Source organism: Pholis gunnellus, assembly GCF_910591455.1.
Source record: "Pholis gunnellus genome assembly, chromosome: 6".
In the NCBI taxonomy this organism is placed as follows: domain Eukaryota; kingdom Metazoa; phylum Chordata; class Actinopteri; order Perciformes; family Pholidae; genus Pholis; species Pholis gunnellus.
In genome coordinates, this window is record NC_136532.1 from 16,949,437 (window position 1) to 17,087,737 (window position 138,301).

Here is a 138,301-nt window from a genome sequence, read left to right on the forward strand (position 1 = left end):
ACACAGGGTGGAAAAAAGATATCTTCCAACCTTTTTTTATCACTAATCTGTGTCGAAATCTCAGTTCCATAAGCTGTTTTTCATATCTGCTAATACTTTGCCGCGCTGTCTGCATTCTTGGCACATGGAGAGCAAAGGACAAATGCAAGACAACTGGAATTGTATCACTCAGGAGCCCATTAAAGGGTAAATAATCTAATACACAGACATCAGTTATGTGTCAGATATCCTGAGGGAGGGGTTAGCTGTCCACGTGCTCAGTGAGAGTGAAGGGAAAAGAGCAGGATGGAGTTTTATATGTGTTTCCATTTGTACCTAGTGAGCCTGCTGGAGCGTTTCTTACTCTCTCTCTCTCGTCTTCCCTCCCCCAACTCTCTTCCTCTCTTTCTCTCCCACTCTGATGTCATTGTTTCCTGCCCAGTAGATGCTGACGCTCAGCTCAAGGCTGTGTGCACAGACCCTAAACTTATGCTCTGCATAGGTTGCCTAATAGGGATTTATAGACGCAAATAAAAGTGATATAATATCCATTAAAACCAAAGTCAGCAGAGTGTGCTTGTTTCTTTTGTCTGCATTGCAATTATGTGTAAGTGCTAAGTGTAAACAGTTGTCTTATCTAAGATAATGTAAGGCCTCGAATGCTCATCTGCTCTTTGTGATCATGCATGCTGTCTTTCCTGACACAATGCACTCAAGCTTCTTTTTAAAAAAGTCACTCTGACTCCTGCCTTAAGAGTAATCACTATGTGAGTGACATGAAAGGTCAGGAGTTCTTGTCATGTCCTGTATTTGTATTTTTCGTGTTTAAGTGTAGCCAACACACGACCATTCTTGTGTCGAATGGTGGGAAGGTATTCATATCCTTTAAGTATGAGCTGTAAAAACACAACATTACACGTGAACAGTGCAAGCAGAAAGCCTCCTGGTCGTTTTATGTCAGTGGTGGAAAGTCAATAAGTACATTTTCTCAAGTACTGTACTCAATTACATATTTTTGACACTATATATGTATCTATAGTTATCAGTTACTTTCATAGGCTGTATTTAAGAAATACTTAGCAAATTCAGATTTAACATACATACAATACATCATAAACTATGCATTGTTACAGTTAAACTACCTGCCAGTACATAAAGTATATAAAATGTGTTTGATCTCGAACAACTACAACAATACATTTTTTTATTAATAATTACTTCAAAATTTTAATTTGTAAAAAGACAAATGTGTTGTTGATTATTTGAAGAGTTACATAGTTCCGCTAATATTTGGAGGTAATATTTGCAAGCTAGTATTTTTTTAACAATCTCTACTTTAGCTGTCAAGTAAATAGCAAATTAGTATAATATTTGCCTATTAATTATGAAGCAGAATTATCATAATTAAACAAAGTAAACCCCTCAAAATGTTACAATCTTCCCTCGATCACTAGATAAAACAGGAAGTAGCTGCTGTGGCTTTCTTCTAATCCATGTTTTATTAGTAAATAATTGAAGCGATTCACGTGTTTTTTTTCCATGCTTTCATTTGGTTTTCATTACTGAAGGCATCTGTATTGTGAAATAGCTTAGGTGAAAAAAAGAGAAAGCCTTTTCCCCACTGCCCAGTATGTGTCTGTATCCTTGCCAGTTGAAAAGGCCTCTGCTTGACCTTACTGTAGTCGGAATTATCTGCTGCATTTTTCGCCGCCTCAGTCATATCCCCCATAGATGTGTTTTTCTTCAAATCAAATTCTGCACAGCTTAATGTTTGCATGCTTGGGTGTTCGTGCCTCTGTGTCTGTCTTGCCTGTAAATTTGCTCACTTTAAACCCCCACCACTTTACCAGAATTAAAAGGACTTCAGTGGGCTGTGCAGTGTGTTGATTGCACTGTTTAGATCAGGCATTTCTGGATAAGGAACCTCCTTTCATAGGTGACGAGTTTCTATAGAATTTGGGGTTAAAAACTTCAGCTGAGCTCATTGCATTTTGTAGGAATGTCTGCATACACAGGGTTAAGGGGTAACGTGATGCCTTTGAACATATGTTGCACGTCTTCCTTGCTTGAATTGTAGTAATGCTTGTTGAGAATTTTATTACAATTTTTTGTTATTTTTGTCTAATGCCTTAACCTATTAACATATTCCTCACTGAGGATAAACCGCTCTGGATTACCAGGAAGGACTAGAAGATGTACCTTGACTAGACTGGTGGTAAAATATACGCATCCAGCATTTCAAGGCCCTGGCATTCTCTCCAAACAGTGGAGAGAGGAGTGGGATTGGGGGTTGGGGGAATAAGCGGCAAATCTTTAGGTTATTATTCCGTCATATGCTCAAACAAGCGTCCTGTGTGTGTGTGTGTGCTCCTCCATGGCCCCCTTACCGATCACTACTTTTTCTTCCGAATAGAGAAAGCGAGCTATGCAACACCATGAAAATAGTTTATGGTCTACTACTGCCTGTTTATATTTTCTTTGAATTCCTCCCTCTGATGATTAGTGGTGTTTGGTTTTGTTAACACACACAAAATCCCTGTCCTCCCCCTTTTGCCCCTTCCTCCTCCTCCTCCTCCTCCTCCTCCTGTTGTGGAATTCAATGTCCTCGGAGTCGCTCCTCTCTCCTGCTTTCCTGCTCTGTGGTAAGTCTGCAGAGCAAAGGCTTTCTGCTGAGGAATTCAACGGGAGTTGCGGACAAAAAAGGAGCTGGCTTCTTTCCCAAACTCAGGAGGTGCAAGCCCTGTAGTCTGAGGTCTCATCTGCCCTCCCTCATCCTCCCCCCCGTCTCCTGTCTGAGCCCTGCACCTGTTCTGACTCGTCAGCCAGGTGAAGGGGATCCTCTGGCCTTGTACTGTTTTTTCAGCTGACCGTAGCTGCGGGGCAATTAGGAACCCAGTCTAGTCATTTGACTGGATTGCTGCTTTGCTCTGTAGCCCTCTATCTGTGTCTCTCTCTATAACCCACCTCCCTGCATATCCCTACCCCCCTCCCACTCCATCTCCGTCTAGCCCAGTCTGTGCCTGGTTGACAGTGTGGCTGTGAGTACGTGTGGAGCTGCAGACATTTCCGTGCTGGAGTAAAGGTGTGGAGCACATAGCAAAGACACGGGGGAGGAAAGGGTGGAACATTACTTCTTCTGGTGGACAAAGCTGGATTGAGCATTTGGACGGCTGCGATTGAAAAGTCAAAACAACAAACCAAAGAATTCTGCAGTTGGAAGAGCAGCAGGGATGAAAAGCCAGACCGTGGTTGTGTCTGCGGCTCTGCTGGCCCTGTGCTGCCTAATGATCCCAAGAGGAGGGGAGAGCGCTGGGGGGATAGTTTCTCTCCGACAGACTGAAGGGGAGAAGCAGGCAGAGGATCAGCTGCGAGACGAGTCCCTGGATGACCCAGAAAGTGAGCAAGGGCTCACAGTGGACCCACTGGGAAGCAGCGACAAGGACAAGAGGGACACAGAGGAGGCTGCACGGGCTGGTGAGTGGAGAAAATTCTAATTTGAACACACAAAACAATTTAGATATGTTACACAGACAAAACAATGAAGCCATTCAGGTATGGTCTGAGCTCCAGCAGGACATGGGAGAGCAAACACAGACACAAACACACACCAATTCAGTGTCTGACAGCTACAACAGGCATGAGAAAGTCCAGGTGCTCACCTGTCCACCACTACTACCACAGCAGAGAATAAAAAGGATAGACTGATTTTTTTTTTTTGGCTTACACCAAACAAGAGAGGAAGACACACAGTCAGCCTCTTGCAAACATATTTCATGACGTGACCTTTTCCACTGTCTCTGCATAGAGCCTATAACCCTGTATGATTAATGCACTCTGGTGCACATTCACGATGGGAGAATGGACATGGAAGACTGTTGCACATTTGTAATAAACCTCTTTTCTAGAGCTTTCTACCGAAGCTTTAGATGTAATACACTTAAATGAGTCTCACTGATGGGTTTATGGTACATCGGTAAGATGTTGCTGAGGTGATCGTGAAATGTTTATTGAGTATCTGGACAGATTTGAGTCATTAAAAATGAAGTGTAGTAAATGGAGCACGACTAATGGAAAGAGAGAGAGAGAGAGAGAGAGAAGTTTTTTCCATGAAAATGCCTCAAGACTTCAGACAACCTCAGAAGGAAATACTGATGGACCTGAAGCAACCACTGAAATGCATCTGGTTGTCTGGATTTTCCCTGGTAGCATTGTGTTTTGACTTTGCAGGAAAGAAATCGTTGCATAATTCAATTCTCACATCGCTCGTAAATGATACTAAGCGTTATATAATCTTTTACTTCAGTGCTCAACATGAATGTGCTTTTATTGATGTATAATTTGATAGGTATTTACAGATTATGAACCGTTACGAAATATATTAGTAACAGCTGAAGAGGGATCATTTTAAAGTCGAGATGAATTAGAAATGCTTCTTTCACCCTTTTAGATCACATCCCCTGTCATACTATGCCCCTATTTAACAATATATGCAAAAAAAATGAAGGAAAAAAGATTATTTGTATTTTTAGAACAAAATGTAATTATCTTTTCTTCCTGTGAAACAAAATATAAAGTGTGCTTAAGTAAGCTAGTACCGCCCAATTTTAACTAATAACATCTTGACATCCATCCGCCAATTCATTTGCAAATAAATGTTACCGCCAGGTGTGTGTGGTGTGTGTGGAGAGCTACTTTCTCAGCTGGTCCACTTATTATTGGTCAAATATTCAGTTTCACTGGGGAATACGTAACGATGCAGAAGCTAAAGTGATCTAACTTCTTTTTTACTTTGAATTCAGTTCAGGAGAATATTAGGGGGAAAAGACTGATTTTTCATGAATATCTATTCAGATCATGAGTCATTTTGATTCTGACCAAAAGTCAATTAAGTGAGTTTTCAAAAACCTCTTCCTTCTCTTGTCTTCTTTGTTTTTCAGGCAGGGTGAGGAGAGCACCAGATGAAGGCAAAAAGAAGAAGAAGGACAAGAAGAAGAACAAAGAGCCAAAGGACCCCAACGCCACCAAGAAGCCTAAAACTGACAAGAAGGGAAAGAAGAAGGACAAGAAGACAACCACAACTCTACCACCAACCACAACAGGTGAGGACAGAACAGAGCAGGGACCCAAGATTCTACTCGAACGACTTTGACGTGAATGAATGTTGTTGACTTTGTGTCCGTCTGCTGCCTCCAGTGATCCCGACTGAACCACCCACTGAACCTCCCACTGAACCTGAGCCATACACAGACTACCCCTATCCTGACCCTGGTGAGTGACACACAAACCTCCACAGCATTATTCTGATTTTATTTGGACCTGTACCTGTGACTTAGAAAATAAACTGAAACACACTCCTCCTATTAACTCAAAATATAGTAGTGGGTTGGTACAACTCATTCCAACATTAATCAGGCAAACCGTTAACAAGTGGAACTCCACCCATTTATAACATAAAAATCTGTTTACAGGTCTTTAAGTCTTCTGTGGCTCCAGAGGAAGCTGTGTGTTGCATGATAAATTGCCTCAAGTGAAATAAAAAAATCTGGGGATGCGTCATTAGAAAGAAGAGAGTTTACCAGACCTCTGTTGTCCACTCCTCATCTCTGCTCATCTGCTTAAGGCTATAGACGCGAGTTAAAAAGCCAAAACATATAAGTCACATTACTTCAGCAACAATAAAAAAACACTCCTTCCCTTCCCCCTTTCTGACCTCCCCTCCCTCCTCTATTGAAATAACAATTAGATTAAAAAAAAGTCTTAACGGGCAATTTTGTTCCAGGATGCACAAACAAAACTAATTGTTTTACTGCTTGCTTCAGTCTGCATCCAATAACAGTTGCTGTATCATATTTCTAACAAAGTCTTATCATTTGTTTGTAGTTTTTCATATTTCAGTCACATCCGGTTTAAAAACAAAAGCTGTGTAAAATAAAATAAAATAGATTAAAACTTGAGAGCCATACAAAATATTCTAGTCGAGACATCTTTCCATCTGTTTCTCTGGCAGACAATGATTACTGGAAACCGGACGATGACTACTGGGATGCAGAGCCCACACCACCCAGGCCTCAGCCCGAGACTCTGACCACAGATCTTCCATACGACGACTGGAAGCCGGAGGAGGAAGACCCGGCTGCCCCAGTGACAGACGCCTACGAGGACTACTGGAAACCAGAGGAGAAAGATCCGTTCACTCTGGCGCCTGACGCCTACGACGACTACTGGACACCAGAGGTTCCCGTGACTGATAACTATGACAGCTACTGGAAAGAGATGGACCCGACGCCCCCTGGCGCTGAGGTTGATGGGAAGGCCGGGACAGATGACACCGATTACTGGGACGCCACATGTAAGTCTGACTCGCTGTTTCCTCCTGCTATGTTTTGAGGATGTTTGTGGGATGACAGTTTATTACACATGAATCAGAGGAGAGATGAAACGATAATGATCCCTTGGGACTGTTATTGATGCATTGATTGTTGAGATTTGTTGCTTTTTAGATAACTTAAACGTTTTAAAGTAGACAAATTGAAGAAATTCTGTTGAGCTAACAACTATTTGCATATATTGCCAAGAGTTGTCTGATTCAATTTCTATGTGCTTTTATTTTTCACTAGCTGTTTCAGGTTTGATTCTAGCACCACACCGCCTCATCACTGCTGCTTTTAGTGTGTTGTAACAGCCACAGCCAAAACGGGGATCAGTGGTTGGAAATCTGTGTACGAAATGTGCTTCAAAGAAAGAGTGCAGGAAGAGGTTTTAAAGGATCTCCATCTTGGATAAATATTGTTTTAATTTTGATCAAAGAGAAGACACATGTGACTCATCTGAGACACTAGAAGAAACATATTACACATGTTTGACAAAAGGCGGTTTCTGGGGAATTTTAACTCTATACAATGCATGCTGGGTAGTACGCAGTAAGCTCACAATGTTTCGAAACAACTTGATTTGATGTATTTGATAAATGATCAGTGAGTAATGAATAAATCTGCTAAAGATTTGTAGTTATCGTGACTCACCCACTGTTGTTGAGACCGGCTTACTTAGTTGCCACAACTGAAAATGTTTAGTTCAAGTGGTCTTTATTTTTTACTATGAAAATAAGTCAATGTTTAAGTCTTGACATGATCAGAAAACAATATATCTGAAACTATATTTAGACCAAGGGACACTTAAACTATGTGAGGATAATACCATTTGTATGATTCATGTCTGTGACAACATAAACTGGCTGAAATCTACATTTTTCCAGCCCCTGACAATCAAAACACATTGTTTTGCCCAAACTAAACTTTCAAGCTAAAAACTTCAACTAATGGTACAATTATCCTTTAGGATCTAATCTACAGACTTCATGATGAAAACTTTTATGATCGTCGCTATCTCTTCCAGCCTTTGTCCACCATTAGTCCTCAGTGACTGCACTCGTTTTTTCCACAGGCTCAGATGTAGGAAACAGTGTGTTGTGTGGCTCTGTGACACTCATCTGGACCGGACTGACATGTTGTCATTACTCTGTGTTTCCAGCATCCTGTACTGTACTTCTGCTCTCCCAACAATTCCACTGATTCATTCACACTCCCCAGTTTCTGTCACTTTCTCATGTCTCTCAGTCGGCTTCTGACACTTAAATAATTTCTCTGTTTGACCTTTTATGGTTTTTTATTTTGTTTTATTTTTTCCAATGTTGCAGTTGAGGTGCCGGAGAATCTTCCATTCCCTGATGGTGAAGAGGTCAGCCCCGAAATCAAAGTCGAAACTCTACCAGGTAACTGCTGTCACTTCAAGTCCATTAACATCCATTAATTGAGATGTAAAATTGTCGGTTAGTCAGTTAACTAATAAGAAATGTCTGTAGACTTGTGACGCAGATGAAATGTCTGTTCCATCTGTGCCTTTTGGCTGGAAGCAGATGAGAAATCATGAGCGATTCAACACATGGGAATAACATAATAGTGAGTCTGTGAGCTAACCTGCCCTACTTTTCAAACAAGAGTGGCTGGGTTTACTCGGTTCCACAGAGTCAACAAAACTTTCCTCCGTTTTGATGTGGAGTTAAAAAAGAGCCCTGTCATCAGTTCACAACTCTGTTATGATTCTTGTAAAAGTAAATTTAAAGATTTAACAACTTAATTACACAGTAGGCGTCGCAGTGGCGTCCAAATAGAAAACGGTTGTTGTGGTTAAATAACTCAGGGCTGTACTAACCTGTAAAACTTTATTAAATCATGTCATCTTATACATTGTCACTTGTAATGTAGCGGTGCCTTTGACTGACTGAACGCGTCATCTGACTTGATGTTTATTTTTATTCTTTTTACACAGAGGAACCCACTGCCACTCCTCCCCATGAGGAAACGTGGTATGATGATTACGACGAATATGGAAGTATGTTCACACACACACACACACACACACACACACACACACACACACCTAAAACATATCCATACTGAATGTTTTATATTAGATTCAATAGTTAAGCTGCAGTGAGACTTCCTGCCAACAACACAGAGAGCAAGGAAAGGGAATAAGCAGCAGCCGGGTTAATAACTTTCCAGATTTTGAAATACTTTGTGAACTTTTTACTGTTTACGGTTCTTAATGACTTTCAAAAACTTGGTGACTTATACACTGCTGGCAACAGGAATACTGTTTTTTTTAGGTATTTCTATAAAAGCCATCCTTGATTTTCCACAGGGAGGAAAGAAGACGAGACCGACGATAAATGGATGGAAAAGGAGAGAGAGAGAGCAGAAAAAGAAAGAGCAAGGGAAGCGAAAGGTAAGAGAACTCAGATGTGAATCTATTTATTTTTTTCTTACACAACCCCACTCTGCACAGTCATGTCAGAATACACACAATAATGTAGTTGCCAAAGCAAAGAACACGGCCTGTGACCCGAGTGCAAAAGTACTCACAGATAACAGCTCTACGGTGTTCCCTCCCTTGGATCACATTTCTGTAATAAGAGAATGCAGATGTTAATGTCACTGGGCCTTTGGTACTTGCTTTAACTTGCATCGAAGGGACAAAAGTTCATCCCTCTGCAACTGAATGGAGATTGTTCCAAAGAAGTTCAGAAAGCTCTTGTGAGCTAACGGAGAATGATCCACATGTATAGCGGATTAGTGCGAGGGATAAAGGAAAGAGGCAACAGGGGAGAATTAGCAGGCAGAGGATGTTGCAATGTAGGGTTCTAAAGCATTCACGTCGGTTCTTTTTCGCCACGTGTCTGCTGTGTGTAGCGAGGTTGGCTTGTGGTTAAGGCTGGAGACAATGATATACAACACTGTCAGGACTGGTGTCAATAGGGCACTTCCTGTGTGGACGGTTCACTGCTATCTGGGTTTAAGCTGAAAAGCATTCTTAGCTGATATAAGTAAAAAATGTCTGCAGCTTGAAGCACTCATCTCTGAGACAGAGGCAGATGTGCATCTGCACCTAAACACATCAGTGTGTGTCAGTGGGTTCATGCGTTTGTCCACTTGTACATGTGTGTACGGTCGGCCAGTGAGCTTACAATCTGTTTCACATGCCCACTGTCAGAAAAACTTCTGGCTGCCATACTACCAACAATAAACTACATTATGTGCCACGGAGTTCAGTGTGTGAGAATATGAATAATGATAATGATATATGTGATTCAGCAGTCGGTATATTAAACTCTGTGGGTCAGGAGGATGTGAGTTTGATCCGAGCACATTTGGACTGGGAGGCAAATCACAACATCTGGGATTTCTCTAACCCTGGGGATACATTTTGACATAAAACAAAAATGTACAAAATAATGATGAGTTCTTCGATGTGAGAGAGAAAATATTCATCAATTTATTTGGCATTAAGACTGTTTTACTGACCTCTGCCCAGAGAGAGAGCAGAAGCTGAAGGAGGCCGAGGAGCGGGCCAGGAACAGACCACGTGTCTTCAAAGAGCCAAAGAGTAAGTCAACGTCTGTTCAGATCGGGAAAGCATCGCATAAGCTTTTGCGATAATTAACATCTCATTTGGTTTTCTCTGGCAGAGTGTCCTCCCCTGGGGATGGAGTCCCATAAGATCGAGCCAGACCAGCTTTCAGCCTCCTCTGTGTCTCAGTATAGTTTTGCACCTCAGAGGGCGCGCCTCAACATGCAGGTACACAACAATCAGAGCAGGACCGCTGTGGTCTGAACGCTTACATATAGTACAGCTATCACTTACATTCCGCCTTGAAATAAACACCAGCTACCAGCCACATGTTGGAAAATACTGTTATGGCTGAGTCTGTTGCTTCCATTAGCTGCTTTGGGTGTTTATGTTCACAATCTTTATAGTCTAAGAATACATTTTAGCAGCTTAGTAATTAAATCAGCCAATGAATCTTCATGTGTTTCTGCTCACCACTGCTGATTTCTTTAGTCATCGTGGCATCTGTGATGTATGAGCTCAACGACTTGCATGTCAGTGGATAATAAGCTCATATTTGAAGGATATGTGTGAGCTTAAAATGCAACTGAGTCAAAGGACCCATCAGCATGTGTTCTGGTCTCTGTGGCTCCCAGGGCTCAGATGATGAAGAAAACATGAGAGGTGGAGCGTGGTGTGCAAACTCAGAGGACAGAAACCACTGGTTTGAGATTGATGCTCGCAGGGAGACGGAGTTCACAGGAATCATAACACAAGGACGGGAGTCTTTGAACGAGTAAGACGCAAACACACAGATGAGTACACTGTATTTTCCTAAATCCAACATGTTGCCCACATATTGTCTTGTTTCAGGAGTGACTTTGTGAAGTCCTACTTCCTGGCCTTCAGCAATGACAGCAGAGAATGGATCAACATCCATGATGGATACACTGACTGGGTGAGCTCAGCTAAAATGACTTCACTTATTAGGCACCATGCGAAATGTTTTCCTCCTTTTTCCCTGAGTCACCTTCCTCCCACTTATCTCTCCCCCAGTTGTTTTTTGGAAACAGTGATAAGGAAACTCCAGTGATGAACCAGCTGGCAGAGCCTGTGTTGGCCCGTTACATGCGGATCATCCCTCAGAGCTGGAACGGCTCTCTGTGTATGAGGCTGGAGGTCCTCGGCTGCCCCCTACCCGGTGAGCCTCAAACACATTAACACGCTTAAACATGCACAAACACACACACTGAAAACCACAAAAGGAAAGATACATTTTGTTCTTTTCTTGCTTCACAGATCCAGCGGATGTTCAGTACAGGCAAAACGAAGTCACTCCAGTAGATTACTTGGAGTTCAAACATCACAGCTACTCAGAGATGGTTTCAGTGAGTACCCTCACACACTGTACAAGTCTCCTGCATGTCTGCCGGCTGATTAAATTCCACAGGAAATCCTCGGTTATTTTCCCAAAGAAAAAAACTAAATCATTTCCCAGGCACAATTAAACTTTTAACCAGGAGGTCTGCATTTTAATATGAACTGATATTAAAACCCTGCAGAGGGCTCATTCTTTCGCAACGTGTTATTGCAGCCATCAGACGCAATGTTCATCACAATCAGCACCCACAATTTTCACAACTTTCAAGAGCACTATTGGTGATTTTTAGTGCTTTCTCACACAGTTAAATCAGATTGACCTTTTGGTCATTCAATAAGCTGCAGGGATTTGTAGCTGCTGTGACAGATCTGTGAAAAAGGTCTGCTAATGGTTTAAAAGTAGCCATTAGCTGTTACATAAATAATGTCTAGCTATAATGATATATTTTTGCACACTGACCGTTTTCATAATCTCTCGTGTTCAGTTCATGAAGTCAGTAAGTGAGGAGTGTCCCAACATCACCAGCATCTACAGCCTGGGCCGCAGCTCCAAGGGACTGGATATCATGGCCATGGTCATCTCTGGCAACCCCACAGAGCACGAAATAGGTGGGAACGTGTTCATACAATCATGAAACAGGCAGATCGAAATATTCTTGAACAGTTAAATGCTGATATGTTGAAATAAAACGCATGAGGTCCTCGATGGCACCAACGATAATTGCTGTAAATCCATACAAACACCAGGTGGAAGTCAGCAGATTAGAGTTAGTGGACAAACAGCTACAGTCTTGTCCGTTTGTCTCTGCAGGGGAGCCAGAGTTTCGCTTCACGGCAGGTCTCCACGGAAATGAGGCCGAGGGTCGGGAGATGGTCCTGCTTCTTATGCAGTACCTGTGCAAAGAGTACAAAGACAGAAACCCCAGAGCCATGCGGCTGGTGGAGGGAATACGCATCCACCTGGTGCCATCGCTCAACCCTGACGGACATGTGGAAGCTTTTGAAGTGGTCAGTGATTATGATCATTCAAATCATATGTTTCTACTCAACTGGCAAACAAACAAGAGAAAAGAAACAAGGAGATTCCAGTGAATTATGCTGTAGTGGTGGTCTGGGCTGACTTGGCTCCATGTCTCGCTTGTCAAAATTCTCGCCCGCAGGGATCGGAGCTGAGTGGATGGACCACTGGACACTTCACTGACGACGGCTTTGACATCTTCCAGAACTTCCCCGACCTGAATAGTATCCTGTGGGATGCTGAAGATAAGGGCATGGTGCCCAAACTCACCCCAAATCACCACATGCCCATACCAGAGAACTTGGAGACCAACAGCTCGGTAAGGAGGAGGGCACTGTTGTGTCTTACGACCAGCTATTCATAACGTCTGGGGACAGAAGACCTCCGGTTAAGGGTTGTTGTAAGGCAACTGAAAGCTCCTCTTCTCATATACAAGTGCTTTTTTTTTACTATACAATGGATTTGAAAGTCCTTTGTAATTTTACAAAGGTGGTCTAGTCCGTAAACAAAAATTAGGGTATACTGAGCTTGCATCGTTCTTCCTGTTTTTGTTCCAGATTGCTGTGGAGACTAAGGCCATAATCTCCTGGATGAAAAGCCATCCATTTGTGTTAGGTGCAAACTTGCAGGGCGGAGAGGCAATTGTAGCCTACCCTTATGACAGCTTACGTCTCAACAAGCCTGCCGAGAGCCAGAAACCCCACAGCCGCAAGAAGAGACAGTATGACTTTTCCTCTCCTTTTGCAACTGCGTTCTGTTGTTGTTGTTTCCCAGCTTTACACACTTTATTATTTTCCATAACTCTAATTTTTACCTCGTCCTGTCTCCTGCATAGCTCTCCATGCACCGCTTACAATCATTCATTCACAATCATCCTAAATAAGTCAACTAGAATCATTTCTTACAGGTATGAAGAAGAAGGACTTGATGTGACAGAGTGGGGAAGGGAATACCAAGAGGAGCCAGAGGAAGACTGGAGAGGAAGGGAATATGCACAGCCAGAAGAGGAGAGGAGGGAACAGGGCTACGACCAAGGTTACGAACGTGGCTATGACCAGAACCAAGGCTACGACCGTGGCTACGACCAGAACCAAGGCTACGACCGTGGCTACGACCAGAACCAAGGCTACGAACGTGGCTACGACCAGAACCAAGGCTACGAACGTGGCTACGACCAGAACCAAGGCTACGAACGTGGCTACGACCAGAACCAAGGTTACGAACATGGCTACGACCAAAGCCAAGGTTATGGCCATAGAGAGGAAGAAGAGGACGACAGAGGAAGAAGCGCCGGCTACCAGTACTCTGAGCCCGAGGATGAGCCTCGGGTGATCGCAGACGAGTCCCTCTTCAGGTGGCTGGCTGTCTCTTACGCTTCCACACACCTGACCATGACACGCAACTTGCACGGCTCCTGCCACGGAGACACCGATGGAGGGATACACGGCATCGTCAACCGAGCCAAATGGAAGCCAATCGCAGGGAGTAAGTAGAGGCCATTAGGTTTAACATATCTTTTAAAGGTGTTTTAGCTTTCTGTATGGATTTATAACACACCCTGGTGGACAACATGTGCAGTGCGGCCTTTGGGGTTTATGTGTATGTGTGTTTGTCACCACCTCTCCAGGTATGAATGACTTCAGCTACCTACACACCAACTGTTTTGAGTTGTCCATCTTCCTGGGCTGTGATAAGTTCCCCCATCAGAGTGAGTTGGCGAACGAGTGGGAGAAGAACAGAGAAGCAATGCTCATCTTCATGGAGCAGGTCAGTCAGTCACACAGCATGTTACATACAGTACACTGTACTGTAATACAGGCTTTTAGGATTTTAGATTGTTCTAAAAGGTATATTAAAATGGTACTCAATCCTGGCAACATGAGAACGAGTTACGTTCCTCTCTTTTTAACTGTTCCCCCCTTCTCTATCTAGGTGCATCGTGGCATCAGAGGCATTGTGAAGGATCAGCAGGGGAACGCCATTGCAAATGCCACCGTGTCTGTAGAGGGGATAAACCATGATGTCACTACAGGTCTGGTGAAAGACTTCCTCTTTTCTCCTCCTTACGTCTAATGCGTGTTAACTCAGGTGCTCTAGCGTACAACATAGCCCCCCTCTGTGCTTAAAACAAAATGCCCGTCCTCTGTCTGTCATTGCAGCACCAACAGGGGACTACTGGAGGCTGCTTAACCCGGGAGAGTACCGCGTGACTGCTCGAGCTGAGGGCTTCTCCCCTGTGACCAAACTCTGTGTGGTGGGTTACCAGCCAGGAGCCACCACCTGCAGCTTCAACCTGGCCAAGTCCAACTGGGACCGCATCAAACAGGTACGGCACTTCCATCCTGGAATGACCACACCCTAAATACTTGTCAATCTTAAATAAAGTGTCTGACTTCATTTCTCTGCAGATCATGGCCCTCAATGGCAACAAGCCAATTCGACTCAGCTATGGCAACCACAGAGTACAGAACCCTGCAGTTGCTACTGGAAACAGGCGCGTGGTCGATGGCAACGACAGGTATTCACCGAATTCACGAGTCAGCACTGAGCGGCAGAGGAGGATAGCTCGTCTCCGTCGCTTTCGGCAGCAGAGATTACTGAAGTTAAGATCGACGACGTTACCCCCGACCACAACAACCACAGTTCCCACAACACCAGAGACCACCACATCCTGGTATGACTCGTGGGTCATAGGGGAGGGACAGACTTCGACGCCTGTCGGTTTCACAGACTCCATCCTGGATTATAATTATGAGTACAAGATTGATGACTATTAATCTTAAAACACACACACAGCTCAGTTCAGTAAACGGTCCTTTCCTAGAGGTAGTTCTCATCGCCATGTTGTCCTCTGAGCAGGCTGATAACGAATCAAATGAGGTATCCTGTCTTTGTATGACACGTGAGCAGTGGGAACGTACAGAATATTAACTATAGTTGTATAAGGATAGTGTATCTATTGCTTAACAAAATGACCCTGTTTATTATAATAGTATTTCTGTTCATGCTGCATTTTTCAGTCTTTTTGCTTCATGAAATTTATTGTGAATGCACATTAAAAAAAAAAAAAGTTTTTTTTACTTGGCAGAAATATTTTTTACAGTATGAACAGTCACTGGAGGTTTAAAAAGCATTTGTTCAAACTTGGTAACAGAGTTAGAGGAGGGAAGGAGTCTTGTTGCCTCAGCTGGAGTTTCAAATAAAGGCTTGTTAATACACATCGCTTGTCTCCTTTCTCTCTCTCTCTCACACAAAAGAAAACAACACACCATAAAGGAAACACAAGAAGTAACGTTGTAAGGTAGTTCTAACAGCTTTTCATTGACCATTATGATACTGGACAGCATCAGTGTAGCAGTCTTGGCCCAATGTTGTTGTGACTCCTCTGTGGCTCAGGTGAAATCAGTCTTAATATTCGTCAACAGTGTCCAAGAAGTGACAGCACGTTTTCCTGCATGTGGATATGGATCCTCAGTGGCTGACATTCATCTCACTTTCCTCATCGTCGTCAGCGGAGAAGGCCGAGAAGCTGACTGGCTCACACGCAAGAGTGCGTAAATTGACCAGGCATGCCGTTTGGGTGCTGCTGAAGTGTGGAATAGTAACCAAAAGGACTTCCTGGCCATCAGGACCTGGCAGGAAGAGAAGAAGAAATATAGTAGCACATTAGTAAGAAGGAAAACCGTTAATATGCAATAATAGAGCTGAAAATAATATCTGTTTAGAGTCTAAAGAAAGACCATTGTCCATCAGGTTTCTTATGTGTACATCAACATAACACACACTGACCTTTGATGAGCTTGGACTCAAAGGTTGGGGCGTTGCCACTGAAGTAAACGTCGGGACACTCCTCCAAGATGAAAGGGTCTTTTTGGTAAAACGGGTAACAACCTGACACAAAATGTAAAGTAAACAGTGTGAATACTTAAAACCGATCAGCCAGAAGGTTTGTGTTTTATTCTGCATCAACTGGTCCGACTAACCCAGAGTATCCGGTGCAGTAGGGGCCAGGTGTCTGAGTCGTAGCGTATCCTCCAGGATTTCCAGGTGATTGTCCATGCTGCTGTACCTCTGAATGTCACAGACGTTCTGGCCTGATGTGCCCAGGAACCTTTTTGGAAGACACACACACACAAAGTCTCAAATATCCAAACGCTAACTTTGGGATTCAAAGCTAAATGCAAGATGGAGGATAGTGACTGTGTTTGATAGTGCTTACCTCACTCCATCAATCTTAGCTTGGTGTGGATTAGAGACCAACTGTAGTGTGGGGTACACGGAGGACAAGGGGAACATGCAGCGGTGGAGAGGCTGCTGAGGGAGGGTGAAGTTGGTGGGGTCGTGGTGGCCGGGCATTACATCCACTGGAACTGAGGCCTGGAACGACAGGAGGCAGAGACACACATATCTGTATTATTTTTTTTAGTTCATGAAGATTTTCTTTACACTTGTGTCGAGCCATCTTTAGTCACAGGCATCAGTTATCGCTAATGTTTATGACCTAGAAACTTCATTTATTTAAACACATATGCATTTTGGGGCTGCTGCAGCTAACTATTATTCAGTCAATCCTATAATCTATGAAATATCAGAAAATAATAAATAACAATTTTCCAGAGTCAAGTGATGTCTCTAAATTGTTTCTTTTGTCCAGCAGTCCTAAATCTAAAAAGGTATTTCACTGATAAAAGACAGAAAACAGGGAATACTCACACTTGAGAACCAGCACTTTGGCACTTAAATAATCTATGAATTATCATAATTGTTCTCAATTAAAGTTCCTTTTATCGATTTATCATTTAATCAACTCTTTCAGATGTAACTTGTCTTATTCCAGCAGATAAATCGTGAAACATCACTCGTTGGAAAATCAATTAAGACACTGTTTAAGGATTGACTAATTGAGAACAGGAATAATACAACCACAGATATTGAAGAGATAGCAAACAGTGTAAACAATATGGCAAAATCTCTGAGGGTATGCAAATACGCATCAACTTATACAGTATACAGTGCATTATCATATTGCACAAAATTTAAATATATATGTATGTGTGTGTGCATAAAGGGGAAAGCAGACTCACCACCAGCTGACACAGCAGCTCATCCAGCAGACGGATGGCCTCCACGCTGCCAGCCTGAGTCTTCTTGGTGAGGTACTTGGGCTTGGCACACAGAGAGGATAAAACAGCTGTTTTTAAGTGAGCCAGTTTATGTTTGCTTCTTTTCTAAAAGAGAAAAACTAATACAAAAAATGTGTAACAAGGTTATTAAACCAGTTCCAGTTACCTTCGTTGATGCGTCCTTGTCCTGGGTGCTTTGGCTCAGGAGGTTTCCAGCCAGTAGGACCCGGGAAATTGTTGCTGCCCCACTCTGCTCCCGCTGGTCACCAAGCTGACCAGTAATCATGTCAACCAGCAACTGTAGCCCCAGCATGCTGTCAGCTTGACTACTGCCGAGACCAAGTCCTGAGACCAGGAGCACAAACCTGGATGGGGACAGACAACGGCATCAGAATAAATGATCACCGAAGGCTGTGTGTGTGTGTGTGTGTGTGTGTGTGTGTGTGTTTACCTGTCAGAGCTGAGCGCAGGTCTTGGTGTCTGCGGCGGAAGATCAGCCATGCAAAAGTCCTCGACTGTGAACTTGCCATCATTCTTCTCGGCTCCATATATTGCAATAACACTCCCTGAAAGAGAAACAGAAGAGGCAGCATGACATACAAGAGACCGTGGCTGTATTTGAGTGATGTAATCCTTTAGTGATGCGATAGTGACATCCTTCTTCACCTGCCTTGACCCTCAAGAAACATCCTCACCTGTGACACACTTGTCTCTGTCAATTTGGCCCTCCAGTTTGATCCTCTGTAGCTCATCCTCCAGAATCAGCTCATCTGTTTCACTGATGTATTTGGCTCGTGCAGGCTGAGGCAGCAGGTTGTGCTAAAGGAGAGGGGAAAAACAAAGAGACGTTATCCATGACACCTGCCAGGTTGTCTGGGGTGTAGAAGGTCAGCTTTAGAATTAACCTGACCTCCTCGCTGATCTCTTTCAGAATAGATGGCTGCAATTCCATACGCTTGAACAACGTTCCCACAATGCAACACTGCTCCCCTGTCTCAAGATCACACAGCTTCCTGATGAGCACATCTGGTCCTGTCAGAAACAGAAAGAGACAAACAGATTAGAAAGTACATTTCAGATGCTTTAGGAGTTCCCAGATGTAGACTGGCCTGAGCTTACCCCACTTCTGCTGGGCTCTCTCTGAGAGCAAGGGCCTCATCTGCATGAGTCGTGCTGCGTAAATGTGAGCATACTGGCGACTGAAGCTCCGCTCCCCGACTGTGTAGCGCTCGGAGCATGGACTGTAGGCCAGCGACGTCCTCTCAAACACCGGCCCCTGGTCCTCGGAGGCAGGGCGGCAGAGCAGAGAGGAAGCCTCCTTCTGCGCGCTTATGTCGGAAAACATGACTGTCCTGAAGAGGAAGCACAGGAGAAATTAGCACACTTAATGTGTGCTGTGCATGTTTATACAGTGGGGTTGACAGGCTTGCAGGTCAATGGTTTTATTTTAGCTGAACCTAAAGAGTTAACGTTAACGTTATGCCGTCTAAGCTCGTCCAAAACATGGCGACTGTTTTGAAAATATCGCTGCTGCAACAGATTTAACAATCTTACCGTAATAGATGGAAAGTCACGCTTTAGCTGTTTGCCGTTTTACATCAGCTATTAAGTTATATTTTTAGATATCACTGGTTGTTGTTTTCCCTGTCAGCGAGCGAACAAAACAATTCCCGCGAAATCACCCGCTCAACGTGAACGTGTGTTCTCGCGAGAAACTGTGCACAGCAACAAAAAACAGTCAAAAACTAACTAATGTACCAGAAAACTTAACGAACATTGAATACATGAACCTTAGAATAAGCAGGGTTACACACACTGAACGTTGTATAATGTAAGATTTGACAAAAGCCGACACCGGTCAGATTTTAGTTTCTCTGACCGTCGCACAGAGATACGTCACACATTTATGTGCATGAGTCGCATCACAATGAGGTCACAATAACGTCGCGGCAGCACGCAGCGTCGCCATTTTCGCAGCCCTTTGTGCGCCAGTATCTGCTAAGAGTTTACGTGTTTTTGTCGAGCGATTCGTCGACTCGGGTTATAAATCTTTTCTACAAAATGCAAGGAAACAGAGGCCCACAGCAGAACCACGGGTCCTACCGCCAGGGAGACCAGAAAAGGCCCGGAGGAATAAATGCCAACGGCCAGCAGCCGGAGCATCGCGGTCCGACCAACCCCAACGAGGCCTTAACCCTGGATCTGCATAGCTTCAGAAAGCCCGGTGAGAAAACCTTCACCCAGCGCAGCAGGCTGTTTGTTGGAAACTTACCAACCGGAGTTACCGAGGAGGATCTCGAGAAGCTGTTCAACAAGTATGGCAAGGCAAGTGAAATCTTTATCAACAAGGAAAGAGGTTTCGGCTTCATCCGCCTGGAGACCAGGATCATAGCAGAGATAGCCAGAGCCGAGCTGGATGATGCTCCGTTCAGAGGGAGGCCCATACGGGTGAGGTTTGCAACACACGGTGCTGCTTTAACTGTGAAAAATCTGCCTGATTTTGTGTCCAACGAGCTGCTGGAGGAGGCCTTCGGTTCCTTTGGTCAGATAGAAAGAGCCGTGGTCATAGTGGATGACAGAGGGAGGCCCACGGGGAAGGGAATAGTGGAGTACACCTCGAAGCCAGCTGCAAGAAAGGCTCTGGATAAGTGCAGTGATGGTGCCTATGTTCTCACAGCGTTTCCTCGACCTATCACAGTAGAACCGATGGAGCAGCTCGACGAAGAGGAGGGACTGTCAGAAAAAATCATAAACAAAAACCAGCAGTATCACAAAGAGCGTGAGCAGCCGCCACGATTTGCCCAGGCGGGCTCCTTCGAGTTTGAGTACGCCATGCGTTGGAAGGCCCTGATGGAGATGGAGAAGCAGCAGTATGACATGGTGGACCGCAACATGAAGGAGGCTCAGGAGAAGCTGGAGGCTGAGATGGAGGCCGCCAGACACGAGCACCAAGTGATGCTGATGAGACAGGACCTGCTGAGGCGGCAGGAGGAGCTGCGGCGGATGGAGGAGCAACACAACCAGGAGATGCAGAAGAGGAAACAGGCTGAGATCCGGCAGGAGGAGGAACGCCGGAGGAGAGATGAGGAGATGAGGATGCGCAGTGAGGAGATGCTGAAGAGGCAGCAGGAGGGCTTCAGGGGCAACTTCTCTGAGAATAGGGAGCAAGACATGAGGATGCACATGGGCAATCACGGGATGAACAGAAACTCGCTGGGCGGCAATGCTGGTCCTGCAGGTACTCCCGGCATGGCCGCTGAGAATGCTCCACTGATGCCGGGGCCGGGAAACAACAACATGCCCGGAGGAGGCCAGGCTGGCTTCCCCAGAGGCCTCCCTGGGCCCGGAGACTATGGACCTAACAAGCAGCGCAGATTTTGAGTCACATGTCTCTATTTTTCTCCCTTTTCACTCACTGCATTTTAAAATTCAGGTAGTGAGTGTTACTTTTTTCAAAAACTGTTGCATGTATTTTCTTTTTTATGTACCTTTTTATTTGTACCTTGAGTTGTGTTTTTAGTACTAAAATGTCATAACTCTCTAAATGAGCCATGTATTTTACTTTATCTTTTCACCTTTAGTGTATTTTTCATAGGGATAGAAAATGTTGACTAATGTGGAATAAATTCATGATTCCCTAAGACCTTTGTTTCGACATTAAAGATTTCTCTATGTCTTTCAAAAGCAGCGTGAAGCCTAATGTGTCACCATCAAACACCGTTCGTCTACATGTCTGTAATGTACACGTAGGGCTCATTCATACTGCATATAGTCACAGCTGTCGGCTGGGTTTCTGGCATTGATTAGAGTATTGATTTAAGGAGCATTGATGAATCAATGGCCTGAAACACAATTCCAAGGCAGCATATAATCAATACCATCCAACTCCATTGAGTCAGGCGTAATATGATGCGTAAAGTAAAGGTTGAGCAGTACAAACTGTTTTTTTCAACACAGCTGTAGCTAATGTAGTTGGTCAGTTTAAGTGAATTATATTTGGCCCACATTAAGGTGTGCCACCCATTATGGCTTCCTGGGACCTGAAGTTGAAACAGGGCTTTTCCTGCTACGGCATCATAAAGTGTGTGCTGTTATAAAGGCATGTGATGCTCACAGAGTTATATTGATTGTTGACTCTCCGGGAAATCCTCCACCTACCAAACTAGACGTTTTGTGACTCATCGACCCTCTAGCCAAGGAGGAAGCTTAGAGAGTTGCTAATCACTGACTGAAGAATAAAGCACAGTCCAAACACTCGTGCCCACACAATGTGTGACACTCAGGGCAATAACACCTGCGTACCTGCACAGTGACAACAGTATATGTGAGTGCCCTAAAATGTCCCAACCCACTGACTTCAGACAGAAGGAAGGTGAGTCTATTTTAAATTGGCAGTAGGAGGAGGGTGTGATTCAGATGCACATTTTTCCGGCTTAATAAATGGGATGGATGTGGCTCACCACACCAGGAAATGTACAGGTGATGTCAATTAAGCATTCAAACGATAAGCTTTTCATTTACAGCCCTGTGATCGACTCAGTTTTAAGGTCAAAGTTCATCGATCTCCGTAGTGAAAAACACAAGTATTTAAAGTTTTCAAATACTGTTTCAGCTTGCTCCTAGTGCTGATCTCAGTACCGATTCGTGCCAGGTCAGCAGCGTGTTGTGCACATCCTGCTCTAGTGTTTGAGTTTCATGAAGAAACTCATCGAGTGACGTGTCAAGATGAAACCCAAACAGCATGCAGAGGAAGTCTGGTTTGTAAACAAATGCTGTGTTAATGGTAGTTGACTGAACTTGCATAATAGACAAACAGTTGCAGCGTGCATGTGCCAGACCAGTGCAGTGAAAGGAGCCCGGTTATATCATTAAACTGTGTCGCTCTGGTTGAGCAACTGCTCGGTACAAACCAAACATCAATGCTAAAAGTTAAAGTCAGGGAAGTGACAGTGGTTAGTTAGAGAATCAAATCAAGTAGCTTAGAGTCTCCTGCTAAACGTCTTTAAGTGTCAAAACATCCAGCTGTTAGATGATGGAAATTGCAGATAATTGAAGATAATTAAAACTGAACTTTATTTTTTTATATAGCACCTTCAAACAAACATGCAGCCCAAAAATGAAAAAAGACTAAAATCTACAACAATGAAACAATAAAATGCTAAACATCAATCACTTAAAGTAAAAATAATTACCTGCGATAAAACAATATTCTGTAAAAAACAATAATTAAGGACTAAAAACTAATGCCCTAAATGAAAAGCCATATTAAAAAGATGGGCCTTTATTTTCCTTTAAAAATTCAGAGGGAGATTGTCTCTTTATAACACATATATATAACATTTAAACAAACAGTGGTGGAGGAGCATAGTCATTCAGATTGAACATAAAATGAAGTAAAATCTCGGAGGATTAGGTTGTTTAAAGCTTTATAATCTAGTACAAGAAGTTTGAATTTAATTCTAAAAGATAGAGGTAGCTGGTGCATTGTCTTAATCTCCATCACGCAAAGGTTTTATATCTTCTCAGACAGTTGTCAGCTGATAGCAAAGACCTTTCTGAAGAAACTGCCCTTCACCTGTATCGGAGTCCAACAAGTCAAGACCGTCCTGCCCGCACAATAAGAGATCAATAAATGGTTATTGATAAGGACTCGATCATAAAGAGGGGAACGTGTGCATTATCTGGATGTGAGATCAGCAAGCTCTCCGGGAAAACATAGTCAAGAGAAGTCCTTTTTTGACCCCCTGTACCTCGGAGGATAGCTGGCAAGAGATGTTCTACAGCTCCCTCTGTACGATTGTTCTTTTTCACTTCGATCATGAAAAGAAAGAGAAACATCAGAAAAAGAAAAGCACCGTGATTCCGTGGATCTTTGTCACCAATTATTCCTTATATTTAACATTCTGTATATGCAGTACATAATTATACATGTACATTTGCATAATAATTGAAACCCTTCATGATTATATAAATGCAATAGATTTCAGACTATAATAAGTATCACACCATGCAGTACAATAGTAAGTGTTTAAGCTTCAAACAGCATTTACATAATACATACTAATACATAATATCAGTTGTTATGTCTGAATCCTTTTCATTTGCACCACAGAAGGACATGTTACACCCATATGCACCGAGGGAAAAGGTTAAACAGTGTCAGTGCACAGAACATTTAATGCACTTGTTTCTGTCACTTGTACAATTAATGCATACAAATCTGCATTTTGATGAAAGTAGAATATATGTATTATCAGCACTAACATATATTAAATATAAAAGTTGTTATTGAGTAAAGTAGTAATTTTCCATTTCAGTGTTAAAACACACACACACACACACACACACACAGAAACAACCAAAACAACAAACTAAATAAAAATGTAATATGTACTGTAATGTGGCTGGTGTTGGTTTAAATGAACAACTGTATCATGTTTTATGAACGTGATCATGTGCTTTCCATGTAAAAACTTATTCTATGCAATTTTAGTGATAAGATGAATATAGTGCAACAAAAGTATAATGTTTTCCCAAAAAATGAATTAATAAGTACTTGTGTAGGAACTTCCATGTTTGTAATCCTTTATTAATGTATTTGGGACAATGGGAACAACAATAGAAAAATGGTATAATACAATGCAATCAGATACACCATCACAACAACAGAACAATACAAGTGACGGTAGCTTCAATATTTCTTTGACAGCCTCAACAGAAATGTAACATTATCAAGGTAAACATCAAGGTATAGAATAAATTCTACCTTCAAAAGGTATCTAAAACATGTTGCGTTTTTGTTGAGATTGTTGATGATAATCTTTGTGTTGTATTTTATTTTTTATTTTATTCCCTTAAATGTTTTTGTTTTGTTTCCTCTCTTCAAAGGAACAACTGGTTAGTGACTCTTAATTGCTTGGTATTATGGTGCTCAATTAAAAAAGGTTTATTACCAACAAAACATGTATGTTGTATGCAAACCTTTCTTATATAATACATCTGTTGACGCTGTTCTTGAATATTTAATTATTCTTCATAAAACTTATTTTTGTACATTTAAAACCTATACAGTATATGTAGGCTTTGTAATCAAGACCTTACTGTTTACGCTGAGGCCCAAAATGCAGCAGCACACATTCAAATCTAGCCTCCGCACTGGATTTCGGGATTTATCAGGAAGTTGATTATTGAATTTTGTAAAACAATTTTATGAATGGGCAGAGTCCCTTGCAAATGTGGAGATAGGCACTCATAAAGAATGGGTGCCAGTACCTCTCAGGGTTATTCAAGCATGATAATAAGACAGTGGGAATAAAATGATAAATAGATCAACAAATAACAATACAAATTGATTTATTCACAGAGGTAAAACACTGTATAGTATAATATAAAGTACTTTTTCAAAGTAATAAATTCACAATAATTTCAGCGCTGCACAGCCACTCATTTGATTAATAATGCTGATAAATCACATGATTTTACATTTGTGATTTGATTAGTGGGCAGTTTTTGGTTCGATGTGTTGTCGTGACTTATCAGCATAAGACAGAACAAAACACATCACCATATCTGCCCCATTTCTTCTTGTCTTTTTTACCATCTCTGTTTATCACAAATTGAAACGCTTATGCACCTTCACCCTGATAGCTCTGATGCACCTGCGACATGATCGTGGAGTCTTGGTTGAAAGTCTTATCTCAGCCATGTCCTTGACATGTGTTAACAACACAATTCAAAAGTTGATCAGATATTGTGGGATGTGATCAAGGACGCGATTAATCAGGTTCACTTAGAATTAAAGCCTGCTCATGTCACTTAGTTTATTGTAAGATGTTTTATACAAAAAGTGATTAAAAAACGTCTTATTGGGACATCAGCAGATATGGTCCTCTCTCCGTACATTACAGATCAGACAGCCTGCACGCACCAGTGTCACTTAGATGATGGTCTAAAGGTCACATTCAGTGAACAGATCTTTTTTAGGTCAACCAAAAGTGTGTATGTGTCTTCAATGGACCAAAAGTGGCGTTAGTAAACGTATGTGAAGTGAAGAACTGGGTGCGGTTGTTATGTCAGATTCTCCTGTAGCTTCTCACTGCTGCTTCGGATCTCCTAAGCAACCCTATCGAAATGTCCCCCTTGTTAATTATCAGACAGGAATTTAGACATCCATAGCTGTGATTGGCCAGCCGCCGCATCACACCAGATAAGAAAGGTGTGACATCACAGGACTGATGACCCTGTACATGTCATGATGTTTCTCCTTCCCCGATCCTAACACTGTTGGACGGGCGGACAGACGATAGGAGAGACTGTCTCTCACTGTCTTACTTTGTCTGATGTATCGTCCAACAGGGCAGAAGTGATTTATATACACTCAATTACATACTGGACTTGTGGAGCCTGACTCTTCCAGTGCTGAAGAAAATCTGGAATCATGTTCTGTGTCGCAGCCCTGATCACCTTTCTGTCTTGTGTGGTAAGTTGGTCCGGTCATTTTTCTTATGGAACCTGTAACTGTATTCTCAACACTGTACACTTGTTTCAGTCAACAGCATAATAACTTCACATTACTTTGTTTTCATACTCCAGCGTTAACATTTAATAGGTCTTAACTAGGGAATGATCTGGGTTCGGGATTGAAAAGTAGAGGAATACATGTCGGTATTCATTAAAATGACAAATGAAACGAAAATAAATTATCAATTTGTGATAGATTTTTGGATGATGTTATCTTCTCCTGTGGCCACAGATGTGCATTGTGGGTGTAATAACGTTTAACATACTTAACATATTTGAACTTGAACATACTTGAATATTTTCCGTTTTATTTGTCTTGCAAAATGGCATTAAGAAGCTGCCATGGCAGCACACAGTAAGCCCCTAAAGTCATGAGTCGCTTAACTTTTTATTTATGGTTATTGTATTTATGTTGACGACAGTGTTTCTTTTTAAAAACATGGAGATTCTTGCAAAGTAGTGCCCAAAGATTGTACGTGATATAACTTCAGAATGATGATACAACATGTAAAGAGTTGAGGTGTCTTGAATTGTCACGAGTGTGCCTTCTTCTTCGATTACATACAGCACAATGTGATTTCCCCTTCTTTGATAAATCCTTCTTCTGTGCAGGCGCTGTCAGAGGCCCAACATGAGCCGGGCTACTGCGCCTTCTATGAGGAGTGTGGTCGTAACCCGTCAGTAGGAGGATCTCTACTCCCTCCTATTGTCCCCTGTTTAGACTACAGCCGTGCCCGAGCCCTCACAGGGCAACACTACAGGAAGCTCAAACAGGTCTGTAGATCCTGCTTAGCGTTTTAGTGAAGAACAGGATTGAATAAAGCCTGGTAGAGTAGGTTTATTCTTAAGTCTTTTTTGTCTATTCTTATAAAATCATTTTCAAAGTGTGTTTGAGTCTGTCAGTTTATTAAACCGCTCCTGTTCTCGCTGCAGGTGTGCCCCATCTTGGACCATGGAGAGAGCAACACTTACGCCTGCTGCTCCATTAAACAGCTGTCGTCCCTGGAAATGAGTCTGACCCTGTCCAAGGCAGTGCTGGTCCGCTGCCCATCCTGTGCTGAGAACTTTGCCCACCTGCATTGCATCAACACCTGCAGCCCCGACCAGAGCCAGATAGTAAAAGTCTTAAAGGTGATGAACGTCACTAACACTGGCAATAACAAGACGAAGGAGGTCGTGACGGGTTACCAGGCGTTCCTAAGCACCGCCTTCGCAGACGGCTCCTTCCAGTCGTGCAAAAATGTCAGGATCCCCGCCACAGGAGGCTTCGCCATCGCCACCATGTGTGGTCGGTATGGTGCCAAGCTGTGCAACCCCCAACGCTGGTATGACTTCCAGGGAGATTCCAGTAACGGCCTGGCTCCACTGGACATCGACTTCCAACTGATACAAGAGGGAGACACTGAGGGACTACCCAAGGGTGTGATTCCCTACAATGGACGTGCTCTGAAGTGTAACGAGATCACATCATCCGGAGGTCAGAGCTGCTCCTGCCAGGACTGCCAAGAGTCGTGCCCGAGGATGCCACCTCCTCCAGTGCCGCCCGGCCCCTTCAGACTGTTGGGGACAGACGGATTCCTCGTGATTTCTATCATCTTGCTCTGTCTCCTGTTGTTTGCCTTCCTTTTCTACCTCTCTGTGTCTTACTTGGTGAGGTCTCAGAAAAAAAAGGACGAAGAGAAAGGAAAGGGAAAAGGCAAAGACCAGAACAGTAATGATGTGACTCAGCAAGTCATTGATCCGTCAGAGGTGTCTTGTGCCGACAGGAACAGCATGGCTGCTCAAGCTTTCCTAAGCTTAGAGTTTCGTCATTGGGGAACCCTCATGGCCACTTATCCTCTCACGGTTAGTTTCACCAAAGTACTTTTAACCAGCAAACGTAGAACACATAATATCAGGCATTGAAACAGACATCTGCTTTGTTGATTTACTTGAAAGGTTAAATACTGTGTAACTTTTGCTGTCTAAAAAAGGTTGTCGGCCAGATGGTATTAATATGTTCATATTTTATCTTTATTCAAGGTGCTCCTGCTGTCGGCTGTAGTCGTGGCCGTTTTCTCTGCTGGCCTCAAGTCCATTGAGCTCACCACTGACCCAGTCGAGCTGTGGTCTGCTCCAAACAGCCGCGCCCGCCAGGAGAAAGACTTCCACGACGCACACTTTGACCCTTTCTTCAGGACTAACCAGCTGATCTTGACAGCGCCGGGCAGTAAAGGCCACATTTACGACTCCTTGCTGTTTGGACAGCAGAACTTCAGCGGGATTTTATCCAAAGATCTCATCATTGAGCTCCTGGAGCTCCAGACACAAATCCGGGTAAAGACACCAGAATCCAACAGTCACCATGTGTACACAAAGACTTAATAGTTACCTTATATTGTTTCTAATCTAGGTTTACCCTGCCCTCATCTCCTCTCTCTTTCCTTCACTTCCTTCACATTCCCCTTCCCTACTTTTCTCTCTCGTCTCCTCCTTTTTTCTCCTCTTTATTGATGATGTATCACTTATTTTTCTTGAACAATAGACTTCTACATTGATAGAGAACCACCCTCCCACTCTACTGATTAGTGTAACAGTGTGCAAGCTACTGCTGCCAATAACCCTGATGAAGACCAATGTCGGTCACAGCGTCGTTTTATCTTCATATTGCCATGTAAAATAAAGGTATTTTAATTTTCCAGAAACCTTAGTGTGCCTTAGGTTGTATTTGAAGGAGACCTGCATTTTATACTTTTTTGAGACCATCTTCAACCCATGCAATGAATCCTTTACACGATTAAATAAGCACAGGACACCTGAAGGCTCCAAAGAGCACCTGTACATAATCACCACAAAGACACAGTTCACTGTATGATTCTGACACATTGATGCCTCTTCTATGCCCTCTTTAGAACATTGAGTTCTGGTCAGAGGATCTGAACCGCACAGCGAGTCTGAAGGATGTGTGTTTTGCACCACTGAACCCATCCAACCCCAACCTGACGGACTGTGCAGTCAACAGCTTGCCACAGTACTTCCAGAACAGCCTGGACAACATTAACGCTAAGGTGAACATGACAGAGCTGGGAGTGACCAAAGAGGTGGACTGGAGAGACCACTTAATCTACTGCCTCAAGTAAGGATTCATCAAACAGACTTTCAAATGAAAAAGGAAAAACACTGATCGGTCTGTGATTGCTCAGAAACTTTAACACAACTTTCCCCTTTCTTCTTCCATCGCTTCTCAAGCTCTCCCCTGTCCTTCCAAGACATCACTGACTTACGTATGAGCTGCATGGCTGATTACGGAGCCCCCGTCTTCTCCTTTCTGGCTGTGGGAGGCTATGAGGGTGAGTAACTTTCCGCACTATCGTCTACACACGAAACGTACAATAAACACAAAAAGGGCGGCTTACTTGAACATTCTTCTTCTTGCTTTTGCTAGATGACGACTACACCAATGCCGAGGCTTTCGTCATGACCTTCTCCCTCAACAACTACGCTCGTGACAACCCCAAGTTCAAAGTGGCAATGCAGTGGGAGACGGAGTTTCTTAAAATTGTCCAGGCCTACCAGAAGAACCCAGCGGCCAACTTCACCTTTGCATACATGGCAGAGGTGCAGTAGAATATGGACTCTGGCACATAACAAAAACATTCACAAACTGTGCATTTTTCTGCTGTCACAGCTTTTTTAAGGGGCATGTTGAGTTCTTTCCTCCTCTCTACCATCTCTATTTTAAGCCCATAATTCTGTTCCTGACTCTGGTTTCCCCCTCGGTCCACAGAGGTCTCTGGAGGATGAGATTAATCGGACAACATCAGAGGACATCCCCATCTTCATGATCAGCTATGCTGTAATCTTTGTTTACATTTCTGTGGCACTAGGAGAGTACTCTTCATGGAAACGCATACTGGTGAGATTTCAGAACGTAGAGTCTATCTTTTGTAATAATGCAATATTTCACTTTTACTAAAGCTGATAAAGCAGTACTTATCACATACATAATAGGGAGAGACTGCAGTATTATGGCTGGGTGAGCTGTATAGCGCTTATCTTTATGGCGACAATGAAGTTATACAATACAGATGACATGATACAGCAACATATATGGTACAGAGAAAGGGTTCACCGAGTTGAATGTACATCTGGATTATTATCTCTGCCTACTATAGGTGGACTCCAAGTTCCTGGTGGGTCTGGGTGGGATACTGGTGGTCGGCTGTTCTGTCCTGGCCTCTATGGGCTTCTACTCCTGGATCGGCATCCCCTCCTCGCTGGTCATTCTGCAGGTCGTGCCTTTCCTGGTGCTCGCTGTTGGAGCTGACAACATCTTCATCTTTGTTCTGGAGTACCAGGTGTGTATACTTGTGTGCGCAATGGATGTCCAGTGCTGCTGACTCTGTAAGAGAAGTATATCATTTTCAGTGACGTTACCCTTCGATCCCTTTCCGCAGAGAGATGCGCGGAGGCCCGGAGAGAAGAGAGAGGAGCAGATTGGTCGCGTCCTTGGAAACGTAGCTCCCAGCATGCTCCTGTGCAGTCTCTCCGAGTCTATCTGCTTCTTTCTAGGTAGGAACTTTTGCACAAACTACATGAGCAAAGCAATACAATTCTGTGCACATACAGTGTGTAAGAAGGGACCATTGAATTTGATGCGTTAATCTCTAACTGTGTCTGTTCTGCTACCCAAGGGGCCTTGTCCACCATGCCAGCAGTGAAGTCCTTTGCTCTGTACGCTGCTCTGGCCGTGGTCATGGACTTCGTACTCCAGATGACAGCTTTTGTGGCGCTGCTGTCCCTGGACGCCCGGCGTCAAGATAACAACCGCTGTGAACTGCTCTGCTGTGTAACAGTGTCAACCAAGCGTTCCAACAAGTCAAACGAGGGCTTCCTGCTGCCCTTCATGAGGAAATACTACGCCCCTGTCCTACTGCACAGTTACACCAGGATCATAGTGGTAAAGCTACTAACCCTTAAACTATAACATGAGATTAGAATATCCTTTGAAAAACGGTCTCAACCTGTTACCTCTGGTGTACCTTTAGAGTTCCAGTGTGTAACATTTAGGGGCATCTATTGACAGATATGGAATATAATCAAATAAATATGTTTTCTTTAGTATATAATCAATGTTATAGAGTAAAGAAAACGTCCTTAGGACGAGCTGTTTATATCTACAAACAGAGCGGGTCGTCTTCGCAGGGCCGGCCGCCATGTTTCTTCAGAAGCCCAGAGCGAATAAACCAAACACTGGTACTAGATAGGGCCATTCGCATTTCGTGATATCGTAGTTCCCCGATACGCTTGGGACGCGAGAGAAGTTTCAGTTGGTTGCGATTTCCTACCTCACCGATAGATGCCGCCAAATCCTACACACTGCACTTTTAATTAGTTAGCATTGACATAAAACCTAGCAAACTGAACATAAACTCATGCTCTCCTAAAAAATGTATTTGCCTATCATGCACCAAGGCCTTTTAACTGGATATTTGTTGAAGACATTCTACCCTGTGCTCTCTTCAGATGATGGTTTTCATCTTCATGCTCTGTGGGTCCATATTTCTCATGTTTAATGTGACCGTGGGTTTGGATCAGGAGCTGGCTATGCCTCAGGTCAGTAAGCACTGCTACATAAATATATATAAATGAATGCCTACACACTCCTGTTTCAGTGTAACCTTACAAAGATTATTCTGTTTTTGGTGCAGGGCTCTTATATGCTGGACTATTTCCAGTATCTGTACAAATACTTTGAAGTTGGAGTCCCTGTTTATTTTGTAACAAAAAAGGGCTTCAACTTCAACACTGTGGCGGGCATGAATGCAACCTGCTCCAGCGTGGGCTGCGATCAGTTCTCACTCACCCAGAAGATCCAGTACGCCACCAACCACCCTGAATTGTGAGTTTCTTAATTTTCTTAATATGGACAAGAGAAACGATAAGCTTTTAGACAAGCACCCTTTTTTTTAATTACGGTCTTAACATGTGGCAGCTCAGCTAAACTCTATAGTACGTCAGCCAGTTCCTCTGCTCAGCTCAGTGTAGAGTGTTTCTCTCTCTTTGTCCTTCACGTTAGTATTTTTCGCAGATCCTTGAACCTGCTGATAACATAGTAGCAACCTCTTACCTACCAGCCAATCAGATCAGTTAATGATGAACTTGGCTACATGAACGCCACTGAGCAGATAAAGGGTGCTTCTAACTAATCGTGCCAGAGAACAAACACCCAAAGAAATCCCCTAAAATTACTGGTTGTGTTTTATTCAAACCATTGTGTTGTGGTTATGACCAGGCTGATTCGTAGGAGTACTACATTTATGCCTGTATTCTGCAGTATAATGTGTATGTTTCCACTAAACATAACTTATGATGCATGAATGCATCCCAACACTTACAGTAGATCATTATATTACCTGGGGATCACTGTGACACTGTTAGTATGTTATCTTATCAGCTACAGATGACTTGAAGGGGATTTTTATAGTTATATTATATTATAATTTATCCGTTTGATTCCTCGAGATAACGATTATGGAGCTAAGTTATCATTAGCAACATTATCAGTTACTTACTGTTACTGGCAAACAGTAAAGCTCTTCTCATCAAGTGGGAATTCGCCAGAATTCTAATATCATATGAAATTGAAAGATAAAAGGATAAAAAAGCTGGATAAGGAATGTATAGGCTATTCAATTTAACGTTCAGTTTCCAAATGCTGGCTTAAATGAGCTAAAATGGTGTTAACTTCAATAATGTCAGTGTCAAAGGGTAAAAGAATAGTTCAGATTTTGGGAAATACACTTATTGGCTTTCTTGCGGAGAGCAAAATGAAAAGACAACAACATTCCTGTGTAGCTAGTCGTCTCCCCGTTTCCAGTCTTGATGATGAACTAAGCTAACTAGCTGCCAACTGTTGCTTGATTTTTATTATACAGACATCATTTACATCTCAGTCTCAGTAAGTATAAATGGACGGACAAACACACTGTTGTTTTTGTTCTATTTGTGGGATTTGGTTACAAGAAAGATTTAGAATAAAACTTGTCTTATTCTGAAATACGGACATTTACATCCCTGCCTTCCTTAACCCACTGACGATGTGATCTGTAGATCCTACTTGGCTATTCCTGCTAACTCCTGGGTGGATGATTTCATTGATTGGCTGAACCCTGGATCCAGATGTTGTCGTCTGTATGGCTTCGGTCCAAATGCTGGAAAGTTCTGTCCAGCAAGCGAATGTGAGAATCAACACATTAATACACATTCTTTACTGTGAATTACCTGATATGATGAAAGATGTTGCCCTTCTTTTATTAACACCTGCTCTGTTTCCATGTTTCAACAGCTCCTTTCCGCTGTCCCCTAAAGTGTATGAGTACTCCTTCAGATGGCGTCCTCAGGCCCAACATGGAAGAATTCAACCGCTTCCTCCCTGACTTTCTGGGTAACAGGCCTGACCTGAAGTGCCCCAAAGGGTGTGTATGCGAGTGGAACATGTGCACATTATACAGAAAAACAATAGAACATGAAAACAACCTTCTCACTGCTTATCTACCCTTTTAACAGTGGTCTTGGAGCCTATGACAAAGCTGTGGTGAAAGATCAGAGTGGAGAAATTATAGGTAAGTCATCTTAAAGCAGTCTAAAGCTCTTTTAATCTTTTAATGGAAGCGGAGCAGTAAGTGAACCTGTTCTTCCCCGTGTTCCTAGCCTCTCGGTTCATGGCTTACCACACACCTTTAACCAACTCTCAGGAGTTCACTGCTGCACTGCTGAAGGCCAGAGAGCTGGCCCACAACATCACAATGGGCATGAGAGCAATACCAGGCACCTCACCTGACTTTGAAGTATTTCCTTACACGTATGTACTTTTACTTCCAGCACTCCATCTAATCTTCCCTCCTCTACAAGAACCAGTATTGCTTCTACAACTCTGTGGGCTCTTTTCATTATTTACGTGGTGTTTTTTTTGTCATTAAACGTATGCAATCTGTCATTTCTGACTCATATTTTTCTTCCCTCCTTCTCCCAGGGTGACTAATGTATTTTATGAGCAGTACCTGACTATTGTGCCAGAGGGACTCTTCAACATCTCCTTGTGTCTGCTGCCGACCTTCGTAGTGTGCTGTCTGCTGCTGGGTCTGGATCTGCGCTCTGGTCTGCTCAACCTGATCACCATCATCATGATCACAGTGGATACCGTTGGTGTCATGACACTGTGGGACATTCATTACAACGCAGTGGCCCTCATCAATCTGGTCACGGTAAGAACATGTCTGTGACACTCCACCGATTGTCCAAATTAAGCTTGTTGTATTTGTCATGAGGGGCACTACTCCTCCAGTGAGGATAGTTGTACAATGTCTCCAGTCTCTCTAGAGGGAGCTTTTTAAAGTTTAAAAAAAATATGATGTCGTGGTGACGGGGTGATCTTGACTTGTGCTAGGAGACTTCAGATTTATGACAGAAAGCCTGTGTTACAAATTGGAGGTTTGGAGTTTGAAAAGCATGAGGGTTCACCAGGGTTCTACCTAGTGAAAGATGCTATTGTTCACCAGGTCCTTACATTCTCTTTCTTTGCAGGCGGTGGGAATCTCTGTGGAGTTCGTGTCTCATATGACAAGATCTTTTGCACTCAGCACTAAACCCACACATGTCGAGCGAGCTAAGGAGGCTACAGCCAACATGGGCAGTGCGGTAAGTGAGCTTTAAAGTGGACACTGTTAATCCCTCACTGTGAAGACCCCTCTGACCCACTGTGGTCTTTGTCCTGGCAGCTCTTTGTCCTGCAGGATCTGGGTCGTCAGTTGATGAGCCACACCTGGGCCCGGTTTGGTTCTGGCTATAAAAACTCACCACATTAACATGGAGTCCATTTTCTCTCTTTGCTCACTTTTTTTAAAGGTTTTGTTTGCTTAAGACACTTTCACACATCCAAACATGCTTACATTACTGATTACAGACCTCCACACTGCAACAAAAATATGAGGAATCAGATGAGTTCAAATTAGTCAACTAACAATAACTAAAACAACCATGGAAGTCTGTAATCAGTAATATAAGCACGTTTGGATGTGTGAATCTGACACTAAACCAAACAGCAGCAAAGGAAGAGAGAGAACTCCATGTTAAGGTGGTGAGTCTTTATAGCCAGAACCAGACCAGGCCCAGGTGTGGCTCATTAGCTGACGACCCAGATCCTGCAAGATAAACAGCAACCGGGACAAAGAACACAGACCCCTGGTGGATTGAAGGGGTCACGGCATGATACAAATTCACTTTTAATGACACACACAGTTGATTGTATAAATATATACACCTACAAAAACAGGTGTTATATTTGTTTAATATATATGTATATATTTGTTTTGTACTCGTTAGGTGTTTGCTGGTGTTGCTATGACCAACCTGCCAGGCATCCTTGTGCTGGCATTTGCCAAAGCACAACTCATTCAGATCTTCTTCTTCCGATTAAACCTTGTCATTACACTTTTGGGGATGGCTCACGGACTCGTATTCCTCCCTGTGCTGCTCAGCTACTTTGGTATGTACTCTATAGCTGCTTGGTGCAACAAAGAGGTTTGAAGAACTACTTTATATTCAAACAGGATACATTTTTTTCACATCTTGATGTTTCGTTTTCTCAGGTCCTGGTGTGAATAAAGCAGTGTTGCTGCAGCTCCAGCAGGAGAAAGCAAAGGCCAACCAGGAGCTGGAGCTGAAAAACAGCATGAGACAAATCTACGATAACATGAGCTATGAAGACAATGAGACAAAACAGGTCCCAGACTCAAACTCCACAAAGGCCCCCACAGACGCCCGCAGACCTTCACAAATTATGGAGAACCAACAGGAGGAGAGAGAGGAGAGAATTGACCATTTCTGAGCACCAACAACAGAACAGTTTTTTAAAGCTCTGATGAGTGAATAGCTCTGTAACTGAACAAGGATGGACACAGAAAAGGACAAACAAAGAGTCATGTGTTTGTCTCTGTATGGAAATCATTAACTTAACTATGTACCTCAATCAGAAATGGGACGGTGGGAAGTCAACAACAAACAGTTGTGCAATATTTCTGAGAAATGCAAGAGTGGGCTATTGCAATGAGAGTCAACCTTCCTGTCACAATGTGGATAAACTACACGCCTGTCTTCACAAGCGCTACAGCTACAGTTATTGTTCAATTGTGGAAGTATGTGGGACAGGAAGTCGACGAATGTTTTTGAATTAGTCATTTTGTGTTTTTTTTGTATTTAATGTAATTTTTTTGTGTGTGAATACTTCACATTAAGCACTGTTAAGAGTGAATTCAGAGGAACACTCCAGCTTCTCACATTATAGTTTCTTTAATAGCACTAAGGTGGCATTACTGTAAAATGTGCAATCAGTGACACAATATTAAATACGTTTAAACATTTGTCATTGTAAGTTATTTATGGTACTAAAAACAAGCCTCCATACAATAGACTCTTCTTAAAAATATATGACTGAAAGTCAATTGGCTGTGTAATCAAATAAATTACACAGATTTTAGTGTGCATGTGTTTTTATATGTACCACCTGTTATTGCCCTTCCAGCATTTAGCAAATGCTTTAAGCTAATTGAGCGGTGGACACTTAAATGCAATGATCTCCATTTATAGTTATTAATAGCAGTTATATTTCCATTATATCTGCACTTTCTGAGAGGCAGGAGGATTTGTCTGGTCGCGAGAGCATCCTGCTCTAAATGTCACCATCATTCACCGTCTCCTGATCCAACATACCTGTCACAGCTGATCTTTAATGTCTTGGCTGAAACTATGTTTTTTTTTACATTTGAGAGTCGCTGTGCATGAGTTAATTCAGATATGACGTACAAATGAAAAATAAAAATAAATGAGGAAAGTGTCAAACGTTTTGGGTATTTCAAATTTTGTTTTTATTAACAATGCATCCCTTTGATAGGATTGTATGTTTCTTTAGGTCATCAATGCCCCCCAGAAACATACTGTACACACTATACAAGGGAAACCACAATTCAGGCAAAAGAAAAAAAAAGAAAAAAAAAAAAGAATAAAAACAAAGTTTAAATTATAATACAGTCTTGAGGAAAAAATATAAATAACTTTTTTTCTTCTCTGGTTGAGCTCACTCTATGGTACAGACATATAATAAATAGATCGGATCTGACATTACTCAGCTGATCTATGAATCATCTCTCTATGAGTCCATTTGTGTAGCAGCATTATAGCAAAAACAAGCCAATGGAAACAGAGATCCGCCGCTTCCCTGGAAACTTTTTACAAATCCTTTAGTCATCATCACAACGCGCGCCCCCCCCCCCCCCCACCTCTCTCCATCTCAGCCAATGACAGACAGTGATATTGCATTGTGGAAACAGATTCAGGGGGAATTATATTCCTACAATGTAATGGCATCATTTAATGGCAACCTACTTATTTATTTTTTTAAATTTTACAAGCAAGAAACACGTTAAGGTGACATTACAACTTTGCCATGCTTGTTGCACATGCAGTGGAAGTGAAGCACAGAGGTAAGAAGGGACAGAGTTGGGTAGCTGCTGGGCTTATGCAGGTTTTGCAGACGTCTGTGAGCAGAGTTTGGTTCTAAATCTGTAATGAATCATTCTACAGACAACTTGTACAACTGAGCATCTTTCCAAAAGATCAACCCACCTTCTGAGAAGCTTACCAGTAATGCAATGGCTGAAGAAAAACATTAAAGGTCCTAGGCAAGTAAAGGATGGCATAAACTAGCATTGAATTACATGCTATTCTCCTCATGTACTGTGTTGGGGTGGCATATATAGTGCTTTAGAAAATACAATACTAGTGATGTTTGATTGTCTGAGATATAAGAAATAGAAAAGTAATTGGCTGTCTGTGCGGACGAGAGGCTACAGGTTGTAGGAAGTGTTTAGGCAAGAGAAGCAAAAGCACATATCTGGCTAGAACACATCACAAGTCGGGGTGGGATATGAACCAGGGAGGCTCCGGATAAGTTTTAAAAACAGCAGGACCCCTTCTGTAGTGTGTTGTTTCATAAGGAAAAAAGAACGCGGGGGTCCGAGGAATCACTGGGTAGACACAACAACATGCCTTATTCATTTCATAACAGAAAAAACACACACCACCTCTGGTAAGAGATAAAATGTTGATAGAATTTTTTCTTTTTTTTTTTTTCTTCTTTTAAACACGCGAGTCTTTGTGTTAATGATCCCGCTTGTCCTTTAGCATTACGTTGATGTATTATTGAGTGTTGCTCAAGATTGCCAACCAATCTGAAAACAGCATTTGGTTAAACTGCTCCCCCCCCTTTTTCCTGTTAAAAAAAGTCTTAAACAGCATTAGGCGTGAACGGGTTAAATTTTGTTTACAGATCGACATCCTCCGTTTCCAACAAAGGCGAGCAATGACCACCTCCTCCTCCTCCTCCTCCTCTTCCTCGGCTATGGTTCTCTGTTTTGGGCAACAGAAAAATGCCAGACGCCTCCCCAACCTTATAACTTATATACTAATCAGTCGTTTTCTTTCTCCATGTATGTAGGGTGGCAGGTCCGAGGCTGTGCAGGGAACACAAGGGAGAGGATGATCAGGATTCTGCAGGAGGGTCACCATCTTCTTCAACAGGTTTTGGTAGCTTCGTCAGGATTGCCTCTGCTTCCTCATACATCTGGGAAAAAAAGGAAATAGGAATTTAATACATGGGATGGCAAACACAAAGATGTAGAGCCTCAGAAAACACAGACTTACAGGCATGAATTGCACATCCTGGAAGAGTTCCTGTATGAAGCGTCTTGACGTCAGGCGAAACATACAGTGGGCTAAGAGGTGGGAAACCTCCGAGTACAAGCAGATGTCGTCAAACGCATTGGGAAACTTCTCCTTTATGCTGCAGGAAAGAAGAAGTTAAGAGGCCTTAAAAACAACAACTTCTATTGTTCTGCAGTTGAACATGAATCTCAAAAAATGTACAGAGAATAAAGAGGAGGGGGAGCTTTACGTCAGTAGTCCTGTTTCGTGGCCTTTGGTTCCTACAGAGGAGCTGAGGTTGATGATGAGGCGGAGCACCTCCTTCCTCAGCAAGACCCGGGAGGCGGGGCCGTCTTCTGATATTGCCTTGCTGCCTACAAATATTCAATATTCACCACAATGAATACAATATAAAACAGTGCCACGCAGCAAATCTTTATTTGTTTATTTTGTTATGGAAAGAATCAAACATACTACAACAGCTTCACTGACCCGATAAAGGAACAAAAAGTCATTTTACTAATGAGACATGTTTTTTGTTGTTGTGTAAAACATGGACCTCACATCCCTGCAGGTTGTAGTTACTCGTGGTCTTACCTATAACAATATCATTAGGTGTGGGCGTGCTACAGATTGAGCCTTGCGACACAGCAGCGTCGCTGCAGCCCGACACCCCGGAGAACTTGGACTGAGGCATCACCTCCAGACGATGGCCGCTCTGCCCTCCCCATGATGGGAAGTCGACAAAGTCTGAGACAAAAAAACAAAACAAACACAAAACATAATTTGTTATATTCTGCACAGAGTTTAAAGTATGACCATGTGAATGAATGAATGTGTGTCGCTCACCCGTCCGAGGGTGTGTGCTGTTGGTCTGTGGCTGTGTGGGGTATCCGAGTACGCTGGCTCCTACACAGTAGAGGCAGTTTTCTTCAGTGTGTTCCTGCAGCCCCGTCTCCTCTGAACCCACCGTGTGGTTCTGGGTATCACCTCGGCACACAATCAGCTCAGTGATACTAAACTGCTGCTTCAGTGATGGTAGAGCAGGGCGATCACCTACAGAGGGGGAAACCCAGGGTGAGCACAAACACAACCCATCTGTTTCATTAAAATGTTTAAATCAGGCATAAAGTTGAACTCACCGTCTCCATCGCCGAACAGGAAGCGTTTTCGCTCTTCCGACGGCGGGCTGACCCTCTGCTGAAAGTAAGCCGATTCTCTGATGTGGAACATGTCGTTGATGTCCATGGGCAGCGCTAGGCCAACATAGTCGTCGCTACACCCGTAGGTGGCGCTAGAAACCATGGAGCGCACTGAGGAGCAGCGGTGCAGAGTGCTTTGGTTGATGGGACTTAGTAGGTCCTCTTTATCCAGAGAGGCAAAGCTAAGAGCCTTCAGAAACCTAGGGAGGGCAAGAGGAGAGGTACGTGAGAGGATCCGGGGGGAGAGACTGGGACAGAAAAAAGGGTCATGAGGAATAAGTGAAAAAAAATGTTGGACAAAAGCAGAGAGACACAGACTTAGTGAACAGAAAGTTAGAAGGAAGTTGGGATCACGACGTGCTCTACAGCCTGAACCACTGCAGCAAGCTACCAGGCCAGCAGCTTCAGGTAAACCCACAGTGTGATATCAGTCTTAATGCAATGTCAAGTACCTAGAGGCACAGCTTTGAATACACTAAAGCAAGGATTAGAAAGTTAAAGCTACACATGAAAAATACCTGTTAGAAAAAAAAGGGGTTAGAGCTGGTCAGTAGGACTTAAAATTGTATGCATATGTCTAATATTGGACACGGCTCTAAGAGGAGGGAACAACCTGCAACTGATAGTCTACACGTGGCCTATTCACACTACAGGACTGCAGGAGTCAAAGCAATGGAAACACAACTGCAGGCATAGAGCTAGAGCGAGGACATCTTTGTCTGGATCTGTGCTAGAAGCTACATCTCTACTGAGGAGGACACTGGGTCGGTCCACCCACCGCGGTGCAAGTGTTCTGGACAGCCTGCGGTACGGACTTAAGACGCTGGGCTCTGGACAGGTACCCCTCCTGTCTGATATCCTGACAGACACAGAAGGTGCACAAGAAACACACTCACACCTGTCATTGCCAAGGAAGACAGAAGTCAAGGCCGTGGATGTATAAAGAGAAAGGCAGTGGGAGCGAGAGGGAGGGTAAATATTTTATATTTATTTGGGTGTTGAGATCAAATAAACAATCTCTCTCCAGAATCGCTGACTCCACCTTAATTGATACATTTTTCCTCTCATAATTTCTATAGAATGAGATTCAAATGCTGTGCAAGACTGTTAATCTATCACCGGAAATTTAAAGTTATTATCAAATAACTATAATGGATCAAATGCTTCACGGTGAATGTGACGAGAGAGTTTAATATGCAGTGAGAGTTAAGAGCCGATGTTCTTCCACTTTGACACTTTAGTGTCAGAGGTAGAGCTCTCCTCACACTATGTTTCCACATATGTTGGTCCTGCCTTCAGCCACCTTTGTTTTAACATGGATGAGTGACAATTAAACACTTAAAACCAGAACAAACACAACAGCATGTCACCTATTTCTACCATGATCTCTACCTCTAGGAAGGGTTGCAGCTCTAAGAGGAGGGAACAACCAGCTACTGACCGTCTACACGTGGCCTATTCACACTACAGGACTGCAGGAGTCAAAGCAATGGAAACACAACTGCAGGCATAGAGCTAGAGCGAGGACATCTTTGTCTGGATCTGTGCTAGAAGCTACATCTCTACTGAGGAGGACACCGGGTCGGTCCACCCACCGCGGTGCAAGTGTTCTGGACAGCCTGCGGTACGGACTTAAGACGCTGGGCTCTGGACAGGTACCCCTCCTGTCTGATATCCTGACAGACACAGAAGGTGCACAAGAAACACACTCACACCTGTCATTGCCAAGGAAGACAGAAGTCAAACGCTACCCGATAGGCACAGAGCTGCTTAAGCTACAGCAGCAAAAATAGAGTCATGTTTAGAGTTTTTCTCTAAAACGACTTCATTCACATCTTCAGCGATGGCTGACTTACCTGCGAGGCGAAACAGACAATTTAAATTTGGACTTGGGAAATTGTGATACACAATTTTCTTCTCTTTCATAGAACAAGAAGTCTAGAGATTAATTAAGAAATGAATGAACTGATTAAAGGTGCAGTCAGGGGTTCTAATCCAACACACTTTTTGATAAATTATGTTAAAAAAGATTTGGTGTTCGTACACAGCGTTGGCCCTGGAAAAGGGAAACAGACAAAGTTGCTTGGACAAAGCAGCACAAAACTATTCCAGCCAATCAGCAACAGGGAGCTTTGTGCTTGTGCACAGGACAGGACTGGGGAAAGGCCGTGGATGTATAAAGAGAAAGGCAGTGGGAGCGAGAGGGAGGGTAAATATTTTATATTTATTTGGGTGTTGAGATCAAATAAACAATCTCTCTCCAGAATCGCTGACTCCACCTTAATTGATACATTTTTCCTCTCATAATTTCTATAGAATGAGATTCAAATGCTGTGCAAGACTGTTAGTCTATCACCGGCAATTTAAAGTTATTATCAAATAACTATAATGGGTCAAATGCTTCACGGTGAATGTGACGAGAGTTTAATAAGCAGGTAGAGCTCTCCTCACACTATGTTTCCACATATGTTGGTCCTGCCTTCAGCCGCCTTTGTTTTAACATGGATGAGTGACAATTAAACACTTAAAATCAGAACAAACACAACATCATGTCACCTATTTCTACCATGATCTCTACCTCTAGGAAGGGTTGCAGCTCTAAGAGGAGGGAACAACCAGCTACTGACCGTCTACACGTGGCCTATTCACACTACAGGACTGCAGGAGTCAAAGCAATGGAAACACAACTGCAGGCATAGAGCTAGAGCGAGGACATCTTTGTCTGGATCTGTGCTAGAAGCTACATCTCTACTGAGGGCACCGGGTCGGTCCACCCACCGCGGTGCAAGTGTTCTGGACAGCCTGCGGTACGGACTTAAGACGCTGGGCTCTGGACAGGTACCCCTCCTGTCTGATATCCTGACAGACACAGAAGGTGCACAAGAAACACACTCACACCTGTCGTAGCAAATGTAGACAGAACTCTCTAAAACGACTTAATTCACATATTTTCATTCATGTGACGACAAACATATTAAAAAACAAAATAAATACAGATGCTTTTTGTCATATTGTAGCGATGGCTGACTTACCTGCGAGGCGTTAATCTGGAGTCCAGGCTGCCGGTCTTCATAGTGATGGTGTCGGTGAACAGCACGTCTTTGGCTGGCGAAGCCAAAGCTTCGCTGTGAGACAAAGACGGGTGTATCCTCTGCTGCTGCAGCCTCTTCAGCGTAGCGTAGCCCAGCGCGTCCCGTGGGCTGGTGTACATGAAGCTGCAGTCCGCCAGGCTCTTGATGGTGGTCACTGAGGGAGACTTGAGGGACTGAGCTCGTCGGGGGAGAGTGTGCGAGGAGCCGGGCGGTACCAGAGAGACAGTTGAGGACTTAGACGTGGACATGTGGTTGGTCTGAGCCTGGGGGGTGAGAGAAGAGAGCGTTTTGACAGTCTTGGCTGACACCACTGTGTTGAGGCTCACGCAGTCGGAGGAGTCTGGTTCGGGTTCTGGATGCTCGGGGTTTCCCACCGTCTCCCTGGAGGGACTGGAGCTCATGGAGCTGATGCCGCTGGTTGTGGTGTCCGTGTTAAAGCTCTGGCTGCGGCTTTTAAACTGAGTACCTCCGCCGCCGCCTCCTCCGCCCCCTACTACATTGCCTCCGCTAGACGAGGAGCCCCCATCTCCTGCCAGACGCTCTCGGCTGCTCTGCTCCCTCTCCCCGCTGGGGTGCTCCACGGTCCCGTGCCCTCCTAGACCACTTAGTCCAAGGCCTGAGCCTCCTCCCTTGGCCAGCCTGCCCTCCACAAGCTGCTCCTCGGAGCCCCCCCTGGTCCCAACAAAGGATGTCTCCAGGCTGACCGTGGGACTCTTCGGCATTCCTCTGCCATTAAACACGGGGGTGAAGACGTCCCCCTGGTTTGGGCTGTAGACGGAGGGCTCCGTCACTGTCCTGTTCCGCCTCATCTTGAGTTCAGTAGGTGTGCGAGAGCCTGCTGGGGTCTTGGGGTCGCTGGTGGAGCGCAGCTTCTTGCTGGGGAGGGACAGGGAGTTGAGTAAGCGAGAGCGAACGAAGCGCGTGGAGGCCAGGATGGTGAAGGGGCTGCGGTCCTTGACTGGTTTGGAGTGGAGATAGAAATTGGGCTCGTCTGACTGGTCCAGAAAATCACACTTGTCATCGTCCAGGATGTACATGTCTGAGAGCACAAGGAGTGAATTAAGAATACAATAGGAGCATAAGAACGTCTATCATAATAGCCAGAGTGCATCAAAGATACCCGATTACTGTGATAGTGTCTGTCTACAAACAATAAAGCACTGACAAAGTAAGTCCTACGCACTTGGTTGAGACTCGCTCTCGCTGTTGTGGCGCGAGCTGGTGGATTCAGAGTTCAGACTGAGCGTGCTCGGTACTGAGGAGAGTTCAGAGGTCAGCTGTGCGTCCACCTCTTCTGGAGTGACAGGCCACAGCGTCCTGCGACTGTGTCTGACTGAATCCCAACCATACTGCTTCAGCACCTCACAACCCTGCCTGGTCTTGGAGATGACACCCAGCACATAAACACACGTCCTGTGGATGAGAGAGAGAGGACAGTTAGTAAACACACCGAACGTACAATTGTGTTCCGTTGACCCATTACATATTTCCAGAAATATGTGCCATTGCTTGATTTTTGTTTTGTGCTGTAGATGTTTCACAACTAAGATGTTTTACATGACTAATCCAATGTAGCTGAATAAAAGATAAACAACCTGCTTCTCTAAAATTTCTGAGGGGCAGCTGGAGTCAAAATCCTCCTTTCACAATAGTTTTGGCAGAATGAGAGACCAGTATTTAAAAATGTTATATGCAGATATATTTTAAAATGCCTCAATGTCTTTGGGAGCTTTCATAAGCAGCTCATTTCTATTTTTTGCATTTACAGTTTATATATATATTTTGAGTTTACTGTGAAAGGATAAGCCTACCCTCGTACTGACAGCACATCACAGTGCTGAGCCAATGTGAGGATGTCAGGAATGACATTCTCCTCCTGCAGGAGATTCAGTCCCCAGTTTGAAGAGCCAATGTTGCCCTGCATTGGGAAAAAAAACAAAATCAACCAGAGCCATCTTTTTGTAACTATTATTGTTATCGGGACAGAGTAACTGAGGTGACATCAATTGATAGCAGGTGATACTGACCAGGGCCCAGAGAGCAGCCTTCAGCTGTTTGATGCCCTCCCAGGTGTCCAGCATCGGGGAGCGAACCGTGTAGCTGAGGTCAGGAACCACACTCTGGAGACAGGCGGGGAAAAAGACAAGACGTTAGGAAGAAAGGCCGCTAAACCTGCAGAACCCACCGCTCCCCAGACAGTTGAATGTAGAAAATGAAAGATTTGAAAGCCAACAAATAACCTGAAGCAGTTACCTGAGCCTCCAATAGATGACAGCCCGTCTTATCGTGGACCAGCTGACCATACAAGTGCACGGGGAGATAGACATTTGGTCTTTGTAACCTGGAGACACAAGCAGAGAAAATGTAGGCACACACACACACTCACACTCGACAGCGTATCCTGTGACCCATCAGTCGTGAGTCGTCAGGTCATGACAAACTCCAGCTTCTCACCTTTGGTTGCTGCGTCGGACGTAGTTGTCTCCATCGACAGGTTTGCGGTAGGTTGTTAGTGCTTCGTTGAGCTGCTCCTCTATCAGGTCCACGTACTTAAGGTTGTATTCCTGCAATCAACAAGTAAAACAAAACCCTCTATTGAAGTGTAGTCTTAGTATAATATAGTAGCCAAATTAAAACTGAATTTGTTATTTTTGCTGTATGCCAATGTCCTGATAATACCTTCTGCCATTTGTCCAGCTGTTTGCTGACGTAACCTCTCTCATTGAGGTAGGAGAAACCCTTGGGAATGGACAGGAACCTAAACAGCAGAAACAGTGTTTTCAAGAAGGCTTTTGTACTACATACAAGACTGAAATGATTTACTCTCAGCTACTTCTGATAAGCAGTGCTGCTGTAAACACCCACCTGAGGAGCAGCAGGAGGCCCTTGTCTCCCAGGTGGGACAGAGCAGGTTTCAGCTGGATTAGAGCGTGGAGGTTGGCCTGTGAAGCAGCACAACATACCGAGTTAGACAACAGGAAGGGTGGACACACGGCCACTGTCAGACAAACACCATCCACTCAAACCGATTGCATTTCAACACATTCAAATTAATATATCCATTAACACTTTTAGTGATTTTTTTTTTTTTACTGTTCAAGAAAGGGAATAACGCATCCTAATCTGACAAACGGCTCTTTCTGGAGAGAGTTCTTCTGTACTGACATTACTAGACAGTGTTTTCAGGCAGTCACCTTGTCCTCGCAGGCCTCGTCCAGTATGTCCAGGGCCTCCATGGACACAGCCTTGCTGTGGTCGTGAAGCTGTGTGACCAGCAGCTCCATGCCCCAGCTGCTGAAGAACTCCACGTTCGCACGCAGCAGCACACGGAGGTGTTTGGTGGCATACAACCTGCACACCTGAGCCATTGTGGGAGAAAGAGGGGACGTTAGGCTGCAGATCTTGTGGGTGGAACAATGCAGCGACGAGTGCATCATTTTGTATCCCAACAACTCTATAGTTTTCACAATCTTGGGGTAATTGAAAACTTGTGAACGTGTCCTGATTATACGTATTTATTTGCTGTGGTTGTACGCGACGCCCTCTTGTTGGTGTGGCTTTCTTACATCAGTAGCAGCAGTGAGGATCTTGGAGAGGATCACTCTGGCCAGACCGTCTCTGCTGTAGTCCAGTGTGGATACAGCGAGTTTCAGCACAGCGTCCTGGTTCTTCACACAGCACAGATTCAGCAGGCTGCAAAAAAACAGAAAAACAAAGGAGTTGTCGGCAGAACCTCGATAGAATTCGTCAATTTATCGAACAACCATTTCTGAAACCTTCACATTCTATGTCTGTACACTTACCACTGAAACAGGCCACATTTCTCCAGCAGTTTGACTCCCTGCGGGTGTGCAGAGAGTGTCCCCAGGAAGAGGAAGTAGTGTTGGCTGAGTGTGGTGAGCAGACCGTTACTCTGCAGACAGCGCTCAGGCTTCAGCCCTGAGGAAAAGGACAGCCATGACACCATGTCCCTCACCACGTCCTCCAGGTAACCCTGGCCATCCTGGTGACAGCGGGAGCAAGAGGACAGAAAGGGTCGACAGGAGAGCCAAGTTAGAGAAAGACAAAAGGTGAAACAGGTACGTGTGTTTTTCTGTGTACTTGCACACTTCTCTAACCTCGTCTGACTCCATGAGGAACTCGATAAACTGACAGCCAACCACAGTGAGTTGTCTGGCCTTTGGGTGATCCAACGCCAGCCCTGCGTACAATTTACTACTGGGCTTATAAAAGTACAGCAGCCTTCGCACAAACCTGCATCACACAACAACAACAAAAAAAGGTATTTAAAAGAAGATGTCAGTAAAATTACGTCAAAGTACTTTAAATGTCGCACTGGGTTTTGATGATATGAAGGAGCCTTACTTGTGCATATGTTCATCTTTGTTGTTCCTGAGGTTTACATGTGGCCACTAGGAGAGAACAAAAAAAAACACAACTTCTAAACATTGAAGAGGAAAATAAATACACAACAGATTCTGTGGTGCTCCATGACATCATCCTGACCTTGAGGATGGTGGCAATGAGCAACCAGTTCCACTCCAGGTTCTGCTTGTGGTTGAGAATGTGACTGTCTCTAAGGTTCAGCATCAGTGCTTCCTCTGTGTCCTGAACACAAACACAGAAAACAGTGATTTGAGAAGTAAAAAAGGGGGAATATAAAGATGTAAAGATATGAAGGAGCACTAATAATAAGCTTTGCACCATTTGTATTCATTTCTTTAAAACATCTGCTTTACATTGTGCCAAACAGCATGCTTAGAACAAACACTGAAAACGTAAATAAGACAAGAGAAGCGAGGTATTTCTTTTTTAATCTGTGATGGAAGCTGGCCGTTTCTCACTTTTCAGTGTTTGTGCTAAGCTAAACACAACCCAGACCTTCGTACTAAGGATAAATTAGACATCAACTGTGAGTAAGATGGAAAATAAGCATGTTTCCTAAATGTGTTCTTTTAAACTACTTCAACATGTTGCTGAGACACAGAGGGTAGAATCTGAAAAAAGCACGTTCACGTTTACCTTAATGGCATAGATGTCCCTGTGGACGCGCGAGTGGGTCTCTTTGCGGTTGTGGGAAGACACAGACTTGCGGATGATGTGGTCCAGGTAAAGACTGTGTGGTTTCAACCCTTTCTTCTTCTTCTCATGGAAACACTTCAGATTGTTGACTGCTGCGCTTGCCCGACTGTAACAATAACATACACGGGGATTGTTTGGATTTTTCAGAAGTTAGGTTGGAAAATGTTAACATCTATTATGTTCATAGTTCACTTCTGTACTGTGTTCACCGTTACAAGAGACATTCTGTTTACCTTCATGAGAGAGAGGAAGTGCAGAGACAACTATGTACTGTAGTTCTCGTAAATAGATTGGGGAGGACTGAAAATAATTTTTTTTTTTTAAAGGAGAAACCGACATGCAATTCTGAGTGTACTTACAGTCGTTTCTGCTGTGCAATATCAAAGGAGGCTGCCATGTTGATGAGGGTGGGAAGGCAGTGCAGGTGGTGACTGTGAGAATGGGGAAGGATGGTGTTTGCCTAAACAAGAGAAGGGCAGGTGGAGGAAAAAGAGGGGATGCATTTCATATAAGAATCACAATAACTCAGTCGTAGCAGTGACAGAGAAGCACAAACTTTAGTTTATTCTCTAGATTTCATTGTGGCAAACAATACTTTCTCAGCTTTTCAATGTAAAAGTGTCAGAGATGCATTTTAATATCACCATGTGAAGAAGTTCTCCCAAGAGGATAGTGGCTCTCACAGCGAGCTGATCATCGCTGCTGGTCACAACTTCAACAATACCCTATGGTGACGACAGAGAGAAGGATATAGTTTAATAGCAACATGGTGTGAAACTGTAACACAGTACAACCAGAGAGGCCATGATGTGAGATACCCCTAAAAAAACATTCAAGCTGAATTTTTGATATATCAGCCCTACGGTGCAACGGTCTAAAGAAGACACACTGCGTCAGCTCACCTCTAACAGCCCGCTGGAGATGAAGGCGGAAAGAACAAATGCCAGGTAGTTGTCCATCAGATCAGGCCTAGTGAAGCAAACAGGAGAAGAATAACTCTGTGGCTCATACAAACACTGAACTAGCCGTTTTGTCATATTATTTGCAACTTCTATTCCCTCATATCATCTCCCACCTAGAGCGGGCTCGATGGGGCAGGATGACTTTGGCCTCAGCAGCAAGAAACCCATCAGAGAGTCTCCAGGTGTCCTGGAACCTGGCGGGGTCTGAGGAAGACCAGAGCAAAGATGAGCTTACTCTGTGTGTCTAAAACATGGACTTATTTGGGTTGAAATAGTACCAAAGCATTTGAGAATAACACTTTGCAGTATGCTTTCTGTCATGATCATACAAGGCCACAAATTCAGACTGCAGTTACATATAAATAAAGTACTGCAAGTTAAAATACCCAAATTACTGGGAACAAGATGCTGGGAGGAAGTATATAAAAATAATTCTGAAGATACAAAAGATGTTTCTCTCACCAACACTTAGAAGAGCTTCCGTGAAGTCTTGAGTTACGATGGGCACAGGGAGCCTGAATATCTCATATAACACCTCCAGCAAGCCTTTCTGCAGGGAAACGATATGAGAGCAATCAGACACACACCTGACACGGCACAAACTACATTTACGAGCGCTCAAAAGAGCACTTCTAATATCTCAATGTTGGGGCTGTGTCGTGCAATACTCGTTACTATGTGTTTATGGATAAAGATAAATATAGAAGCTAAAGCTACAGATCACAGTGTAAGAGTGAACCATCACATCAGCTGGCGATCAAGGCAGAACAACACTGTTCCTGTAAAGCCGGGCAAGTCTTTATTCACTTGTTACAATCATTAAAAAGCAAAAGCAAGTGTAGGCATTCACTATACTGTCAGTGCTAACGTACTCTGCTAATGTGAGCGCCACAGGTCTTTATGTAGAAACGTTACGTTTTAGGAAGGTGTATCTCCTTCCAACCTCTCTGGGTAACGAGTATCACTAACACACACAGTTTAACCATGACTAGCTCAAAATACACAAATCCAGCCTGAAAATGAAGAAAATCTAATAAGACAGCATGAGACTGTATGGAGCTCAGACCACATGTGAAAAGTTTGCATTCGGGGTTTTCTGCCAGAGAGGGCTCATTTCAACCCAAACCAGGATCTTTCCGTAAACCTAATTGAGTTGGTTTGTTGCCTAAACCGGAGGAGATTTCTAACAGATGAAGGTGAACGTTACCACGCTGTGATTGGCCAGTCTGTGTTCGAGGGGAACGCATTTTATTAATAATGTATAACGGTATTGATACTCACCCTAACTTCCATATTTGGTATGCAAAGTAAGCCAATTAAAGATTGGATTCCGGAATTTCCAGCCTTGCATAGGTTGATAATCCCTGAGAAAGAAAGAGACGAAAAGTAAAGTAAAGTAAAAGTCAATCTATTTACAAATAACTACATTTATTACTACATCCAAGTCCTTACCAGACCAGGAGCGAAAGGCTGCCACTATGGCCATTCTACTCGACAAGAAACGGGCCTCTCTGTCCTCCCTGTGAACAGGAAAACGCACACAAACACATTAAAAACAGGACACCACAAAGGAAGGGATCAAACTACACCACGTAAGAAAAACACTGAACGACGTCAGGGAGAATCACAAAAAGGTCTTTTTATATAAAAGCTAATCTTCCAGAGTGACTTAAGAGATTATCGTGACTTAGCCTGCTTCACTTCCTCGGGCAAGTCATGCTGAAGTCAAGCAGCCCTGATAAGAAGGGTCACATCAGAAGACTATCTTTTTGTTTCTAGTGGAACAGTGACACTCTTCACACACTCACTTGAGCTGCCCTTCAGCCGTGTCTGCGTTGTGACGGTAGTGAAAATCTGTGAAAGGCGCGAGGATTTGCTGGAGGGCCGAACACAGACAAGAGAGGAATGAGTGCCAAACACAACAGACTTCATTAGTTCTTGAACATTAAGTGGACGCATTCTTAAAATACCCCCCCACGAAACATCTTGCAGTGATTATGAACCTGCCTCAGATCTCATATGACATCCGTGTGGACAGTATGAATGTGGTGATGAAATGCTTCTGTCTCAGGTGTCTGTTTACAGACCACGAGGCTTTAGAGAACTGCTGTAACTGGTTACTGTAAGCTCCATGGGAAAGAGACGGGCAACCTGCGGCGGCTAATCCTGACCGGAATGACTCCCAGCACACTGGCTCATTTAGAAACAGCAGCTTCCCCAGATCTCATATATCTGTGTGTGTGTGTGTGTGTGTATCTACCTCCAGTTCGACGTCAACACGCACATACTGACGGGTGCGTGGGTGGTTGAGTAGATGGAGGATGGTGGTGATCAGAGCTTCGTTGATGCGACTCAGCTGACAGTCAATCACACTCTTCAGGATGGTGCTGAGGCCTCCACGTTTGGCCACCACCTCTGGGTTCTTCAGAGCTACACAGTCAGCGACAAAGAAATATTAGTGGCTTTTTTTTCACGTTTTTGTAACAAACTAGGTATTTTTTACGAGGTACTTCTGTCCACGGACGTCGTGACTTCCCTCACAAAGCGGGTGCAGAATGAATGGTTTGTTTACATCGCCGTTGTGTGTTTGCGTCTCAAAAGGTCAGAAACTCACCCAGCTCACATACGATGGCGATGGCCGCGCGGACCATGCGGTCTCTCTCCTGTAGTCCATCGGTGCCCACGGCGATTAGAGAGTTTGCAACAGAGGAGGGGAACAGCATCGCATTGACAGTGATAATCTACAGAGGGAGGGAGGGAGAGGAGGAAGACAAGAGTCATTAAACAAGTCCAAACAGAGGAAGAAAAATAGCTTTTGCATTAGCCAGTTTCTCTAGGACTCTAGAAAATGAAGATACTTTTGCATTTTAAGAAAAGAAAATGTGATAAGAGAAATGTATTTCATAAGAGGCTATGTGTCATGGAATTAACAGGGGGGTTGTTTCACTGCCTGGATTACCAATAGTCCTTTTCTGAAACCAGACCCTGACTGTGCGCGTGTGTGTGTGTGTGTGTGTGTGTGTGTGTGTGTGTGTGTGTGTGTGTGTGTGTGTGTGTGTGTGTGTGTGTGTGTGAGAGAGAAGAGAGAGTTTACAGTAAACTACAGAAAGGGCTATAAATAACTGTGTCTGCAAACTTGTGCAAACTGTCCACACACTGACACTGCTGCTAACCCAATGATCTTTCTGGTGGCACTAAGGCTGAGCAAGGAGGGCATCTTTCTTTAGCATTACGACGGTGACTGAATCAATTGGACAAAGGCAAGGAAGGTATGGAATAAAGAATAAAAACATAAATACATATGAGCTTACCTTTCGGACTAATCTCAGAGCCTGAGTCCTCTCCCCCTCATTGCTCTGCTGGATGTCAATACATCTAAACAAGCACACAGGCTTAATTAGTCATGACTTTTTCTTATTACTACAGCCAGCAAGTAGGAGAACAATACATGTGTGACTGAAGCACAACATTTCAAAGGACCTGGGGAAAAAATGAATATTATTTGAAGCAAAGAATGAAATGTTTCCAGAGCAGGATCTCACCGTGCTATCAAATAGTCCACCTGTAGTCTGAGGACCTTCTGCAGCACGGTGGTGTCTCTAATGAGGTAGCGGAGCGCCCGCAACCCTGCAGCACGCACTTCTTTAGCCTCATTCAGTAGAGCTAGTCGCAGACTAGAGTTTAAAAATCAAACACTTAGATGAGCATGTCGATAGAAAGTACTTGGTGTACAATTGGTGACTACTGGTCGCTAACAACACTTACCAAATGATGATTTCTTCGTATGTAAACCCAAAGTTTTCCTCACGGTGGCTAATGCTGCATAGCAGCTGGAACACAGAGACAGAACAAAACACACATTAGCTGATTCATACAAGGAATGCATTGACACGGCTTTGGTCAAGGATAAAAGTAAGCCTTGCACGAATATTGTGTTTATAAGGGAGTTCAGCAACTCTAAAATTACACCATCTTTCACCTGAGAAGCTCGACGTTTTACAGTGTTAGAGTAAAACAAAATCATCAAACTAACAGACAATCTAATCTAACAAACAGAACAACACTATGCTGCTGAGTTCTGCAGGGGCCATGCATGTGTTTTGTTATATTCTTCCACTTGTCTGTTAAGTGCAGACTCATTTGGAGTAGGTAATGTTATGCTTTCACTGGTGGTAGATGGAGGTTATAATCACAAAAGCGTTGGGGCAACACGTTCACAGGTCCAGTAGTGGGAGTCAGCTTGTTGTTCATGAGTGCACTTGCACTGTATATGAAAATAGACGGTGATAACAGAAAGTAAGAAATGGGTTCTGTTGTATTATTCTGCCTGTAGCCTATTAGTTCCTGCTTTCTGAGCAATGGAACCCGTTTTTAGCAGAAACTGCCACTTTTAGAATGTTCCTCACCACAGGTCCTCCGTCATTAACGGAGCCCACACACAGCTCGTGTAAACAAGATTCAAATTCTCTGCACACAAAAACAATGAGCCTTCAGCGACAGTCAGTGTCAACCAGCGGGCCAAAGCTAACGGCACAGAAACTCATTATATGCGCAAAGCAATGAGCTCCTTGGGCAAAGGATGCTGCCATTTTGGAGCTGCCACCTTTTTTTTTTTTTTTATTTGATCTGCACCCTGGGGCACCCTAGCTCTCCCAACAAGTCAGCGCTACTCCATCACAGTAGGTCAGTCTATCCTTGCTTGTCCCGATGCCGCAGCAGAGGGGCCAATGGGTGAATTGAACCGCTAATTTTAGCGCAACTTCTTCCTTAAAGCGGGCCGTAAGCCTCATCTCTCCTTTTTCATAAAGCACAGAGGAAAGCAGGAGGAGAGACGCAGAATGATGGGTCGGCTGATGAGAGGCATGGTGAGCAGGGGGTTGTTTTAAACCAGCTGTGATGTCAGAGCTCAAGCAGGCAGGAGGAGGGGAGAGGAGATGGGGAGAGGGGCATGTGACACTCTCTGGGGGGGGGGGGGGGGGGTTAGGTCACCCTTGCTGTCCTGGAACCCTTATAAGGAATCAGAGGCACGGGGCTCTCACACACACACACACACACACACACACACACGTCACGGCCATTACCCTCCTGTCAGTTGTAAACAAGAGAGTTAGGCCCACACTCAGCCTTCATCTTGCTACAGTGGCAGCTGCAGTTTTCTGAAGGCCAGCACTTATTGGCTGCACAGCTTCCAACGAATGGTCAAAATATGTCCATGACAGACTTGCCCGACTTGGTTAAAAGCGGCAGGTTGCTCAGCTGAAATCAGCAACAGCTGGGCAGGAACTGAGGATGGAGTAAATGTCTTCGACGTTTCCCAATGTGGTGGTGATGGTGTGCAAAAATAACATCTGCAAGCGTTCCCCACATACACACATTAGCTTTCAGTTTTGCAAGTCATTTAATCTTTTTCTACGCGTTGTTCAAAATAACAGGAAGGCTCGAGACTACGCAAACATGTGTTGGGTGGAAGGCAGAAAAACACCCTGGAGAGGTGCCGAAAGAAACCACATAAATGTAAAATATATTCTCCCTCTTTTATTCATTTACAAACAAATAAATCTGTCCACTTAGTGTGACAGACACAGCCCAGTTGATCAGCTTGTTCTCAGCCTTTTAAATATCTGTTCTGATGCCTCCTACTATCCATGATCACTTGTTATATAATTCAGTTCACCTGCACGCACACACACACACACACACACACACACACACACACACACACACACACACACACACACACACACACACACACACACACACACACACACACACACACACACACACACACACACACACACACACACACACACACACACGTTGCTTTCATTGACTTGTTAGAAATTTGGATGCACATCGCACCATATGTGCCGGGGAATCTTTGCTTTTACCATCACCACTGCAGTGCAAAGCTAAGACAGGACTGACCGTTCGTCCTCCATGCACAAAGCGCTCACATTGAAACCGACGTTTTAGAAATGAGAGCTTCTGAGGTTCATAAGAACGTTAAGATTAGAAATCCCAGGTTTCAAAGTCAAAGTGTTGCTCTTGATGGTCAGAGAGCTTTGCCTTCCCTAGAGCTCCGGTTACATTCACTGTCAGCGTCACAGTGACAGGCACAGCTAGGCCTGCTGGCAGCAACACCCAAGAGGAGAGGATCAAGGAGAGGTTAGTGGTGACACTACAGAGGACGGGGAGCACAGCTAGTCTTTACAGATGTGAGAACAGAGAGTCCATCTTCTTGAAAAAGCTGCGCGTTTGTATCGTTTGTATTGTTTTGGGAGATAACTCATTCAGTCATTCTCAGTGTTGTCAACTACTGCCCAGAGTAACAAATAAAACAGCATAACTTGGCAGCATTACCTTTATGAAGTTGTTCAGGTGGCCCAATTTTCGCATGTTACTGACTCCATGTGGTTTGGCCACATTTTGAAGGATTTCGCGGAAGTTTTCTGATGGTTCTGTCAAAGAAAGAAAAAGGAAATACAATGTAACTAAGACAAGCATTTAGCCATATTGCCATAATATCGGTCGATGAACCGTCATTTACAAGTTGCAAGAAGGAAGTTGGTTTATCTGGTCGAACATATTTAGTGTGTACAGTCAAAACAAGGTCTAGGCAGTAAAAGCAAGACTTGAGCGAGGAAGTCTTTTTTTGTTTTCAGTTCCTTTCAACGATTACCGTATGTGCTTCTGTTACGATAATGCATCAAACTGGACAGATCTTTTTAGATGTGTTTTCTCCTCAACAACATAGACGAGCCAAATTTAGTTTCAATCTTTCAAATAGTAATAGCTATCAGTATTAGTCAAAGCCATAACTTAAAACACATGAAAAGAACAACAATTAAAACCTAAACCTAGGCTACTGAAAACTACAAAAATGTACAAATTTCCGTTTATTACTAAGAGAAAATTACTAAACCGAAGACTCTGTGATATTAGAGTCGAAGAAATTAAACACGCATTGAAAAGGATTTCAAACCAATAAGAGGCAACCAAAGGTGCATTTGCTGTCAGGGCAGTGATGTGAAATCTATCAACACCTGCAATTCTCTTTCAAATGAATTTGGGCTAGTTTGAGTGTGTGTGTCCTGTGAGTGTGTTTGTGAGATACAACAGTCAACGTGGACTTTGCCTAGACATCTTGGGCTTCATGGTCTTGAATGGTTGGACACAGACAGAGCTTTGGGATCGTACAAATACTCTTGTGACAAACCACCATAACGTTTTTTACACACACACACGCACACACACAATGAGCTGAGCTGAAATGAAACATTGAGGTTTGACCAACATCCTTCACACAGTTATGTTTCAAACTCATGATGAAACAGCTCACAGATTGAGCCCATCCGTATTGGCCTAAAATTGTTGTTTTCGTGTTGCATTCATCTGCAATTTCGGGTGCAAAATATCCTCTGGTTTACACGGTTACATGATTTTAAAAAAACAGCCGGTGTCTGGGTTCTCCAGACCGCTGCTCCATGTAAACAAACTGCTGCTGTAGAAGTCACTCTGACCAGGCTGTGTAAAATTTTAAAAAAAACACCCTGCGCTGTGTAAATGCGACTCATCTCACAGCCTTGTAACCCCAATTCATCACACAGCCAGCAGATGACCGATGCATGACTACAGCACGTATGGTCGGTTGGCTAAATAACAGGCTACTCACACCAATCAAAACAACAAAGCGTCGTCATGGCTGGTTAGCCGTTGCAGCTAGCTAACGCTAACTCAGCTAGTTACTTAGCCCGCTGCCTGTTATGATACCGCATTGTTATTACACGAAACAGAAAGGGAAAACCGAGGGAATGACCACGGCAGTGACAGGACAACTGCACGGAATAACTGTGTGTTCACGTAATAGGGCTCGTGTTTGCAGAGGAGCCCCTCATCCATTTTGAGCAATAATCTCTTTGAGGGTGATGTGATGAAGCTTCGCGTTACCTCTGGTCAGATCCAGCGGTACGTTCTCCTCTCCGCTGTCATTCCGACCTGTACAAAAAACACACACACCGGGGACACGGTGAGGGGACACACCGGGGTCATCACGTGCACGAGAACGTGTATTTTTGTAATATGCCACGATTGCAGACACCACCGTGTCGAGTTTTTCACGCTCACCTCGCATCCGAAGACTCCGGATAGGACGGCCGCGGAAGCTGGCCGCCATGTTTCCAGGAACATACACAACACCGGAAACTTCGCGGCTTCGCGCGAGACAAGAAAACAGACAACGGTGGGGGGGGGGGGGGGTTGTCGCGAGCAGCAAGCAAGCAGACTTCCCACAGACCTGAGATCAGGTGGATCCTGCCCAATCCCACTCTTACCAGGGATAAAAAACATACATCTGACCTGGAGACTGATTTATGGTCAGTGAAGAAGACGCGAGCAGCTTGACACCGGATAGTTTTCATCTCCGATATAACGTTGTAATTTCAAAAATGATTTTTTACATATTTGTAAAAGCAGGTCAGACTCTTTAGAAGCTCAGCGCCACCAAACTGAATAATATAAAGTGAAAGTAACAAAAGGGTTTGCATCATTATAATGACCAATATCATGTATAAATCATACAGCCATTAATACATACATTATATATGTAGATCATCTTTATTAATATGTTCGTTATTCAAGAAAATGCACAGTGATTTGAAGCATAAATGATAGTTATTAGTAATAGATTCATCAGCAATGCACAAACATTGCAAATGGCATTAAAATGATCCAGGGTTCTGATCCATGCCCTTTACATTGTCACGGTCATCACTGTAGATTAGATCATTTCATAGATACAGTCTGTAGAAAAACAAAAACATTTAAAGTAGGTTAATCTTTGTTTATAATAAATCCCAATTAATATTTGTGCTGCAGGGGAGGAAGATGTACGCAGATCCTTTACATTATCACAATGTAAAATATACTCCATTCAAGTAAAAGTAAAAACACTGTATTCAAGTTGTGTAAAAGTACAGAATAGTTATCGGTTGACTGACTTAAAAAAAATTAAAGTTTTATAAACTCATGTTTTTTTGTTGTTGTAAAATCTGAGTTACAATGTGTTAATGCAGATTAACTAGCTGTCAAAAAAATGTAATGGAATGAAAATAACAATACATCCCCCCCAACCGCCACAGACCGCTGGTCTACTGCTATTATATTTTGAGAAAACCCAAACATACCTTCTTTGACATCAACATAATCACTATCCTCATAATCAACATCATCATAAACATCATCTGTGGGCACAAAGACAATTCATGTTTCGTATGTTGTGTTGCCATGTCCTCCATAGTGCCAAAAACATAAGAAGAAATGTGGACACATTCACCTCCATCTGTGTTTGGTTGTGGCAGCGGAAAAACTCTAATGGGAAAAGAGACAAATCATTATGAAGGTGCTGTGTGATGCGGTTGAAGCAGACCTGAGGGTTGTAAATCTATGGTTCAGAAGCTATTATTTGTATAAAGGCATTGTGTTGTATTCAATTAGTTCTCACACATTTGAGATTTTCAAGGTTTCAGCAGTAAAACCAACATGGCATGGATAGTTGCAATAAGCAGGTCAACCACTAGGTATCACCCATACATAACGATCCACATTGTGTCAAACTGGACTGGAGCGGACTGGAAAAGGATGTAACTAACTATTTTAAATAATTATTGTCACTTGCACTATAAGAGCATTTATTTAGACTGTAAATTACATTTCTTTCTGTGTATATCAATTTTACCACTTGGTTGAAATTAAATGACTTATATTTTTTGGTTAGACACTGACCTTTTGTCTCCCATATCACTTTAAATGCAGCCACTATAATTCCTAGAGTAACGAATGATCAAATGTGATCCATCCATTCAAAACAAATACAAAAAGAGTGCAACCGTGGGTCTGGATTATCAACATCAACATAAACAATACAATACAATACAAACCGCTTACAATGTTGCACGTTAAGTCCACTAAAAAGGACGTTAAAGAAATCGTAAAATGAGCAGAGATCATATGTGTGACTGAGAAACGTAACATGTATTTTTGTCTTTAAAGATGTTCATGGAGTATTTTAGAGGCATTATGCACCTGCAAACATCAGCTGGTTCTCCGATGTCATCATAGATGTCTGACTCTGCTTCAGACTGGTAAATCCTAGTCCCGGTCTCCTCCTCTTTTAAATCATCATGGCCTGTATTGACAGACTTATTCTTCACATAGTCATCTGAAAGAACATATGACAAAAGATCAGCATAGATCATAGCTTGGGCATTATGTTAGTGTATATTTGCCCATCACCTCTTTGTCCTCTATATTTTGTTGCTGTTAGTGAGCACAGTTGTCTCTCTGGGCTACCTGTTTTGTGGACGTCCTCTATAATCTCTCCTTGATTCAGAGACAAGTCTGCCTTTCCTCTTTTAACATCAACGAGTTCCTTCCTCTTTGTGGTCAGGTGAACGGGTCCTTTAATCTAGTTGAAGATGAGGAGATGTCAGTTATTTACCTGATCCCTGTTATTAAGGTGTTTGTGGTTTGTTCTGCAACCTGCATGAAATGACATCTGCACATACTGGTTTCACGGTGGTAGTGCATCTAAATGTGTTGGTACATCAGATATAAATAAAGCATACGTATGTGTATAGACGTTGTGCTTTTACCTTGAACGTCTTGTTTGCTTCTTGGCCACTCTTCTTTTTCTTCTCTGTCTTAGATTTGATCTCTTGCCCTTTTATTTGCTCCGAGACGATGGTTCCTTTTGGCTTCTGATTATAATTGTTTTCATTGCATCAAACCTGTTTTAAATTCACCATTTCGGTAGCAAGTATAAACTTAATATAATATACAAAATTTACTGAAACCTTACTTCCTGTCTCTCCTCTGCGACTTTGCCATGGTTTGCATCCTCTCTTCCACTATTCTGTGCTTGTTCCGTCCTTTAATGAAAATATATATATATTGTATGCGAGTATACAATTCAATATTTGCCTTATTTCTGCCTGGTTCTTACCATCTATCATTGACTTCTTCATACAAGTCTTCTCTCATATCTGCCTGTAGAGACAAAAAAAATCAGAGTGATGAAAACTAACAGTCAACATAAATATAATTTCCTCTTTGCACCAATCACCTTGGGTCAATGGCAGGATGAATAGATTACCTCTGTCCTCTGTAAAGGATATTCTGTGAAAACAAAGCAACAAGTAATTCAACAATTCAATGATTAAAATAATTATGAATTTAGTGAGTAAAATGATATAAACATAAGCACGACCTGCAAGGAGGAGCGGTGGAGGGTTCATGATGCCGACATCTTCATAGCCCTCATCCTCGTCCAACTGTTGATTCCTTGATTATAGTCAGAAAGAGATTTTATCAATTCAAGCAATTTATGGGCAGACTGGGAAGTATTTTATCTTTGCAAGTGTGCATAACGAAAGTCACATTTCTTCGAGGGTATTGATGAGACTAAGGATCTGACAAACGACAGCTTCCTGTGAGAAGCAGCAGGCAGAGCACTGCAACCGTGAATCCACAGTGGATGAGTTTGATGAAGCTCATAACCAAGGACCATGATAACAGATGCTGTAATAATTTGCTACATTAGCTCTACAATATGGACACTTACAAAGTAGCTGCATGGCTGGATGATGAGCACGGATGTAGACGTGGAGGTAGAGGCAGAGGAGCAACAGGACGTGGTATCTTCATCCCCAGTCCTGTCACACCAAAATACCATCTCAATTTAACACTCCATCAATGAACATTCTACTACATTATAGTCTTTGAAGACACAACAATCGTGTGGGAACAATCCAGCATTTAAAAGTGTTTCTTACCATCATTGGCATATTTTAGATTTATTCCGAATCGATGAATGTCTACACTAGGAGGCCTCAGAGGCTTCGGAGGAGGGCTTCCCAGAGCAAGCAGAGCAGGAAGCCTCTTCACAGGAACAGTGCTCTCTCTTTGGAGGTTAGTTTGGGTTCCACATGTTCTGATGTAGTTAGGTTTCTGCGTGTTTTGAAGTTTGGGAGGTTTAGTGCTGATGATGTCTACCACCCCATCATTTCTGTGACTCAAACTTTGCTGTGCCAGAGAGAGTTTGTTGTGCTGGTTCACTTTGGGAGACGAAGGCACATCTAATTCCTGGGTCTGTGTTTTCAAATTTCCCTTGAAGGCAGCTGTTTTAGCTCGAACAGAGGATACAGCGTGCACGTTTTGTCGAACTGCGGGTTTATAGGAAGCATCTGGCAAAGAGCTGCAACTTGTGTTGAATTGAGCCATGAGTCCCGAGATGTATTGCTGTCTTCCCTTTAAAGAGAAGGAAGAAAATCCTGTTAAGTCCTGTAAAGTCAAGACAAAGGTTACAGATTAACAAGCATGAAGATACGTAACATTACATGCACTCTTCAGGAGGCACAAAGATGAGAGAACTATGAATGAGGATTTCACTAAGTGCATAATTGCTTGAAAAAAAGTGTCAGTAACCACTTACCAGATCTTTGATTCTGGTTTGAAGTGCTGGTCTGTGTGGCCAGAGGCTGTGTGATCCAGCTGTTTACTACAGAAAAATGCTCCACCTATGCAGGAAGTAGTCACTCTTAACTGAGTGAGAAAAGGCAGATGCTGTCTGCTTAGTGTGATTGAACTAACATCCACCTTCTGATTAGCCTTTAAAAATGAACCGTTATGTTAAAAAAGACAGACTGTAACGGGAATGTCCGGATCCAAATATAGAGAATAAAAGTCATAGCATATGAAATGATATACAAGATTACTAACTCTTGTTTACAATACAAAATGCACTTAAAAGTACCATTACTGACTCCATACAGCAGGCTTTGGACACTGGAATCCTTTCTCCTAAGAGGAAGAATTTGCAGTTTTCTTTTAATGATTTCATAAAACATTTTGGAGACACACTGTTACATTATAAGATTCTGGTCCTTGACATGCACATTGCACCTAAGGCATGTGGTTCAAAGAAACACCACAGCAACCTACATTAACACTCATGCACTTACGTTTACAACCCAGAAACAGTCAAAACTGAGGTCTTTTTTTTTCTTTGTCACACCTTTTACATTGGAACCACAATTTGTCATGTGTGTAGGCAGGAAATAAATGTTAAGCTATTTTCTACCACTGAGTTGACAGGAAGGGATTGTGTGGTGAAAAAGACATGGTAATTAGCAACTGGGAAAACATTATCTGTGTGAATGTTGTTGGAGTCATGCCAGAGTTTGTAGTTTTGGCAGTCAGCAGTTAAATACAACCTTTGAAAGTTAATAGTAAATCCAAAATAAAAGCCATGTCGAAAAATCTTTATTTTGGTCTCAACAAAAAGCAGTAAAACAGGTTTACATCTTTTAAAAGGGTATCAAACTAATACGTTGGGGTTTTGTATTCTTCAAACGTTTCTCTTAGGCAGGACTCACTCAAGTCAGTCTGGCTGCAGATATGAGAGCATCAATGTCCTGTATGGCTTTGGATGTCTTCTGAAGAGCCTCAGCGATGCAGTTTTCATTCACTGGTTCATGAGTCACCTCTTCTGCAGAGCTACCTTCCGGTTTTGCACAACATTTCTCACTTCTTATCAGGTGGTTGTTGTCCAGCAGAACTGGGCACAGGTTGTTAAAGAGCATTCACGATGTTCATCAGCATTATCTACCAGCTTATATGATAATATAACATTTCTAATTTGTCCACAGCCCCTTGCAAAGGATACAGTTAAATCGTTTTATCTTCTCCAGTTCTGCAGCTACAAGATCTGACCTGGAATTGAAATAATATTAAATTACACATTTATTGATAAAATACCAAAAGAATTATCAGAAAAATATAACTCACCGACTGTCTACCATCTGTGTGACATTCACATGCCGCTCAACCTCTACACGATTGAACAGATTTTCTTCAATCCTTGCTGGTCTAGAACAATGTCTCCCCTGGAAACACAAATTGCCAACAATTTAGAAGCTTGAATACCGCAGATATTAACAGTTAAAGTAGTAGGGCAGGGACTACTTCATTGACGTCTTGCAAGCAGCTTGGAGTGACAGGGAGCTTCAGTGATTGCTTGGCCTCGTTGTAGCAAGTGAGGATCCTGAAACACAGTGACGTGACGGTCATTGACTGCGAGTCATCAAAATCATCCCACTGTGATGAAGCGGCCGCTCACCTGCTTGCACGACTCACAACCGAGCTCACAGAGTACAGCTGTCCGGGTACGTCCAGTTGAAGGTTGTTCAGGTGGTACGTTATCTCTTTCATCTGTGAGATAGACACCATCAATTAATGGGCATCTGTTAATTAAATGTAAGACACTTATGTGATGAGAGACTGAAATTTACCCAGCGTGACAGGGGATCAGGTTTGTAATGGGTAAAATAAGTGTTAAGGACACCATTGGAGCGGATGACTGATCCGTCTCCCGGGAAAACCTCGATGACCGAGACCGCCCCACTCAGTATCCTACACAGGAGACATACAGGTCAACTCCGTCACAACACAGCTGTGTATATATATCAGGCATCCCTGCATTTAACGCAAACAAGCTTATAGTGGCATGTTTTATCCTAACAAGCCGATTAAAATCAGAATCAGCACAAAATCTTTAAGGTCCTTGTTGAACCTGAAAACCTGCATACTGACCTGTAGGTGACTCCTTGACACCACATCACTTTTACCAACTCTGTTGGAAGATCTTGGTCTGAATGTTCTTCTTCAGCCAGTGGTTCTTTCACCTTCCACCTTAAATACACAAGTAAGGAAGCTTAAATCAGTTGATGAACATTGTTAGATAGTGCTCTACATGTCTGTTATTTACGCAAGTGACTTGATCATTCAACCTGTGCCAGTGAGGTGATGAACATGTGAGAGGCAGCGCCTGAGGAAGGTGAGACCGTCTCTCTTTGAAGGATACGTCTGACATTTTTCTCCCCTGTGCCTTTGCGAGATCGCTGGTTCCTTCTACTCGGACATCTTCAGGTTTAGAGAGATGAGCCGTCCAGAGATGGCGGGCCAAGGAGAGAGGGTAGCACCAGATGGGGGCAACAGCGCAGCAGGAGTGATGCTGGACCACTGTGGTGGATTGGTACATCTTCTCTGGCTGGGGGGGAGGAAGGTCAAATATTGAATCAAAGCCATTATACAAGCAGAGAAATATTACTGTGAAGCACTACCTTTGACTCATTCCTTGTGCTTCCTCTTCCCTGATGAACCTCTTTGTTCTCGCCATCCGTGGTGTGACGGATCAGATTGCTTCCTTGCTGCTGAATGCCTGAGCTGCTGTCAAAGTCTCTGCTGAAGCCCTGCACCATGCGGCGCTGATTTTGAGTCTGACTGAGGCTGCATGTAAACTCGATGGAGAATTCTTCACCTGAAGGCGACAGCATCAACACAGCTCGTCCTCCCTCCGACCCGATGATAGTCTCTCCTCCGGGTCCCAGCTCACCATCGCAAGAAGACCACTCAGGCCACTGCACGTCAGAGTCTATGCTGAAAAAAGGCTGCAGGAGGAGAAGCAAAAATAAATAAATAGGCTACAGATATCATTCCCTAAAAGAATTTCAGGGACTAATAGTGGACTAGGAACAAGCTCTTGGTACCTTCGTGTGGTCAACGGGGATGAGCTCTTCCGGCAGATATGGTCGAGTAGCATATTTATTCCTAAATGCCAATGCAGCAACCATCATCTCCTGTAAAAATGAAACCATAATATTGAATACAGGGGCTCTCTGCATAATACAGCCTAAATTAAGTGTGAACATTTTTCCCAACAAGCTTCAATTTGAGCCTGTTTTTAGAACTGGGACTACCAACAATAATACTTCATGGTTGCACCTTATACGTGCTGATGGTGAACCGTGTCCTTTGTCGGATCCTCTCGGTGGACTGCAGAGGATGTCCAGAGGGATCCGTGGGTTTAACCAGCAGGAACTCACAGCCACACGGAGACAGTTGTAACTGGGCTCCGTTTCCGTAGCGAACATCAACAGACTCGTCCTCATACATGACCATCGAGCTGACACTGGCTCTGGTTTCCATCGTTAGACCTGAAAAGGGGACTATTTTCCTGGGTTTGGCTTGTGGACCATTGATATATATATAAAGTGAAGAGTTGTGGACGCGCTGAAACTCAAAACATGGTGATGCGGCAGCCTACGTCATCAGGTGGAGACGTTTGTTATTGGCGCGGACTAAAATTTAGCCCTTGTGGGCAGAGCCGTGAGAAGAGAGAGTCGCGTTAACGTTAAAGTTCAAAATGCTTGATTGTCACATCTTTTACGTAACAGTCAGATAGTTCTGGTAGAAATCGGTACAAACACCATAGACTGTCAGAACCAACAATGAGACAGAATTGCGATGTTTGCTAATTAAAAAACATAATTAGACTCAACACCTGCCCAGTGTTGATGGCTGGTGTCAAGTAGACTAAACTCAATTCTACTTATGAGCTGTGGAGGGCAGCACAACTATGTCGCTGCTGCTGCAGCATCAGACAGAAGAAGCAGCAGTAGCAGCAGTAGCAGTGCTCGGGTGGTCTCCACCTTTGCTCTCGTCACATCGAGACAAGACGCATCCAGGCATATTAGAAGTGATGCTCCATGTTGCAATGTTTACACCGTCAACCTCCACTTTCTCATTAGACGCGCCGGAGCTGCAATGAAGGTGTTGTTTTCTTTACGTAACCTGTGATCCAATGTTAGCTCTGCTCGACTGTCGCTAGCAGCAGCTAACTAACGGTAGCTTTAACTAACGTTAGCTAATGGAACGCTTTATCTTAGCCTGTGCTAGTTAGCTAATTAGCATAACGGTCAAATAGGCAGCGACTCTGACAGCTGTCACGTAACATCGACGTTTATGTAATGTTCAGCTTGAAGATATTTAGGTGCATTTATTTTAATGTATGTTATGTTTCTGCTGTCAGCTTGTTATTAAAAATATGTTTAACTATGCAGCTAACGTTAGCTTAATTGTCTTGTTTGCTCTGTTGCAGTGTTTTGACACTTCTGGCTTTTTGCTCTTCCTGTCTGCATGGTTTGTGCTTTATTGTTTTAAACTAAACTAGCACTACCTCATCTATAATAAGCACCCATATGTGGGCTCTTTACAAATAATAAGACTTGTTAACCATGTGCATGAATGATGCTTTTAGCATGCTGTAGTTAGTACAGTCTACAACATGAACTAGATGAATGTGAGAGTGGTAAATACTGTTTTCTGACTGTCAGGCAGGGGCCTCGTCCATGTGGGCTTCATGCTGTGGTCTGCTGAATGAAGTCATGGGTACTGGGGCCGTCCGAGGCCAGCAGCCAGGATTTGGGGCCGGTGCTGGACCCTTCAGATTTGCCCCCAGTGCGGGATACTCCACATACCCGCCCACCAGCTCAGGGACTCCCAGCCTCGTATGCAAGGGCTGTGGTCAGGCCTTCTCGGTGTTTAAGAGGAAGGTAGGTGTCTGGATCCTCTGTGTGATGCCTGCGCATGTTAATTAGTCCACTGACTTATTTAGAAGGAAAAGGTGCATAGAAGGATAGGGGCAAAAAAAAGGCTAAATTTAATTTACACCCAGAGGCTTCTTATTTCTACTGAAAAGGCTGTGTCGTTCTAGCTGATTGCAGAGACAGATGGACACCATACTTTGCTCTGTAACATCTTCACTGAGTGCTCATGTTCATGTATGGCTCAGGGTCTCATTTTGTCTGAACCCTGTGCTTCACTCACTCACTGTGCCAGTCTAATCCCACGTCTTGCATTTATTACCGTTTGATGTCGGTCACTTAAAAGTAATGAGCAGCCTCCTGTCTCTGTGCCTGGAGAGGTAGAGCAGATGTGAGGGATTGAATAATGAAGGAAAGGTCTACTGGCATTGATATGCTTTCCAGTAATTAGTTAAATGTTGTCTCTCCACTCTTCCTGTTTTCCTAATTTTAATGTCATATCACACTTTAATGTTAAAATTTGAAAATAAGGGTTGTTTTAAAGAGTTCTTTTTTCAGGCAGTTTTGGCAGAAGTTGTCCCCAATCTGAAATGACCTCATTTCCATTACCTTGTTTTGTTTTTTCTGCAGTATATTTGCTGCGACTGCAAGAAGAGCTTCTGCTCTCTGTGCACCGTGCTTCAGGAGAATCTGCGCATTTGTGCCACATGTCATTTGCTGAAAGCGACGGGCTTTCAGCGGCCGCGGCTCATGCGCCTGCGAGTCCGGGACCTGCGTCAGTACTTGCTGCTCCGTAACATCCCCACCGACACCTGCAGGGAAAAAGAGGACCTGGTGGACTTGGTGCTCTGTCACCAAGGCATTGAGGGAGAGGAGGACCCTGACACGAGAAGCCTCCCCTCGCGCTCCCTGTACACGCCGACTCCTTCTACCACGCAGTCGGCCTCCGAGCTGTCTGCGTTGGTCGCCTCTCAAGAGCAGCAGCTCAGCAGGAGTGATAGCTCCGATACCAACCAGGTCAGGACCGACTTTAAACCATGTATGATCTTTAATAGCACCACACATCAGCCATGTCCTTGTAATTATCTGTTGAGACACAGAAGTAACCACTTGACATGTCACCAAAGACAAAAATAAAAACAAAGTGAGGGTTTTTGCTCATCCAGGATTTAAGAAAGCAGAGAAACAAAAACTAAAAGAGAGAATAAGAAGCACCACAGCTGGCAGTATAGGGAGCTCAGTTTCAATCAGGTGGATCCACTATAAATACTTGTACTTTGCCCGCTTAGGGAGCAGTAAGCTTTTCTATGAATGAAAGGTACGAGACATTGTTCCCAAGGTGTCACTGAGCTGAGTATTGTCTAATCCTGGTTCCTCGGTTAACTTGCTTGTTCCTCTTGCATGTAGTGCTCACTAATGTTGGTCATTGTTGCTGTTGTGTTGCAGGATATAGGTGATGCCACTTCTGTGTCTCTCCTCAACTTGGACGCGAGTGAACACACTCCTGAGGTGATCAGATTTCCTGCTGTCATTGTGAAATCATTCATATGTGACGTATTGACAATTGCATTTCAATTATGTATTCCGTGGAACTTCTAGAGTGCAAGGAAAGCAATGTAGGGATTGCAAATAAGATGAGGCGTAAAAACAATAAAACCCAATTTATGAGATTCAACTGCGAACCAGAGTTTGGCTGCGCAGTGTCTTGCAGATTGCGCCACTCAATATACCTCAAACTTTAAAAGTTTAGTCAAAAAGTGCCTTTTTTTGCACAAAAGAAGCAGTAATAAACCCCTTAATGATGCACAAGTATCAAGTGGACGTGCATTCTTACTTTTCAACACCACATACGGAGGACTCCTTACCTTCATACTGACTACTTCAACTTTTAATGATCCTGCGTACAATTTCTGTCACTGCGTGCCATGTGTTGTCCCACTCACTGTTTTGCATGAGGCTAATCTCCCATGTTTGTCATGGGGAATCTCTTGTTTTGTCCCTAATGTCTGGATTTCTGCTCCTTCAGGTCAGTCCTCAGACGCAACGTCGGGCCAGAGCGTCTCTCTCGGACCTTTCCAGCTTGCGGGACATCGAGGGCCTGTCTGTCAGGCAGCTGAAGGAGATCCTCGCCAGGAACTTTGTCAACTATTCAGGGTGCTGTGAGAAGTGGGAGCTGGTGGAGCGGGTCAACAGACTGTACAGAGAGACGGAGGAGAACAGGAAATCATGTGCGTATCAAATTTGTCAGGATAAATACCGTGAGCCTTAGTTTGTCATTTGTTGGCTTTACATTTTTTATTATAAGTAATTAGATTGAATATAGAAGGTATCTACTGTATAGGCTGTAATCTAATAGTTGTTGCTTGTAAGTTGCTGTATTGATTTTGATATATTTTTCTTGCAGTGGAAAATGTGAGCACTACTGTAACCACAGGTAAGCTGTCACTCAACTGTGTGTGCACTGTCCTAGATGTCAGTATTGGAAACCACATCCTGTTTTTAACCATAGAAACCTAAAATCTCTGACAATATGATATACTGTAGATAATAATAAGATGCACCGTAAGCAGAGTCATTCAAATGAGTTTTCTCATTCAGAATCATGATGGTATGTCTCTTGCCTGCTTTACTCTTCCCACACTAAAGTGGAGCCCCTCCCCCCTCCTATCTGCAACGGGGCCCTCGCAGGTAAGGCTTTACAGATGCCGCGGTCACATGCACCACCTGTGACTCACCTCTCCATCGTACGAACAGTGTCGCCACCACATCTGTATTCACCGTGAACCCCATTCTCATTCGTTAATCCAACTGTCCTCTTTGTGAAATCCTTACATGTGGTCCTCCCTGTAGAATGCCATTCACTGCCATGTCTCCGGTCATTTTACTGGGGATGAAATGATTAAATCATTTCTCGAAGTACAGCCATTTCAGTTCTGTCATGATCCAGGAACATTGATGCACCGTGAGGTTAATCTCCCTCTGTCATCTACTCACGTGCTTCAACGTGTGAAGCACATCATACTGAGAGCTGCAGTATGTCAGCTGTGTATATTCACTCTGTGTTGCCGACCCTTTGTCCTTCCTCAGTGCATGTTGTATCACTTTGTTGTTGTTTTTTTAGCGCTGCGTTCAAATCCGTTTCCCAACATTTCCAATCACCTGTCTGTGTCTTTATCAGACGGTGAGAAGGGTCCGCTGACGAGCCAAGACGACAACCTCTGCCGGATCTGCATGGACGCGGTGATCGACTGCGTCCTCCTGGAGTGCGGTCACATGGTCACCTGCACCAAGTGCGGCAAGAGGATGAACGAGTGCCCGATCTGCCGGCAGTACGTCGTGAGGGCCGTGCACGTCTTCAAGTCCTAATGCATCACCGCAACGCCGCAGCAGCTCAGACTGATGCTGCACCTTACATCCACCATGCAGCTCATAACCTTTGGATCCCCAAAAGACTTATTTTGTGGATGCTCTTATGTTTGTACTCCTCTCACTTTATTTGCACATTGCAATATTACGACAAATGTGTTTTTCTTAAGAAATTGTCTTCAGTTCCTCCAGTGGGCAGGAGCCTATCAGTCAACTCTCAAGTAAACATTTCTCATATCTGTGTTCATTCCAAAAAGTGTCTGTTTTGCTTTTCTGGCATATTTTTTCAAAGCAACGAATGTGTGGCACTCAGCCACGTGCAGTCTTTTTTAAACACAACTGGTCACCCTCAGATCTGCCTATAAACTGTAGCTTCAGAACATCTCTCTTTACGACTGTCACTGCAATGGACTAATGGACTACATATCTTAGTAACACCAAGGAGAGACACATAGCAAACCTCGCCACAGGAGAGAAGAACAAGGTGCCAAATCATGGGTCATCGTGCCCTTAAGCTTCTCACCGGACTGTGTGTGTGTGTGGCACGTTTTAGCAGAAAGCACTTTGTTCACACTGTGTGTGCACCACTGCTCACAACCCACTGCAAACGTTGAGCGGTAATAGTGGCTGAGGTAGCATGTATTTGAATAGTCAGGAAAAAGTGAATTAGAAATCACTGAGTTTCTTGCTTTGCCTTGGCGACTCAAGGATATTAGTGATTTATGATGTAGTCAATGCATTATTAATTAAATTCACTTATCTGTTATGTAAGTGCATATTGTCATGCATTACACATTAAAATGGTTGTATAAAGTCTGTCATTATGGCAATAGCTAACCTCCGCTGTCACCTCTGTCTCAGCACTTTGAGACAAAAGACAAAAATCGGTGCTAACTCGTACAACCATCGTCCCTGTTTTCCAGCTGAACGGTGGATGTGAAACTCTGAATGTTCATTTTTTATTGTATATTGTTGGGAGTGGAATGAAGTGTCTTAATGCTTTGTAGTTGATTTTCTCTTCTGTAGGAGTGATGTATTGAACTAACTATTAAAAGACATAGCTACGAGTTTACTGACACCTGTGGTATAGAAGGTGTATAGAAATCATGACTTGCTAATGTACATTTGCATAGAAGGACCCATATGAGATATATATATATATTTTCCATTTGATTTAAATTGTGTAATATCAGATTATTGAGATGTCTCTGGGATTGGGTTAGTTTTATTATTATACAGAGTTAGTTTCCTGTTTAATGGTTTGAAATGTATCTGCATCGGTTTGCTTGAGCTATAGTTGCCTCTTGAACCAGAGCATGACCAGAACCTGGTAATGTCGTCCCCCCCAAACCCCCCTAGTCCCCCTAATCCTGTTCATACAGCTCTGGACTGTACCCACACAACATTGCTGCTATTTGAGTAAAGATCCCCCTACAATCATGAACATTAGCAGAGCAGGTTGCACTTTTCTTTAGAGAGGGTGTAAGTGTGCAAGGTTTGGGCTTTGTATTTGAGAATGTTAAACTTTTTATTTTGGTAATTAAAAGATTTTAATTAAAGTATTTTTTGTATATTCATGTGTGACAAGAAGTGTCCCTGTATTACCTTGGATAACATAGTAATTAGGGCTGAAATGATCAGTTGATTAAGCCAAATGATCAACAATTTCAGTTTTATATCATTGTAATTGTTTAGGTTTTGGTCTAGTTGCGTAATTTTAAAATATCACATGGGGCTGTTTTGGGGCAGATATTTTACAGGCATTAAATGACAACCGCTCACAGTGACAGCGCTAACATGCTAATGTTTAGCAGGTGTAGTGTTCATCATATTAACCATTCAAGTTTAGCATGTTGGCATTTGCTAATGAGCAATAAACACAGCTGAGGCCGATGAGAATGTCATCAGTGTTGCAGGACATTCATCAGAGGCGTTAAAGGTTAAATTAATAAATCATCAGAGTGATTACAGTTTCTCCTCAACTGGTCAATCCATCCAGTAGTTGTACAGACACTAGCATTCAGTCTGTGGGGAGCACATCTGACCTCTGCTTCTAATACAAATCAACCTGGCACATGAAGACTGACAAGACTCAGCGGTGGTACAAATGAAATTCTTTTAATGCATATTAGCACTTAGTTTTTGGATTTACAAATATAAACATTATCACATTCACCTGAGGTGATAGGTTACAGCACAACACACCCCAAGATACACACAACACCTACTGTATGGAGTCATTATTTAAACCAAATTAGCGATATGAAAAAGTGTTTGGAGCACCCACGTGTGTGTGTGTGTGTGGTGGACAGCGTTATAGTCTGTCAGATAAATCGGCAGTCACACGTTTGCTATTGCTGCGACTTCCTGCCGCTGACTTTTGGGCGATAAATTATTCGCAAGCGTTTTTTTTGACCCAGCTCTGAAAGATCCACGTGAAGTTACTTAATAAAAGGAATAAATACAGACTGTAAAAATAAATCAATAAATTAACGTTGAAATGTCGGAGAAAAGCCTGTTAAACACAACACTCAACAATTCATTAAAGTATTAAGGTAAGTGAAGACATGAGGGTGGAACAGGGATATTACATTTGATAGCTTTGTATTTAATTATTCTGGAAATACATTCTAAATATTTGGGAAGTAGTTATGATAATTTAGTCATATTTATATCTGTACAGCTTATTTTTTTGTCTGATATTGAAGTCACATTAATGTCAAATACAGATTTTGGCACACAGAAGACACTGGTGTATGAAGGCAAACTTCTCAGTTCACATTGCAGCCTCTCCGTGATATTCATCTCACGAGACACTGAAACCCGTGAAATTATACTTGTATATAAAAAAAAATGCTGCGTCTTCAAATATTTTAAGAATAAAAATAAAACAACCCAAAACTCAAATACAAGCACGTCTTTATAAAAGTACAATCGCAACACAAATGCATGCATGCTGTTTCCTCTTTATCTGTCCAGTGAATGTTTGTCACCTCCTGTCGTCCATCCAGGAATCCGTCTCTCGGTTCAGTTCGTTTCCTGTGACATAGATGTAGAGACTCGGGACACCGGTTTAAAAAGAAAAAACTTGTTCCATTAAGTGCAAAGACAGTCTTTCGTTCATTCTTGTTGTCCCGTTAGGAACTAGCTGGTCTTCTGCAGCAGTTTGTCCTCTTTCAGTCTGAACGGTACGCTGACAGACATCTCTGCGATGAACCGTTCGCAGGCCGTCTTGGTCACCTGCTTGCAGAAGCGGAGGTCGATCTGACAGATGCTTCCACAGCGCTTAAAAAAGTTTAGGGAATGATCTGTGACTCGGTTACAAACTAAAAGGAAAACAGAGAGAACAGAAATCTGTCACAAACTTGGTATACCAAAAAAACGGCACATCATTTTATCTTTCCCTCCCTCTTTTCTTGATGCATAATGTCAACATTAACAGATTTATGTAACAAAACTCTCACACGGTCCCGTCTTATCCCCCACGGGCTCTACTGAAACTGAAACTACAGCTTTCACCGTCAACTATATTCCATTTCATGTTGTGCTATTTGATAAGTAGCAAATGTGTGAAAGCAAAAGAAACTTGAGGACAAAATTACTTATGGGACAATAAACATGGCCTAGGCAACTCCCCATCCTCTTGTTCTCTTTTAATTAATTGCCTCTGATGTCTTTTGACTGTAATTTGGAATATCCTGCTTTAAACTTGTTATCTGTTGAGATCATTTGTTGTTCTTTTATCTTCAACTATTGATTTCATGGATTACTGAGGATGTAATGCACACTGTCTTTAAAAAAACCCTCAACATAGTGACCGGTTCCTCTGAAAAACTGACTTGTGAGCATCTAACTTACTACTGCATCACCCTTTTCAGGCCCCTCGACAACTCAGGAACCACTACAATAGTTGTATTCCCACTCTGCCTTTGCTCTGGTGCCAGGTCTCACCTGACAGGTTGATATCTGTGAGGGAGTCTCTGGTCGTGGTCCCTGCTGCTGTCAGCAGGTTGACTGACTGGTCGTTGATGTGGTTGCAGTAGCTCAGGTCCAGCATGGACAGAGAGGGCATCTGCCGACTGATGAGACGTAAAGACGTGTCGGTGATGTCGAGCCCCGCGAGCCGCAGGTCCTCCACATTCCGCAGCTTGCAGCGGTTATCCAGCTGACCTGTCGGTTACATAAGAAACATCACGGGTCAGTATCTGTATTTGGTCAACAGGTGCATGACAGTCTATAAGGATCTTTAGGATGGCTAAAAGCTGGAAATGAGGAGTCACACTAAACTGTATTTTTAAAGCTGTGCTTTAGTTCTAAAACCTAAACCCGAAGGAGGTCTAAGGGGGAAAAAATACCTGTTTTTCAGGCAAAATAATCTCTGTTTTACAGAATACACCTCTAATTTGGAGTATGCACTCGTAGGTAACACATGCAATGTGAACCCCAATGACTGAATTAATCCCTAAGGATTGTCATAAATACATTAAAGCATGGGAGGCAGGAATAAAACCCCTCATCCATGGCATTGCTTGTTCTTTGTTGCCCCAGGAGTTACCTGGTCTGTTGTCTGTGGGGGGGGAAAGGAGGTCCCTCATCTGTGGGTCTTTGAGACCCTCCACCCACTGGACATCCAAGGTGCGCAGCAGAGGGCAGCTGGAGGTGCAGAGCGCAGACACAGCAGCCCAAGAACACCCCGATAACCGCAACACTCGCAGACCTGAAAAACACAGCAGCACTTTCAAATACCAATGCAGAGCAAGAGAAACACAAAGAAAAAAAAAAAGAGATCAATAATCACTCATAATTAGGTACCTGGCAATCTATTAATGAGCCAGCTTAATTGTTTCTTGGAAATGTTGGTCCAGCTGAGGTCCAGAGAAAGTGGCTGTCGGCGGATAATCCCACTGAGCATGAGCGGAGTGATGGAGGTGCAGCGGTTCAGATCAATCTTCGTCCAAAGTCTCTTATCACAACACCTTGACATCAGAAAGAAATATTTGTGTCATATATTATTCCTTTAAAGAATTGTACATTGTTGCACATAAAAATGTAAACATGCAAAGTTAAGTGTGCGCCGCGCACGTACCATCTGTTCCACGTCTTGCAAACTCTCATGCAGACACACAGCTCCTGGTGCGTGAGATAGCCAAAGATCTTCATCCAGACCTCGCGCTGTATCACGTGTGTTTTACCGTCTTTTAGAGGAAGTCTGTCGGGAGGCGGGCTGATCGGAGGGGGCCGGATGACGTGCCGCTCCATTTGGACACACTTGGGTGGGGAGTGTGGGGGTACCGGCCGGTTGGTCGGGGTGCTCCGGTTGAAGCCCAGCGGAGTGATCTGACTCGGGTAGAAGTGGCGCAGCTCCCAGGGGGTCCCATTCATCTCTTTGGTCTTGAGGTGGGGCCTCTGGTCCCCGAGTTCACTGCCGTTGCGGAACAACCTCTTGGGCTCCTCGTTTTCCGTCTCCGGCTCCACCTTGAGAGGTTGCCGGTTCTCGTTGGCCAGGCAGTCCTCCGTCTTCTGGATTTCCTGGTTCAGTGCTTTGCTCAGCTCCCGGCTCAGCTCTCGGTTGGGTAATCGGCGCTTGCGGCGAGCTTTAGGACACGGCCCTTTTTCCTGGGTCTCACTTCCGCCCTCGCTGCTGGGGCCGGCCTGCGGAGAGCTGCAGAGGGACTGGTCGCTGTCGCCAACAGGTGTTTTAATGCAGGGATTCAAAAGTGCATTCTTGGAGTCCCTTTCATCCCCTTCTTCTTCAGTGTCTCCAAAACGCCCTTTCCTCTCTACAAGGCCCCGGAAGTGAGGCCCCCTTCCTTCTTCGTCGTCGTCCTCGTAATAAGCATCTTCGTCCTCCTCTTCGGTCTTGATTTGGTGTAAAAGTTTTGAATAATAAGGATCATCGGACTTTTCCTTCAGGGAAAAAATTAAACGGTATGAGAATCACTTGCACAACAAACACTTGCATCTAAAATGTCTAAAAACGAAATCAGTCCCTCTGTAAAAGACACAAACCTTCTTCCTCACACCGAGATCCTCTTCCTCATCGTCATCAAACAGCTTCCTCTTCTTCCTCAGCTTGTCCTCGGGCCTGGGCCGGGGCAGGTTGCTGGGAGAGAGCAGTGGTGGCTGTCGGTGGAGAGACTCCTCGGGTCTGTACCTGGGCGTCTCCTCTCGGTCTGGCCTCCTCTTGGCTGCAGAAGAAACGTCCCCCCCCTCCTCCTTCACAAGCTTCTGCTCCCTCAGCAGAGAGCCCGGGAGGTTGGAGGCGTACTTGAACCCCGGACCCCTTTTTTGCTTCAATACCAAGGGGGACAAAAAAATTGCGAGACAACTTTATACCTTTAGCCTATAGCGGACAGGCAAAGCAACTGTACTACAAGTGGGCCTGAGGTTTAATAAAGTGTGTCACTGTGATCAAAACATGTGTCAGTCAGTGGTTTCCTGCTTCTGTGACAAACAACAGTCACTTGTGAGTTACTTTCACAAACTAGAAAAGTATAAACAGGAAGTGGCACACATACATTGAATTACTGCGAGCAATACAGAAGAACACAATCATCTGTTATCTATATGAGTAATACACAATCTCTGAAGCAATTATTTTACTGTTTTCAGCGTGAACACACTTCCAACACTTAGTAAACTGTGACAGACAGGCACCTATTTGTACTCACTTTTCCACTTTTCCCAGCATGGTTGCATTTGGGACATTCCCAGCAGTTAGGAAGTTCATCGTTCACCACTCCCGAGGCTTCGCTCACCTGATAAACGGACAAGAAAATGAGCCGGATTCAAACCAGAACAACGAGCTTTAACGGTCTCCTAGGTAGAGTTGTTTTGTTTTTTAAACACAAACAGGGGAAGGGAAGTGAAAGAGGCTGTTGTGATGTGTGCCTGCTAGGCAGGTTAGCAGAGTTTAACCTCAGCTAACACACTCTTGCTTCATGCATTACGTTGAGAAGGGAAGTAGAGTTAAACACTCCGACTTGAGATGGTTAAACAAACACCTCTGAATGGATATAACGTCCAAATTGGTGTTTGTTGTTATGTATAAAACGTAAGAGAAAAACATAAATATCTTCGTTGCTGCTTGCTACTAAACAACTAGACAGGGCTTGTCTGAAAAACTGGTTAGACCGAGCCTGTACTCGCCTGGTTACAAACAGGGCGTGTGCTGCTTTACATTTCGGCTTTTACATCACAAAATGGTTTTACTAGTACGGTCCGATGCTTCACATCCTTTTGAGGCGACATTCTTTTGGTGACTCGGTAAATATTCTTGATTACTTGTGTTGTTGAGCATGCGGCGAGAGTCGGATCCTCAAACACATTTGAGCCATAAAAACATAATAGTGATGAGCGTGTTCAGTTATATAAACAACACCACATCCAGTGACTACAGTCCAAACGTCTGAGTCACTCACATTATGTTACAATGAACTGGGATTCCTGGCACACTCATCAGGAATGAGTCAGCCAGAGAGTGACTTAACTACGGTGAGGTTGTTCGACTGTTCCCAGCCCTCTGTACCTTGAGACAGTTGGGATGGACGATCTCGTTGCAGATGGAGCACTCCATCAGCATGAAGTTGAACTTGTCCTCCTCTTCCTCCAGAGTGTCCTCTTTCCCCGCCTCTTTGCACACCACACACACCGCTGTGTGAGGCAGAACCGGCTGCATGAAGGAAAAAAAGACATTTAACTCAACAAACCATATTATGTTAACTTTTGCTTTCTTTTTCTATGACTGCACATTGATATTTTTTTAATACACAGCCGTTGTCAAATATCAAAACATGTAAAATGAAAGTGCTACCTTTTGAAGATGCCAACAAAACTTACCGCAATGCACTGTCTCATAATGCACGACTGCTTCATGCGCCCCGGCCCTCCAAACTTCTTCATGTCCTTGCAGAAGTGACACTCTCCACACTCGGTCCGGAGGCACGCTTCGCACTTCCGACATCGTGTTCTCCGGCGTCTCGCTCCGGACGAGCTGCGATTGGACGGCAGCTTCACGGCCGACGCCGACGTCCCCACCTTAGGCTTCGGCCGGTTGGCCGCTCGCTGCTGGAAGACAAAACGGAGAGAGAGAGAGGTGAGAGGTCAGATGAAAGACACAAGTTTATTCCTGTAAAAGAACAGATATGTCAGCCACTGAATGAGGGTCTTTGAGCAAGAACATGGTTCAACATGCTGTATAGTAGTCACTGTTTTAGAGTTTCTGAAGCTGACCATCAGGACGGATATCAGATGTGTCGTAACACAATATACAGCCGATTCATTTCAATTATAACAGGCTGTTCCTGCAGCTTTTTGACAATTACTCGCCAGCAAAATGTTCAATTTACAAAGATATTAACAGGAGAATAGCAACAAATGTTCACATTTCAGAAGCTGGAACCAACCAATACTTAAAGGAAGAATCGATAATAAAGATATTTCTGTTGATGGACTAATCAATTAGATTTGAGAATCTGAAATGATCCCAGAAGATATCAGGTGAAAACTATACGTTTATATATGAAGAAGTAAAAGTGCCTCCAGCCTCACAGCTGCATAAATATCAATGGTGAGTCATGGGAGTAAAGAAAAGAAAAGGTAACATGAATATTAATCTCATCTTACTCACTAAGTACACACACACACACACACACACACACACACACACACACACACACACACACACACACACACACACACACACACACACACACACACACACACACACACACACACACACACACACACACACACACACACACACACACACAGCTTTGAATCTATGATCCAGGTTTCATATTTGTGAATTTCTCACATGTATTTTAAGTCTCTTCCCTGTTGCCATGGCAGGACGAATCAGAAACCATTTTAGTGATTCTGGTTCTAGCAGGAGAGGATGTTACCTTGGCAACACGTTTTGCCTTGCTGGTGGCAACTGTGAACAGACGACTGCTAGAGACGGATAAAAATAAAGTGCAGTGAGGAGGGTTTGATGTGAGGCTGTGAACACCTCCCTGATGTCATGTATTCTCCTTCTATTGTTGACTATTGCTGCCGCGCGGCATTTCCGTGTATGCTAATTGAGTTTGTAGATCACAGAGCTGGAGAGCTGCCGACGGGTCAAACAGGTAACACGGGATGCAAATAGAACAAGACGTTCCAGACGAACGACAATCAAACAAATGCGGTCAGAGAGATGTAAACAGAGGAGAGAAACCGGCCCCGACTCTGCTGACGTTGACAAACCGTCTCAGTAGATCATTAATGTCGTATTGATTTCCTTATGTTCCCCTCAAGGAGGACTTTGGAAAGATTACGCCTTTGAAATAATAGTTCCTTCTAGATTGTAGGATGACCTCGTCTTTTGCCTGACGGAGAATTTTAGTGGAGATAGGGAATAATCCCTCTGACAGCTTTCCATAAATCCATGTCACTACTGAGGACATTTGGGAGGGAAGCATCAAAAGGAAGGGCTGCTGCTGCTGTAGGGTGGTTGACTGTCAACATCAGCGGCCTCTGTTTTTCTAATACCACACCTAAAGTCAGCCTCTGAACACAGATACTTAAAGTGTCCATGCAAAGTGTTGACCGCAACAAATAATAAACATTTCTTCCACTCCCTGAAGATCTGGGACAACTACATTCCTATTGCACACTCATAGCCGTAAATAAGAGGCATTAAACTGACACATCGGAGCCTGGTTGCAACTATCAGCTGACCTGTCTCCACTATAACTCTGTGCAGTAATATGTCAGGAATTTGGGATTGGTTCCTGAGGTCTGGGAACGAAAACATGGCCTATATTCAGAGGTACAGTCTCCTGACTCAGCTCGAGCGTGGATTTCAGGAAGGAGGAAGTCCTTCATTTGTTGCTCAGCGGTTCCTCGAACACAAACAAGCAGCGTGTGTTACGGCCTTCAACGACGTGTCACTACAGAGGAGGTCAAAAACACCATCTCTGATGTAGCGTTGGCAGGTGTTAACATTGTGTAAGCACAAGAACACGGCTCTTATGTCAGCACCTCTCATATTTCGGAGACTTGTGCAATATCCCATGAGCCCCGGTTAGAAAGCGTTCATGCAGTGAACCCCACAATAAATGCACTTCATAGCACAAATATAAACTTTTGAGTGTATATATATATATTGAGTGCAACTTCTGACATAAATCACCACCATATTCCTCCTCCTGGTGCAGAACAAGTGGACAAAACAGTGTTGAAATCAAACCTAGCACTATTCCCCCCCCCCCCTCCCAGAGGTTTGAGGGGTCACTGGACCCCAGTTTTGGGAACTACTGGAAGTAGAGCCACTTCATTGTTCCCTAAACCCATCCCCCTCCTTGGTCCCAGCCTAGACAATATTTTGCCTAAAGCCTTCTTAAAGGCACAGAGTGAAGAGGCAAGTTTAGTAAGTGTGAGGAAATGAATCACAAGTATGCATTTCTTCTTCTCCTTCTTACAGGACATGTGTGTGAGGTTAACGTGCATGTGTGAATCACAGCTTTTTAACTAGTATGAAGTTGTGTGGTTTTAGCAGCTTTAATGGGGGTACACGGAGGTTCTGGTTCACAGTCACACAATAACGGGATGAGAGGTGTTTTAAGAGGTGGTCAGTACAAACTGGGTCAGTTATGCTAACATGATAGATGGTGTCCGAGGAGGAGAAGACACGGTGTGTGTTTTTTGGACGTGCAGGGAATCAATTCTGATGAGTCTACAAACACTCCGTGAACACAACATTTAGCTCAGTGACGTTATTCACCTCTATAACCCGGTTAAAATGAGGTTTTAACCCGAGTGAAAACAGAAGAAGAAGAGCGGGTGAAAACCTCACGTTAACCTGAAGCAAACTAAAGAAACAAAACACACCATTCCGCTCACAAAAGGCTTTCTTTCTCGCAGCACACTTTTGACAAAAACACACGTGTGTACACAGAGGTTGTATAATGAAATGTAGCAGCTCTGACCTGCTCAGACTCTGAATCATATTCCTCATCGTCTCCGCTCAATGACAAGGCCATGGCTCCTCTCTCTCATCGTTCGTGAACAGCAGAGAAAACTAACATGGCTGAACAAGCATCCAGCTTAGCTCCCTCCCCTCCCCTCCTCCTCCTTCACATCGCACCAACACAGGCAGCTGGTAGCAAATGGTGCTGTGTTCAGGAACCACGGGAAACACCAACTTCCTGGTTACTTTATGCACCTAGTTACATCATTTGGGTTTGCAAAAACAAACAGTCAAGCAAAAAGTTGTTTGAACGCATTTTGTGTTATGTGAAATAGTGTATATGACAGTTAAGTAAGAAAACTATACAAAACGTGGCGCTTCATAGCGTGGCAAAAACCTTGATATCCATTGCACCGATTATTAATGTGCAACTTGATGGCAACATCGATGCAACAGGAAATGAAGATCAGCAGGAAACACAAGATGGTTCACACCTACACACGTCCGTCTTAGCTTCTTCTGTTTACGTGAGAAGTGAGTCAGTGTGAGTCCTGGTACAGGTTAAATTCAGGCCGTTCAATTAAATTACGTAACAAGATGTGTCATAAAAGGTTGGTATCGGTAAAGATGATTCAAGTTATGGACATGCTGTTTTGTCTGACTTCAGTCCACCTGAGCAGGTTTCTCCTTCTGAACACCAGACAGTACAGGTATCACCAATATTTCAAGAGTATTTCTATTAATCACAAATATCATCATTGATTGCACAATATTTGCTGTTAGATGTTAAATAAAATGACTTTGATAATCTGCACAGTACATTTTGTTCATTTTTTAAATTATTTTGTTCAGATCTGATGTTGATAAGAGTTTAACCTCAACGTTATTGCTTCATTTAAGGTCCAGTATACTTGCGTACAACAAATGTGTCTCTGGTTTACTCGGGATTGGACTGTATGATATAATGATGATGATATCATAAGGAATCATGTAAAGCCATTATGCTCTTACTCTGGCGTCATCCAGTGGTAGTCTGAAGAATACGTTTTTGGCAGACTTCAGAATTCAGTTATATTACAACCATGTCAAGGAAGGTTATTACAGCAGGTGTAAAAATAAAGTTAAATGGTGTATTTCTGGAATTAATATTACTGATTTTCTGTCTTATGCTGATATTTTGTATTACGAGCCATACATGTTTATTTTAAAGTTTCTCAGCAGGGCCCCATTTCAATTTTTTTTGTGTGAATTAAATTGTGCAGATTTGTGCCTCAAAGTCTAATAAATTACGATTTGCTTATTCTATTCTCTTGAAAAATCAACTCCACATTTGAGATTGTTTCCCCTGAGATGTTCTGTGTTTGTCTGCCCTTAGGTGGCGGAGGACTGCTCACTGCCAATGTACTGTTGCCCTGTTTACTCGCTCTTAGGATGTGGTTAGATGTGTGAACTCACACAGGGACACTTGCAAAAACCTCCTAAATCTTACGGAAACAACCTTCAAGTGACAGAAGAATTCAAATTACTCTAAAGTTTCTCCTGTGCTGCAGCAGCACCACAACAAAAACAAGATTTTAGTTTTGTTGTGTTTAAAACTTCAATTTAATTGTACGTTTGTCTTTAGGCCTATTGTTGTACAATATATCTATTATATTCTGGAGACAGTTTATATGAATGAGTTTGTAAGTGATATCACTGTTAAGTAAAGGGGGACACAGCAATAAAAAACAATTCATGGTGTCACTATTTTGGTAACTTTGTCTTTACAGATGGTGGTGTTCATTGTAAGAAACTGTAATGTCTGTTTTACAATAAAATACATTACCAAACCTCTGTTAGATTCATGTATATTTTGGTTTAATTGCTCGGATTTTTGGTTTGAGATAGATTTCACTAGATTAATTCTAAACTGCTGGGCCAGTGTGAGCAGCAACGACAAGCCACTCGCAATTGTACTACAGTGAATGGCATAATTCGGGTGTATTTTGAGGTTCTACATTACTCGTAAATGAAAAGACAAACCAGCTTCATGACGAATAACTTGCGCGAGGAGGCGGACTGCAGCTCCGGCTGCTCGTGAAGAGCATTGGATTGTGGGTATCTTGTGTTTCCTGATAGACTGACGGAGTCGGTCAGCTGTTGCCGAAAAGTTTCGACATAGTTTGATAGCTGTCTGTGTTTAACGTTACTATTCATTTCATGCTGTACTTCATCGGAACCAAATTCCCCGCGCGTGCCTTTTCCATCCATCTACTTCATCGAGTGTCATTCTGTAAATCAATCCGGTTCATAAGAACATATTTGTAAAAAAAAAAAAAAGGTAACAGACAGTAACTTGTAGCAAGCTTTCGGAATGAGTTTGAACGAGCACTCCATGCAGGCTCTGTCATGGAGGAAACTGTACTTGAGTCGAGCCAAGTTAAAAGCCACCAGCCGCACTTCAGCTCTGTTGTCCGGATTCGCGATGGTAAGTTAGTTGTTCTCTGGTTCCTGTCGCTCTGCAGCCTTTTTAACTGCATGGACGCAAACTCAGTTTAGGCCATAGGCATGAACTGCACACATATATGTGACGCAGATGATTGTTTGCAAGCGGCGATCGCGACACTTTACAGGCCTAATGACGGCTCCTGTGCGTTCATATTTACTGTTTCATTACCGTCTGATTTCTGCACGGACAGCGTCATTGAATTAGTAGGCCATACGTGAAAAAGACGAAGGTCACAATATCTCAAATAAACTGTGCACGCGTACGTTTTGTCATGCGTGACTTTGCACGAGATGTTTCTCACGGTGGACCAATGTTGACGGATCACGACCACACTGTTCAAACTTCAGAGGGTGTGTACTCACCATCATGTCTGGGCTGATCTTCCGCCCTAACAACTAGACCGCACAGAGGCACTTTATTGATTAGTCTTTTTTTTTTTTTTTTTTCAACGTACAATGTCATATATTGACATACAAAAAGTTTACAAATAGCCATATTTATTTCTGAATAGTGTTAAACAACATGACTCAGATATATGGACCTTGCTCTGCGTCTCTCTCTTAAGAGGCAACTCTTTAGAGACACTGTTTGCGGAAATAGTCTTCTCTTTTGGCTTATCTGCTTATAAGGCTTGACATTCATATAATTGATGTATAAATCGGTCTGTAAGCGATGCATTTACAATAATGCAGTTGCCCTGCTCTTATTACAATTCAGGGGCCCTCAAATAGCTTTATGATAACACCTAGGTTTGAACTTTTGACGACAAGCTGCTATTTGGTAAGATTTAGAAGAAGCTGCCACATCTGATTGTTACATTTGATATGATTGTCCTTACTGTATGGTGGATAACAACAGGTAGAAAGCTATGAGTGATTACAGTTGTCTTTATTAGACTATCTAGTATGTTCACATTCAGTTATCAAGTGGGGAAGAGACATTTTCCTTCTATGATGTTCCCAGGTTGCCATGGTGGAGGTACAGCTGGAGCCGGATCATCCGTATCCTCCAGGGCTGCTGATAGCCTTCAGTGCCTGCACCACAGTTCTTGTTGCCGTACACCTCTTCGCCCTTATGGTCAGCACCTGCATCCTTCCAAATCTCGAGGCTGTCAGCAATGTTCACAACCTCAACTCCGTCAACGAGTCTCCCCACGAGCGCATGCACCGCCACATAGAACTGGCCTGGGCCTTCTCCACGGTCATCGGCACCCTCCTCTTCCTGACGGAGGTGATGCTCTTGTGCTGGGTGAAGTTCTTGCCCCTCAAAAACAAAGACGACAACGACAAGCGCATAAGTTCCGGTCAGGCCGCAGCCATTGCCTCCACCTGCATCATGGTGCCGTTTGGACTCGTTTTTATCATGTTCGCCGTCCACTTTTACCGCACGCTCGTCAGTCACAAAACGGACCGGCAGATCAAAGAGCTGGAACAGGTCATCCAGCTCCAGAACCAGCTGGACCACAGGGGTGAGAATGACGACCTGAAGTCCGCCATCCATTTCCCTTGATTATAGCCGGCTAGCACACAACTGCAGCGGACATTCAACAAAACCTTTATTGTGAAATCTCTTATACAAGCTTTATTTATCATGTTTATGAACTGTGCTCCCATGTCTTTTTTTGGGGGGGGGGGGGGTGGAGAATTGCAAGCTTGATCTGTCGAGCTTTTCAGGGTCCATCTGTGGCCTTATGACTTTCCCATGGTGGATTGCATTGATTTCTCCTGTTTGCCTGGCTTTAAATTAGGCTCTTACCAAGCCTTTGCAATACAGATGGACGACCCACTCTACCCACTGAGCCACAGCTGATAATTCATAACCTTGAATATGAAATATCAATTATATTAGAATTACTGGCTAAATGCACTAAAACCAAAATTAAGGAACAAGTTGCATCCTTTTAAAACATTTACACGGTCTCTGTGCTGGTGCTGTTTTTTTTTTATACACACGCCCATACTCACCGGACTGAAGGGTTAATTGTAGGAACTTTTTATTTTTCCCTTTCTTGTTTTACTCAAATTAAGATTTGAGCAAAAGAAACATTGTTTAGGTCTTCCAAAAAACAAATGGAACGTATCAAACCTACGATATTTGTGTGCAATCTGAGGAAATATATCACTTCCTAAAAATAAATAAGGGAATGCTTTTAACCAAAGTCTCTTACTGCAGTCCAAATAGTTATATTGCAAAGGGTTTAATGACAACCAAAATGAGTTATTACGGGCAGCATTTTGAGCCTGATGGCGAAGTCTGTCTCAATCTGAATATACTGTAATCTGTAAACTTGTTACTGGCTTTTAAACCATATTGTTGAATGTATTATCACAAAGCATGCACGTGTTGGAAATGTCGGGTTTGTATGTTTTGTACTTATCATAGTTTACAAGCTTGAGCGTGTTAGCACGTTGTTTGGGTTACAGATTGTCTAAGTGTGAAATATAGAATGTGTTCTTTTTGTCCCGTGGCACATTTCTAAATAGCTTTACGTGGCTTTGACCATTTTATCATCTTTACTGCTAACTTGGTGACAGAAACTCAAATAAGAAAATGTGCACATATTTAGAGCTAATTCATTTGTATCAGTTATTCTCATGTGATGGTGTCGTGACATTTTCACAATATATCATATCCCATAGTTGTAACATACTGTAATTATATCAAGGTAATGCCGTGGTCATTGTAGTGGCAGTTTTGTCTTTATTACCCACCTCCTACACATGCTCTGAGTCGTTGTCATGTACAAGCTCCAAAATTTGCGTTCACATTGTCCCGACCGGATGATAATATCTCTGTAACACGTAGCAGAGAACAAGGAGCCATAAGGGGTTTGTCCCTGACAGACTGTTTAGTAGAATGGTCGTTACGCCTTCTGCAAAGCACTGTCGATGGTGTTTCTTAAAGACTTTTCACAAGGAATGAAATGAAGACATGGTTCATTCATGTGAACTGCACACACTCTGGAACACTTCTGATAGTAATTGCCTGACGTACCTTCTTTAGAAAAAGATCAATGCAAACAAAGACATTTTTCTGTGGTTCATTTTTTGTAGTTTATTTATACGTTTGTATGTTACTGTACATGGAGAGGTCCCACTGCTTGTGTCAATGCACAGCTTTAACATGTATTATTTTTTAGTAAATACTGTATTTTAAGTTTTGCTTATGTGTGGTGTTTTACTGTAACCTGTTAAGATCAGGACTTTGTGTGGTGGTTACCGGTTTGAGAATAAAACACATCTGAGATCATTTGAGTTTTTTTATTGGTATTTACTTTTTTACTTTTGCATGTATTGAAAAATGCCAGGAAAAACAAACAGAAAAACACTTTAATTGTATTGTAGAAAATGTATTTTAAACTATGGCGTCAAAAGGAAAACCACACAGGAAATGTGTCCGGACATGCAGTTTAAGTGACATTCATGAGCGTGCATCTCAACAAGGCACACAATCTCCTTCGCTCTGACTTTTTCTGACACTCTTGTCACCATTACCGCTTGTTTTGTTGCTTGTCTGAATAAGTCGTCCACATTTTCCCTGTATTTGGCTGAGCACTCTTAAGTATAGCATGGCATTGATTTTACTTCTGGCCTCTTCTCCCTGTCAGAGCAGAGTTTTATTGCCACAAATTAACTGTGAATAAGGGAGGTTTTCCCACAACCGTTGTCTCCTACAATAACAAGCCGGAATTCCTCATGCTGGCTGGTGTTTCCTCTATTTTCTCGTGATTCTGTCTGGATCATGTTTTGGAAAAAGACAGACAAGGAGGGATGCTCGCAGTGACTTCTGTTCCTGGCAGTGTATCTACTGTAGAGATAACCCAGAGACAAACAGAACATGCAAGTGCAGCAGAAGCTAGTAGATAAATGTCTGACAACGTCATGTGCATCAGCATTGAGAAGGAGGAAATGAAATGGTTTGGAAACACCTACAAATAGTCCAGCCTTCTCTTAATGCACTGCTCCACCCTTTGTCTGAATATCTCAAGTATTTAAACAGCCTCACATATAACTTAAAAATATCCAATTAATATATCTGTATTCAATTATTTATATCTAGTACCGTTACACATGCAGTATTATTATACGTAAACACTACAATATATATATATATGTACATATATACAGTATAATACAATATTTTGTATATTTTGCACAGTACAATACAAGTTATAATACAAATATGACTATGTGATATATATATATTAATATCCTTAATTTTATTCAATATCTATATAGTCATCTATATATAAATATAATCTCCAAATAATCTGTATCTTTGTCACTTTTTCATTTTCATTCAAAATGCTAACATATTTTTAAATCATGTATTATATTCCATTTAGTTTTATTGTAGTTGTAAGGCACAATGTACAATATTAAATGTAGGTCTACTTGTTGCCATTCGATGTACTATTCATGAATGAGTCAACAAATTAGTCAACAAATGATTGTATTATAAACTCCCGAAGGTGCCTGGAAACACACCTGTGCACCTGTTAATACACCTTCCTCCAACGCTTTGTGTTCCTCCGCCTCACCGACGGATCTATATTCCGTCTCTGTCTCCGGGCGGATGGATCCGATGTCCAACCTGTGCGGCTAAGTGTGAAAACACCGAAGATCACAGCAGCTTTTCCACAATGTTGCTCCACCAAAGGATACAACTTTTGAACAGGTAAGCAAGATAAACATTGTTTTGTTCGACTTAACTTGAAGTGTTTTGACCGTGTTCCGTGTCACAACCAGGTATATCTCTTAGAGAAGGAGAACGTTACAGGTGATGCTCTCCATCACCTGTTGGGGCGTGTTAACCTGCGGTGAGCTCGAGCTAACAGCCATGTTTATCGTGCTATTGTGTCATATTTCCAAGGTTTTGACGAATGTGATGGAAAGCGAACAACAAACTACTGAGAGAGAGACACCGCCTCAGCACTGGAGAAGTTGCAAGTTGATTATTGACCCTGCATTGACCAAAGGACTGTACAAAGTGTACCGTTTTGATGGACAACAGTTTAACATACCCGTGAGCATTATTCAATATCTGTGTATTGTCTGTCTGTCTTAGATGAATTGCTTGGCAGCATATTTTCGCGCTATAATATTGCGCCAAACAAGCAAGCATGTTTTCCATTATAGTGATGCGCGTTGTTTACATCAACAGGTGGAGGACTTAGGTCTGTTTCCTGTGGAGACCGTCAGAGATCCGCGCGTCTGCCGCCTGTGGAGCAAATGCAGCAAGACTGACCTTTTGAGTTCTAAATTCAAGGTAATCTTTATAGACATCATATGAATCATTATAGCAACACAGATACAATATAAATATAAATAATAATAATAATAATAATAATAAATGTTGTTTACCTATGTCCTTTCAGTTTGATGAATGGTATGTTGGCCCTGTTCCTCCCAAAGAAGTGACATTTTCCAGGTTGAACGACAATGTGAGGGAAACGTTCTTGACCAATATGTGCAGTAAATATGGGAACATTGAAGACGTGGAGATATTTTACAACCCTAAGAACAAGAAGCATTTAGGGGTCGCAAAAGTCGTCTTCGACACAGTGCGGGCTGCGAAGGAAGCTGTTCAGCACCTCCATCAGACGTCAGTGATGGGAAACATTATTCATGTGGAAATAGATCCCAAAGGTAATTACTAAGGAATACCTCACACCTTTTTATGTATTGTATAAATATGAATTTAGCTGAATTTGTTGATTGATTGCAACCTTCCTCAGGAGAGAACAGGGCGCGGTATCTCCAGGTCCTCTTACGTGGTCTTCCTACTCCGTGGACGCTGCCAGTGGGCAACAACGAGCGAGCTATTCAAAGCTTCATCGACAGTTTGCTGGTAAACCTTTTACATCCGCTGATAATTGTGATGTAATCAGTTGAACCAGTTGAATTCATATTTATTTTAGGGATAATATTTCTCAGCGGTTATCTTGTTTCCTCTGTATTATCCATGTCTTACAGGGCAGCACAGCCACACAGCGACGAGGGAGTATCTCCAGCCCCACCAGCATCGCCACACCCCTCTCTCTGGACACAGCCTACTCCAGTATTTGGCAGGATACACCTTGCAGCTTTCGGCTTACGCCACGTTCTCAGGGAACCCCCCGTACTCCTTGCTTGTCTGCAACTCCTCTCTCCCAGGACTCTTGTTACTCCAGCCTTCAGGCAACTCCAGTCCTCCAGGGGGAGCCCTCCACCTACAGTGTTCACAAACCTTTGAGGCGTGAGCTCTGCCATCGCAAACCTGCAAGGTATCACAGGGGATCTGGTGAAGTCTCAGATTTCAACTTTATTTTGAAACATTGCCAACCACAGGCCCCACACTCTACCCAAATACAAACTAGCAGCCAGCAGCTTGCTCTGTGGGGTCACAATGCACAATCCTCTTCTCACAATAACACAGACGCTTCCTTTAACCTTGCCTCCCCGTGTCAGGAGTCCGGAGACAGTTCTTTTAGCATCGTGAGCATTAATTTCACAGTTGACCGGCAGACAGCAGCATCCTCCCCACATGATGACCGTGCATGCATATCAGACGTATCTCCATCTGCTGGTAACTGTTCCTCTAGTAGCCCCCAGCCAGAGGTAGAGAGTTTGGACTCACGCATTGAAAGTTTGCTGATAAACAGTCAGATTTCTGACCCTCCATACTTTGATAGAAAGACTTATGAGGCTGATGTGCACTCTCAGGACAGCCCAACTTCACCTTGCTCCGCCAATGCCTCCCCTTTCTCGGATGACTCGCTTGGTGGCACTCTGACGTCTTGTGACTTCACAACCGGCCACCAGCACTCCTACGGCGATCTGGTGGATGTCAGTCCAACACCACTCGCTGAAAATGAAGAGGACGAAACTGCTCAAGCTGTTTTGTTTTTAACAAGAAACTCAGAGACTCCATCTGATCTCACACATTTTGAGAGGAAGGCTCACGCAAACCACGAAAACGAGGAAGAAAGGTTCCAGTCTTTCTCACGTCCAGAGGTAACTCCTCCAGATATTTACATAAACAAGTGATGACAATAAAAGTAGTAGTTATTATGTTGGTATAAAGGTATTTATGTTGTGCCGCAAATTAGTCACTCATATTTGTTTGTGACATTCTCAGGATCGTCATGCAGCAAATGAGAATAAGAAGCACTCAAATAACAGACCTTCCAGAGCTTTGACGCCTGCAAAACAGAGCTCCTCTCTTCCTCAGCCTCTGTCGTTTTCTCTCAATAGCACTCCTCAACTCTGTACCTCCATAGCTCCTCCTGCCATTAAGTATGGGTGCTTCCCACCACCAGTCCCCCCTTTCCCTTTCCCCATTCCTCCCTTTCCCCCATCTGCTCCACCTGTCCCACCTCGGCTGCCAAATGGCACCATCCCCATCCCACCTCCAGGTTGGATCCCACCTCCGGGCCATCACACCGGCATCTCCATTCCTCCTCCACCTTTTCCAGCTCCTTCTTCTATTCCTCCCGCACCAACTTTTCTCAGACCCCCTCCAGCATTGATGGTGCTGCCCTCTGTTCCTCCCCCTGTGCACACCTACCCCTTACCCATGCGTCCTGCAGTCCCTTTGGATAAGGGGAATCCTCCAATGCATGGGGGTGCACCCTTACCGTTCCCTGGACCACCCTGGCCCGCTCCACATTTCCCCAGGTTCAACCCCTTTGTGCCACCCCCAGACTACCCGCCTGTGTGGGTAAACCCTCATAAGGTCACAGTAGATAAAGTTTTAGAAGTCATCATGGATGAACTGAAGTCAATCATTAAGAAGGACATGACACGTAGAATGGTTGAAGGGGTCGCTTTCAAGGCATTTGAGGACTGGTGGGACTGCCAAGAGAAGAAAAGAAAGGTAAGTTCTTTATTATCTCATAGAATGGTTAATGAAATGAAGAAAAAAATGTCTCACCGTTTGAAGCCAATGGGTTCATTATTATTGTTGTTTAATTCATAAGACACAAGTACCTCCTTTGAAAAGTGGAGCAGCAAGTGTTGAAGAGAAGAACAAACGAATAAATCCCCCAAGTCACATCAGTGGCAAGGTCAAAAAACCTCCACTGCCCTCCTTCAAGGTAAACTATTGTACTTACTGTTATATGAAAAACAGCACCATTCAACCTCTGAGTGATGCATACATGAATGTAATGGAAAATAACTTGTTATACAGGTAAAAAGGAAAAGAGCCAATGATACTGCTACATCAGAAGAGATAGAAAATGGGTTGTGTTCTACTCACGAAAGCTCAGGTTAGTGCTTTTAATGCAATTAACCCTCATTTACTACATTATAACTCATTTGTCTCTTCTAGACTGTAGCTTGATCAACTGTGTGGCTCTCTTTCCATGAAGATGTGAAACAGGTGGAGGACGAAGCGAGACCTGCCTCTGAGAGAGCCAAACGCAGACATGCAAGACCACACGAGCTCGACAGTGATCATGATGATGACGATGGGAAAGATGAAGAAAACGCACTTCAAGATGAAGAAACAGCATCAGACAAAGTGGAGGCTATTGTGCCAGTTGATGATGATCCTCAAAATCTGGTGAATACAGATTTTGAACAAAAAGTAACTACAAATGAAGCATGTCGTTTAGATCCTGTAATTAGTTTTCAAAACAACAATCTGCTTTCAAATGAACTAAATCACGTCTTGATCTATAGTCTATATGCTGAACGTATGACATTCTTAAGATGTCATAATATAACTTGTGCTCTAATTAGTGTGACAGAGATGATGATGATGGTGATGATGATGACGGTGATGATGACGATGATGATGGTGATGATGATGACGATGATGATGGTGATGATGACAATGATGACGATAGTCACCCGGAGGAAGAAAAGGAGTTGGCTCAAAAACCCACAGAGGATAAAGATGCTGTCATCTTCCAAACGAGTGATGGAGTGCTGTGCTTAGGTAGCGGTTCGTTAAACGGTCAAACAGTTTGAACATTGAACACTTATGAACATTCACATACCTGTGAGTAAATATTCTATGTTTCTTTGTTTCAATTACAGATACTTCTTCAGAGAGCAGCTCCTCAGAGGAGAGTGAGTACTCGTCAGACTTTGACTCCTCTGACTCGTTCTCAGAGAGCTTTGAGGACTCGTCCTGCTCTGACCTCAGTCCGGAAGATGAAGGAATGGAGGAGGTGTGTATTATCATATCGTCCGATGAAGAGTCGATGGAACTTGAGCCCCCCGTCACCCCCTCAGCCCCGCTAACCCCTGGAGCTCAGCTGGAGCTGGGCCTTCAGGACTGGTCAGGTCCATCTCATGAGGAGGAAACTGAGGAGAACCAGTACACATCCTGTCAACAGGACACCTGTGACTCGGATGTCATGATGGAGCTCCAAACTAGCGAACCTCAGAACCATCTGTCACCTACAGGACGTCCAGGTGCTGTATAGTAGACTAAAACACATCATTAATGTGTTAAATTGGTAGTTAATAGTTATTTTACTGTTAACGAACAAGAAAATTATAATTTATAATGTTTACAAATTATTAGTAATGTTATGATTTATGGTATTTTAACAGTTTTGTATACTGTATTAAGTATTTATTAACCACCTATAAACATTTTACAGTTGCAACTGCTGATGATAAGACTTTGTCAAATGGTTAATAAATACTTTGTAAAGCATATACAAACATTATTTAGATAGATAATACATTGTCAGTGGCTGATAATTGGTTTCTTTTCCATCTTGTAACGTTAAGAGATGTTTTACAAATTATTTCTTAAAGGTTTACAAATCATTTGGTCATCATTAACACATATTTAATATAGTATATGAATGCTATAATGTGTGTGCAACAATAAACTCTTAACAAATAGTTTACTAATATCATCACAATGCAATTGTTATCATCTCCTGATCAGCTATTTTTGTAAAGTTTAACTGACTATCAATTAACAACGTGTAAATAATGGTTAATTTAACATGTTACTGTTTCGAGTAGATCCCAATTTTCTGGCCCTTAATTGGGACAAAATCAAAAGTAAAGGTTTAGGAGATATTGTTTGACATACAGTAGGTATGAAGTATTAATCCTCCAAGTGCATGAGTGTCATGTTTACAGATCATTCTAGTAACTTTTAACAGCCATGCTAGCTGCTCTGCGAGGCTGTAATTAGGAACAGCGGTGCTTTGAGCTAAATGCTAAAATCAGCATGCTCGCAGTCTAATGCTAGCATGTTGGTGTTTAGCTGGTGTCACGATTATCATGTTAACCATCTTAGTTTAGTGTGTTAGCTTGCTAACATTTGCCAGTTAGCAACAAACACAAACTACAGCTGAGGCTGAGGCTGATGGGAATGTCATTAGCGCTGCAGGTATTTTTAGTAAGTAGGTATTGTAAGTAGATGTAAATATTGGACAAAAACAAATTCAAAGTTATTACAATTCCTCCTCTGGTGTGTACACAGTTTCACGGTAAATTGTGTGAACAATGGAACAAAAGTATTGGGAGAAAATAGTGGTTAAAATATGATTTTGTAATACATTCTTATTTATCTGTGTAGCAGCAGAGCTACACCTTGATGTGGAGATGGAAAGCCCTGACTGGACGGAAGAGGAAGAGTCATCCGGGAACATAGAAAACCTGAGGCCTCTTACTCCGACTGGCTGCTCTCTGGACAGTGATCCTGATCTTCTGATGAGAAGCAAACCCGCGTCCCCTGAGGAGGAGGTGGAACAACCACAAACACCAGGCAAGGGGATAGTGGCTGAACTGGAAAGTGAGGACTCGGCCGATGAAGTCTTCTCCCTCTCTCCGACAGGCACCGAGCTCAATCTAGCTCCCTCTGATCCCCCGGCCTCGTACCCATCATACCAGGATATGCCCAAAACTCCTGGTAGAGAGGACAGACGTGGACGGACGCAGGATAATTCTGGGAGAGCTCCAGCAACACCGGGCAGAGAGACAACCATGTCATCAGGTAGCACAGCGATGTGCCAGACTCTTTGTAGCCCACCACCTGTGCCACACCTGTCTAGCAATCCATATGTCACGGCCCCAAAGACTCCTGGAAGAGACATCGTCCTTCCCCGAAGAGCCATAGTCCACCGGAGGAAAACACAAAGGGTGACGACCTTTCAGCCCCCGTTATATGATTCCCTCGGAGGGTCTCCCATCTCAGTGTCCTCTCCATGCAGCCTCTCTTCATCCGACTCTGCCGACGAAAAGGGCACGCGGATCGATTCAGGTGTGAAGAAGAAGCCCTTGCAGGGACTGGAGAACATGCCTGGGCTCCTGGATGAGGAGAACGGCAGAGAGACAGAGAGCTCCTCATTGAGGAGAAAACAGTGGAGGAGGCTAAAGAGGAGGTGGAGAATCCATCATCGGCGGAGATCGCTGAAAAGGTTGACTGGTTCTCTCACCTCTCACGGTCATCTTCACAGGTGGCGCTCACTGTGTGAGGAGAGGAGGATACTGCATAGTGTTTGGAGGGAGGGCCTGGATGAAGAAGACGAAAGGCTGCTGCAGTGTACATATGAAAGGCTGCAAGTGCGGGATAATGGCTTGGGGTGGATCAGTGACACCCTGTGGACATCTCACCCTCATATCCTTTTTAACAGAGTGTCATGTTGAAATTAAATGAGGTCAACAGGAGATTACACAAAGCGAACTAAGTAACTGATAACGTATTCTTAGATTTAATCATGTCCAATACACAAATGGCTGAGATTAATTCCCTAAAGTAATGTGTTAAATGTGTGTAAAATATCAAGTGTGCAGTTCTGTTGCATATTCCTTGGAAGGTTTGCCATTGAAACATCAATTTACACATAAATAATGAATTCAGATAAATCAGTAACCTCATGTGCTTGACACACAGTATTGTAAGTAATCTGTGCTTTACATCCTTAACTGCTGCTCACTGACAAAGGTCGTCACAGAGAAGAGTGGGGAACATGAATCCTGGCAGCCAAAACACAGGACCGGCTCTGCTCGCAGTGAAGGATTCTACAAAATTAGCAGGAAAGATAAGATGAAATACAACGCAAAGCTGGCCTTTGAGCTTCCATCTACAAGTACTCAGGTATTAATGAGGGGAAACTGTGAGGATCTCTCTGCCCAGTTTATTCCATTCAGTGCTTAATATCAACATATATTTCAGCAGGGAATGTGCATCCCAGCTCAGCCACCGGTCTCACTGCGTGCTGGATCTGACTTCAGGTCTGAACAGCGTCGCTTGCTGTCCTCTTTCAGCTGTGACAGTGACCTGGTCAAGTTCAACCAGCTGAAGGTAAAATATTCGATAACTACACTCAACTGCAAAATGCTTGAACCCGATTTAATAGGAATTTGTTGTCAACTGCTAGCATTCCTAAACCGCATATACTTTATTTATCTGAATAGAACAAAAACAATCTTTTACCAGTGTGCAAGTCCAGGTCTGTTTAATGCTCAAAACACTGAAAAGTCAACATATGAGAACAAATAAAATAAAACAGTCCCATGTCTGTCCATATGCACACACCTTGTTGTGGTCAGGATTTTCTAGCCGAGGTGGACGACAGTAATTGAATGATTACCTGAAAGGAGTAAACTGTCATGTCAGCATTTGCAGCAGTCGGAGCCTGTGTTAACAAATGGCCTTATTTTGTCACAACATACATCAGTTCCGTAAGAAGAGGATTCGTTTCAGCCGGAGTCACATTCATGAGTGGGGCCTGTTTGCAATGGAGCCAATAGCAGCAGATGAGATGGTGATTGAGTATGTGGGCCAAATCATCAGACAGGTAAGACAAACTTAAACTTATTACAAGGCTTGGTAATAAATTCATAATGCACTCACCCTTAGTGAAAAGGGTATCAATGGCGATACTCAGCCCTAGTAACAATTTTCACTGATAAGCTTTTAAGCAATCTGCTTCTCCCCTGTTCGTTTCCCCTGACTTGGCCCAGTGGGCCACTGGGACCCACTGGTTATTCTGGGTACTTTCCAAGAGTGTGAGGAGGGTGACAGTGATAAACAACACTCGCATGAATCGGCACATCTGTTTTCTTTCTCCTTAGGTCATCGCTGACATGAGGGAGCAGAGATACGAGGAGGAGGGCATTGGAAGCAGCTATTTGTTCCGGGTTGATCAGGACACCATCATTGATGCCACTAAATTTGGGAACTTATCCAGGTTTATCAACCACAGCTGCAACGTGAGTATAAGCTGTGGTTGGAGATGAAAGTGATTAAAGATGAGATCAAGATTCCTTTAGTAAGATCGTTAATGCAAAACACGCTTTTTGTCTTGCAGCCCAACTGTTATGCAAAGATCGTCACCGTGGAGTCTCAGAAGAAGATAGTGATATACTCCCGACAGCCGATAAGCATCAATGAAGAGATCACATATGACTACAAGTTTCCCATCGAGGAAACAAAGATTCCTTGTTTGTGTGGAGCAGATAGCTGCCGTGGCTCCTTGAACTAATCTCTCAGGAAGTGTTGTGATTATGACGCCCAGAAGTAAAAAAAAAGCCATTTTAATACTATTCAAAACTGTACAGTCTGGAGGCCATACAGGAACTCACTGACGAGTGGTGGTGCTGCTCAGTGAATAATGGGTGAAATAACTCTTCCTAAACAGCATGCAAGACAGTAATGGATTATCAATGGAGGTCTAGCATGAAATCATTGTGTGAAGTACTGGTTACCACTGTTAAAACAAAATCCTAATTTTCTGATAAAACATTACAAAACACAACATTTGAATGTAAATTACAGTTTCTAAACACAAATCGTTGTCTCTTCCCACATGAATGGAAAAATGGACATTCCGGAACACATTGCCTTCGTTGCAATGAAAGGTCTGTTGACCTTCTGGTCCAAATGTCCAAACTGAAGTGTATAGTTAAATGTTTTCGTTTATGAGAGCTTACATTGTGTTTTTGCTTGAGTCAAGCTTCTATCAATAAAATGAGTTTTCTTGCAAACATTTTATAAAAAAGAAAGTGTTGCATTATGATTAAATGGTGATTAATAAACAACTCATTAGGTGATCTTTCATGAACATCAGGAGAGATTGTAATGAACGTATAAAGTACTTTTTGACAGATAAAATATACGTCACATTGTAATAAAAAAATGCAAGTCACAAAAAACAACACCCTTTGCACATTATTATTGTGTATCTCACAATATCAAAGCATTGATGTGGCACATTATTAGTAGAATACTCTTCAACAGAAAGTGTCTTTTCATAGTTAATTGATAGTTATTTAGACTTTCTGTAACTGTAAAGCAATTGCAAGACGGGGATCACATGTTCTTTGAAACTCCATTTGGTGTCAGGATCGTCAGATTTCCCCGAGCTTGCTGGTCTGCTTCGATGGCCTCAAAAAGAGCCTTGAAGTTTCCTGCACCGAAGCCCTGTGGATAAATCATGTGTTTAAGTTGCGTTTTGGCAGCAAACTGAGCCCTATTCCAAGCCCAGATGTTGAAATAGAATAACGTGCTGTATACTTCATATCCCTTGTAAACGTTATCTATCCAGTGGCGCCCTCACCTGGTGGTTATGTCTCTGAATGACTTCCAGGAACACAGTGGGGCGATCCTGAACCGGCTTAGTGAAGATCTGAAGTAAATAGCCGTTGTCGTCGTAGTCCACCAAGATCTTCAGTTCCTGGACACGAGTAAGGTCACAACATACAATTTGTAATTCATTTCTCCACTTAGTGTCGTGATGCTGAATAGTTGTGTTGTCTTTTGTTTGCTCATGACAGCAGTTGACGCAACTTATGTTATTAGTTACTCTACACTACAAAGTAGACAAACAACACAATCACTGCTTTGACCAAACATAACATGACGTTCATAGGTGCATCACTCCTCCATATTTGTTCAAATATGATCTTAGATCTGACCTGCAGAACATCGAGGTCCTCTGAGATTTTGACCTTTGAGTCTTTCAAGCTCTCCCTGAGTTGGTGGTAGTAGGTGTCTGGCACACACATGAACTCCAGCCCGCGCTCTTTTAGGTTACGAATCTGCAAACAAGGGATTCATCAGAGATTCATTGTCGCTGTGTTTTGCAATGCATGAAGCCAAAGTGTCTGGTAGACTTACTGCAGTGATGATATCTGATGTGTTCATGGCTATATGTTGCACTCCTGGACCTCCGTAGTACTCCACATATTCCTGTGAGTGAAAATGTAGGGAAAGGATTTACCTGTTATTTAACCATTATTGTGCCAGTAAATTGTTTCTAGTCCACATATGAAAGTGTAAAGGACATTGCCTGGATTTGGGACTTTCTCTTCCCCATGGCAGGCTCGTTGATGGGCATCTTCACAGTCTCCTCGTAGTTTGCCACAACAATGGAGCTCAGGGCACTAAACTCTGTCTGAAGCTGCTTGTCATCTACCGACCAGAAGCGGTGAAAGAGGAGGTTTCTTTGATACCTGTTAGATCACAAACCAGAGATCATGAGCCGCGGTGGTGCAAGTTCAAACCTGATATGGTGGGTCAAACAGGTCAAATCATTTGAAGTGTTTCGTGTTTTTTACTGGTGCATAGTCAACACAAGTTGTATTTTAACTCTTTACATGCCCAGAACTGCTGCTATTATTATCTCATGATCTAAATTGGAGAATTGCAGTCTGCTAAACATGAATGAGTGTTCTTCTTGGTTAAGAGCCAGTTCCATGAGGTTCTTCCCATTCGAAAGTCTCCAGCCTAAGTTACACCCCTCTTTCCTGGATCAACCAATGAGCTTGCTCATTTAGAGAACTGCCCTTCCCCGCCTTTTCGTGGCTATATGATGGGGTAAAAAACATGATCCAGATGTGGAAAACTACTGGAGACCCACTGAAGAAATGCAAAGTCATGCTGATCACTGACTTGTGCCGAGCAGAGTTATGTAAGAACCAGACACTCTTGGACTCCTCTTTTCACCCACCGCTCTGAAGAGCAAGTATGTTGTTATGTGACACACAGCATTGCTTCTAAACTCTCTGAAATAAGTAGTTGATTAGTTGATAGTTCTTTACCAATCCACCACTGAGACCATCTCATCATACGGTTGGTTTCCCACAACGTGATCAATGAAGTTCAGTTTTCCACTTGGTCTGCATGGGAGCAAAAGCACACAAACACAAGCTGTTGTTCTGTCTTCATCGTCTTATAAACATTATGATGACTTATGTACACTCACAGTTTGGCTAGTAAAGGGTCCTTGAAGTCGGGGCGCTGGAAGCCTGGCAGAAACAACCCACTGTATCCGACCCTCTCCACAAACGTGTGTGTGGTGTCACCATACTGCAGCAAACATAAGCAAGTCTACAATTCTGGCATTTTTTCTGAATTGAAATGGAAAAGAAATGTTCAATGTAAATTCATAGGATTCATGCTTGGAGACTTGTCTTACCGTTTGAAGCACGGCCAGCCTGACTTTACCACACTTGTCCTCCAGGGTGCAGGGCTCCTTTACAATAACTGCACCTCGCTCTCTGGCTTTCTGTGAACAAGGACATTTGGTCAGTAAAAAATATGACTTCACAGCAATTAATTGTAAACTCAAAAGTATATAGTGCTTTAGAAAACAGCTAAGAATGCAGTTAAATGAAAACCTGTTGTGTTACCTGCACAAGGAAGTCACAGTCCTGCACTGTAAATGCAACGTCCTTCACCCCGTCCCCATGTTTGACTAAATGATCGCCCATCTCTGAGAAAATATGAGAAAAATGTTTTTTTTTTAATGGACAAATAAAACAGTGGCTGATCAAACCAAGTACAAGTTCGGTTTGCCAAAATATGAGTGATCTGTATTGTGGCAACTTCTTTTTTCGCTCTCTCAAACAAATGTGTTTTATATTCTTAGAATTGTAACTTAAAAAATATTTTTCCTTCTGAATGCCAGAAGGAACATATGTTGATGAAAATGTTCATTTCAAACTTAAAAATTATAGTTTCGTATTTATTAAGTATGCCTTGTTAATAGTGACATGTGACATTTTGACAAACACAAATAACTACTTCAGCTATAAAAGGCTACGTACCTTTGTTTCCAGGATTGAGGGCAGATGAGAACACATAAATGATCTGTGAAATACAAAGCATCAAGCATCAAAACATGAGCCTCTCCTTCTCTATCATTTAATTTGCAAAGTCACAATTTGAGTCCAATATAGCTATTTATTTAAAGCTAGTGTTACAATCCACATTACTCAAGAAAACTAACATTTTGAGATCAGTTGTGTAATTAAACAAATTTGCACAATACACTGTTTGTCATTATTGCTTTGTTGCACTAAATGAAATCTTGCTGATTGTCTCGTGTGTGTGCTGTACTTCCAGGCTCTGATGATTCTTTACCTTTCCTTGTTTGACGACATGGGACACCACGTCACGACTGTCTGTCTCCAGACCCTGGTAAGCCAGAGGCTCAAATCCCAGCTTGTTGCAGTAATATGATGCAGCCTGTTGAAGACAATGATTTATATTCAACAGAAGTTAACTGAAATTGGGCATGATGTCCACATATTGGCCTTAAACTCTCTCATCTTCCCTGCAATCATTTTGGAGAGATTGTTTTTGCTGTCTGCACTCAAGTTGCATCACACGTATGTCACCTGGGGTTTTACATACTTTGTCCCCTCCACCCCTCAGGACAACCTATTACCTTTGTGTAGTCTACTCCTTCATTTGTGTGAAAGTTGGTCAGAAAAAAAAAAGAAAAGATATGTGTCAGGAAAAACTGGACACAGAGCAGTTTGAGCTAACTTACCTGTTTTGCATTTCCAACCCAGAAGGTTATGTGATCAAAGCAGAGGAAGCTTCCCTGCTCATGCTAAGGACGAGAACAAATATTTAGCCTTTGTCAGATGTAGTCAAAACATTCCCCTAACGGGACATGTGGGGGGAAATCAAATAGAAGGTTGAAGTAAAAACGCATGTTGAAAGGGAAACAATCTATAGAACAATTGATGCAAACAAAAGTTTTACCAGCCTACCTTTTCGCCTTTATCTGTGTATGTTGTCTATAATTAAAAAAAAACCATCATGACGTCATTGTATTACAAAGTAAAACAACAGCCATGCTGAAGTACATTGACAGATGTTATGACCGTGCAAACACAAGGTCTCTTTATTACAGTTAATAATAATAATAAAGAAGTCATCTGAAAAGTATTCAACAGTGAAATGTAACTCACCATCTTGCTGCTGGTGACCTGTCAGAATGAAATCAGCAGTGAATCTCTGAATTTAAAGAGAAGAAAGTTTCTAGATCCACACCCACTGGTGAGGAGGAGATATTTGAAGAGAGGAAGGAGGAGGAGGGATTATATTGATCCTTCAGGCATTTTTCCTGTTATATGACGACTACTTGGGAACAAATGTTGAAATACCACCATTATCTGCACTGACACTCACTTTGTTTTGCATATTTAATATCGTCCCTTCATAATCCCTCCTAAATACAAAACAACTTTTTCACATAGATTTAGAATTACAGAAGTTTTTTTCCCCAAAGGCAGCCATATGTTAGTGTTTAAGTGGAGAGAGGAGGTTCGCTCATGCAGGACTCTCATTGGCCCGCTGTGGGTGAGCTGAGTGAACACAAATGCCCCCCCCCCCCCTCTCATTGATCCTCCTCCACGTATATCATTCCAATCATTGTGATTATTTCAGTTAAAGAGTTACGGAAAAGAAAGCAAAGCCATACTATTGATACTAAAATCCATTGGTAGGAGTTGAACTCTGTTTTTGTGACATTACAGGTTGAATTCATGGATTTCAGCTGTTCCCAAAGTGCAGCTTATTTTGTGCACATTGTTGCACAAAAACACAACAGTGCAGTATCTGAAAAGCTGTATGGAATCAGACTTTACTAATTTATTATGCTATATCCATTATGACATATGTGAACAAATGACAATATGAAGATAATATGATAAGTTATGTTGAATTCTAATTTGAAAACTAGAACATATTTTTACAGAAAATACATAAAATACATGCACAACTACAACTGGTAGCTGCAGTATTACAGCCTGCCGTATACAGTAACAGCACTTCCTTTGAGTGCAGGTGTAGCGTTACATCAAATTCATTTGTACACATTGCATTTTAAGTGCTTTTTTATTGATTTGTTAAAATCGTAATAATTCATCACACAACAAGACACTTTTTTTTCTGATAGCTCAGTGTGCTTAAATCATAGAACACAAATGTCAGATTTAAAAGAAGCTAAGCAGCTTTCACACTGACAGCACCGGTCTCATGCCTGGTTAATAACTCTGATTATTCTATTGTAATAATTCAACAACTACTAGGTTTACCTTTGTCATGTTTGGTATAATTTTGCTTCTCTTACAACCTTCCAAATCTGTCATCAGCTATGTTCCATTAATTACAAAAATGTAAATCAAAATAGTATTTTCAAATATAAAAAAAGAGAGAGTAATGGTGCAAAATCTCAGAACTGCCTGATAAGTTAATGATATGCAATGACTTAACATATGAGTGACATTTATAACTTTAAAAGTAATCTGAAATTGCCCTTTTAACGTTGACGTTGTGTAATTCTGATCAACATTCATATTTGTTCAATAATTTCACCTTTTATTTATTCCAAGTGCCCATTTCTCTTACAGTCTCAGAGTTTTTATACTTTGTTTATATAGTTTGTCTGTGGATATTTTGTCGTTGTGTTTTTGTTTCATTGTAGTTTTAGGTACTTGTGAGGATGTCTGATATAATATTACATCATAATAATCCTTTGCAGACAGACTCCTGTATTCTATCAGTAAATGTGTCCTTATATATACTAAAAGTTAGGGTTTTACTTAGTTAAAAAGTAGCCCCTCGGTATGTCGTGATTATGTATAAGTCAGCTTTCAGATTTGACCATTGACCTTTGTGGAAACGGCAATAACTCCAAACACAAACTTCTTTCACAAAGTGTATGGAGTCTGAACATCTAGCAAATCAATATATAGTCTAAGAGACTTGTAAAGTGTGGCCAGTAGCCTATTCTTGATACATATTTAGTCAAGTCCTCCATCGAGCACGTGTTGAGCAGCTTTACTAGAGTAATACATGTTTGTTAGTTGTGTGTTACAGCTCCACATTCCAGTAACAGCTCACTAATGAGAATTTTGAGCCCACCCCTCATTGCTCCCACTGCGACTATCCCTGAAGATCTTTGTTTTTCATGCTGTTACCAGGAGGTTCATTGTCATGGGATGCAACTACACACATGCAGACAGAGGAACATAACGTGTTGGATTGTTTATTGTTTATTAACTGGATCGCCTTCAGCTGACGCCTGTTGTGAAACAAACAGTTAAAAACAGTACAGTCAGAATGATATATTTTTTTAAATAATAGCAGCTGTTATTAAATAATAATAGCTGCTTTACATAACTACATCTATTTAAATTGATAATGTGATATGGGAGGTGTAGAAGTAGTTCTTCCAGCCTTTTAATGGTGTCATTTAATTGAAAACTTTTGATAGATTTCATATTTCAGCTGGTTGAACTTGCATTGCTGTCGTTTTAAATGTTATCGCATACATGATGCTGCATTACGCTGGACTGTAGGCTTAAATCCCGTGGTATTCAGCCTCTCTGAGGACAAACGCCTCAGTGGATCAGGTCCTTCCCACACCAGCACTACCCACATTATTGTCGTAGCTCAGTCGAAGGGAACAGAACAGCTGTCAAGACAAGAAATAAAAATGAGCGAATTATCATCAGAACTAAATCCGCAAATACTATTGAATGGTGAACAACAGAGGCAACAGCAGGAGGTTGCTGCTACAACAGAAGGGCAGATGTCCTCTGTCGGTCTGGAAGATGATTGTTTGGAAGACAGCGTTGCTGCAGAAAAGGAGACACAATCAAAGGTGCAGTCTGTTTTCCAACAGGTACGTAGCCAGATCAGATCACAAGTGGGTATGAAGGCCCCAAAAAGCAGCATGCTGGAGCTGGTGCAAAGAGTCAAAGACAGAGAAGCGGAGATTGCACAGGTGAACGGAGAACCTGAGGGCAAGAATGTCAGCAGCAAGGAGAAGAAACCAGCCGACATGCTGACTGAAGAGAGCAAAGATGGGATGGATCTAAAGGAAGAGGAGCTATGTGCATTTTTTGAAAAAAAGCTTGAGGTGGGTGAAAAGGCCTTAATGAATGAGTTTGAAGTGAAGATTTCTCAGGTGCGCAAAGAAATGCGGGCCTACACTGACCAGTCTCTGAAAGACTTGGAGTGTAAGATGCAAAGCTGGCAATCCCACAATCTACAACATCGCAAAGAGCAGCAAGAGAGCAAAGGTCCAAACAAGATACAGAAGACTTCAGCAGCCCCGTCTCTGGCATCCAGACGAGGAAGAGTCCTGACACGGACCATGACCACCATCATCCCTAAAACGTGTGCCCAAGTCATCATGGGCCCACGCGCCAAATCAGAGACACTGAGCTCCTCGAAGGGTGCAAGCTCTCGACTCCTGAGGGATCCAGTGCTCTCCCTACCCGTCAACAAGCCTTACCAGAGCCGCAAGCCGCTGCTCCCAGCTTGCCCACCACTACATCAGCACAAAAAGGTTGTCCGGCCGAAAGCTAAAACAGGAAACTGACTCAACTCGGGAGATAAAAACGGAATAATGATCGTTTAGGCAAATGTCCTGATAGCAAACTAAGCCTTCAGGTCAAAATTGTCAAATATTTGAATGGAACCTCTGTTATTGCTTGTTCATGTTCATAATGCTTGTTCATGACTAATGCTGTACCTGCTAAACTGCTGTCCAGTTTATGATTTGCCAGATTTGCTACTACTGCAGCACTTTCAGCCACATTACTAACTTTATGTAGAAATTTAAAAAAAGTTTGCAAATAGCAATTGTAATTGTAAGAAATAATAAAGCATGTTGTGAGAGTTTGAAAAGAGATTCCTCATTCACTTTAATACAGTCAATGCATTTTTGTGCTTCAGCTGGTATTCCACAGTCCTCAACAAAATCAGTATCTTAATTTATAACCCAGGCACTGTAAATAATATTGAACTTGCTCACAAAAGGACTGAAAGATATTGCTTTAATGTGTTAAACTTACTTAAAACGTAACGTTGGTCCCATGAGTGTTACAATAATCTCATTGGCATATATCTGTTAAGCAACCAAGTGTGAAACAAAACCTTGATAATACTTTATTAAATTCAAAAAAGAAAACATTTGCTTTAGTACACAGTGTGACGAGACACTTTACCCTCGAGGACACATATTTTTGGTAATTGTAGAATCTGACCAACAGATGGCAGCAGTTCATTTATATGAGCTGTAAAGAATCTCATCCAGGTTAATGTCACCTTGCTTGCAGAGATGCAGAGAGTGATGAAGCAGTTTTATAACTTGTTGTAGCTGCAGTGGAGCAACATGAAACTGTTTTGTAATTGATGGGTTGTCATGTGGAGCGCTAATATAAAAAGTAGAAATGTGTGTAACACCCTGAATAATGATTGGAAAGGCTTGTGTCATTAAACAAGCTGTACAATATAAAAACAGTGATGGGACAGTGAGGAGTACTTGACCCATGAAGTCACTCATTTGAAGTTAGAGAGCAGCTGGAAGGTGAGGTAACCGCTTCCCTTATTAAATTCTGCGGTCTGCTGCTGCTCCCCAGTGGCCAAGCAGAAGAGGACTGCTGCTGTTCTCATAAGGTACCTGGAAAGATGCGTAGCTGTGCTGAAGAGATGAAGGGGGGCATCACGCAAAGGGTGCGAAACCATTTGACTCCATTTTCACTTTGATGTGACTTTTTAATGATTCACTATGGATTTAAAATTTGAGCAAATTGCCTTATTTGAATTATTTGAATCATTTCTCATCATGATGCTGATTCTGCACGGTCAGGACAGACTAAATGATTTTATCTGTCAATTACTTTCAGGCAGAAAATGTGCCATTTCTTGCTTCTGATGACTGACAAAAAGCGTTAAAAACAGCAAGTACTCGCTCCCTGTTTATGAAGGTGTTACTTGTGCAAGAAAGGTGATCTGAACCCTGTCATTTACGTCTGATATTTACTCATGCAGACCTGAGCACCTGAGTGCTTCCAGCAGCTGAACTGGCACTGGGACCAGTCAGTGACAGGAGATGCATTTAGCCCTGAAGCAGGCACAGGAGCCGTGTGGCTCGAGGCAGGCCCTTCTCAATGGACGGGATAGAGAAGGATGTGAAGAGGATCTTTGTGTATAAAGGATGATGGGCCCTGAGCGACCATATCCGGAGGGGACGAGAGCCCACCACATTCAGGTCTAGCCAAGCCACGCTGTCCACGGAAGCAGCATCTCTTGCCTAACGATATTCTCCAGCAGCAGGGCTCATTACTATGCACCATGCAGCTGGTTCTTGGCTTTCATAGATAGATAGATAGATAGATAGATAGATAGATAGATAGATAGATAGACACATATGTATACATATTATAATTTTAACCCCAGTCTTTACATTGTATGTCCTCATATATTTTCTCAGCTGACTAAAATCCTCAGCCCATCAGATCCAGTCAGCGCCGTAGCGGGTGGAGCGGACATGACCCTGAACAACAGTGAATAACAATGACAGGGAGGCGACTTTGGGGAGATCCATTTGAAAGCCCAGATTTCCTAATCACCTCTCGAAACGTGCCAACAGATAACAACATTACCATGAAAACACTGATCTCATGTAAATGCTGTATTTTTCTAGGCCGTTGTTCTCATGGTCTGGACAATTACAGTGAGAGGCCACTTCCAGGTTAAACCAGACAGATTACTGAGACAAGCTGATTTCAATGGTTCTTGAGCAGACGTGGTAGCAATTTACAGCCGTCATATGGGCGAGAAGTCAAGGAGGGAGACTGTAGTGTCGATGTATTGGATAGTCAAGTGGCCACTTTTGTGAGGCATGATTAGACATGTAATACCCCGTTATTTGTGAGACCTTATTGATAAGATTTGTGGTGATTTGGCTTTGTTTCCAAATGCTGTGGAATGCCATTGATCACTATCAGCAAAGGGAAAGGGATATGAGTAGAAATGTTGCTGTGAATGCAGGACAATAGGAGCTTTTACTTATGTGAGACTTAATACTTTTACTCCACTTCATTCTGCACACACTCTCCACTTGTTATATACATATGTTCATAGTCAGATCATTTTGCTCAATGAAATGAAGTCTTTTGTCTGTCCAACCTACCAAAACCCCCAAAACATGTGAGATAAGAAAACCATAGTAATCGACTATTCATTTCAACTTTAATTTATAATTCACATGGTACATGTTTTTTGTTATGGCTGTAGTTTATAGTTTGTAATATTTAAGCTGAGACAGTAAAGACTTAAATAATAAATGCTGCACGTACAAGTTGTGTAAAACATGGTAGTAGTGGAGGTGAAGGGAGAGTCAGTTATGGCAGAAGGAAACTGCTAAACTTTCCAGGTTCCGGCTTCAGGTTGGACTGATTTGTTCTTGGTGGATCAGAGGCTCTGCTGTCTAGACTGGTGCTGGACTCACACTCAGACCACCACCGTCTCAGACACGTTATGTTATTAACAGTACAGTGTGAGCCTTAATCCTCTGGACAGTTTCTCATCACAAAGCTGTCAGTCCGGAGCTTAAAGGACGGTTCCTCGTACAGAAATCCTACCTGTTCATTATCCTACAGAGAAAAGCTGGAATTGTTAAGAGAATTGGCATTTAAACGGTATCTGTTTTTTGCTTCTTCTTCTTTTTTTGAGCAAAGACTATCCTGCAAATAATAAAATGGGTATTTCAAGAGAAATAACTAAAACAGGACAAACGTTGGCAGAACATGTTGTGTTCATGACGACCCCCATTGCTTATATTCAAAAGCTGATTGAGAAAATGTGTTGGACCTTTAAAGAAATAAGGAGGGAGGAGGAAAAAAGGAACACATACACTCCACCTATGCAAACATACTTAGAGATACTTACCCTAACGTGTGTGTGTGTGTGTGTGTGTGTGTGTGTGTGTGTGTGTGTGTTATGGTCTGGCAACAGGTGGACGAATGCTACAGAGAAAGTAGGGTTAGTGTTGACAGGTCATGGAATGTGTCAGATCTCTGTTTACATGTGCATATGAACACACACACACACACACACACACACACACACACACACACACACACACACTGCAGAGTACATTTGTTGCTGCCTGGGTGGGATTGAACAGCAGGGAGATCTGAGGAGAGGTGAGCAGTTGTGTTTTGGTTCAGATGTCCCATTTGGGTGTGGCAGCTCACACTGACGACAGCACTCAGAGCAGGCACCTGTGTGTGCTGCTTTAATGTGTTCAACTCAGGCTGGAGATGCAGAGTGATGGTGCTGCCAGTGACATTAGTCTGGTGATATTCTATATTGTATTTATTATCAATAATCCAAAACCAGAAATAAATTGCCTGATTCCTCTTTGCCATTGTTGTAAAAAACTATTAAAACACATTGATGAACCACACTGTTGCACCAGGTGACATGTTCCTTTGTTACCTTCCTTCATGAACATGGGCATTATAGATCATTTTTAGTCAAACCCACACACACACTGCTCTGCTGCTGCAAATACTGACTAGAACAACAACTGTGTATTAACACACCAATAAAAATAGTTCCCTTCAAATGCTTCAAATTATCAAATTATCAGTTGATCTTTATATATCACAGGAACTCCATAAAATAAAAGACATGTAAAACAAAGCCATAGCTCAAAAAAAGAGGATTACAATAGTGAATGCACCTCATTTATGTGATTAAATTACCCGCATAATGTGTTGTATTGTTGAATAGGAGTAACCAGTCAGAACCAGTACATTAATATGTGCATGTTTATGCTCTGCTCTCCTAATGAGGAAGAAATAACATCTAAGGTGCCAGTGGGTTACCATGGTTGAACTAAGAATACTTTGGGAACACTGTAAAGCCCACACACCCAAACATCCATACACGCAAACAGGTCACACAGGCCACACACGAACACATTTATGTGCATTCAGAGGCCTACACAACTGTTGTTTTTGTGCTGGCGGTGTCCCCTGTGCACCCCCGGTGCTTTGCTCAGCTGGTATTCTGGGTGAGTTATCCCAAAGTGGACTTGCCGGCTAACAGCGTCAGACAAGCTGTCAGCCCAGCTCATCTCAATAACAACAACAAGTCTGGCCAGTCCAGCATGCATGATTGACTCCACCCTGATTCCCCCTGTCTTATTGTCATACGTTTAAAATGACGAACCAGATGAAGGCTGCATGCTTTTGTCGAGGTCCTTATAGTGAGGCTTTAAAAGTCTGTTTTATGGGCTCTCGCTTATAAATCCGTCCAAATGGCATCTGACTCATCTATAAGAATAACTACGTGTTTAAGCCATCCTGTTTCTGTCTGCGTGTGATGAACAGGCCGAGGCCCTCACATCCATCCTGTGATCCGCTTCAAGCTCCTCCGCTGTCAAATGGACAATAAGTGAAATATGATCGCTCACACACAAAGTCAAAGTGAATCATGCGGCTTCACATTCTCGCCATTTCACATATGTTGTTACTTTAGAGTGTGATGCGAGACGAACTCGTGTAGCTGCAGCCATATTCCTCACCTTGTTCACTATTTTTCCTCTTTTTCTGAGCAAAGGCCTCTGCTCAGTGTGTTGGAGCATCTGCAGTCAGACGCTCCTCTCCCCCCTCCCCCCCCCAGCCCCGCCCTGCACCCCAACAAACCGCTCTAACTGCAATCACTTGTCAGCGGGGACAAATATTGACTTGTTCGGTGTTCCGACTTCTGCCAGGATTAGAGTCCCACTTCCCCCCCGCCGTCGCCATCTCTGAACGGTGATTATGTCCAACAGAGCTCATTACTGTCAAATCAAAGGATCCCTCAGAAGAGTCACTCATTGGTAATGACCCTATTATTCAGTGAACATGTGGGGTTCGGTTGACGTTACGTCCTGCGGATAAAAGTCTTTTTTTATTGTTTTACATGAATTGTAAGAACTTAAAATGAATTTAACTTGAACTAAAATCAGATTACTCAAAATATTTGGAAATGCCTCCATCTGCTGGTAATAAACACTATTAAATTAAAAACCCTTTGAGTGTGACCAACAGGACTGTATCATCAAATAGTTAAAGTACCACAGCTGATGGAAGTCACAACTGAGTATTGAATACACACTCAGGATGACGGTCACTTTGCATAATCCGGTTACAGTCTGGATACTTGGCTGTGAATCAACAGAGATTAGAGATCTATTAGTCTGAAGGTGTAAACCAAATGCAACGCATTCATAACAAAGCTTTAACCCTCTGGAGATACTTCACACTGGAATAACAGGACGGTGGAATGAAACTGGTGTTAAACTACAGGAGTTTAATTTCCAAAAGATAAACTTTTGTGCAAATATTTACATTTAGTATTAGAACTTTCTCCTCTCCACTTTTAAAATTACATTTTAAAAAGTGTTAACAAAAGTATACATTTTGGTCTTCACTCAAACACACACACACACACACACACACACACACACTCTCTCAATAAATCTAGTAAATCTGGATCATAGAACACATCTTTAATACAGTAGTTAGTTACAGTGATGTCGAAAAATAAAACATATACATCAAATTGGAACATTTATTTACAGAGTTCCTTTGTCCTCTTTTAGTGCTGTGACTACACTGTGATATCCCTCCACCCCACCCCGTTCCTGTTCCCCAACATTTGTCAACTGCCATCTGCCTGTCTGCCCCCGTCTCCTCTCGACAAACTATATAATTAAGCTGCAACACCTTTTCTCCTCTTACGCCCCCCCCCCCCCCCCCCCCCCCCTTCTGCAGACTTCTACCTTCAAAAACAACAAGCTTTTAAGAGGACACTGCTTTATTTGATTTCCCTGCTCACATATGTTTTTAACAAGTGCTTCTAAAACAAAACAGCAATATATCAAGAAAAACAATGCTATGGTATGAAAATACTGTACAGCTATACGTTTCATCCAGTGTAAACAGATTTCTGTGTAAATTGATTCCCAATTCCCAACATCAGTGTGAGTTTCTAAAATCATAGCTTTGCCCTCTTTCCATGATAGAAATTAGGACTTTTGCAGAGCAGGACAAAACAAAAAATACTTTTTTTTTCTCTGAGAATTTGAGGGACAAAAAAGCAGCGAAGGAGCTCAGCCAGCTGGAGCAAATCCACACAACAAACAGAGCATCCACATCTTTCGCTGTAGAATAAGAAGAACAAATTATGGATTTCATGACTGTGAGCAGCGAAAGTTCATCATCTCAGTTTTTTTTTTTTTACAAGTGTTCCAGTGGTTGGAGCTGGGACCGGCCCGCAGCCACGCTCCACCTTTCCTTTTATTCTCTACACCTTGGTGGCCAGTGACTGAATCTCTGACTTCTGAGTCTGGGCGCTGAGCGTGGAGGACATTGAGCTCATCTGGCCATGTATAGCCTTCTTCAGGTTGAGCAGGCACAGACACTGGGAACGAAAGCGCAGGTCGAAGAAGGCGTACAAGAACGGGTTGAGGCAGCTGTTGACGTAGGCCAGGCAGGTAGCGTAGGGGTGAGCCAGAAGCAGGAAGCGCAGGAACCCGCAGGAGTTCGGGGCCATGTTCAGGTAAGAGAGGGCATCCATGCTCTTTAGCACGTGGAAGGGAGTCCAGCAGAAGGCAAACACCACCACAAGTGTGGTGATGATCTTCAGCAGGCGCTTCTTCTTCTGGTCCTCCTTGCGCACGTTGTTGAAGTGGCGTGTGACGGTGCAGCCGATGAAGCAGTAGAAGATGGTCATGGCCAAGAAAGGCAGGAGAAAACCCAAGGCGGAGGAGGACAGGCTGAGCCCAGTGATCCAGAGGTAATCGTGCTTCTGGTTCATGGTGACCAGGCTGAAGTCCATGGCGCATGTGGTCCGGTTGCTGTTTTGGTCGTTCATAGTGGTGCGGAAGAGCAGCGTGGGCACAGCCAGCAGGCCGGACAGGAACCAAATAGCCCCCAAGGACGCCAGCATGGTGCCCCGGGAGCGCAGCCTGCTGCTGGACAGAGAGTGCACGATGGCCAGGTAGCGGTCAAAGCTCAGGCAGGTGAGGCAGAAAACACTGGCGTACATGTTGACCAGAACAACGTAGCTGCTGATCTTGCACAGAGCCACACCGAATGGCCAGTGGTAGCCCAGCGCTGTGTACACGGCCCAGAGAGGCAGGGTTATAACAAAGGTGAGGTCAGCAATGGCCAGGTTCCCTATGTAGACATCTGCAGCCCGACGTTTCGATTTGGATCTCCAGACGGTGAAGATGACCACACCGTTACCTGACAGGCCCAGGATGAAGATGAGCATGTAGAGGACCGGGATGAGGGAGTAAGAGGGCTCCCACTCTGAGAAGTCGCAAGCAGTCTCATTGTCCTCATAATAGTAGTCATAGTTATCAGCATATTCCCCCGTGGTGGTCTCCATGCTGCAGTGGAAAAGATCTTTTAAAATCCTTTGTTCTCAGGAAAAAAAAGATTGAGTCCTGTACAGTTCCAAGTCTTCAGAAGTGAACCAAAGCAGAGAATCACAGGAGCTGTAGGTTCTGCTGAGTTGACTGCTGGTAGGAGTTGGAGGAGGGCAGATTGTGTGAGAGAGTGAGTGACTGTTGGGGCTGTCTGCCTTTTTAAACTCGGCCCTCCACACCCGTGGTTCCCTCCCAGGACGACCCCCTCCTCCTCCCCCAGTAAAACATCTCTCAGCCCCCCCCCCCCCCCCCCCCCCCTCCTCCTCTCTCTCACCTCTACTGGCGGGGCCCAACCCTCTGCCCGGAGGACGAGGAGCCCCGATATGGCAGGTGAAACCCTTAATGTTTTTTTAACTATGCGAAATTAATAACCATCCATAAGGAATTTGCAAGAAAATGTAATCAACGTAACTTCAGTACGTTCAGTAACTTCACAAAAGTAAGAATTTCTAAACTCGATCCCACCCTGAGGTCTGATCGAAGTTGCATCTGGTGAATATGAGACATTAATCAATTAATCAACTGATAAGTCAATGCGTTTTTATTTATTTTTACTTAGAACATAATTAGTTTCTTTGTAACAAAGAACAGATATTAAAAAAGCCTACATCATTTTAAATTGCGATCGTGAGTAAGTTCTAATAATGATAATAATAATAATAATAATAATAATGATGTTGATCGCATGTCATCCAACAGTTGATTTAAACAGCATTTTCCCGTTACTGAAGTGAATAAATGACATCATGTAAACAAAGCGGACAGACGCAGACCTGTTGGCTGCTCTGCCTCGCTGTCGCTTGAGAAATCTTTTATCTCTTAAATCGGCAAGAAAACGTTTCAGCGTTGCATTACTTTACCAGCGTCTTCGTCAGTAAAGGTGGATTTTGCTCATAGTGTGCGGAACAAGTCTGAACATATCAACGTATCTCGTTTTACATCACAATCACAATTAAACGGCTGTTAAAAATGCAAACTGTCAGATGGGTCACATTTTCGTCTCTTTTTTTGTCGCCAAATTGTCAATTAACGAACGTTTACTGCCAGATTAAAAATGTGTTGCAGACTTGCCATCTGAAATATGATCCTACCAGTTTGATGAGTTGCCTTGCCTTGAAAACGTAATTAGATGGGCAGTGAATTGCAAACTGTTTGAAGATAAGATTAAACGTCAGCGGGCAGCTCAAGGGATGTGTGAATTCAATTCTCAAGTCTGGGGATATATTTCCATGATAAAAGGACAAGCAAACGCACCGGTTTGAAACAAAAACACAAGGAAACCTCACATTGACACCATCACTGTGCTAACAATGTCTATTTCTAAATCCTTTTAATTGAGCCTGTTGGATAATGCATGCTCTTTTAACTGCTGATTGCATCGTGCTAGGAGTAAATGCAGTGTAACTCATAAGGAAAAAAATAGAAAATTATATTTTGTATTTTATATAAATAAGTAACTGTCCAACAATAAAACAAACCACTATAAGAAATAGGAACAGTTGAGAAAAGGATTGGTTAACACCCAACAGAAATAGAAATCTGCATTATGGGAATTCAACTTTACTGAGCACAACCATTTGCACAACAACAGTTTGAGAAACTAATTACATTCAGTGAAACAAAGAGTGGACAAGTCTGGGCAGTGCTGAGCATTATTTACAGCAGCTTTGTTTTGGATAATCTGTCCAAAACTGGGCCTCCTAGTGGTGATGACAGAGAGTTACATAAATCCTCACTGTGGATTATTTTACTGTAAATGCACTGGCTTTCAGGAAGTTCTCTCTGGATCACATTTATCAGCTTGACCGGTTATTGTGCTGCACATAGAGCCAGGTTAGGGGACTCTGATAGCGTGGAGACTTTATCTTTCTTTCAACAATGAGGAGACGTTGACGCCCAGTTTCTTCTCCGTGGAGAGTCAACTGCTGCACTACATCTGTTTACATGATTTTGTATTTGTCTAAATAAAAAAAGTGAAAGCAGTGATCCTCCTCAGATTGGCTTTGGTAAAATAAAAATGCACCATGCTTATTCTGCTTGTAGGTGATCCTTGATCTTAGAAAACCCACACACAAACACACACACAAACAAACACACACCAGGTGGATCCCACCTCTACCTCATTCCCCGGGGAGAGGATTGGCCGCCTGCTGCTTGCAGACCCGGTATCCCTTAGACAAATAAATTAGCAAACTTATAAAATAAAGGTGAGTAGATAAGAAACAGATGGTCAGATTAGACCACCGTCTTGATATCTTCAGAGGACCTCCTCACTTGTTAATCAGAGCCTTTATAGGTGCCAAGATAAAGCCCTGCTGCTGATCCTAAAGTCAGTTTGACGGGGGTTGGGAGGATGATCATCAGCTATGATGCAATTTATTCAATGTCAGTTTTGACCAGAAGTCACGACATGCTTTTATTTTGTGTCATATTTTCTTTCCACCCCATATATCACCATTGCTACCTTGTCACCTATCGCTGCATTGTGTCACAGGGTTTTCACTGTTAGGCCTGGACCACACATGTGTCCCTGCCACAGCTGTGAATGCTTTTGATCTGCTGTAATTGCCCTGTTGCTGTGATATGACTGCTTCTATCTCGCTCTGACCATGAGCTGTATTTTCAGTTGAGGGATACCATGGATACTTATGCAGCCCTACAATGGAAAGTCACTGTTATTATAGGATTTGTAGCAGCTGATATTTTTAAAGAGAGGAAGGTTTGTGATACTCATCTTTACTGAGTTCACTGGAGTCAATGAAAGGCGACTTGGGGGACATTTTCAATGGACTCATGTCAGCTCCAGTCTGGTCAGAGGTGGAGATAAGTAATTGAAGGTGTAATCTGGGACCTGAGGTTTGTTTGAAGTGTAAAAATTGATGGCGGCACACAGATCCTCCTCTCGCCTCCTTGATTTGTGGCCGATACAGCAGACCCCAGGCCTCACAAATCATACTGAGGCACCAAGGGACCAGGTCCAAAGGGTGTCTAGGGTCACAGTGTGCTATCATTTAAAGAGACAAGGTTGGTCTCTAAGGGCGCACCGTCCCTGCTGAAAACACTTTATGCGGAATAGAGATAACAATAACTCATAATGGTCCTCGATTTGTATTTCCATCCAATCTTATAACTAACTGAGAGCCACAGCCGCAGACCTTTCACGTCAGCCTGCTAAGTGCCGACTTTGCCGTGTCAGACGACATCGCACTCCTGTGCCGTGGAGCCAGTGCCACACCCTCAGATGTGCGAGGGCACTGCTCCAGCTGAGGGGTTTGCTAATTGGCAGAGCATCTTGTCAAACTGAAGGTTGACTGAGGATCACTGGCTGTTGTGTGTCTGCTACTCCTGCGTGACAATTTGCTTCTTCGTGTCTGCATTTTCAATGCAAAAAGAAATCAGACGTCACAAGAAAGCACAAAGATGAAATACATTCTCATAGTGTGAAATGGAGAGTTCTGTAAATAACTTCCAGAGGGCATTGTGCTGTGCTGCATGTGCCTAATTAAACCCTTAAGCTCGAGGTCACAAGCAGCTATCTTTCTCCCACATCTGCCTACTCTTGACTTCAGCATTGAACTGAATAGAGACCTCCACCCGGTCATGAGAAATGTTTGAGCTGATAAAGCTGCTTCATTGTTTCATTTTTGTCGCTCTAAGCACTTTTCTCTTAATGAGCAATGCACCTGCAGTCAGAAGGCTTTTTAAAATGCCATCATGCATCTCAGATTACAATGAAACAGATGCTTTCAACATTAATAACTTAACTCTGAAGATATTCAGAACAGTGATCTAATCTACTTGCCTTTATTTTTTTAATTATTACAGTATTTCTGTCCATATAGTCAAATGCACCTTTATGACCTATATGGTGCACTAAAACCCAAATCATTTTGATATAAATCTCAGAAGACTAAAACAAAATACAATAAAAAATTATTTTTTTAAAAACCCCTCTGCTGCTGTAGTCGAGTTGCATTGTGGGTAATGTAGGTGCCAGGTTGTGACAAGAAAGAAGAATGTGTGGATTCTGGATGTTCGGTTCTGCTGCATTGATTTTGATACTCGACTCATGATGATACTCCATCGTGAGTCCGACAATAATAAACCAGTGGAGAACTTTCATGCACTAGCTTCTTGCTGTTGTTGAGCTTCTTGCTCCCTATGTAGTATGAAGAAGTAAATCCATCCAGATTTATGTATTTTAACACTTATTTTGAGTGAGTAAACTGAACATGTGCGTGCATCAAAGCAATGTTTTCCTTGGATGGAGACTTTATCTGCAGCAGAAGTCATGCTGTCTGTGTCTGGGAGATAGTTGGCTTCGACATCCATATCAAAACCCAAACATGGCCAGAGCAAAACCACAGCAGTGTTTGCAAGCTGATTACTGTTGTTGCCACGATAGAACAATCCTGACTGTTTATTTATGACTTATCTACCTTCCTTATTGCACGTCTGCCAAGAAATTAAAACAAAACACACACAAACTCTCAAACACACACACACTTAGGACAGGATTATTTTGACATCGATTGGAGCCTCAACTTTAAATTTGCACTTTTTTTTCCACTTGATGAAAATGCTTTAAATACTTCATGAATGCATCAAATTTAAGCAGCTAATCATTATGTCAAATGTTAGCCAACAGCAACTGATTGACCCAAATCAAGGCAGCTGCCCAGCGGTGCTCTCGCGTCCATCCTTGTTGTCTCCAGTTGCTTGGTCAGGAACAAGAGGGTCACAAGGTGTTTCCCCTCTCCTTTCTCAGGACTCTGGACCACCCCCGGACCCATCCTCTCCCCACTATACTGTGTGTGAGTGTGTGTGTGTTTGTGTCACTGGACAAAACGTCCAGCACCACAGGATGTGCTATAATAGGACCGTTTGTCCTCTCCAACTGAGATGCTTCTGTCAGACGTTTATTTTCTAGCTGCTTAAGGTAAGCTGTAGTTATTCTCGAATTGTTTTTATCAGTTCAGTTCTTCTTTTTAAGTGCGTAGGTGAAACACTTAAGATTTATGTTTCACCTGCACTCACAGGGAAGATAAGGAAGGAAATCCCGTCGAAACCGTAGTTAACAATAACACAGGAGAAAATAAAGAAGCAGGAGATGAGTCTAATGAAAGAGAGGATGTGAGGTAAGAAATGTAGGGACAAAAGACAGGCCTGATGAGAGGGCAGTGGCTGGCAGGCAGGCCAGTTCTCTCTGTGTAGTAGAGTTAATGACAGGGATTAAGGAGCCGGGGGGACTGCTGGGATCTCCAGGCTCTGCTAGACTCCAGCCCGGCCCTCCCATCATCCCAGGAGATCTGCAGGAATCCGACTCCATTTGGCCCAAAATCTCCTGACAAAACAAAAACCCTGCGGCTCAATTAGGAGGAAATAAGTCTATCCTTCCACAGTTACATCTTACTGGAGCGTTAACATGATATTCAAAATCAATTATCTGGTCTGCTTTTAAGATAACCTGGCTGATCCTTTAAAGCTGGATGCTTATTCTTAATTGTTCAGGCAGTAGATTTATTCTGAGAGGAAATGTCTGGATCTCATAGTCAATAAGCACCAGCATGATTTTGGCCTGTTTTCCTTTAAACTACAGACACAGAAACCTAAATCCTATCCTGTTATGAGAAGTCAAAGAGAAGTCCCAAACAGCAGCCCATGTGAAAACCAGGTGCGTTGCAGACTTTTCATTTAAAGTCTCACGACGTCTGAGCGGAACTTTTATCTGTCATATGATCATTTCCTTCAGGGCAGGAATGAAAGAGCTGTCACAGACCTGACTGGCACTGAGAAAGGCCAGGACGGAGCCCCTGACAAAAATGCTGGGTGAGCAAAACCATAAACTCAAATCTCAGACAATCAGTGGGCTTTAATTCATTGTTAACTTTTTTACTCCAAAATTACTCGTTATATGATTTAAAGGCCTACAAATGTCCTCTATGCAGCAGCGCACAAAAAGCACAAAGAGGTTTATGGCAGTTAAATGGCAAACCCAACACTGGAGCCTTTTAGAAAAACTGCTAAAATAAGAAACAAGTTGGTTCACACAGTATGAGCATGTCGGGAATATCTAGACTATTAATATCTTAAAAGAGTTACACTCAAAATGACGTCCACAACGGCCATTTCATCACTGACAAGCCCTGTGTTACATTTTTGTTCTTATTTCAGGACCAAGTATGACAATGTTTTTCCAAGAGATTTAAAAAGCCCTTTTCAAATGTGAGCAGCTGCGTTTATTTACAATGTAGTTATCGTTTGGTTTCAATGTCTAAATATCCTTTAACAGGATATTTAGCAGGTTCAATGGTCATCACAGGTACAAGACAACACAGTGTATGCTCGACTGTTACACTTTTATGGGAGCTGTTAACCTTCCCATCAAACTTAAGGAGCGGTCCTCAGCATTCTTGCCACTGGCGAAACTGCAAAGCATCTAAGAATGGCGACAGTGTGTCGGAGGCAGCACTGTTTTACCCATCTGTCAGCTGTTTGACAGACAGCAACAAACTGTAAATCAGTCACCTCTGAGACGAGGCTGTCTCTCCTTCTGTTCAGAGCAAACAAACCACAGGGTGTGTGTGCATCGTGGGCCTCCTTCATACGGGTCTGTTAGAAAAATTCTACTCGACACCAAGTGGGGGAAATGGGGTTAATTCCTGTTGTATGTGCTGTGCATTTACAGACTGCTATTTTCCTAGGCATCTGTAATGCATCTAGCAAGTGTAAGATCAAATCTCTGTGTGTGATAGGTTTGTTAGTTGATGTTACCATGCCTCTGTTTTTCCACTATTGAGCAAACACATGTATGCATGAATATGCATAGTTATTGTCTGTGCAGATATTCACAACCTTGTTCTTTACCTAATTGACATGCTTCTGTCAGAGCAATGAGTTCTGCTGCTTGTGCAGATACGTGTGGTGGTAAAGGTTCAGCTTTCAAAACTTTATTACTTGTTACTACTGCATATCCTGTTGCATTTGTACCATATAAATTATTTTTACATGAGTCATCAACAAACATAGTAAATCTGCATCTTTAAATGGAATATCTGTCAAGTCTGTTCTTGGTAATACACGACTTTAGTTGCAGCTATACAGTCACGTGGTGTCCCTTCCTCAGCTGTTGGTAACAGTGTGGATGGATTCAGTGTTGTACACCTTTCAATAGTCAAATGAGGTTGTGAGAGCAACACTGCCATGCATGAGAGATGTCTTGCAGGTGACATGTAAGTTATTTTATTTTGCAGAAGTAGAACTGAAACTAATTGTGGTACTTTTAGCATTAAAGGTTGCAGATCGGTGCAGATGTTTGTAGAGCCATTGATGCTGCAATTACGGCTTGTAAGCAGACAGGCATTGCTCCAGCAACAGAATCTAGTTGAGAGGGATAGAACGCTATAGGTCTGTGTTTTCCTCCATGTTCTTGCCATTACTTTGTCATTAACACTTGTTGCTGTTCAGCAATAGCGATATAGTCTCACACTGAAAATTGTTTCTCGGAACGCCAAGTACATATATATATATAACTTAAAATGAAGAAGGACAATTGTACCATCATAAAACCAATTTTACGACTTGAAACTGCATTTGTGCCTGAGTAGATCCCACCACTCCACATTGTGCCTTTGCAGGGACTGGTCTTTTTTTAAGGCTGTCTGTGCTCTCAACTGGTCTGCAGCTAGAAGCTGCGGCTCCTTTAAAAACTGACAACTGCTTTAAGGAGTCAAACAATAAAATCAACTTTAACACTCTGTCGACAACTTTGATGTGCAATCACAAGGCGAGAGGAGGGGAGGGGGCTCAGAGTGGGAGTAAAAACATCCTCCAACTTGCCCTAATTGTTTCAGCATCTGTTTTGCTGTTGCTATCACCCAGACAGGCCGAAAACACTACTGAAAACACACATTCAAAGTTTCCACTCCGTCCATTTCCTTTAATCAAGCTGCCCTCAAAGTGACTGATTGCCAGACCAGACCTTGGTCTCGTCTTGCCCGTCTCTCCATCTCTGCTTACTGTACAACTCATGTTAAACTCTACAAGGCTTTCCCCACAATAATACATTTCTTTTCCCTTCAGGAGCAGCTGATAATTACATTAACTCATTACAACTGATGATTATTATCATAGTATGTGACTGAGGGAAGAAAGGTAGCATTGGGCCATTAGGGATAGTTTGTATTTGAGTAAGAGTCCCTGGCCAAAGCGTGCTAATGAAACGAGACCAACTGGCTGTGGAACGTGGCCTTCCCATTATACATGTACTTCAGGTTTCTAAAAGAGGAAGCGGGACCCTGTTAAAACACAAAAGGTCCAGATGTGAGGCCCCTTGAAACACATCTCACTGTCTGCCCTGTGTTGAATGCTGACAAATTGGCCTTTAACGATCCCAAAACAGGCCTAAAGTCAACGTCAAAGACATGTGCCACTCTTCTGTGTCCCAGTGTGGGAAGGCTAAGTGCCTCCAAAAAGAAGCCGGGACTCTAAGAAAATATTTGGACAGAGCCCTGGACTATTTAAGCTTTCAAAATGGGTTGATCCCAATACTTGAAACTCAACACATGTTGTTGCACTTCATCTCGCTCCAAGGATTTAGGGGTTTGAAACGCAGCTGAGGGATTTAGGACTTCTTGCATTTAAATGAATTAAAAAGACACTTCTAACTTTAAGAAGACCCTTTTCAACTCTAAAACTATCCATGCCCATAATACAGCATGCAGCCTGATCCTTTGTGCTAACAGGTTGTTCTATGAGCTGGGTGTCAGGGTGGCCTTGATGCTAGCATATGTGGTGGCTTATGAAGCCAAATGTTTGCACCCTATACTTTGATTTAGCTGAAACAAACAGCTGCAGACCACATCCCTCCCGCCCCAACAGTGTCTCCTCTTTAATCTACTGCTAACAGCCACAAAAAACACTGCAAAGCATTTAGTTAAACATCACTCAAATGTGTCAACCTTCCATATATTGAGTAGTAGTCCATATACAGTATCAAGATGTGATACTGAGCATTAATAAGAAGTGTATAGTACAGTGTAAGGAATAGCTGTGGCTAATGCTGACCTAGATATGAAATATGATTTGATCTCATGCCTCCTTACAAGTCTTTGCAGCTACTTCGTCATATGCATGGCTTCCATATGGCAGTAATATTGTGGAGCAATCTGGAAGAACCATCTTGATATATGATCTCTTCTTTCCAACTGAGACAGCCAGGCACATTCACAAAACAGCGGAGCAACATTGGCTGAGTTTCAATAATGTTTTTTCTGCACCTAATTGCATATATTACCGTACCTCAATGTGGTTAACACTTGAAGAGTCTCGAACCACGTTAACAACTCTGACTCTTCCAAATCTGGTATCCTGACGAGACTTTCCACGTCATGCAGCAGTTGGGTTGACTGTGGAGGTGTGACAGTTAGCATCTGAAACGTCTCGCTTAAGTTCTCTGAATTCTTTGGGGAATGTTATTTTTCAAACGTGTGCACCATTATGCTAAAAACCAGGACCCACCCTCTTGTGTTTATCCAATGTCTTCCTTTATTTGCAACACGTGTGTGACAATGGCCTACCACAACTGTGTATTCACACCTTTCCATTTCTGATGTCACAATAGCCACATCAGAGCCGTGATTTGAGAGTGTTTACGTTGCCCTGCAGACCACAAGTCTTTGCTCTCAGAGTGAGAATCCCCTGAGAGGGAATACTTAAACAGGAAAAACATACCCATCATACTGCACTGACACTATACATACGATTGATGCTATGTAGGGTTCAACGGCTCAGCCCTTCCTGCCTTTGTTGGTCTTTGTTTAGGGTGGTACGCCTTCATCGACGAGGGTTGCCCTTGTGGGTGACCCTTGCTCTGCAGGTTACTCCCGAAAGATAACACTTTATGTTGCACTTTAGTAAAAGTTTAAGGTATTTCATTTGGAAATGGAGCCGATCCTGGAGGAACTTATGTACCTGTTTTCATGAGTATCATGGAAACTGAGTGTTTTTTAAACAGATTGTTGAGGTGGGTACAACCCTGAGGGCCTGTAGGATTAGGACTGAGAGGGCAAGCCCAAACCTGCTCTCCTACCTTTCCTTCACTGACTTTCCAACACATATACGCAAAACTGTGGTGGAAATACAGGTGATGTGTGACTGAACAAACCACTTAATTACAAAATGCAGTAATGATGGAAAATGGAAACTTTTTAATTGCGGTCACATGGAAACCACCAACCATGATTAAAGGGAGGGAATTTCCCCCCCCCACACCTGTGCAAGTGTGACTGTATGGGTCCATGCATAGGGCAGAAGGCTGCTTGACAGCAAGATCAAGGTCAGAGAGTTTGAGAAGAAGGAAGAGAGAGGAGGACACCCAGGCTCTTTTCAGGGATAATCTCTGCTACCACAATACGGAGTGACAGGCTTTCACGGGCCCAAAAGGCAAACAGCTCTCAGCATTCCAACATGGCAGACTGATCGGCCTATTCATACGTAAAGCGAATGGCGACTCATCGCCTTGCTCCTCCTGACATGCGCGGGGGGGGCGGGGGGGATTTGTCTTGCAGGAGAGAAGTCTCACCTGTCAGATGTAGAAAAGCCCTTTGGCCAGGACACAGAGCACGTAAAAAAATCCGACAGGTCAGGTGCTTCTTGTAGACAATCAGGAAGAGGAGGGGCTTAGCGGAAAAGACAGACTTAACCCTTACTTTAAAGTTATAATTTTTTGACAAGAGCAAGTCAACATGTTATGAATTGAGGCAGGAAACGTCTTGCAATGATATTTATAGACTACTGTACGTATAATAGAGAAACACACTCAGCCTCTCAGTGATCCATATCTTGGCTTCAACATCCTCCCTGCATAGCGCATAAGCACCTCCTGCTTTGACTAAAGTGACATTGATAATGGCCCTGTTTGGTGCATTACCTCTATCAGATTGAATTGAAAAGTTAGAGATTTTGGATAGGCTACAAGTATTTGCTTTCTTGCAGAGAGTTGAAGCTACAGACAGCAGGTGGTTAGCTTAGCTTAGCTTAGCATAAAGTGTGGAAACAGGGGAAACAGCTAGCTAGCTTTGTCTAGCAGTAACAAAATCAACCGTCTACCCCTCTAAAACTCAGTAATTGACAGGTTATTGACAGGCTAACGTTAGCCGTTTACCCCGTTTCCAGTATTTGTGCTAAGCTAATCTTCATGATTTTTTGTCCAGACATTACGCGAGTGGTATCAATCTTCTCATCTAATTCTTGGCAAAAAAACAAATAAGCTCTACCAACATGTTGAACTATTACTTGAAGAGTTTTTTTCTGTAATTCTACACAGAATGCAGTGGGAAATCAACAGTTCACTTACTCTCAAAATAAGTTTTTGGCAATTGTTTCCAAGTTAATCAAGCTCTGTGCTGCTGTATTGTTCAAGTGTGCTATTTGGCAGCAGGCCTGTAAATAATATTCTGGTCAGTGAACAGTGGACAGTCTGCTGATTTTCCGTAAAGAAAATGAAGGAGAATCCAATTGTTTTTCGGCTCCCTCCCCCTCTCCCTCAGTGGCTTTCAGCAGGTCTCTGGAGAAGTGTTGGTTTCCGTAAACGTGCTGGGGAGATGTTTCCTGTGGCAGGTCTGTCTGCTGCTGATTAGAGCCCATCCATCAGTCAGACCTCCTTGGAGCAGAAAGGAGGGCACTGATCGAAGCTGTGTCCTAGACCAGACCAGCCTCCCATAAACAAGACAAAGGTTTACAACAGGTCCACACCCTGCCTCTACACCCTGGACAGCACGGCCAGATACACCCATCAATTGGCACTCACTGATTCAAATTTGGAAGTGCACACAATAAACAATGTTGGAACTCAGCCGAGATGTAATTTGACAGCTCTCCAAGTGACTCTTATCTCAATTTCTTTCATATAGATCTGCATTTTCAACAATCTAATGGGTCAGCTTCGATCAAATAATCTAAATATACACTGAAAGTCACCCATGCATGTGTTTTCTGAACATCACACGTTATATTAACTGTCTTACTGGAAATGTTTTACAGTGTAGAGCGGCTGCCTCCAGGCTCACAGAGGTCAGAGGGGCTTTCTTTCTTATTTGCAGACGTGATCCTTCATCAGCTCCTGTCTACAGGCGCTGATTGCTCTGTGCAGCAGTGTGCTTGGTTTCTTCCTCTGTAGACCTCTGTACCACCCTTGGGTAAAGCACCCACAATAGCAGGATGACTCAAGTCTAAAAACAGGCTGCTGCGCATGACCCCTGCTGTGTTGAGGCCTGTTTCTCCCCCGTCCCCATCACTTTCTTTGGCCTCCAGTGTAAAGTGTAAACAGGAGATCAGGCAGAGGAAGCCACACAGGATCTGGAGATTGAACTTTCTTGTGGTCAGCTGATCAATTGGAAGGCAGCTCTGTAAACCCCTGAGTCATAGAACCTGTGATATAGCTCGTCTATTGTGTTGGACATTGTTTATGGATTGATGTCAAAAATGACCTTGCATGTGAATAAAACTTTGCTCCTGTGTTGGAGCTCTGGAAGTGCCATTGATAAAAAAATGGAGAAACCCTGATGGGGAACAGTTCAAAGCATGGGGACACAAACAGGAAAGATTTAATTTAACAAGTGAGCACCAGAGCTCGGGTCGGCTGGTCGGGCTATCAGTGCTGCTGTCTCAGGACTGGAGGAACTTCGCTCCCAAAAAGAAATCCCAGAGGTGATAAATTGTGCTTGCGTACATAAGAAACACCAATGTTTTCCTTTTATGATTATTCTTTCAACACTATCTAAATCAGCAAATATTAGTGTTTATAATACAAGACATGCTATAGGTTACTCACAAATTCCTTGGTATTACAACTCCAACGACATAATTGACCACGTCAGGCAAAAGAATTTAGTCAAATTTATGCCACACTTTGACTTAAGACTTTGCTTTTCAGGGCCCCTTCCAGGCATGCGCTTGTGCGGATGTAACATTCCTCAGAGAGCAGTAAGTGACAGAACACCACTGACCGTACTCACCTCAACCTGTCAGGCTATTGAACCTGAGGCTGACGTAGACAATGCCCAGGTCAACAGGTCTGCACTGCAATCACTACAGGCAACAGATTCCATTACTCAGGTTTGACCTCTGACCTTTGAGGGAGTGACAAAACAAGATCAATTAAAATGGTGGGGACAGCGCCAAAACATCAGTCAAAGGACAAATTACAGAGTGGAAGATATTCAATAAAAACAAACAAACTATAAACAAGCAATACAGCCATGCTAACAGCTCTGTGAGGCTCTACTTTGAGGCCTCTAAAGACTAGCATCAGCATGCTAACACGCACAAAATGACGAAACTGACTGGCTGGTTTAGCAGGTATTGTGTTGACAATGTTCACCATCGTAGTTTAGCATGTTAGCATGTTTAGCAATCGACACAAAGTAAAGCTGAGGCTGATGTGAATGTCTTGATAGAAAGATATTGAGATTTTTCACAGGACAAGTGAAAAGTTTGACTTGCTGGTTGTGCTACAGAAAAAGCAAGGTGATCACTTAAGTCATTAGGATTCTGCCTCTGGGGACCATACATGTCTGTACAAAATTGTATGGCAATCCACCAAATAGTTGTCAAGATATTGCAGTCTGGACTAAAGTGGTGGGCTTACCAACTGACATTGCTAGAGAAACCTCAGTAAAAGGGCCTCTGAGGATGGCAGGATAGATTTTCTCAGGCTCCAGCATTGGGCTAATTGCCTTCTGCATGTTAAGAACTAAAACCTCATCATCCTCTTTTACCTTCTGGCAGGAATACAGGTGGAATATGGGTAAAACGTGTGACCCAGTATGTTGGAGGAACTTGGCTTCTTGGACTCAGAGTTATTGAGCTGCAGAGGAGGGACAGAGGACACCACGGGCTTCAGGAAACATGTTGCTGGTCTGGCAGAGGAAAAAGGGAAAGAGGAACTTGGCTCTTCCAAGCTGCATTGCTAAAGGGAGAGATGAGAGGGAGGCTTGGAAAGATGTATAGTCTTCATAATACATTTTGCAGGAAGGATTACAGCATTGCATTGTAAGTATAGTAGAGGAGGAGCAGGCAGCACTTGGTCCAGGAGGGGACGGTTCTGTTAATAGCTTGGCCACCGCTGCTGTTATTGTTCCAGAGTCGCTACGCCAGGCAGACTCCTCTTTAGATCAGATACAGCAAGTCTCAAAGGCAGACACTGAGATTTCCTTTCTGCCATCCAGCTGCTGTCTGTCATGACTGAGAGCCTCTGAAATTACAGACAGCTGTCCCAGCAGATCAACTCATTCTCACTACAGCCATCTGTACAATTGGACATGAAGCATTAAATTACACACAAATGCAAAAAAAAAAAGTGCAATATTTGTCAAAGAAATGTCTATGATCCACGTACTATTTGGAGGAAGTGTGCAAAAACAAATGGATCAGAATCACAAATGATCAGAAAATACTGTAAATCAACCCTCAGATATGTTCTCATCTTGCACACTGACTCCTCTCCTTCTCCTTACATCTCTGCCTCGTGTGCATAACTCAAAGAGAGAGTTTCCACATATTTCTCATTCCACTTCAGCGTCTATCTGACCTGGTTTGTTCGTGGACAGACCCTCCAAATTCCACAGCTAACAAACTCCATGGGGCAGAAAAGGAGGGAGGCCTGTTGCACCAAGGAACATCTTATCAGACAAAATACCACCAGCATGCAATTATCAACCAAGCTAGGTCATTTAAACACAAACTGCTGTTGGTACAAAGTTAATTTTCTGTGATAAAACAACTCATGTTCCTTGGAAATGTTGTGCAACTTTGCAGCAACTCCTTTGTCTGGTTCCAGACCTTTTGATCTGCCCACTCCACTGAGTTTGAGTTGACAGTTCTGTCTGATATCAGGCAAACAACTCCAAGATGCTAAATGTAATTTGTAATATTTGCAGTTAAATGGCTCAGAATCACAAAACAAAATATTGAGCTAAAAACATTCCAGATTAAATTAAAAGACCAGACTAATACGGTCCAACAGCACTGTACATGCAGAGAATGCCCTCAGTCTCAGTCTTCCTCTTTTCTTTTGTTGCTCAGGCGTGGGTTGTCAGATCGCATGTATGCTGGCTGTCGTACATTGTGTAAGAGGAGGGCATGGCCAGTAAAAGCTGCAGACGCCAGCGGTGTGACCTGACGCTGGCCCCTGACCTACACCCAATGGGAGCGAAGCTCAGCAGAAGGATGCAACTGCCGACATGACAGCTCCTGCTGGGAGGGGAACGGGCGAGGCACAGCTCACCTCTAATCCCCACCAGATCGGGCTTCGCCAGGCTGGTTCCCTGCCTGCACATCCCAACAGTGCAGAAGCCCCTGCTAGACCAGAGGAAAGCACCTGTTGAGATACAGGGAATTAAACTACAGTGTGCTAAATGATGTCTAACAAGTGAAAAATGTCCATGTGAGCATGCAGATATTTGCTCACACTGTGCATGTGATTGGTAATACGATCATGTGTGCAAGGCTCACATGCAGCAGCATGTTTCATGTCACATCCACAAGGCTTAAGATGTTACCTTTGGGGCACAATGCCCAAAGCAAATACTGCAGATCTCTGAGGAGTTGAAGAAACAAGGGAAAGGCATTTAGGGGCTCCCTGAAAGCAATTATCCTGGCATGCGTACACACACACACACACACACACACACACACACAAAGGCTACGGTCAGCCATTGGTGAATGGCTTGACTCCTCAGGCTCTGGTTCTCCAAACACACCCTCTTCCTGTTTTCATAAGGAGAAAATGGGAGCAGCAATAGAGAGGAAGAGAGGCGAGACACAGCAGGGTGAAGGAGAAACTGTAGTATCATTACCCAACAGCCAGCACAGAAACCTGTTTTGTGTCTGTCTGCTTTAATTGGAGTAGACAAATTTATTAGATCGACCGGAAATGTATCCATCAGTATTTTATGATCGATTGATCGTTTCAGTCATTCAGTCAAAAATTTCAAAAGTTATCTGGTTAAAGCTTCTCTCATGGGAGGATAGTGTGTGTGTGTGTGTGTGTGTGTGTGTGTGTGTGTGTGTGGGTGTGTGTGTGTGTGTGTGTGGAGGGGGGGGGGGGGGGGGGGGGGGGGGGGGGCATATAGTATAAAGGGGTCACTTCAGAAATGTACAGTATAATGGGCATTTTTCACTATTAATCTGCAGATTGACAAATAATGAAAATATGTATTTGTTGTTGTCAACCGTCTTTTGCCAATATAGATGAAAAACAACAAGGTTTCAACATAGATAAAATAAATGTGGAGGGTGGTGATGATTTTTAGATGACTCAAAAATACCTCAAGGATAAGAGGATGCAGGGGAGGGATGTGTAAACCACTCGTTTGTGAGTGTACATGTATAGGGTGATACCATTCATGAGCAAAACGCATAACATAATGCATGAGTAATGGTCCCAATACGCTGAAGCCAGAGGTCGGACGTTACAGGCACAAGCTTTTCCCACATGAAAGCAGAAAAAGAAGAAACCACTGGCTTTTATTCACAGGCACGAGGCATGCAGACAGCGAGCATCAACCAAAACAAGTATTTTATAAAGCAGGGGAATTACCGGGGGTTAATTGCGTCAGCGTGTATGAGAGGGGATACAGTGTATGGTATCCCAGTGTGGGAGGTGAAGGCCGGGACACTTCAAAAGCCTTTCAGGCGAGACGCTGGGTCTCTGTGTTGCCAGTCTCTTTGGAAAAAACTCCCTCTCTTTGCCAAAGATTGTCAGCTCCTCTCCTGAAGAACGCCGGATTAGTCACGGTCTGAATCAGAAGAGCCATAAAGTCTCTTCCAGAACCTTGAGAAAAGTTACTACTGTAAACTGAAGCTCCAAACAGAGGAGTAATCAACAGAGTACGCTGTGAGCGGCTGGACAGGCTGCTCCTGTCGTCACACCGAGTGGATTCCCAGTTCCTATGACTTCCTGAGGGGCCCCAGGATCTGCAGAACAGAGCTGTATTGCAGACAGCCAGTCATTATTACACTTTCAGCTGAGAGCACACCACCAGATGCACATAATCAGCTCCCGTATGATGCAATTCATGCAAAGACATAATCTACAGCTCTCTCAAGATATCCTGAGGGAATGTAACAGAATGATTCAGGGGGATGTAGAAACAGAAATATTAGTTAATAATAGTTTTATAACCTTAATCATTTACATTTTTAGGAATACTGAATGAATGAATCTGGAAGCAGGGCTGAGAGAAAGAGTCTTGATGCTTATTTATTTTTCTCCCCCCCACTCAATTATCCGCAAACTGTGACATATTCACTTCCACTCAGAACTGAGGAGGGCCTCCCGGTCTGACCACCACAGCCTCTCCCGTGACATCAGAGTGATAACTGAAGCAGCAGGCAGGCTAGGGGAGGAGAGAGCTGGAGCTCCAGCTGGACCGCATCCACCTCACTGGGTCCAGGCCTCATTACAAAGCACTAACACACATGTGCTGCAGCCGCCGCTGGATTCACCCAACCAACACTGGATTATTCATACTTGAATGAGCTACTGTTTTTTATACATTCTAGCCTGTGTGTGGTAACTGATGAAATTGTGCTTGACAGGTCAGAGTTCATGTTGATGTAACTCTAAGTAGGATTTATAATAGTTAAAGGGCACTTAACTGTGACCAATTTAGTAAATCCCTTCAAGTATCAGATAACATAGCTAAATGTTATTGCTTATTTATCCCTGCAGTTCATCTTTTGCAAGAAGGAACTCAAGTTATTACTACTGACCACAGCTTATACATCTCTGAAAATGTATCGGTCAGCTGACCATTCAATAAACCCAAAACAGAGATTTTCCAGCTTGGCAACAATGACACTGTCAGTCTTTGGATTTCTCCACACGCAGAAGTTAGTCTGTAGCGAGATACAAAGAGTTTGGAGGGTGTGTTCATTTAGCTCATTCAAAACATTTGGATTAAACTGTGTGTTTGCCTAAACCTAAACCACCATTACTTCCAAGGAGCCTTTTTATACTACATTATTTTATGGAGTTACAATTTACATTACGACTAATCCCGTCATTGTGTAGTGTTTCCCAACTCAGTGAAAGCCGGTGAGTGAAGGGTAACGTCACACCTCTGTCCAACTTTTCATTAGATTTGGCAAAGTTGCATTAAGTTGCAGCAACTCCAGCCAAACTCATTCTATCTTAATTTGGAAAAAGCTACAATACTAGAACATGCACCATTAACTGGTGAAGATGAACATGCAGCTTTAACTTTCAGCATTATATTGTGTGTGGCCATCACATTTCTATTCAAGACTGTTTTCACAAGATTCTTGTTTTAAAATGAGTGAGCTTGAAACATAAAGTCAGTCGGAGACGACGTTTTAAACCAAAACATGGGGGTAACGTTAATACCCATATTGTTGCAAACATGAATGTGAATTTCGAGCGGTAAATTTGCCACAAATTCATTGTAAACGCAATGATTTGCCATGCAAGAACAGAAAGCCTGATAGGCGTAGCAACAGTAGGCCTATTGATGGATATACTATTCAGCATTAACAGCTTACTATTGGTTCTGTATCAGTTCCATCACATCTAATCTTCATCTCACCTCAAAGGACCTTTACTATTAGACTTCTTTCTTCCAGCATAGCTTTTCCTGGGTGGCAGATTCTCCGTAAGATATAATTATTCACAGCAGGCCTGAGTTAGATATGGGTCTGTAAGATGTCACCTGTTGTTCACACAGCCCAACGTCTATACCAGGCCTGTTGCTCCCCCTGCTCTTCCTGTGCTCATGTCTTTGATCGATAATTCTGTGGGCACCAGTCAACCATCAATATGTGCACCAGAGAGGGGCCCATTGTCATCTAATTACAGGCCTACTACTCTCTGTGACTGAGCCAGTGCCTTGGTGAGTGTGATTAAAAGTCAGCTGGGAGATGCTTTGGTTCCCAGCAGCTCTTTCAACTGGAACCAACAGCTTGGAAACACAGCCCCGCCGAACAAAGCTTTCTCCAGCACACTCCGGTCGTGGCTGAAATTTTAACTACTATTGGTGGTGACGTTTCTCTGTGATGGGGGTTCACAGAAGTTAGAAGAAACGTGATTGAGCATCTAATTTAAGATGAAATTGAGAGCACCTGTGACATCTGGAGAGGCCGAAGCTGAATCACAGATGAGTTCATCTTCAGGGGCAGATGAGCGGAACATCAGGACAATAGCTGACAGCATCAGGAGAGGGACAGCAGCCATCTGAGTCAGTGTTAGGAGCCAAGACCATTGTTTGTCTTGACTGGGGTAAAGGATAGCATACACAATAGGATCTGAAGAGCTTATATGTGTATGTGTGCATGTGTATAAGCTTGCATGTTCATCTGTGTATACAGTATGTACTTTGAATGGACCTCCCTTCCTGTGATAGCAAAGATCAGTGAAGTTTTATTTGATTTGCAAGCTTACAGCAAATCAGTTCAAGATGGCGACGGAGGATTTTGCCCGCATCTAGTCCACCATAAACACACAGTAGTGGATGGAAGAGGACTTTTCCTGAGGGGACACTCACAGGAAACACCTTCTTCTCTATTATCCTTCCTGCTGTTATCGCTGGCAGCGCCTGTTTGCTCTCTCTTCTCCACTCTAATCTCCATGGCTGGCGCAGCCTGCACGCTATCCCGGCATAACTCGTCTTTCTCAGGACCCGAATCCCTCATGCATCCTTCTTCCAGGGCCAACCTCATCATATAAGCTTCATCCAAAAGCACAGATCAGATAGCAGAAATTAAGGACTTTGTACATTGAAAAAGTGCAATCACATTTGACCCAGCTCAGCTGCTAATTTATAAAAGCAAGGCACTCTATCTACTTGTTAAAGCTCCTTCTAACTGCAGTCAGGACAAACTCAATAAAGCATCTCTGACTCACTCATCTGTTGATGTGTTTCTCAGTGATTAAGAATTAGTGCTTTCCTCTCATCTGCAGTAATCATGTTCTTACATCTATCATGATCTGAGGCCCTCAGCAGATGTAAGTCAGCACACACATGCAATCATGGCCGCAGCAAGATTTATGATATGGCACAATGAGTTCATATTAATGCATGAAAAAAAGCTTAGCTGAAGCCCAAACTCCAGATGTGCTCTCATGTGGCTTCATTGACTCCAAGATATTTTGACCTGTGAAGAGGCTGTTTATTTTCATTACAGTAAAGTTAAGAAGTCACCGATGTGGCACATCAGAAATAAATTAAACCTCGGGTGAACCATGACCACCAGTCAGGAATTACTGTATCAAAGACAAATCAAATATTAACTACATAAAGTTTCACTGATTAGATAATTACTACACATCAGCCTATCAATCAATCATTAGTTATTTTCTTCCTTCTTCTTTTTATATTTGAATGTATTTTAGTATGATGTAGCCTATTATCTTACCTGCTTCATATGATGTGCTATGAATTTACAATCGATTTACGTCAACGCAAGTGACAGAACAATTAAATAAAAGTGAGGGTGAAGTGAAAGATGCATTTACTCTTAAATATAACTAATTAATGCTTTTCAGTCTCATCCTTCGCTGATCCACTATCTGAACTGACGCTTTTTGTGCTACAATAAGAAACTTGTGTTATGTCTCTAGCGTGCACCTGTAAGACGTGCGTATATATTTAGGATTAGGAGTATAAAGAGTAGGAATTCTGCAGCTGACCCCTCTACTAATGCCTTCATGTACAGATAGAAAAAGCTGGGGTAACAGAATGTATCAACAAGCAACCCTTGTGAGTCGTAATCCAGCATAAACCAACAATATTTAGCTACCAGATCCAGCCCGCTGGCTAAAACTGAAACCTGCGGCCAGTGGTCCATAACAGCAGTTTTAACAAGTCCCACCACTGTGCCCTGATCCTCCTCAATCATACCCAACCTGGTGATGAAGGGGCTTTGTCCATGCAGCTCTGAAGACACAACACCCTCTGTGCTGATACATGAGCTGCTGTTTCATCCCCACAGCTCATTGTAAATAACAGAAAAGCCAAACTCAAGCTCTGTCCATGGGAAACAAACCCGCTTTGTGTTCCTCAGTGTGTATCCCAAGTTCTCAAGTGCTTCCTGTCTTCCTCACAGTACTGGACTCCAGGGCCAGTCTTTCAGAGAGGCCCCATCTACATAGCTGAACATCAAAATTATTGGTTGGTTTATGGTTCATGCTCGGTAGCGCTCAGGTTTCTGCTCATCTGGTCTATATAACACATGAGCTGTGAGGGGATATCCTCGCCTCCAACTTGGGATTCTGTGCTGTCTGATTTAGGAGAAACTAAAGATCTAAGACTCCACAACTATTACAACATGTCTCCACATGTAGCATCAGTCCTCGCTTATTACTGATTATTTCAATCATTGTCACAAGTTCCACCAACAGTAGCATTCAGAGTGACATAAATGTAGATTATTGTTCATTTATTACTGTTTTTATGACAGTTATAGTGGCATTGGAAGACACTTAATTACCAACTCCAGGAGTTTTGACATGTCTGACCTTATTTCAGGAAAAGAGGGTTGGTGGAGAAAGAAGAGCATTTCACTTAACAGAACATCACACCATCACCATCATCTCCAGAAATTCATGTTATCATAATGGACATTACTCTAAATCACTGATTCCCTGTCTTAATAAATAAAAAGTTGAAATTGTTGAAATGAAAGAAACAACTAAAACTGTTGACTAAATGTAACTGTTAAGTTTAGTCAGCTAATAAACTGTTTAAATAATTATCTAAATATAATGAATGAATAGCTGAAACCATGAGCTAAAAGTAAATGGTTGAAACAGTTAGCTATCGATAATGAATACAAGTTTTCATGGTCCGACCTCTCCTTCATTCCTAGTTTGTTTCTGTGTCACCCCTTCTTTGTGTTTCTTGTTTGGTCCCCTGTTTGTCATTTAGCAACCTAAACATTGCAAATTTAATTGTGTGAAAAAAATATTGTAACAATACCCACTTTTATAGTGTTACATAATATATTAACTCCATTTAAAGGTACATATTGGACTGTGAGTGGTGTCAATGAGGGGAGCACTTGGGCTCATCTGGTAGCACTGTGGGCGTACGTCAGCAAAAAGAAAGGTTGGGACTCACTGATGCATCAGCAAGGAGTTTTAATGACGTTGCTCCTACAGAAGATTATGTGCACATACACACACACACACATACACACACACTCTTTAAGCGATGGATCGCTGCAGCACCGCAGTGTCCTGGCAGTGTTAAATAGTACATCTGGCTGACAGCTCTGTCGGGAGCAGTTTTCAGCAGCCAGCCAAGAAAACATTTCTCTGCTAGAAGGTTGATAAATTACATCACCGGTGTGTTGGAATTGTTGTCTTTGTTTAGATTTTGATGGGAATTCAGTGATCCTATGCTGGTTGATGTGTATGCTCAAATAGAATGTGTCTGGGGCCTTCAATCCTCAAACATATGTATTTATGATACAGTTAGGTGCTTTGGGGGACAGTATTTAAACCATCAAACAACAAGGTGTTTGTGTAAATCCGTAAGTGTCGAGAGAGACCCATCGGTCCAGCCGAGCGATGACAGTTGGAGTCATCAAAGAGACTCGACTGCCACTGCATCTCACAAAAAACCCCAAACAATGGCAGGAAGGGGCTGTGAGTCTTCAGGAGATGAGCCACACACAAACATCTTCAAGCAGGATTCATTAGACTGGCGCTGAAGTTCGGGGGGGGGGGGGGGGGTCCATCCATTTCCTGTTTTTACCTCCGAGCTAAGCGGTGACGAGGGCCTCCGTGTGCCAACACCACTAATGACTCAAAACTAGTGTTTAGCTACTAACACGATCATTCACTACTCTATTATGCCCAGAATGGAAGTGGTGCAGAACATGCATCCTTGGGTCCACACGTGTGTATTGGCAATAGCATCATCTCATCATTAGTGGTGACCAGAAATGATGCCAGTGACTGTGTGTCCCACACAATGGTTTGTTAAGAGCCTCCTAACACAGAGGACATCCTCCCCATATGGCTGAGGGAGCCTGGCTCCAATACTAATCTGCTCCCACTGTTTATAAAATAAACAAGCCTCCAACGCCAACCTACAGCCCAGTTTCCCCCCCTCCTGTGCTGTCCACATTGCATCTGGCTGAACTTTGACCTGGACTGTTTGAACTTTTCTTCCTGTCCAATGCAACATGCATATGGCATCGTGGCAAAATCTGCACTGTAGGCATTTTTCATGCAGCGGAAGAGGGGATTACCAACGCATCCCCATGGTGTTGGCACATGTGGCAGCAGCCATCCCACACATGAGCACATAGAGGGCTACAGCAAAGACCTTTGATTATGATTCATATAAGTCCCAAAGGCTTAGTGGTTTAAAAAAAAAGAAGGTTCAACACCGAGACGCCATGCTATAAAAGTGCAAATGAGTATGCATTTAGATAAGGCTCCATTAAGTGGTGTAAAGTTACTTCTAATTGCAAACCATGTGCCACTTAAAGGCAACGGCATTACCTTTTCAAAACAAGGCTGTTTTCACACAGACATCCCCACCAGACACCCCCCCCCCACACACACACACACACACACCCCCGCCCCTTCTCTCTGGGAGCCCCGAGCCTGCTAGGCTCACTGATGGTGGAATGAGACGAGATAAGCTCATGGTAGGCCTCCATCAACACATGAGGCTTGCCAAAGCGAGTAGAGTTACAGACAGGCCCTCCTCTGGGGCTCAGTGGGAGTGGGAGCGGGCTGGGACGGGGCTGCCCAGACATGGGAGGCTGCTAATCTGCCCCCAGCCAGCCTGCCTGATGCCCACCATCTGTGTCTGTAACTCATCACCCACCGGCCAGGAGCCTCCGCAGGCACACACACAAGTAAACAATCACCCAGAGAGAGAGCCATTTAACAGCTAATTCTCTACCTGGCTCTGTTAATTACTGATTATCAGTGCGACCCAAAAAGCAGGGGACAGGAGCCGGTGTGGAGAGGTAAGAAGGGATAATGGGGAGACAGCTGTGGATGGGGGGGCGGCCAAGTAACGTCAGGCTATTCTCATTATCGAGGGAATTTGTGAAAAATAGCTTTGTCAGAACACAAAGATATGAAAACGTTTAATTACCACCAGAAGGGAATGAAGACCCGAGTCAAATCAACAGACTTCACAAGTGTCAGGAAAAATGTAGCTGCTGCTTATGCTTGATTTACTTGACAAGACTTCACAGCTGTAATTGCGCGTGCCTCTGGCAAAGTGAGCCAGGGGATGTAGAGGGTTAAGAGGTCAGAAGGATGGGTGCAGGGGGGGGGGGCAACTGATGGAGATTAAATTAAACGCCAAAAACTCCTCAAGGTGTATGACAGACATGCAGGTGTGCAGCAGTTACCCCCACATAACCCCCACACACCCATCGTTTGGATCTAAAATACCCTGTAGGCGCAGCAGCGGGCAGGTGATTAGCAGACACAATTACTATGCCTCACTTACCTTTTTACCACTCACCCGCACGTTTAGATCTCACCTTGTTGCTTCATGTGATTTGAACCCCCTAAACCCACTAAATGGCTCGTTTCTTAAGTTGTGCTAAGGGACTTTATGAAAAAGGGGAGGGGGAGCTACGAGGAGGATGACCTTACATTTATTTACATTTTTCCATGCCCAAGTATTGGGTTCAAAATAGTTAGAACAACAATCATGTTTTCTAGCTGTAAGTAGGACCACTATGTCAGTTTTGAGGCAGTGGATGTGGATCTTTTAGTTAATACTAATTGAAGATTATCTCTCTAGAAGGCACAGTTTTTTCCCTTAGCCAACAGTCACCTGCACTTCCCTTTATAACAGAACTACGGTCAAATTTCATATATTGTTACCCGATAGTATAATGCACGATCAACAAAATACTTACTATTGCGTGAAGAAAAAACGTTATAATGCTGAAACACTTCAGCCTGTGCCCCTATAAACAAAATGCACTATTTCTTATTTGTCATTATTTTGGCAAGTAGTTCCACTACTATTGTGTGATTTTTGGGCTCTATAAAAAGTAATTGTTCTATTAACATATTATTTGAACTTAAAATCAGGGGCCAAGTTGAGAAGTTAGGTTGGAGGTTGTTGTATTTTTGCTATTAAAGGGGAGGGTCAAATCCAAACATTAAGTTCATCCCTGAATAACTTTCATATGGTCTCTGATGAATGAGAACTGTGATGACATTTAAGGTATTTTACTAAATGCACCCATGAGGATTTTTAGTTATTATTCTATGTTAAATTTACCAGCTAAGTATTAACCATTTATATAAGTAGACCATAAATGGAAGCAAAATCATACGGTGGAAACAGCATAGGTGCCAAAACTCTAGTCCAAGGTACACAGAGCCTTATATATTACATGATGGAATAAGTCTGCAGGCACAGCTCCAGACTTAAATAATGTTATAAATGCCTGCTAATGTTGAAACAGTAGTTTATGTTTAGGGTGGTCCAACATAGCTGAGAGCCAGAGGATGGAGAATATTTACAGAGCTATGTCTGGAGAGAGAGAGCTGTCGTGGCAGCGCCAGAGACTTGGAGGCA

General features: G+C 43.0%; 12 protein-coding genes across 17 annotated transcripts; 6 read left to right on the top strand and 6 right to left on the bottom strand.

Annotated features, from left to right (window-relative positions):
• Positions 1 to 3,023: 3,023 nt before the first annotated feature.
• On the top strand, positions 3,024 to 15,485 carry aebp1b (AE binding protein 1b). Its single transcript, XM_079161006.1, has 22 exons — positions 3,024 to 3,453; positions 4,917 to 5,078; positions 5,173 to 5,247; positions 5,987 to 6,328; positions 7,676 to 7,750; positions 8,308 to 8,370; positions 8,683 to 8,766; positions 9,853 to 9,924; positions 10,007 to 10,116; positions 10,524 to 10,663; positions 10,741 to 10,825; positions 10,924 to 11,068; positions 11,167 to 11,255; positions 11,733 to 11,856; positions 12,059 to 12,255; positions 12,408 to 12,584; positions 12,823 to 12,986; positions 13,173 to 13,750; positions 13,893 to 14,032; positions 14,198 to 14,297; positions 14,425 to 14,591; positions 14,674 to 15,485. Exons 1-22 carry the CDS (start codon positions 3,210 to 3,212, stop codon positions 15,040 to 15,042), a joined length of 3,702 nt encoding a protein of 1,233 aa, XP_079017132.1. The 5' UTR covers positions 3,024 to 3,209; the 3' UTR covers positions 15,043 to 15,485.
• A 139-nt stretch (positions 15,486 to 15,624) lies between these two features.
• Positions 15,625 to 19,072, bottom strand: pold2 (polymerase (DNA directed), delta 2, regulatory subunit). The gene is made up of 11 exons (XM_079161007.1): positions 18,943 to 19,072; positions 18,508 to 18,740; positions 18,299 to 18,420; positions 18,084 to 18,207; positions 17,840 to 17,954; positions 17,555 to 17,753; positions 17,350 to 17,430; positions 16,485 to 16,642; positions 16,249 to 16,376; positions 16,055 to 16,156; positions 15,625 to 15,897 (listed from the first exon to the last, which is right to left on the bottom strand). Exons 2-11 carry the CDS (start codon positions 18,731 to 18,733, stop codon positions 15,737 to 15,739), a joined length of 1,416 nt encoding a protein of 471 aa, XP_079017133.1. The 5' UTR covers positions 18,734 to 18,740; positions 18,943 to 19,072; the 3' UTR covers positions 15,625 to 15,736.
• Positions 19,073 to 19,349: 277 nt separating this feature from the next.
• Positions 19,350 to 21,062, top strand: nono (non-POU domain containing, octamer-binding). Its single transcript, XM_079162070.1, has one exon. It carries the CDS (start codon positions 19,450 to 19,452, stop codon positions 20,767 to 20,769), a length of 1,320 nt encoding a protein of 439 aa, XP_079018196.1. The 5' UTR covers positions 19,350 to 19,449; the 3' UTR covers positions 20,770 to 21,062.
• A 4,607-nt stretch (positions 21,063 to 25,669) lies between these two features.
• Positions 25,670 to 36,308, top strand: npc1l1 (NPC1-like 1). The gene is made up of 21 exons (XM_079161292.1): positions 25,670 to 25,867; positions 26,521 to 26,682; positions 26,842 to 27,753; positions 27,931 to 28,224; positions 28,800 to 29,023; positions 29,137 to 29,237; positions 29,333 to 29,505; positions 29,675 to 29,803; positions 30,063 to 30,245; positions 30,345 to 30,459; positions 30,582 to 30,847; positions 31,414 to 31,503; positions 31,599 to 31,789; positions 33,001 to 33,128; positions 33,236 to 33,365; positions 33,457 to 33,512; positions 33,601 to 33,751; positions 33,923 to 34,154; positions 34,474 to 34,587; positions 35,272 to 35,434; positions 35,538 to 36,308. Exons 1-21 carry the CDS (start codon positions 25,826 to 25,828, stop codon positions 35,774 to 35,776), a joined length of 4,095 nt encoding a protein of 1,364 aa, XP_079017418.1. The 5' UTR covers positions 25,670 to 25,825; the 3' UTR covers positions 35,777 to 36,308.
• Positions 36,309 to 36,797: 489 nt separating this feature from the next.
• LOC306697406 (rapamycin-insensitive companion of mTOR-like) lies at positions 36,798 to 57,184 on the bottom strand (the record flags this gene model as incomplete). 2 transcript variants are annotated; one of them, XM_079161294.1, is made up of 37 exons in its annotated part: positions 36,798 to 38,566; positions 38,647 to 38,785; positions 38,897 to 39,020; positions 39,244 to 39,396; positions 39,496 to 39,702; positions 39,789 to 40,096; positions 42,881 to 43,979; positions 44,124 to 44,353; positions 44,752 to 44,858; positions 44,968 to 45,060; positions 45,194 to 45,281; positions 45,395 to 45,504; positions 45,620 to 45,698; positions 45,806 to 45,882; positions 46,135 to 46,299; positions 46,507 to 46,633; positions 46,744 to 46,943; positions 47,059 to 47,194; positions 47,306 to 47,352; positions 47,447 to 47,548; positions 47,963 to 48,128; positions 48,382 to 48,482; positions 48,667 to 48,747; positions 48,925 to 48,991; positions 49,098 to 49,188; positions 49,447 to 49,534; positions 50,266 to 50,348; positions 50,437 to 50,504; positions 50,793 to 50,860; positions 51,245 to 51,414; positions 51,599 to 51,725; positions 52,296 to 52,359; positions 52,527 to 52,658; positions 52,750 to 52,814; positions 55,345 to 55,442; positions 56,932 to 56,979; positions 57,109 to 57,184. In XM_079161294.1, 37 exons carry the CDS (start codon positions 57,155 to 57,157, stop codon positions 38,486 to 38,488), a joined length of 5,238 nt encoding a protein of 1,745 aa, XP_079017420.1. In that variant the 3' UTR covers positions 36,798 to 38,485. The 2 variants fall into 2 exon arrangements, with proteins under 2 accessions (XP_079017420.1, XP_079017419.1); XM_079161293.1 differs by having other exon boundaries at positions 39,789 to 40,048; positions 57,109 to 57,157.
• Positions 57,185 to 62,357: 5,173 nt separating this feature from the next.
• cUnh5orf34 (chromosome Un C5orf34 homolog) lies at positions 62,358 to 65,025 on the bottom strand (the record flags this gene model as incomplete). The annotated part of the gene is given in 11 exon segments (XM_079161853.1): positions 62,358 to 62,596; positions 62,705 to 62,751; positions 62,827 to 62,924; positions 63,004 to 63,082; positions 63,158 to 63,249; positions 63,330 to 63,450; positions 63,631 to 63,729; positions 63,828 to 64,135; positions 64,137 to 64,487; positions 64,587 to 64,676; positions 64,822 to 65,025. Coding segments are annotated over 11 exon segments (1,671 nt in total). The 3' UTR covers positions 62,358 to 62,414.
• Positions 65,026 to 65,493: 468 nt separating this feature from the next.
• Positions 65,494 to 71,344, top strand: rnf34a (ring finger protein 34a). Of its 3 annotated transcripts, XM_079160691.1 has the most exons (9): positions 65,494 to 65,649; positions 65,978 to 66,018; positions 66,213 to 66,431; positions 67,053 to 67,439; positions 67,869 to 67,931; positions 68,449 to 68,650; positions 68,827 to 68,856; positions 69,069 to 69,110; positions 69,601 to 71,344. In XM_079160691.1, the coding sequence occupies exons 2-9, from the start codon at positions 66,016 to 66,018 to the stop codon at positions 69,786 to 69,788; spliced, it is 1,134 nt and encodes a 377-aa protein (XP_079016817.1). In that variant the 5' UTR covers positions 65,494 to 65,649; positions 65,978 to 66,015; the 3' UTR covers positions 69,789 to 71,344. The 3 variants fall into 3 exon arrangements, with proteins under 3 accessions (XP_079016817.1, XP_079016816.1, XP_079016818.1); XM_079160690.1 differs by lacking the exon at positions 65,978 to 66,018; XM_079160692.1 differs by lacking the exons at positions 65,978 to 66,018; positions 69,069 to 69,110.
• Positions 71,345 to 71,893: 549 nt separating this feature from the next.
• On the bottom strand, positions 71,894 to 80,885 carry kdm2ba (lysine (K)-specific demethylase 2Ba). 3 transcript variants are annotated; one of them, XM_079161065.1, is made up of 10 exons: positions 80,759 to 80,885; positions 77,628 to 77,855; positions 77,317 to 77,460; positions 76,460 to 76,546; positions 75,798 to 76,079; positions 74,875 to 75,695; positions 74,601 to 74,764; positions 74,344 to 74,505; positions 73,740 to 73,958; positions 71,894 to 73,114 (listed from the first exon to the last, which is right to left on the bottom strand). In XM_079161065.1, the coding sequence occupies exons 1-10, from the start codon at positions 80,810 to 80,812 to the stop codon at positions 72,933 to 72,935; spliced, it is 2,343 nt and encodes a 780-aa protein (XP_079017191.1). In that variant the 5' UTR covers positions 80,813 to 80,885; the 3' UTR covers positions 71,894 to 72,932. The 3 variants fall into 3 exon arrangements, with proteins under 3 accessions (XP_079017191.1, XP_079017189.1, XP_079017190.1); XM_079161063.1 differs by having other exon boundaries at positions 75,798 to 76,086; positions 76,458 to 76,546; XM_079161064.1 differs by having other exon boundaries at positions 75,798 to 76,086; positions 76,458 to 76,546; positions 77,628 to 77,852; positions 80,759 to 80,837.
• Positions 80,886 to 82,864: 1,979 nt separating this feature from the next.
• Positions 82,865 to 86,470, top strand: LOC306697918 (calcium release-activated calcium channel protein 1-like). Its single transcript, XM_079162017.1, has 2 exons — positions 82,865 to 83,206; positions 84,191 to 86,470. Exons 1-2 carry the CDS (start codon positions 83,093 to 83,095, stop codon positions 84,734 to 84,736), a joined length of 660 nt encoding a protein of 219 aa, XP_079018143.1. The 5' UTR covers positions 82,865 to 83,092; the 3' UTR covers positions 84,737 to 86,470.
• A 1,644-nt stretch (positions 86,471 to 88,114) lies between these two features.
• Positions 88,115 to 96,674, top strand: LOC306697010 (histone-lysine N-methyltransferase SETD1B-A-like; the record flags this gene model as incomplete). The annotated part of the gene is made up of 18 exons (XM_079160748.1): positions 88,115 to 88,252; positions 88,391 to 88,495; positions 88,605 to 88,875; positions 88,965 to 89,077; positions 89,203 to 89,514; positions 89,932 to 90,054; positions 90,347 to 91,084; positions 91,188 to 91,304; positions 91,400 to 91,478; positions 91,581 to 91,774; positions 91,954 to 91,975; positions 92,254 to 92,634; positions 93,764 to 94,821; positions 95,132 to 95,284; positions 95,366 to 95,491; positions 95,868 to 95,987; positions 96,265 to 96,402; positions 96,501 to 96,674. 18 exons carry the CDS (start codon positions 88,115 to 88,117, stop codon positions 96,672 to 96,674), a joined length of 4,362 nt encoding a protein of 1,453 aa, XP_079016874.1.
• A 56-nt stretch (positions 96,675 to 96,730) lies between these two features.
• On the bottom strand, positions 96,731 to 102,531 carry LOC306697012 (4-hydroxyphenylpyruvate dioxygenase-like; the record flags this gene model as incomplete). The annotated part of the gene is made up of 12 exons (XM_079160750.1): positions 96,731 to 97,612; positions 97,749 to 97,865; positions 98,107 to 98,229; positions 98,309 to 98,380; positions 98,481 to 98,643; positions 99,232 to 99,309; positions 99,396 to 99,499; positions 99,609 to 99,698; positions 99,823 to 99,905; positions 100,240 to 100,282; positions 100,556 to 100,660; positions 102,523 to 102,531. The coding sequence occupies 12 exons, from the start codon at positions 102,529 to 102,531 to the stop codon at positions 97,502 to 97,504; spliced, it is 1,098 nt and encodes a 365-aa protein (XP_079016876.1). The 3' UTR covers positions 96,731 to 97,501.
• A 9,052-nt stretch (positions 102,532 to 111,583) lies between these two features.
• Positions 111,584 to 112,672, bottom strand: aplnra (apelin receptor a; the record flags this gene model as incomplete). The annotated part of the gene is made up of 1 exon (XM_079161332.1): positions 111,584 to 112,672. The coding sequence occupies one exon, from the start codon at positions 112,670 to 112,672 to the stop codon at positions 111,584 to 111,586; it is 1,089 nt and encodes a 362-aa protein (XP_079017458.1).
• Between the last annotated feature and the right edge of the window lie 25,629 nt (positions 112,673 to 138,301).

What these genes read in the sequence shown, in the direction of transcription:
- LOC306697918 (XM_079162017.1), top strand. Translation starts at nt 83,093, where the DNA reads ATGAGTTTGAACGAGCACTCCATGCAGGCTCTGTCATGGAGGAAACTG. An exon ending in TGTTGTCCGGATTCGCGATG is followed by an intron (nt 83,207 to 84,190) that starts GTAAGTTAGTTG and finishes TGATGTTCCCAG; the next exon opens with GTTGCCATGGTGGAGGTACA.
- npc1l1 (XM_079161292.1), top strand. Translation starts at nt 25,826, where the DNA reads ATGTTCTGTGTCGCAGCCCTGATCACCTTTCTGTCTTGTGTG. An exon ending in TCACCTTTCTGTCTTGTGTG is followed by an intron (nt 25,868 to 26,520) that starts GTAAGTTGGTCC and finishes TCTTCTGTGCAG; the next exon opens with GCGCTGTCAGAGGCCCAACA. An exon ending in GTCTATCTGCTTCTTTCTAG is followed by an intron (nt 30,460 to 30,581) that starts GTAGGAACTTTT and finishes CTGCTACCCAAG; the next exon opens with GGGCCTTGTCCACCATGCCA.
- kdm2ba (XM_079161063.1), bottom strand. Translation starts at nt 80,812, where the DNA reads ATGGCCTTGTCATTGAGCGGAGACGATGAGGAATATGATTCAGAGTCT. An exon ending in TGCAAGACGTGGAACAGATG is followed by an intron (nt 74,765 to 74,874) that starts GTACGTGCGCGG and finishes TCTGATGTCAAG; the next exon opens with GTGTTGTGATAAGAGACTTT. An exon ending in GCTCATTAATAGATTGCCAG is followed by an intron (nt 74,506 to 74,600) that starts GTACCTAATTAT and finishes TGTGTTTTTCAG; the next exon opens with GTCTGCGAGTGTTGCGGTTA.
- nono (XM_079162070.1), top strand. Translation starts at nt 19,450, where the DNA reads ATGCAAGGAAACAGAGGCCCACAGCAGAACCACGGGTCCTACCGCCAG.
- rnf34a (XM_079160690.1), top strand. An exon ending in GAGCACTACTGTAACCACAG is followed by an intron (nt 68,857 to 69,068) that starts GTAAGCTGTCAC and finishes CCCACACTAAAG; the next exon opens with TGGAGCCCCTCCCCCCTCCT. An exon ending in CTGCAACGGGGCCCTCGCAG is followed by an intron (nt 69,111 to 69,600) that starts GTAAGGCTTTAC and finishes TGTCTTTATCAG; the next exon opens with ACGGTGAGAAGGGTCCGCTG.
- aebp1b (XM_079161006.1), top strand. Translation starts at nt 3,210, where the DNA reads ATGAAAAGCCAGACCGTGGTTGTGTCTGCGGCTCTGCTGGCCCTGTGC. An exon ending in CACAGCCGCAAGAAGAGACA is followed by an intron (nt 12,987 to 13,172) that starts GTATGACTTTTC and finishes CATTTCTTACAG; the next exon opens with GTATGAAGAAGAAGGACTTG. An exon ending in AAACCATGATGTCACTACAG is followed by an intron (nt 14,298 to 14,424) that starts GTCTGGTGAAAG and finishes CTGTCATTGCAG; the next exon opens with CACCAACAGGGGACTACTGG.
- pold2 (XM_079161007.1), bottom strand. Translation starts at nt 18,733, where the DNA reads ATGTTTTCCGACATAAGCGCGCAGAAGGAGGCTTCCTCTCTGCTCTGC. An exon ending in CCTGCGCTCAGCTCTGACAG is followed by an intron (nt 17,754 to 17,839) that starts GTAAACACACAC and finishes GTCCCCATCCAG; the next exon opens with GTTTGTGCTCCTGGTCTCAG. An exon ending in GCTAAGATTGATGGAGTGAG is followed by an intron (nt 16,377 to 16,484) that starts GTAAGCACTATC and finishes TCTTCCAAAAAG; the next exon opens with GTTCCTGGGCACATCAGGCC.